This window comes from Schistocerca cancellata, chromosome 3 (genome assembly GCF_023864275.1).
Source record: "Schistocerca cancellata isolate TAMUIC-IGC-003103 chromosome 3, iqSchCanc2.1, whole genome shotgun sequence".
Taxonomy (NCBI): domain Eukaryota; kingdom Metazoa; phylum Arthropoda; class Insecta; order Orthoptera; family Acrididae; genus Schistocerca; species Schistocerca cancellata.
The window spans coordinates 444,179,048-444,323,226 of NC_064628.1; the positions used below are offsets into that span (position 1 = coordinate 444,179,048).

The following is a 144,179-nucleotide window of genomic DNA, read 5'->3' on the forward strand; positions in this document are numbered from 1 at the left end:
GTACACGTTCATCCACTCGATAAAACTGAAACGAGACTCGTCCGACCAGGCTACATGTTTCCAGTCAACAGACGAATGTCGCGGGCCCAAGCGAGGTGTAAAGCTTTGTGTCATGCAGTCGTAAAGGGTACATGAGTGGGTCTTCAGCTCCGAAAACCCATATCGATGATGTTTCGTTGAATGGTTTGCACGCTGACTCTTGTTGATGACCCAGTATTGAAATCTGCACTTCTGCTTCGTTGAACGATTCTCTTCAGTAGTCGTTGGTCTCGTTCTTGTAGGATCTTTTTCCGATGTCGGGGATCTGATGTTTTGCCGGATTCCTGATATTCACGGCACACTCGTGAAATGGTCGCACGGGGAAATCCATATTTCATCGCCACCTCGGAGATGTTGAGTCCCATCGCTCGTGTGCCGATTATAACACCTCGTTCAAACTCACTGCCGTTGTGGCAGTAGTAACCGGTCTAACAACTGCGCCGCACGCATTTGTCTTGCATAGGCGTTGCCGACCGCAGCGCCTTATTTTGCCTTTATACATACCTCTGTATTTAAATACGTATGCCTATATCAGTTTGTTTGGCACTTCAGTGTATACTGACGCACCAATCCTATCCTGCAACCTAGTTAAAAATTTTGGTGGGGTTATCTTGATGTTAATAATTTACGTGCATAACAACTTTCTATGAGGCAAGCGACCTCACCCAGTCCGATTCATCAACAGAGGCCTGGACTGCATAGTCAGATGTCAATAAGCGCAGAAGAATCGCATTGGAGGAATTATAATATAATACCGAGTTCAGTAAATAGTTAATTTCCTTATCGCCTCAAGATAGCAAAGGAGAACTCGGAGGTCGCTTTCCAGTTTGCACATGTAATTCGTTACCTCATTGTGAATGTGTTTGCATTGCAAAACGTGTGTGTAGACTTTATAACATTCAGACTTATTGGCAGACATTGAAATTAGTTAGTTCAATTGATGTGTAACGAGCGTTGAACTGGCTCGTAAAGCATCTCAGTTTTGAGTTTGTAAATTTGTAGTTATATAGCTCACACCATTGCCGAACTCCAGCACAACACGAGGCACAAACATTTTAAGGAGAACTCCACATGAACTTGTTGCTGACATCTGAAAAGCTGATTTTATGAAGTGATGCTGTACCAATGAAATTGTACTTTAGATATACATTTACAGCGTTTGAAATTTTAGGCATTATCTGTCATTACATACGCATGAACTTAAAAGTCAACTTATCCCCTACTAGAACCACATCTCAACCAGCACTTCTATGTAAAATTTTGGGCTGAGATGCTAGTGGCCACCGCACTTAGACATAAGTATTATTGAACCTGACAATGAATGTTGGTTCAGAAGTTTTAACTTTTGATAAGTGAATTTTAAAAATAATTAATCATTTGGTTTTTATCTTATGTAGACTCATAATGTGTAAGTAAATGCCCTCATTCTTATGAAAAATATTCATAATTGTAGCTCTGAAGGTGGCCATAGCGAAAGCTTTATAGATGAAGAGACAGGCACATATTAAGAGCTCTAAATGGCTTTATTCCTAAAGAAATTTACAATTTCTCAAGAATGTTCATAAATATTTTAAAATTACTATCGAATTTCCTTCTGATGGTAGAATCGAAACTTTGCCAGTGCCTAGCTCTCGCACAGTAGAGAGATAATAGCTTAAAAGAACAATGTTTTATTATATTATTGATTATACATATGATATTGAATGTTTATATATTATATGCGTTGTCACTTTCGTTCGAGACAACCACATCCTAGACAATGATATTAGTCAATGCATACTAGCTTTGCAGATTAGTGAATGGAATGATGTGTGGGACTTCAATAAATTATACAGTCAGTGCGAGTAAATAAGAGTATTAGTCATATTGTAGATGGCTGTATGATTGTAAACATAGAAACCAATGAGAAAACAATAAATATAACGAAATCTTTATCACCATTTTCTGTTTTCAGGAATATTGAAGTACAATGGTTGGTAAAGAACTTAGGAGGACAGTGAATCGCAGTAACTGTGCTTCTCTTTTGCGGTTTCTTCTACTTTCACTCTATTAAGTACAATCCACTGTGACAGGAGCTGTCCGTGGGACGCATCTGATATTGATGCCGTGGACGGGTTTGCCAGTGACGAAGACTGCGATCTCCTCCAGCTCCTCCCTGGTGCTGCCGGGGATGATGCGAAACTGCCGCATGACAGTGGCGAGCACAGTCTTCATTACCAGCATGGCGAAGCGCGCTCCCACACAGAGGCGCGAACCGGCCCCGAATGGCAGGTAGCTGTACGGGGGCAGAGCACTGCTCCCGCCACCCTCCAGGAAGCGGCCAGGGTCGAACTTGTCGGGGTCGGGGTAGATCGCCGGCTGGCGGTGCAGCAGGTTCAGGAAGACGAAGACGACGCTGCCGCGAGGCGCCACGTACCGCCCGCCGCTCAGTGGGATGTCTTCCGACGCGAACACCGGTGCGACTGGTACAGCGGGAAACAACCGCAGTGACTCCTGTGGCAGAAACCAGGGAATCACAGCATTTGAATGTGAATAATGTGGGGATGTTTCGTGGTGGTAGAGGGATTACCCGTTAACATTAGTTTAACGTTTCTAGGATATTCCCCAGTGGTTTCCCTCTACAGCAATAATTCGAGGAGGCTCCTTCCATGTAAATACACTCCTGGAAATGGAAAAAAGAACACATTGACACCGGTGTGTCAGACCCACCATACTTGCTCCGGACACTGCGAGAGGGCTGTACAAGCAATGATCACACGCACGGCACAGCGGACACACCAGGAACCGCGGTGTTGGTCGTCGAATGGCGCTAGCTGCGCAGCAATTGTGCACCGCCGCCGTCAGTGTCAGCCAGTTTGCCGTGGCATACGGAGCTCCATCGCAGTCTTTAACACTGGTAGCATGCCGCGACAGCGTGGACGTGAATCGTATGTGCAGTTGACGGACTTTGAGCGAGGGCGTATAGTGGGCATGCGGGAGGCCGGGTGGACGTACCGCCGAATTGCTCAACACGTGGGGCGTGAGGTCTCCACAGTATATCGATGTTGTCGCCAGTGGTCGGCGGAAGGTGCACGTGCCCGTCGACCTGGGACCGGACCGCAGCGACGCACGGATGCACGCCAAGACCGTAGGATCCTACGCAGTGCCGTAGGGGACCGCACCGCCACTTCCCAGCAAATTAGGGACACTGTTGCTCCTGGGGTATCGGCGAGGACCATTCGCAACCGTCTCCATGAAGCTGGGCTACGGTCCCGCACACCGTTAGGCCGTCTTCCGCTCACGCCCCACCATCGTGCAGCCCGCCTCCAGTGGTGTCGCGACAGGCGTGAATGGAGGGACGAATGGAGACGTGTCGTCTTCAGCGATGAGAGTCGTTTCTGCCTTGGTGCCAATGATGGTCGTATGCGTGTTTGGCGCCGTGCAGGTGAGCGCCACAATCAGGACTGCATACGACCGAGGCACACAGGGCCAACACCCGGCATCATGGTGTGGGGAGCGATCTCCTACACTGGCCGTACACCACTGGTGATCGTCGAGGGGACATCCAAACCGTCATCGAACCCATCGTTCTACCATTCCTAGACCGGCAAGGGAACTTGCTGTTCCAACAGGACAATGCACGTCCGCATGTATCCCGTGCCACCCAACGTGCTCTAGAAGGTGTAAGTCAACTACCCTGGCCAGCAAGATCTCCGGATCTGTCCCCCAATGAGCATGTTTGGGACTGGATGAAGCGTCGTCTCACGCGGTCTGCACGTCCAGCACGAACGCTGGTCCAACTGAGGCGCCAGGTGGAAATGGCATGGCAAGCCGTTCCACAAGACTACATCCAGCATCTCTACGATCGTCTCCATGGGAGAATAGCAGCCTGCATTGCTGCGAAAGGTGGATATACACTGTACTAGTGCCGACATTGTGCATGCTCTGTTGCCTGTGTCTATGTTCCTGTGGTTCTGTCAGTGTGATCATGTGATGTATCTGACCCCAGGAATGTGTCAATAAAGTTTCCCCTTCCTGGGACAATGAATTCACGGTGTTCTTATTTCAATTTCCAGGAGTGTATATGCTGAGGAAACAATATTATATGTACACTGATTGGTTCGACGTGGGGATCTGTAATTCCTTTGTATGGATATTACGGTTGTCACCATAATCCCCTCTAAATACGTAGATTCCGAATTGAAAGACATGAGAACCCCCCTCCCTTGATATCACCTGCAGGTAGAATGTCAACAACGATCGAAAACACAGTATGAAATGAAATGAAATGAGCGTTTGGCGTCATTGGCCGGGAGGCCCCTCGCGGGGCAGGTCCGGCCGCCTTGGCGCAGGTCTTATTACATTCGGCGCCACAGTGGGCGACCTGCACGCCGGATGGGGATGAAATGATGATGAACACAACACAACACCCAGTCCCTGAGCGGAGAAAATCTCCGACCCAGCCGGGAATCTAACCCGGGCCCGGAGGACGGCAATCCGTCACGCTGACCACTCAGCTACTGGGGCGGACGAAAACACAGTAAACTTTATGCACTTGACGGGAAAGAACACTCTTCTACGAGCTCAAGATCTGACCATCCTCTTCCGTAAGAGAAGGGACTGAAAAACGAGATTAAATGTCAATAAGTTTCTTCAATATAGGGTGCCGTAGCCACAAATTTATTAAAAGACTACCATTATTTGATTATCTTCTTAATTGTAGACATCCAGTCCGCGCTCGCGTGCTCGCGATCGCATCTCTCTCGCTGTCTCTGTCTCTCTCTCTCTCTCTCTCTCTCTCTGTGTGTGTGCGTGTGTGTTTGTGTATGTCCAGTTCTGCACGGCAGCAGCCGCCTGTCTCTCATGTGGCTTGACAACTTGTGAACTTTTGGGTGACAACTGCCCGCAGCCGGAGAGAAACAGTACAATAGGTACTAAAATGATTTGAAGCAATGTAAATACGACAAAGCGATCCTAATCTTTATTCAGCAGAACTCTTCTCCTTCTCGTTCAACGACAGGAGACGAAATTGCAGTTCAGATTATCTGTTTGTTAGTTGGTTTTCATCCACTTGTGATTGTAATTTGGCGATTGTAGAGCACCAGACCACAAACGTCTCTGGGAAAGGGGGAGTTCGGGAGGGGGGGGGGTAAAGAAACACCAATCTCCATTGGAGGGAGGAGGACGTATGGAAGGGGATAACACAGGGCATCACTCAATAACATCTTGAGCAATTTCTACCAAATTTTGTTGATACATGTCTCATTTATCGTATGAATATTTGCATAAAAATACTCGGGGTAGAATACCACTACCACCAGCAGGGTTGGTGTGCTGGTGAGAAGCAGTGATTTGTAAATATTTCTATGAACCTTGATATTAGTAACGAATCCTTGGTTTTCGGGGACGCTAGCCAGTTTCGATAAATTTGCACTTCTACAAGTGGCGATGTGGGTCGAGTTGGTATGTACAAGAGAGTGACATGCACTGAACACCTAGAACATAATAACATCACCTAATAGTCGGTATGTCAACCTTTGGCATGGGTAACAGCAGCGGAGCGTCGTGTCATGGAAGCAATGAAGCCTTGGTAAGTCGCTGGAGGGAGTTGGGACTACATCTGCACACACAAGTCGCTGAACTCTCATATTCCGGGGAGGGAGGCGATGAGCTTTGACCCCAAGTTCAATCACATCCCAGATGTGTTCGATGGGGTTCAGATCTGGTGATTTGGGGGATCACCACGTCAATTGGAACTCGCCACTGTGTTCCTCGAACCAGTCTGTAACTCTCTTGGGCTTGTGACATGGCGCATTATCTTGCTGAAAAATGCAACTGCAGTCAGAAAACATGATCGTTATGAACGGATGTACAGTCGTGCTCAAAAGTATCGGAACGACCTGAATTGCATTTCACCTGATTCGCATGCAACCCGGATAACGCAGCTGTCTAGCAGGTCCTCTAATCGCTCCTTGATATAGTCAGTTGACTATTGAAAATGGTTCGAAAAAGTCACCAGTAGAAAACACTGCTCAGTATCGCTATAACTCAAGATGTAAAGTAATTCCACCATACTACAAATATCAGGGAACACCTTATCACAGAAATGACTGTCCTTAAGGCTTGAAAGCTCACGTTTATTACAATAAATGACATACCTGAAATGTTACCACTCTCATTATTAAGTCAGATAGGTAATGCTCTTTGTAAGAACTATTTAACACAAAATGACATTAAAATTTTAAGTTATTCACGAGCAGCTAGATGAGAATTTGTATGAAATTCAAATGACACGACGAACCGTCTCGTTCTGCATACGGATTCAAATCGAGGTCATGTAGACTAAGCAAAGATTTCGTAACTGACGGAAACTAACAGTCATTCTTGACTAGGCATGAAGAAGTGATATTCTTCAATTTTAGACATTATCAGTTAGCAAATATCAGCTTTAAATTACATAACGTAAACAATTTTTAATGGACGCAAATTCCTACGCAACATCTATTGTCCCTGTTAACGAACTACGAGAGATGTTAAATATTGCTTCTTCACAAGTGACTTACTTGAAATGCCGTGAGATAAAGCTTTGTGTTGGACAGGAATTCGAACCTAGAACCTAATCGGATTGTTATCGAAGCACAATCAACTGTGACATATCCGATTTTCTCGGCAGTAGCTAGATGTTTTAACTGAAATGACGAGACGAAATATTAATTTTTTCCTTTCCAGGACTCCAACCCGGCACCTATCGCTGTTATCTTCTAGAGAAAACGAACGTTAAATATGGGTTTGTTACACCAACAGCGACATGTGAACGTGTTTGAACTAGAAATAATATGACGAAGAGTTCAGTGCTGACTGGAAATCGAACCCCACACATATCGTTGTTGACTACACACAAAGAGACGTCAGCTACCGAATTTTTCTCCACCAGAAGCTTGGAATAACATCGTTGAGCTTACAGTGATCTCGCAAATAGTTTTATCACTGGGAGTCAAAAACGTCAGATATCGTTAGTGTTGACAACGAATGAAAATACATTAAAAATGGTTCAAATGGCTCTGAGCACTATGGGATTTAACTTCAGAGGTCATCAGTGCCCTAGAACTTAGATCTACTTAAACCTAACTAACCTAAGGACATCACACACATCCATGCCCGAGGCAGAAAAATACATTAAAAATCAAAATTATTATCCACCAGCAGATAGGTGTTCTCATGCTAGAGCTTGATAATACAGAATGAAAACTTTAGTGCCGGGCCAGGATTCGAACCCCATTCACGCACAATATGTGGAGATGTTGAGGAATCTGCAGTTTTGAACAAACAACAAATTATAGTCGAGCTGTATTGTCACGAAGGGATCAAATTCCGCTTTAAGGGCGGTCTGAGTTGCATTCACAGTTCAGAACAAATTTTATCGACATACAGAAGCTCAAATAAAAGATGGAATAAGTGTCCTGTGATCCTACATAGCGTTTGTTTCTTCTCTAGAAATAAATAACTAGTATAAGAAAGGTTACTGGTGATAGGGTTTCTACATCTTGCCACTCCTGACTTTATTGTGGTTCAACCTAACATCTACTTGGTAGAGGAGGAACATCATGTTTACTGTGAATTTCAGACCACAATGCCATTATATCTTCTTCACTTGGCGTAGCCAGAAGAGAATAGAATCTGTCTCTCCCTATCAAAAATCAGCAGCGTAAGTTGGAATCGAACTCAGACCATAAGTATATGCACCTGACATCCATCCAATAGACCACCAAATCCTCTGCTCTGTGACTCATTTTTCTATCATAACTCCGTTGCTCCACACTGAATGAGAATTCTGACACACAGGTACCCTGTAGTGGTTTGCAGGATGTTCAATAAAATTATTTACTTTGTTCACCGAATCGCCATGAACTAGCTGCCTCGGCTACCCAGTGCATACATTCGACTCTATTCTGTAATCACCGAAATAAAATCACGTAACTGCCACCTACACAGAACCACCAACAGTGTGGGATGCAGAAATTTAAATAGGAAGTGTTCCTTTCCACTTGAGCTGCTCTTTTGCGCTATCTGTTTGTTGAAAACGTCGTGCATTGCAAAAGAAAAGCTGTAACTGTCTGTCTCTCATAAGTCTAGATCCAGCCATATGCATTATCTCACAGCCCTGTGGAATGCGGAAGTTCTGGAGAAATTGTTGTCGACTTGTATAGCTGCTGTAGCTATGTGTCCTTCAGACCAATCGCGAACAATTGTGACCTGGTGTCATGGCACATTATCGTCCATAAAAGTGCCATCGTTGTTTGTGAACAAGAAATCCATGGATGGCAGCAAACGGTCTCATTTTATTCAGCTGCCTTAGGCCTTCAACGCCAAATTTCGGCGCTCTGTCCTAACGGATACGATCGTCGTACGTCCCATAACGATTTCTACGTTGATGTCATGCAGCGTTGCTTGTCTGTTGGAACGACAACTCGAGAGAGAAGACTGCTCTCGGTCGTTAAGTGAAGGTCGTCAGCCGCTGTGTTGTCCATGGGTAGAGGCAATGCCGAGAATTTGGTATTCTCGTCGCACTCTTGACGCTATGGATCTGGAATATGTAATTCCCTAACGATTTCCGAAATAGAATGTTCCATGTGTGTAGCTCACAGTCTAATTCTCGTCGCGTGACCATAATCACACAGGCAGCCTATTCACTTGAGTCACCAGAGTAAAAATGACAGCGCCGCCAATGCACAGCCGCCATCTGTGTACGTGTGTATCGATATTCCATGACTTTTTTGTCGCCTCAGCGTATTGTTGCTTTAGGAGATAGTTATATCATTAACGATCTTTTATTATTAGCCGGCCGCGGTGGTCTAGCGGTTCTAGGCGCGCAGTCCGGAACCGCGCCACTACTACGGTCGCAGGTTCGAATCCTGCCTCGGGCATGGATGTGTGTGATGTCCTTAGGTTAGTTAGGTTTAAGTAGTTCTAAGTTCTAGGGGGCTGATGACCACAGATGTTAAGTCCCATAGTGCTCAGAGCCATTTGAACCATTTTTTTATTATTAAGCTGTTATTCAGTTATCTGTTTAATAAGAGACGTCATTCCTGATACGGGTTCCTGCTATTGAGAAAGAGAAAGCGGATGAGTGATGGTGGAGTGACAGAAATGAGTTTCTTTCTTTTGGGCATAAGTGTTTCTGCTTTGTTGTTCAGACAAAACCGTTGAGGTAGAAAAGAGATGTGAGGGACTAAATATGCTGATAATTCCTTAGAGCCGACGAAGTATATCGAAATCTCTCCGGTTGTCCTCATGTAACTAAGATAACTGTACCAAAGATGGTGAAACATGATCAGAAAACCGAACGTCACAGATTCATCATACGGATTCGATCATCACCAGTTTCAAACTCCGTGAGCCTTACTGAGAAAGACATTGCAGGACAACATTGCTGTTATCAAAAAGTGGAAGTACAACTTCCTTTTTTCATGTCAAAATGGAATACCTTGTATGATGTGGAGATCTGATGTCTTGTTCCACACTGTAACTGTGTGTTCAGCCCAGTATGGTTTTTCATGTATTACACTATGCAACGTGATTTTTGATGTCTGCGTAATTTTTGACTGTGCCAGATGTACTTTTTTTTTGTTGGTGTTCGATCTGCCGTAATTTTTTTGTATCAGGTACTGTTTTTCCATAAATTAAGTGAACAAATTTTTCATTTAAACCTAAGTTCCAGAGAGAGAAATTTTATTGCAAGTAAGGGAAATTTTATATTAGTAAGATTAAGTAGTAGGCCGCACTTGTCATACTCATCAGACTCCTAGGCTGAAACATTAGGTCATTCTAGACGTGCTATAGTGTTGTGTGGTGGTGAAATTTGTGGTGTTAAATGTAGTTTTTCAGTTTCTTAGAAATGAGTTCTCACAAGGTATTCTCTTACTTTTTGGTACCTCCTTAACTGAAAAGCAAAAACAGAAAATTAATAGTTTGGTGAAAAATTTCTACTACTCATACTTTGGTGATCAAGACAAAAGCTGAGCATCGCACAAGATATGCCGTACATGTGTTGAGAGTCTGAGACCATAGAATAATAGGAAGAGAAAAATCAATGCCTGTTGCACTTCCAGTGCTTTTGAGGTATCCAGAAGATCATATATATGATTGTTATATTTACGTAGTTAACGTTGAAGACCGTAATGCAAAAAGTAAGAAGGATATAAAATATTCTAACATTTTACGGCCTTACTACCAGTTACGCATAGGGAACCTCTCCCTAATTTAGTTTCATCTATCATACTCGAAGATTTGCAACAGGAGAGTAGCTCAGAAAATGAATGCGGTGATGCAGACGACTGCAATCCGGAAGAATATTCTACATCAGAATTACTTAGTCAAGACGAACTAAACGAATTAACTCTTGACTTCAGCTTGGCAAAGATGCCACGGAATTTCTTGGGTCTCGGCTGAGGGTAAAATCATTTTCTACTGCTTGGAGTATCATCCTCTTGGTACAGGAACAGAGAAAGCGAATAAATTATTTAAAGGAGAAGGTTATGCGTTTTTTTGTGTCATTGAGGGTTTTGCTGAATTTCTCCAAAATCACTTTGATCCAATTCAGCGGAGATAGTTTATAGACACGGCAAAACATATCCTACAATTGTACTTTTGCATAATGGAAATTCGTTTGGCTCATTCCTTATTGTCCCTTGAATACACCTCGAGGAGATGTATGGAAATCTCAAAGCTGTGTTGAAATAGGTGAACTATGAAAAACGTGGTGATTTGAAACAAGTTATTACGCTGACTGGTCAACAGTCCAGCTATACGGATATCCCGTGTTTCATTTGTGAGTGAAACAGCCGAGCTAAATACAAGCCGAAAGACAATTAACTAGTCCTAAACATAAAGCCCCCAACCTGATTCACAGAATATTATAAAAGAACCATCTGTTCAGCCAAGCAAGACGTTATGATTTGCTCTTCACATGGATTGATGAAACAGTCCACTTCTTAAGGATGGTGACTGTTTCTTGTAGTTGGTAACAAGATTTCCAGAAGTACATTGTGAGAAACTTAAAGACACGATCATTGTCGACCACGGATCAGAAATTTAAAGAAAGGTACTTTGTTTGAAAGTACGATAAATCCAGTGGAGAAAAGAGCTTGAGTTTCATTTAAAGAAACAGTGGCCAACTTTTTGGGCAGCAACAAATATCCAGATTATGAAATCATGGTTAGCACGGCGTTGCAGAGTTTCATGAAATCATGTCTGAACAGACACTCTTTGACATAAAACTCGACCGGCGGTTGACGTTGATCGGAGGTGACAGAAACCAGAAAAAGTTATCGTTTTTGAGGTTTCAGAGAATAGAAAGGAATTGCTAACGCCGGTGTCAGAAAACCTCTACAGCTAAATGCTATTGCAAAAATTTAGAGTAAAGGAAGTATATTAATCGACATGTTACTTCATAAACAACCTGGTTTAAGTCTGATAACCTTAACTATCACCTCCGATCAACGTTAAATATTTCATGAATCCATACATGGAACTCCAAATTTGCAGTATTCCTGCACTGCTACAGAGCATGCATTGCACGGTATTCACACAGTCTATCGCATAGACTTACCATAAAAATGAAACAAAAACTGTAATATACTTTCCACCACAGACGCTCACTCTGCCTTGACGAAAACATCCGAGTATTGGCCAAAAGTTGCACAACTAAATGACTTTAAAAGAAAAAGAAACGAGGTATGAAACATTTATTAATTCATCGAAAGTAGTGAGGTGGTTTAATTTCGTCCCAGTCTATAAAATTAATTTCGGGCCATACTCAGCTCTTGCGGATTAATGTAATACAGTAATCTTCGTTGCTTTCGAGCGCGAATGGAAATCGTAGAAATTTTCTGTGGGGCAATATTTAATAATAATAAAGCGTTTTAAATTATGGAAAGCGATGAGCGGTAGCAGGCGCTTTCGATAAAGAAGGGGGGAGTCAAGTGCCGCCTCTGTCGCTACGGCTGCTGCCGGTAGCCAGCAAATGGATCCAGGAGCTTTGCCGCATACGGAGTCCCGAGGACGACAGTCTGCGAGAAATCTGCCGCAAAATGGTTACTGGATAAAATTTAGTTATCGGTGTGTCAGAAAGTGAAATAGATTGAATCTTCGCTACCACTAATTTCACGTCTTCACCATTCCGACAGAAGAGGCTATAAAAATCTTTTGCGCCATCTGGTCTCGACCCACAAACACTGTAGATTGGAACAAAGCGTGCTACCCCTAGACCACGGCATAAACAGTATACGGTTCCTCTATCATGGGACAAGCCTTCCTCCATTAAGTGCCGCAGTCTACAGTGTTGCCAGATCGTGCAGATAGCCGGACTTAGAGAATTAGCGAGCTGGTCAGTTTATTTGTCCCATGTCGCGATCGGCGCGGACTTAGCCTCTGCAGCGGCCGGCCGCCGGTCGAGTTTTATGTCAAATAGTGTACGTGTGGAGCTTCATTTTCTATATTCAAATGTCGATTTGTTCCCTGCATACCTTGGCTGTGTCAGTGACGAACGAGGAGAACGGTTCAACCAGGACATCAAGGAGATGTGAAATAATGACCAAGGAAGATGCAATGGAAACATGATAGCTGACTGCCGTTTTATACCAAATAGAAATGGGTCTGGTGAAGGGGAGGCAATCAAGGAAGAGAGGTTTCGTCCCATGTGAGAAAGGATTTGATGCAGTTAAAACAGCGAATCGAAATTACTTCGTCAGACATGTGCTGCGTTTTTGTAATAATTATTAATATTTGAAGTGAAAATTTACCATTATCTACTATAATGCAGTGTGTAGTGATTCTCTACAAGATTACAAAACAAGTAATCTATTTTTAATGCAATTAAAAAATCCGCAGTTGCAAAATAAAGTGATTTCAGCTAAAACATTGTATAACAATTTCAGCTAAAACTTTGTACAAGTTGACGCGATATAGTAAAACCAAAATCGGATTACAAATGTTCATGAAACATTATCCCAGTGTCACTTAACAGCCATAAAAATATCTTTCAGAACATTTCACATTGCAGTGTAGTGTTGTTTTACTCCAGTGTCACTTAACAACCATAAAAAAGTCGTTCAGAACGTTTCAAATTGCAGTATAGTGTTGTTTTACTCCTAGACTTCTTGCTGAGAGTGAGAAGTTGATATTTGTCCCATTTCAGATTCAACGTGATAGGTATTCTAGATATTTCGGGTTAATGAACCTTGAATGATTATCCAAAACGCTATATTCTGTATTCATTTTAATAGTGCACTCAGATCAGCTTTGAAATTTCCGATTTTTGTCTTTAACTTTATTGTTATTGTTCTTAGAAGTAACTGGAGCCTAAATACTCACCATACTGACAAACAAATCTCGTATTCGAATCTGTAAGCTGATTTGCTTCCACGTATTTCGATAAGAGCTGTCAACATTACCTACGAAACATGTAGCTAACTAACTGTCAACGCGAGTTCTTCTTTATTCCCTTACATCGGCGACAAACAATACATCCTTGTACCATGTGTTGTTTCAGACCATGGAGCAGTCTGTTTCTTATTTCGTTAAAGTAGTTAATAAAGTGAAATAACTGACTTTTTTTGAGTACGTATAAATGCCTGTAGTTCTCTCTCTTTATTTCTACGGGTGCGTGAGCGCAGGTGCCCGCGCGCTCACACACGCAGGTGTGGGCGTGAATAATGCTTATTTTCGTGTACATGTGTGTATGTGTGCATGCGTGTGGGAATTCGCTCGTGCGCGCGCCTGTGTGTGTGGTTCAATGATTCAAATGGCTCTAAGCACTATGGTACTGAGAGCATCAGTCCACTAGACTTAGAACTACTTAAACCTAACTAACCTAAGGACATCACACACATCCATGCCCGAGGCAGGATTCGATCCTGAGACCGTAGCAGCCGTGTGGTTCCGGACTGAAGCGCCTAGAACCGCTCGGCCACAGTGGATGGCCTACATGTGAGTGTGTCTTAGAGATTACAGTAACTGATTTTGTTTCGATGGTTTTCTTTCATTTATCTCCACCGTACTAACTCTGTAGTGCAGAGTAGGAAACACTCTCATCAGCGGTATAACTTTCCGCATTTTTCTGACTTTGCTGAAGCCTAATACACATTATCTAAATGTAATACTACTGATGTGTAGCATATTCTCTCAGACACATATGCCGAAAGCTTCGAAAATAAATGTCTCGCAATTGAAAAGATACAATACAACAAGTGGTGGGGCGTAAAGTGGAACAATTTATAAGCAGTTGTACGACTGGAGTTCTGAACTGTAGCAGTAACGTTTTCTCAACTGTAGTAATTAATACAGAAATTTGGTAGATATGACCAAAATAATTTTAATTTTTAAGACGTTGCAAACAAATATGAAATCCTAATACATATTCATTATCTAAAATACTATCTGTGTTTTACGGGAGTTGGAGGACCCAGGAACGCAAAATTACCATTAATCGGATTTGCTTTTCCTGATTGTTCCTGTCTTTTCACTCATTTTTTTTTCTAATTTCTAGCTTCTGTTTATGGACAGTATTTAGTCCCCATGGATCCCTAAACCCGAAAAATGTGTGGACCCAGCGGCCAGATTCCAGTTTTGGAGGAACCATTGATAGCATTTTGTAAGATCATAGTTCAGACACGTGACTCTCCTAACAGCTGAGCAGTTTTTATTTAGTATTGCTCTGAGGGTTTGTTCGAAGCCATTTGTCAGTTGTTTGGTTGTAACAAGCTTCAAGCTGCTTAAAAATGCAACATCTAGTGGCCATAGCTTATGAGTTGTGTATGAGTTCAGGCAGTAGATTATTAGATCAATATCTCTAGCTAAGGTAATAGCAGGCAACGCATCTAACAGTATTGATGTATTATTAGATCAAATCAATTGTTAAAACAAGCATGTCGACTGTTATCTGTAAGGGTACCTGTACAATATATAAGAAAAGCGGTGGTACACTTTATAAGACGATGCAATAAATTTTAAACTCACTACTTTTTTTGCAGAGAGCCTAGTGTCATTTTAAAGGTCACTACGCTGCGTTGTCAGTGAGGAAGAATGCCTGTTTGCTATATAAATTATAAGCAGGCTTAAAATATCTGTAAGAGTTCACATGATAAGCTTCACAAATAAATTTTTAGTTCCTCAGAGCACAAAATAATTTTGAACCATTTTACTGCAAAATTATCAATGACCTGCCGAACTAGTCTTCAACAACTACTGTAGTTACTGCCTAACGCACGTTCTGTCCAACACGAGGTACCACCATGCAGATGGCTTTCTACATATGGTACAATTTAATAGGCGATACAGTTTATAAGACTTCATCGTAGATGATTCACAACGTGACTTCCTACACTTTCCCCATCTTAAACATCACTATTCATTTAAAACTATGCAATAGTCCAACGGCTGACAATTTTTTAGTTGTAATTCTGGACACCGCAAGCGCTGCTTACCTTTATAACAGCCTCAGTGACCTTTAGCTGAGTGAGATCACTTTCGGTAACCGGTCTCAGGTAGTCTTCCCCAGTACCGAAGATTTCGTCTACTTCCTTTTGAAGTGCGTCTTGCCACTCTGGGTACAGACCCAGCAGTGCAAATATACAGCTCATTGCTGTTGCAGTGGTGTCAGTACCCGCCAATCCGAATGTTCGTACCTGTTGAAACGGGAAGATGACATACGAAGAAATGTTCCTTACTGATAAAGGGCGTTAGTACCCGGTGGCTATAATTAATGTACAACTACTCATGGAGATCCAGTCTAGAATTTAATTATCGTATGTCAGCGAAATTTGGTAGATTTGCTAAGGCGTTAATGAAGAACTGATTTCACTCAGGAAAAAATTAGTTGCAATTGTGGCCACTAGGTGCAAATCTGGCGCTATACACGGTATGATATCCACGCTGTCATTTGACAAGCCACAACACGAGTGAACTGTATGGCTATCGAGAAGACAGACTGTACGCTATTAATGAAACTGCTTTTTGTGAATGGCATCAATTACAGTGCCGCATTGAGGGAGTATAGTTGACTGAAAGTTCTGGAGAGAGGCCTGATGTCAATAAATGGTTTAACTACGTGTAAAACGAAGGTGGAGGTGGAGAAAGGAAAGGCAAGGAAAGGGACTACTGATGTCAGCTACATCGAGTCATTAGGCGGAATCAACAACGACGAGTGACGAAGCTGGATTCGAAATGGTGCATTAACCTTTGCTTAACAAAACTGTGCTGACTATCTCGGCACGCCTCTCAGCTGCCCCACATTCACACCAAGCGCCACCTATCTGCAGTCCCTGTCCATTTCCTCCATGCTCGCTACTCTGAGACTCCTGCAGGAGGTCGGACGTACTTGTGCATCTGCAATGAAGAAGGTTGATCCATTGCCCATCTAGGGGACACAGTTGTATGAATGCATGGCATCTGTTCTTTCACAAAGAATATACATGATAGGAAGAGGAATTCTGCCTTATGCAAGACACCTTTTCAGTTTCATTTTACCCAGACATGTTTCAGCACTTTTTGTGCTATCTTTTGTGGGTTATTTTATTTTCTTACTGTAAATGTTTTGTTACATATTGTAGCGGCGCCACCGCTTAGGATAGGGAAAGTTAGTTTTGTGCAATATTCGGAACAGGATTTACAGCCAGGTGCAGTCTGGATTGCAGTAAGTTACGCATACCAGCAGTTGCGAAGGCAAATAGAGGCCACAGAACTGTCCGTAGAACTGTTGGAGAGAGCCAACACAGCAGTTTCCATGGCACAAGTCACAGGCGGACGGGGACCACTGGCTAACCTGTTTTATGCGTACGTGACACAAAGCGGCACGCTTGGCAAAAGAGAGGCGCACAGCCAAGTATAAATAGGTGCTGTTTTCTAACGAGATTCATTCAAGTGTAGAAGCTCTCCTGGACGGCGGGGCGTATCACACCACAGGACTACATGCAGCAACAGATGGGGCACTACATCTCAGTCCATGGCAGATCGTTGGTTCGGACCTCTGAGGTCGACATGGGGTCTGCAGCCAGCCAGCGGCGGGCCACTATTCGGCTCACTTCCGTGGGCAGTCGTCTCAGCTCCAACATACGCCGGAGAATTCCTGAGGCGAGGGCCGCAGATTTAGGCGCCAGATAGCGGGCGCTTGTTCATCGTTATGATCTCAGCCATGCCGGCGAAGAGAATGGCGCAGCTGGCCGCCCACGGCTCACACTGAGCAACGCTGACGCGGCTGCTGGCGCAGACATCCTGACATCATCTGAACTCAGCAGGCCGGCCAAGGCCGACACAACACAGCGTTGCATTGCACAGGCCACTAGAGTGCTTCCTCAGCATTGTGGGCCCTGTGACACAGACCGAGGTGAACAGAGCACTGTAATGGAAGCCAATAAATCATTTGGAAAGTTCTCGCCGAGTTTTAATACAGCACCTCCTGGTACCCACCCACTACAATATTAAGATTTGGACAGAATTTTGGTACAACATATTTACAATTGTGAATGAATGATTGTTGTGAAATATTATACATCATTTGTTTAGAGTTCACAGTTGAGATATGTATTAACGACTTGGTGCAATGTATTTTGTTTTTTACACTGTATCTAGTGCTCTAGTTATAGCTTAATTGGCAAAAGAGTGAGTGCATGCATTAGTTTACATACCCTACATGACGCTACTGGGCATTTATGTATATAGCTAGCCTGCTACAAATCTACAACTTGTCATCTGCAAACAGCAAAACGTAATTACATAATAAACAGAAAAATAAAGATTACGTTTTGCTGTTTGCAGATGACAGTTGCAAATTATGTAGCAGCCTAGTTACCAACATTAATGCCCAATAACTTCATGTAAGGTATGTAAACTAATGCATACACCCACTCTTTTGCTAATTAAGCTATAACTAGAACAATAGACATAATATGATAAACAACATACAGTGCATCATGTCGTTAATACATATCTCAACTGTGAACTGTACACAAATGATATGTAATATTTCACAATTTTTCATTCACAATTGTAAATAATTGGACCAAAAGTTTATCTAAATATTAATATGAACAACAGTTTTATAGTAAGAAAATAAAATAACCCACTCAAGATAGCACAAAAAGTGCTGAAGCATGTGTGGGTAAAACGAAACTGAAAAGCTGTCTTTCATAAGGTGCAGTTCCTCGTCCTATTTTCATAGGCAAGCATGGACATAAGAAGAACTTCACCACCTCAAGATGGTTGGAGTAGACATCTTTGCGGTGAGGCGAACGTCTGTGTGTCAAAGTAACCCAAAGACAATAGATGAACTGAAGACAGCGATAACTGAGTATCTACATTTGGTTACATGTGAAACATTGGTAAAGCTGTTCCCAAATAAATGTAAACATGTTGAACTATGCCTTCAAGAAACAGGAAAACAATTCCACCACCAACTGTGAGACCAGTGGGCACAGTGTATTTGTCATTAATATAAATAATTAATTTAACTGTTTTAATTGTAATAACGTCGAATCCCATCTCCCATCATAACTGTAGCAACTATCAGTGAATCCCGGCTCCTAGCTGATACAGCATCATGAATGTTCTGCAAGCCTTACGTCCCTTGCAAGGCGAGGCACTTGGAGCTCTTTGGTGCGTATAGACTTTGTGGAGGCATTGTATTTCAACAAGTGATCTTGTTTACATAAATTATTTTTTATCACCAAATATCAGTTCACACCAGCAATATGTGGATCTTTCTCTTCGTATTCTTGTGCCAAGACTCCAGAACACTTTCGAAGTTCCGCTGTGGCCGCTACATGAGTGATTTGCATCTAACCCTCAGCAGGCCATGCTATAGTGGATTTGTCCGTTGCAGGCACCATAATGTTCACACTAAATTTAAGTTTAATTATTGTGAAGTTTTTTTCTAGTAGTATTGTTCGCATTGTAGCCTTATCCTGAAGTCAAATGAGGACAATAAACAAGTCAGGTGAAATGAGAGTGGCACTTCTGACTTGTGGTACTACAGGAGAATGCTGAAAATTAAATCAGTATATCGAATAACTAACGAGGTACTGAATTGAATTTGGGAATGAAGATATTAATAGTACAAACTAATTAAATAAAATGTCAGTTGATAGAACATATCCTGAGGCATTGATGAATCATGAATTTTGTACTGAAGAGAATGGCGATGGGGGGTTGGGGGGGGGGGGGAGAATGAAAATAGTAGAATGAGACCAACGTTTGTTTACAGGTGGTAATTCAAATGGATGTAGGTAGCAGTAGAAATGAAGGAATGAGAAGCCTTGTTCAAAATAAATGAACCTGGATAGCTGTAACAAACCAGTCCTTGGACATGAAGGCGACAGCTGTAACAATGAGGGAGCTGTCCGTGTTAAGTTACCAGGAGCGTGTGAGGTCCTTCGCATAAAAAAATTCGTTGTTTTTGAAAACTGGTTTTTACCGCAGGCGAATAACAGCAGTCCATGTAAAAATCGATGTCACTATAGCAAACCTTGCAAGAGACAGTGGAGGTTTCAATTTTGAAAGACCCACCTAGCACTGGAAACCTCACGACTACTGCCAGAGCTACGACTTGCATTGGTGTTACCTTTTACATTAAGTCAGGACCACAAGACCAGGATCTTCAGATCTCAGGCCGTGGCAATATTCATTCAACAAACAACCCGCCAGAACAGGCACATATATCAACAGATATATTTTCACAAGTTCTTGTGTCAAGGCAGAGATCATCGCAACTATTAGGCCCAGTGCAAGTGCAACATACATATCAGTCTTTGTCCTCATCACAAGCATTTCCACTGCAGTAGCATACCTCCAACTATTTTAGAAATTTTTTAAATTTATGTTCATAGACGTATTAGAACAATAATGTCGCCTAAGTTTCCAATGAAAATTAACAACTGGGAGCAGAAATTACCTACATGAAATTACCTATCAAAGGCCTGTGGCCTGAACGCATCTGAGGTGTAACATTCTTTGTAGAAATACTTCTCTATTCACTCACTTTAAGAATCCTTTGTTAACTAAACATAATTACTTGTTTATAGTACAAATAACATAGCACGTCGGTGCAAAAGCATGAAAGTTGTTTGTTAATCAAGTTTAATTTGTTGCATGACCTAGTTCACAAATGCATTTCAAAAAGAGAAAATAGGTAACTTCTGATGTATCGATTCGTGCATAATCACTGTATATCATATATGTCACAGAAGCTTTGTCAGAAAATGCTGTCAGTAATGTTTAACCCTTGTATGTTGTGGCATCATTTTATGCCTTCGATAGAATGACTACTGTAGTTATTTTCAAAGGGAGTAAATGGATTAAAGTGCTTACCTCATCATACACTTCATTTTCAGGGAGAAGCAAATTTCCATGATCATCCATCATTACATCCATAAAAGTTTTTCTCTTCTTTGGTAACGCTTTGGATCGTCTCTCCCTCATAATTGCAAGTCCTTGCTTCGCCATGCCGTTATACAAGTTCAGCTGTCGTTTTAATGCTTCACCATCAGGCGTTAGTGAGATTATCCAATCAATTTGCAACCATGGCTGGTAAAATCTCTTCTGTTACAGTAAACACAATAAATTTGGATACAGAACAATTAAATTAGGAAAACTGTTTATTTAATTTCCCTACAAAGGAACTGTTTCATGGAGACTGTGATGAAAACTCTGTACAGTAAAGAAACAAAAATAAAAAACATATCAAAAAACATATCAATAGTAATTAATACAAATGTGGCAAAAAATTGGAGAGATGAAAATATTCATCCACTTAACAAAATAAAGTAGCACAATGTAGTAAAGCGTGAGGAATATGAGATACATATTGCCAAAGGTGAAGAAAACCCTTTCGAAGGGAATTCAAGGAAATACATTTACTTGAATCATACATATGATGGATAATGTTACACTGTTCTTCTTCTGAAAGCATGTTGCTTTTATTCAGGATTGCAATAAACCACATTATATATTAAATAGAAGTCGAACTGTTATTGATGCAATTGGAAAAGTTAAAGAAGGAATCAAAGTTTTAGATGATAATGTGCAAGATTCCATCAGTATATTAAAGCCCATTGAAGAAAATATAGAAGCTGGAAAACAAATTGTTCCCTACTATAGTAAAACTTATGTTCATCAACACTTAGAAAAATTCCTAGTCATAACACCAATTAATGAATTTATTTATACTTTCTGTTACTCCAATGACTTAGAAATATAAGATGTATTAAATAAATAAGAAGAAAATGGTAAAAATCTAAAAGATGAAAGAACCAAAAAAATCGATATAAGTGAAAGAATGTTGAAATAAATTGATCATAGCGAAGGTAATGTTTTTGCATCAAGACTTTTTGGTATGTTTAAATATATTAGTTACTTACCAGTAAAATATTATGGAGATAAATTTCTTATTGATGTAAGAGAAACTGAAGATAGGAGTATATTAATAAAACTTTTAAGTAAAAAACATCTTATTATAGATAACATAAACCAAAACTTGATTCTATTGATTTATCAAACCAGATAAATATATTATTTGAGGAGATCTATATTCTGATAAAAATCCCAATAAAGCAATGTCAAGTAGAGTATCAAATACAAAAATTTGATAAAGGAAATTGTTAAAGTTGATATACCAAAATCAAGATAATCAAGTACTGACTATTCAGAAAGTGGGAAAACAGGCGAAGAATTAATTAACAAATAAAAGAAAACCTTTTGGTTATGTTTGGATGTATGATGTTAGAGAGATTAATTAACAAATAAAAGAAAATCTTTTGGATATGTTTGAATGTATGGTGTTACAGACTTAATAAACAGATTAGGTGAAAAGATGTTGGTATAGCAAAATTTTAATTAGTAAATTCTAAGATTTTATAGTAAATAATCCAAAAGGAATGCCTTACTTAATTAAACTTTTGAACAGTTTATTGCATACATCTTGAAAAACTGACAAATATGGAAAACGATTAAGTAAGAGATTTATTAAGGAATTACCATCCTAAATGCATCTTTCAAGCTCTAATTCTAAGAACAAAATTAGAAAATGGATAAGTGAGAGGATGTCAAGGTATAATTCAGACAAAGCAAGTAGGAAACAAGATATTTCGAGATTATACAGATTTATAATCTAGACATGAAGAAGATAAATAACTTCAGCAAATAGCAAAAGAAAAAAATGGAGGCTTAAGATGTATCATTTAGAGAAAAATTAGCTGCAATAGCAGTTAAATGAATAACACATGGAAAACAAAATAAGGACTTGGATTAACAATTGGTGATAATGACTAAAGATTATAAGATTTTTTGATATTTTTTATATATGTAAATGAATAATTTCAGCATCGATTACTTTGTGCTACCAAGGGGCAAAACTTCAAGTAAATCCATGAAAATGAAACACAATAATAACCAGTTACTTAGTACTGATAAGTGTTAAGTGATGCTCAGAAAAGAAAAATATATATGCAGAAAACTGGAAGCAATTTCCTCATAACATTAGATATGAAAAAATATTGACTATTTAACAAAAAAGAAAGAAAGAACAGGTTTAACAAAACATGAGAGAGGTATTTTTACTGATTCTATTAGCAGCATAAGGAGAGATTGGTTAATGAGCCTGGAGATCCTCAGCTGTCAGTAAATCATTTCCCAATAAACAAGAAACAGATGCTGAATTGGAAGAACAAGAAAGACATAATTTGGCAATAGAAAAGTCAAGTATATCAATAAAAAATCGATGATGGGATTAATAAATATTATAGAGCAACAAGAAATTTTGATGTAGAAAATTTAATTAGTATTATTTTATTCATTTGGTGGCAATACATCAGAATAAGTAATTAAATATTTAGGTCAAAGGGAATTATATTACAGTCTTGAAAGAACATAAGATTATGATAAGGCTGTATGTGGTCAATCTATTGTCCAATAATTCTAAGCTTAGTGATATTTTGGATCCAATAATTGTACACATTTGGAAATAAATTAAACATAGATGGTGCTGTAAAAATTAATTAAGAGAATTAGAAAAAATTAAAAATCAGAATAAAAAAGCTTTCAATCCTAAAGTAAAGGAAATTCGTTGAACAATTTCATAGTGAACTGTGCAACTTTTTCAGATAAAGGCTATATTGATTTTCATGACAGAAGATTAATAGATGTAAATGATGAAGGTGACAGAAAAGAAGTACTTTATTTTAGAAAATGAATTAAGTAATATAATTATAAAATGCGAATTTGCATTGTTTTACCACAATTTAATTACTGTATCACGATGTACATCTTAATGAAAAAATTAATCTACTTCATAATCCCAATTACATTACTATAACACATATTAATGAATAGAACAATTTGTCATAGAAGAAGCTGAGTAGCACTGTGGTTTAATTGTAATGATACTGAACTCTTACATGGAGAGATCATGACTTCAAAACTCACCTGGACTGGATACTTATAGAATGCACTCGAACTGAATATAGAAATTAAAGTTGTACAGTCCATGTGAGTTTTGAACTCATGACCCTCCCTGCAACAGTTTAGTATCATCACCACTACCCCACAGTGCTACTCACCTTGCTCTGCGACATTGCTCTCTCCTCAAGAGAAAAGCGTCACAATGTTACGTTGTCCTAGTCCGGGAACGAGTCATCGGTCGTGCATACTCCGATTCCCAATGACTGATTCTCGCCCTGGCGGTTTTCTCCTTAGAACTTCGTTTGCCGCTACTCTCTTCGTCACCTTTCCTATTGTTGCCTGTCGCTGGAGCTTGGAATTTACCCTGGGTTGTAAGATCCTTATACGGCTTCAATCGAAAGACGTGGACGGTATCTCTGATCTTTCGTCACCTTATGTCGGGGTCGAAATCTTCAACTTCATAAGTAACCTCAGACAACTGTCTTACAACCTTATAAGGTCAAAAGTAACGCCTGAGCAGCTTCTAGATAGACCAACCTTCCGAACAAGAGTGAAGATCCAGCAGACGAGGTCACTAGGCTGGTAGACAACAGGGCGGTGGTTTGCGTCATACCTTCGACGGTGGTTTTGTTGAGCCTGCAGCGTGCAGAGTCGAGCTAACTGTCGCGCTTCCTCAGCTATGGTTAACACCTAGCTCATATAGTAGTCGTCCGAGTCATCTTAATATAACGGAAACGCAATGTCCATCGTCGTAGTCGCCTCACGCCCATGCTCCAGCAAATATGGCGTAAATCCGGTGGTGTCTTGTTTGGCGGTGTTGTAGGCAAACGTCACGAAAGGTAGCACCTCATCCCAGTTGCTCCGCTCAACACTGACGAACATTGATAGCATGTCGGCCATGGCGTTCAGTAGGCCCGTTAAGTTGCGGATGGTAGGCAGTTGTCATGTGATGAGTAATGTTGCACCGACGGTTAGTCTTAGTCACAAGATTTGATTGAAAAACTTTCCCTCGATCCGTAATTAACGACCTCGGGGCAACGTGTTTAATACAATGTCTTCCACGATGAATTTGACTACCTGGGTTGCTTCGGCTGTTTTCACGGCTTTTGTAATGGCATAACGTGTAAGATAATCAGCGCAAAGAATAATCCATCTATTGCTAGTAGCAGATGTTGGAAATCGTCCGTGTAGGTAAATCCCAACACGCTGGAATGGCGTTTCGGCTGGTGGAATTGGTATGAGTTGGCCAGGTGGTTTCTGAGGAACTGCCTTCCTCCTCTGGCACTCTCGACAGAATGACACATAGTAACGGACACTCCTAAACAAACCTGGCCCGAAAAATCTCTTGCAGATCCTATCGTATGTCTTAATAAATCCTACATGTCCGGCCTCAGGTGTGTCATGAAATTTCTGTAGAATATCTAAGCGCATGTGTTTAGGAATCACTGGTAGCCACCTCTTTCCAAACGGATCATAGTTTTTATTGCAAAGTAATCCATTAACTTCATTAAATTGTCCTTTCACGTTTTCTGACCGATTTAAGGCGAGCATAATTTGAGATATCTTGGCGTCCTTCTTCTCCTCAGCAGAGAGATCCTGGAGTGCAGTGAGACAGTCACTATCTTCATTAAGGTCTTGATGGTCTTGCACAGGGTTTCTTGAGAGACAATCATCGTCTTGGAGTTTTCTTCCACTTTTGTACACTATGGTAATGTCATACTCTTGAAGACATAGTGCCCACCTGGCGAGTCGTCCTGTTGGATCCTTAAGACAGTCAACCAACAAAGTGAATGATGGTCTGTAACAAATGTGAATGGCCTTCCATAGACATACTGGCGAAATTTGCACATGACACAGATCACAGCAAGACATTCTCTTTCTGAAGTTTAGTAGTTTCTCTCGGCTTTTGTAAGTTTCCTAGGAACATAGGCTATAACCTTCTCTTTTCCATCCGAAATTTACACCAGAACAGTACCGATCCCGTACCCACTGACGTCTATGTGTAGTTCTGTAGGTGCTCTCTCATCATACAGACCAAGTACAGGGTCAGTCTTCAGAGCTTCACGCAGCACATCGAAAGAATCTTGTTGAGAACCACCCCCGATAAATTTAGCATCAGCTTTTAACAACTCTTGGAGTGGCCTAGCTTTGATACAAAACTCTTTGATAAAACGACGGTAATAAGAGCATAATAGCAGGATGCTTCTCACATCTGTAACACTTTTAGGAATAGGGAATTCCGTTATAGATCTCACCTATTCTGGGGCTGGCCGCACACCTTCGTTTGACACAAGGTGTCTAAGTATTTCGATTTCTTTTGCTCGAAAGAGACACTTCCTTGGATCAAGTTTCAGTTTTCTCTACTGGAGACACTTAAGAACAGTCCTCAGTCTTTTTATATGCTCATCAAATGGCTCTGAGAACACTATAATGTCATTTAAATAACAAAGACACATCTTCCACTTCAGGTGCCTTAGAAGTTTATCCATCATCTGTTCAAAAGTTGCTGGTGCATTACACAAAGTAAACGGCATTACCTTAAACTCATACAGGCCCTCAGGAATGATGAATGCAGTTTTCTCACGATCAGCCTCATCTACTTCAATTTTCCGGTATCCCAAGTACATGTCCATGGTTGAGAAAAACTTATCCCCTTCAGACAATCTAGTGTATTGTCAATTCGGAACAGAGAGTAAGGGTCATTTATAGTAATCTTTTAATCTTCCTGTAATCAACACAGCCGACCGTGGTGGCCGAGTGGTTCTAGGCGCTTCGGTCCGGAACCGCCCGACTGCTACGGCCGCAGGGCATGGATGTGTGTGATGTCCTTAGGTTAGTTAGGTTTAAGTAGTTCTAAGTTCTAGGGGACTGATGACCTCAGATCATAAGTCCCATAGTGCTCAGGGCCAACTGCCATCCTTCTTCCTGAAGAGAACCACTGGTGCCTACCATTGGCTTTGCGAAGGCTGAATGATGTCATTCTCTATCATTTTCTCTACTTCGTCGCGTATTATTCGACGTTCCGTTGCTGACACTGGTATGCTCTCTGGCTTATTGGTTGATGGTCTCCAGTGCTAATGCGGTGCTTCACTGTCGATTTGTCTAATTTGATCTTCATCTGTGAATTGAATCATTCAGAAAACTGTTGAATAATCACGAGTAGCTTCTCCTCTTCTTCCTTAGTGAGATCTGTTGATAGTCGAGCTAGAAGATATTGTCTCGTAGTGGTAGCGCCAATTTCGCCCACAGACTCGTCATCGGCGGTTTCTATGACGCTCAGCTGTTCTGCAATTAGCGGCTCAGCGTTTGCTAAGCAAGCGCGTCTTGGAATGATCTGCGGTTCTCGGAGACGGTTAACTATCCGCAATTCACCGAATCCGTTCTTAAGCGAGACGACAGATGCAGGTATGCCCATGTTATTCTTCAGTGGTATGCTTCTCTTACATTCCACTACAAGGTCCATGGTTTGATGGATGGTATGACACGTGACAGTTACCTTTCTAGCGCTGACTGCAGGAATGATCACTTCATCCAGCACACATTGCCTCCACACTATCGGATTTGCATCTTCCTGTCCACAGTATCTCATCTCGTCTAGCATAATCTTCGAGCAACCGCAATCTATAACTGCCTGAGAAGCTTTCAGAAAGTTCCATCCGAGAATGACGTCATGACTACACTGTTGTAAGAAGATGAATTCTAAGAGCTGTGTTTGGCCACTTATAAACACATGAATGGTACTTCTTCCTGTAGGTGCCAGCCGGGGTGGCCGAGCGGTTCTAGGCGCTAGAGTCTGGAACCGCTTGACCGCTACGGTCGCAGGTTCGAATCCTGCCTCGGGCATGGATGTGTGTGGTGTCCTTAGGTTAGTTATGTTTACGTAGTTCTAAGTTCTAGAGGACTGATGACCTCAGAAGTTAAGTCCCATAGTGCTCAGAGCCATTTCAAACATTTTTCCTGTAGATTTTACGTATTTCCCATTAGCCACCTTCAGCAGAGATGTTTTGCTGTCGGCGAATACGGTTTTCTGCTACTGGCGACGGCGTTTATCCGAAATGACTGAATATGATGCCCCAGAGTCCACAAGAGCTTGGGCTGGTCTGCCATCCACGAGCATATCGTCGTAGTTTCCTATTATTTTTGTAGTGATCGACGGCAGAAAATTTTTTCTTCGGCGTCTTCACCCCTTCTAGTTTCCCAGACTGCGGTGGCTAGGTCATCGGCTGGAGCTTCTAAACGGCGACGGAGACCTTGATCAGCGTGTTGGAGAGAGTCCTCTCCAGCGGATAGCTTGCGGCGATGGTGATCTACGTCGTCCTGCACTTATATTTTCTTGTTCATCTTCATTGTCCCGGAGTTAGCGTTGGCTAAGGTTGGTCTGCTGTCTTCTGGCGCGGGTGGCATCAAATATCCACCGCCTTCCTCGACAATTGTGCACCACATGTCCCGCTCGTCGACAGTGGAAACATACTGGTTGGTTACCCGGGTCCTCCAGACGTCAGTCTTCCTTGGTACCCAAACAGGTTCCTCATGCGGCATTGTAGAAACGTAACTCCGTTTGGATCTCGACTTTTTCACCGTTTTAAAGGGAAATGAAGGACGAGAGATTCGGTTCAATGTCTGTACCACTTCCTCCCTTACGACCTCTTGAAGCATGTCGGTTATTTGCTCGCCGTGCAATCCTAGTGCCTTCTGAACTTCCTCCCCCACTATCTGACGAAGAACACTTGTAAATCAGTTGCTTACTCCATCACAGACATCGATACGACGTTTGGAAGCCGTTCAAACTTCTTGCGTGTAATTCTTTTTTGATGCATTGTCTCGATGTACTGGCATCATTTTATGAAGTCATCTGCTGTCGAAATCTCCTTCAGGAGTAGGGCTTGGTACATGTCTTCAGCAATACCCTTCATGAGATGTGCAACCTTATCTTCCTCCTTTATTCTAGGGTCCACTATTTTACACAGCTCCAAGACGTCTTGAATGTAGGATGCTATAGTTCGTCCTGGACGCTGTGCCCTGCACTTTAATTTATCTTCAGCCTTGCACTTCTGCCGTTGTGTGTCGCCGTAATACTTGCTCAGTTCCGCCGGGAATACTTCCCAGCTTGTGGACTTCTCCTCGTTGTTCTCATACCATTGCTTGGCACTACATCACGGTGCTACTCAGCTTCTTCTACGACATTGCTCCTTCCTTAAGAGAAAAGCGTCTCGATGTTACATCCTCCTAGCGGGAAGGAGTCGTCGGTCCTGCATACTCCGACTCCCGATGACTGATTCTTGTCCTGGCGGAGATCTTCTTAGAACTTCGTATGCCGCTACGCTCTTCGTCACCTTTCCGCATGTTGTCTGTCACTGAAGCTTCGAATTTACCCTGGGTTGCAGGATCCGTATAGGGCTTCATTCGAAGGACGTGGACCGTATCTCTGATCTTTCGTCGTCTTGTGACGGGGTCAAAATCTCGAACTTCATAAGTAACATCAGGCAACTGCCTTCCAACCTTATAAGATCAAAAATAGTGCCTAATTAGCTTCTCAGAGAGACCAACCTTCCGAACAGGTGTGAAGATCCACACGAGGTCACCAGGCTGGCAGACAACAGGGCGGTGGCTCGCGTCATAACATCGCCGTTTAGAAGCTCCAGTCGATCACTTAGGCGCCGCAGTCTGGAAAAGTAAAGGGTGCGACCTTCCTTGGAGGTGAGGCCGCCGAAGACAAACATCTTCCGCCGTCGATCACTACAAAAACGATAAGAATCTATAACGATATCCTCATGGAATGGGCGACCAGCCCAAGCTCGTGTGAACTCTGGAGCATCATATTCAGTCTTTAAGGCCTATCATCCAACAAAGTGAATGATAGTCTGTAACAACTCTGAATGGCCTTCCATAGAAATACTGGCGAAATATGCACATGGCCCAGATCACAGCAAGACATTCTCTTCCTATAGTTGAGTAGTTTCTCTCGGCTTGTGTAAGTGTCCTTGAAGCATAGGCTATAACCTTCGTTTTCCATCCAAAATTTGCACCAGAACAGCATCAATCTCATACCCGCCGGAATCTGTGTGTAGTTCTGTAGGTGCTCTCTTATCATACATACCAAGTACAAGGTCACTCGTCAGAGCTTTCCGCAGCACATCGAAAAAATTTTGTTGAGCACTACCCCAGATAAATTTTGCATCAGCTTTTAACAACTCTTGGAAGGACCTGGTTTTCATACAAAAGTCTTTGATAAAACGATCGTAATAAGAAAAGAATCCGAGGAAGCTTCTCACCTCTTTAATACTTTTCGGAATAGGAAATTCCGTTATAGATCTCATCTTTTCTGGGTCTGGCCGCACACCTTCGTTTGACACAAGGTGTCCAAGTATTTTGATTTCTTTTGCTCCAAAGAGACCCCTTGATGGATTAAGTTTCAGTCCGCCTTGTTGGAGACACTTAAGAACGGCCCTCAGTCTTTTTATATGTCCATCAAATGGCTCCGAGAACGCTATAATGTCATCTAAATAACAAACACACATCTTCCACTTCAGGTGTCTTAGAAGAGAATCCATCATCTGTTGAAAAGTTGTTCAAATGAAGCCCTATAAGGATCCTGCAAACCAGGGTAAATTCGAAGCTCAAGTGGCAGGCAACAAGCGGAAAGGTGACGAAGTGTGTAGTGGCAAAAGACGTTCCTAGAAGATCACCGCCAGGGTGAGTTTCAGTCATCAGGAGTAAGAGTATGCAGGATCGATGACTCGTTCCTGGACTAGGAGGACGTAACACCGAGACGCTATTCTCTTGAGGAGGGAGCAATGTCACAGAATAAACTGAGTAGCACTGTGGTTTAGTCATTATGATACTAATCTGGCACTATAAATAGAATAAATTGATTTGGTGAAATTTAACCTACATAAACGACTGCCTGAACCTCATTGTCAGTCATTGATGACGATCATAATTGGTGTCTTAAGCACATAAAAATTACTGAAACTCATCATCCTCACAGAACAATAATCTTAAATGCACAACAAAGGAATCTACATAATATGTAGAATGAGCAAAGTAATTTTGTTAAAAAAATTTATAAATGACTGTGAAGAAATTATGAATTAATTACATAAGACAGGGAGACAAATTTTTAAGAGATGAAATTTTGTTTTACTTCATTTGGATAATTTGTAGCAAGCAGACTCAGTAGCAATAGGTACAGCAAAATTAAAAGGGATTTCAATAACGAATGAAAGATGTCAAGAAATATAAACTGTAATTGATGTTCTTTAAAAATTTACTTACGCTATTCCAGTTAAAGGGAAAATGGTGTCAGAACTAAGAAAGTGTATGATCACTGATCATTATGATTATTACAAGAGACAAAAGTTTACTGGATATAATAATCTAAGAAAACATTTTTAATTGATTTTGTAACTGATGATAATGACAAGGAAATGAATATTTCGAAATGGATAACTTGTGTTGACATTGAATATGTTGACAAAATTTTTGAAAATAATGATGCTAAACAGGTGAAAAACTATTATCATTTTCCACTAATATATTTGTTAAATAAAAAAATAGGAAAGGAGTTTGTTAATGTCATGTTAAAAAGGCATTGGAAAACAGATTATGATCTATAAATTTTGAGAAGAATCAAAACTAGATTGATCTACATTTGATTTTCAATGTGTGGTAATAAATAATTATGGATAGTACAAGAAATTTTAATTACATATTCGATTTAAATTTTATTTTATACTTTTATTAGATTATAATATGAAATCCTTGGATTCTGAATGGCAATGGTATTTGAATTTCAAATACAAAATTATATGATCATGAATGAACGAGATTTGATTAAATGTTATAAAAATGGGAAAAAAGAAATATTATCATGAATGTGTGGAATTAAAGCTTGAGGATGTGGTCAGAGTCTAAATCGAGTTCCTGGATTACATTTAGCAATTAGAAAATATATTCCATTAAAAGAATCATCTTATTTCTAATGATAAAAAATTAAAGAGCTTATGTTAATGTTAAAAATAATGATAAAAATATGTTTTGTGCTCTATAAAATCAGTATTACATCCTGTGAATTAAGTTCCACAAACGATTAGTAAATATTACAAAGGTACTGATCAAAAATTTGAAACTTCTGAATTTAGAATTTTGACTCATAAGAATCAAACATTGAGATTTAAATTGATGCATCTGTTAGTCTTTATTCATTTCATGAAAAATATCAAGTATATCAATTGAAGACAATGAAATGGAAACAAGACAAGCATATCAATCACCTTTATTCCAAGATCGAAAAAAACTAATATTACTGCTAAAGAAAAACTTTGTCATGAGTTCTTTCAGCTCAATTAACATGTCATACAGAATTGTAATTTATTTGTGATATAAGTTTAACCCACTGGTTTTTGTTACATCATTAAATATATGACTGGATATAACCTAAATCCAGGTGCATATAGAGGATCAAATTGACACAAAAATTTATCAAATGAATTAAAAAAGAAGTTGAAGATATTCATAGTCTACACTCTGAAATTGAAGAAACTAACCCACTGACATCTGAAGAACAACCAAGACATAATAAATCTGATACATGTTCATTACTTACGAGTCAATACTCCAAAAAAAGACGAGAAATCTGGTCATCATACTCATTTACCTGGGAAATATATAGGACCATTATACAGTATTTGCTTTTCAGAACGAAAACATCCTGATTTACACAAACTTATGTACATAAACTCTGTGAGTATGACACTGATTCGTTCATAACAGACTTCAATTATAACGAAAAGTGTATAGATTTAATATAAGATAAGCTTAGATTTGGGAAGAAAACAGAAAACTTGTAAAATACATTTATTGATACATTTAAATTTGTAGGTTCTTCACTTGTTAAGTTTTCATCAAATTTAAGAAAGGCTCAAATCATAATTTTTTCCTGAAAATTCTATAATTGAAATGTTGATTATCCTAATAATTTATAGATAGTTGGAAAAAGTTGAAAGAAAAAGATCTCTCATCAAAACAAAAATTATGTTATATATTTAATGAATGTGATATTTGTGAAAGTTGTAAACTTAGAAAATTGGTCTTTGGAAAAATTTACTAAAAATAATCCTAGTCAATATCCTGATTTACAGCTCAGATCTAATGTTTTGTTCTCATATGATGTTTTTTAAAATTTAAAAGACTGCTATAAAAGCTCATGACCAATAATTGTTATTTTGTGTGCATAAGCTGGGATTCGAATTAATAAAATGTTTAAAGCTTAACTATAATTATTATTGTTTAAGATATGATATTAAAGATGGAAAAGCTATTTAAGGTTTACATCTTAATGTTGCAAAATTTATGTCACAGCAAGTAAAAAACATTAGAAGCATTGTGACTAAAATAAGATATCATATTATTTAACATAATACACATAACATAATAAAATAATATATATTATTTAACATAATACAAATAATTTATAAGTCTGAACTATGAGTCAATATTTAGCTTATAACAGATTTGAAAGAAACAATTCAAATAATTTTGATTGTACTTCATTTATTGTGGATATATATTTGAAATAGATGTAGAGTATCAAAAAATCTACTGGTTGAACATACTATTTATCACTAGCTACTGAAAATGAAATTGTGCCAGGGACTAAAGAAGAAGGTTATTAGCAACATTGAATGACAAACATAATTATGTAATTCAGCACAGTATTTAAAGACCATGATTAGCTGAAAGAGTATGTCAGTTTACTTATGGAAATGAGGACTAAAGTAAAAAAAAAATTATTTGGAAAAGATGTTTAGATCTAATGAGTAATTCAGTATGAGGAAAGAGGGCTGGAAAATATTAGAAACCTAGTGGTTATAAAGTTAGTTCCAGATGCAAAAAGGTGTGAAAGCTTAGAGCAACAGCAAATTTCAAACGAAGGACAATGTTTAAAGAAATTCTTGCTGCAATTCATAAGGAGGAAACTAATCAGATATTTAACAAACCAATTTAAATTGGAATGATCATACTTAATTTGTCAAAAGGTTTATTTTATAATTTTCATGTATACATAGAACTATGAAACAATAAAAAATATGGAAAAAGTGAGTGTCATTTTCAAGATACTAATAGTTATATTTATAATATAAAAATGAAAATTTTTCTGAAATGTGAAGAAAGTGTTTGTTATATTTGTTAAAACTCATTGCATGAAAGATATTATTTTAATGATTTCCAAAGTAAATACAAAACTATTAGTTAAATGAAAGATGAATGTAAATGAAAAATAATGTAAATGTGTTGTGGTTTGAGATCTAAAGTACATATGGATATAATTGGTGATATTGTGGAGAAAAAATTCTAAAGGAGTTAAGAAATACATTGCAAAAAAACAACCTTATTACAAAGATCGATTGTTTAGTAATATTAAACGACACAGAACTATGAACTTGTTTCAAATTAATGAGTATATAGTTTATTCTGTAGCAGTTAGGAAAAACATCACTAAGTCGTTATGGTGAAACAAGTCACGAAATTTGAAGTAAATTTCATGGAAATTGATTGAAAAGGTGTCATAATGACAGGAAAATGATTCGTAATTAAAAAACAATTGGGAGTAAAATGGTGAAACAACTTAAAATAGTGAAGGTATTCGAAAGAAATGATGGAAAGTTTAGTATAAATGGGAGAAAAATGGCTAATTTAATTTGATGATATCCATTGACAACTTTATAGTGTGATTTTCTGATAGTTGGGAAAAACGTTTTCCATAATAGTTTCAACCAAGTTCCACGTTATTTAGTTGCAATTTAGTGGTTGTCCCATTATCTTTGAAACTGCACCAGAACATGGAAACTCTACTTGCTCAGTGCCACATCAAAGTCAGATATGTACATCTTTACCACAGACATTAGTGACATCTCACTGCAATCCACAATGTTGACTGGGACAGGGTGAAGAAGACATGCCCTCTCTCTTAGCTAGGCAGAGCCCTTGCACTGACGTCAGTATTAGAGTCAAGCAAGGAAGTACTCTGCCACTGTTCATGGCCTCAGCTGAAGAAGTCATCATCATTGAGTTGGACTAACATGTTAATCAGGTCTCAAATGGAAATGTTCTTCAGGAAATTTTAAAAACTGTACTTCAAGAGTTTATTAATTAGTGCATCAAGTAATGCTTTAGTAGTAAATGACAGCTGTAATTTTTCAGTCACTCCTGGGCAAAGGACTCATTCAAGTTAATTGAATCATTTTAAAATTTCTTCGAGTCCATTGCTGGCACTGATACAGCAAGCAGAGTGAGATGTAAGATAATGATATAGTCTTGATTGCAGAGGTTTAATTTTCAAATTTGAGTCATGGATTTCGCCTGTGACATGCATCTCCCATGACCAGTTTCTGTAATCTGAAGGTGCATAAACAGGCAAAATACATTACTGAAGTTGAAAAATAAAAACCTCTGGAACCAAGAGTGTATTTTTATCTCATTCGTGTAAGAAAGCGATCTAATATCTCATATGTTATAGTTCCAGTAAGAAATCTCCCAGTCGAAAAACCTACAGTTATGACCAGACGACTAAAGTTTCATCTGGTCATGACAAGAACCCAGTGCTGAAGTAGAGTACAATTATATAATTCATTTGCAGCATGTGAAGGGAAATAACAATATAACAGTCCATGCTTATTTGAGGGATGTATAGGACTAATAATGTACCATTTTGTGAGACTGTAGTCGAATGATGAAGATGCACCCACTACGTTAATCAAACAGGTATCCATGGTGAAGATCAAAGTCATGGGTAGTGTCTCTGTGAAGAACTGGAAATCACATGACAAATCAAGCCCTTTTGTTCAAAGACATGCTTATCAGAATCACGGCAATTAAGTGAAAAACAGTCATGGATTACTTTCCAATATCTTGCATGACATTTTAAAAATGACGAAGCTGGTTGCTTGTTTGAATTTTGTGACTACTCACACCCATTCAAAAACCCTGACAAACTGGGCAGCAGCAGTAATGTAGGAGCTGTGTCAGACTAGTCCAGATCACTTCTTGAGTGTATGACCCTGCGATAAAGCAGCAGGCTGTGAAAACATGGGGACCTATCACCACCAAAAACGGAGAAGACCCAACTGAGCCATGTCGGCTTGTATAGCATTCTCTTTCAAGTAACTTCCTCTGTCGTCTGGGCAACTTCCTCTGCTTGGTTTCCCAGGCTAGTGAAGTGGCGCTACCGCCACTCCACAGCTGGTGGACAAAATTTTCGCATGGTTCAAGTCTCGTTTAGACGATGCTGGGAGGAAGCTGACGCCCTGAGCTGAAGCAGTTGGGAAGGTGGTTGGCTTTGGTAAGTGACCAAAGACTCCATCTGTTTACAGCTGATGGTTATTGGTTTTCCATCGAAAGTGTGTTGCCACCACCGCCCATTGTACTGCCATTCTCTTAGTAACAAGCTTTTGGTTGGCAATTCACTTGCAACATTTTCTCTTGCCCCTGATTTAATCGGAAACAACCATTGGTTGATCAGTTGGTTGTCTCAGCAGACGACGTGTATAGGGTCCTTTGGCCGTTTCTGGATTCTGTGTGTCCCTGATTACCTGCAGTTCGTCCCTATTGCTGCACAGTGATTAGTTTTAGCATTGTTTGAGTTGCTTTTGGTATTGTTTTTTGGTGAATCTGTGAAAGGGTCCAACTAATAAGAGTCGTGCTGGGATAGTAAGGGTAATTATTGTGCCGAGTTGTGAAACTTGTTTTTAAATAGTGTCTTAGAATTATATTGGTCATCTAATGGGGTGTCCATTAACGCGAGCTGCATAAGCAGATGGCTGTCATGTAGCAAACACAATGGACTGTTGATGAATGCTCTATGTTAGAAAGGTGCAGTATTTTTATCAAGTGAAAGTTTTGAATGAGTAGTCAGTCTTAACTGTACTGCTCTGTACTGTATTGTGGAGGCAACTTATTTTAATTACCTTGGATTAAGGTTGCGTTTAAATATTAACCTCTTCTTGAAATGTTTGTCCATATATGTATGCTCAGAGTTCTGGGAACAGATAGCATTTTGATTGCAGTTAACTTTGATTATTTCTTTGTCTTAAGTGTTCTAACATTATTTAATTGTTTGTCATTTTTTTCTTTAAAGAAATGGAACAAATTTGCAGAAGGTCGAAGTGGTGGATTTTTATTGTGTTTTACACGGTTGATGTTCATATAACACCAATATCAGACTCTCAGGTAGCTAACCATTGTGCACGCTCACACGGCTCCTGGTTGTCCAATTGGCCAATAGATTGATCCTGTGTGCCTCACCAGCGAACCGACTTGATGATGGGAGAGGAAGTGGGTGCAGTCCTGGGTGGAGACTATTAGTGGCACCACATTGTGGTTGCCATTCCATGCCGGTTGCAGGTAGCCGGCCACCTTATGTTAAGTTCTTATGCTTATTGAGATGCTATATCCTGGGGATCTACTTAATTTTCCTTGTTAAATTTGGCCTGGCCTGCCTTCCCTCACGGAATCAAGCCTCAAAATTGCGCAAATCGGAATGTTTGAAGCCATCAGGCAGTCACTAAATTTCGCAAAGTTAAAATCTATTGGAAGTTTAGTTCACCACAGAGAAAGATGTATGTGCACACACACACACACACACACACAGATATATATATATATATATATATATATATATATATATATATATATATATATATATAGGGTGAGTCACCTAACATTACCGCTGGATATATTTCGTAAACCACATCAAATACTGATGAATCGATTCCACAGACCGAACGTGAGGAGAGGGGCTAGTGTAATTGGTTAATATAAACCATAAAAAATGCACGGAAGACTGTTTTTTTAACACAAACCTACGTTTTTTTAAATAGAACCACGTTAGTTTTGTTAGCACATCTGAACATATAAACAAATACGTAATCACTGCCGTTTGTTGCATTGTAAAATGTTAATTAAATCCGGATATATATTAACCTAAAGTTGACGCTTGAGTACCACTCCTCCGCTGTTCGATCGTGTGTATCGGAGAACACCGAATTACGTAGGGATCCAAAGAGAACGGTGATGGAACTTAGGTACAGAAGAGACTGGAACAGTACATTACGTCCACATGCTAACACCTATTTATTGGTCTTTTTCACTGACGCACATGTGCATTACCATGAGGGGTGAGGTACACGTACACACGTGGTTTACGTTTTCAATTACGGAGTGGAATAGAGTGTGTCCCGACATGACAGGCCAATAGATGTTCAATGTGGTGGCCATCATTTGCTGCACACAATTGCAATCTCTGGCGTAATGAATGTCGTACACGCCGCAGTACATCTGGTGTAAGGTCGCCGCAGGCTGCCACAATACGTTGTTTCATATCCTCTGGAGTTGCAGTCACATCACGGTACACATTCTCCTTTAACGTACCCCACAGAAAGAAGTCCAGAGGTGTACGATCAGGAGAACGGGCTGGCCAATTTATGCGTCCTCCACGTACTATGGACGCCCGTCGAACATCCTGTCAAGGGTCAGCCTAGTGTTAATTGCGGAATGTGCAGGTGCACCACCATGCTGGTATCACATACGTCGACGCGTTTCCAGTGGGACATTTTCGAGCAACGTTGGCAGATCATTCTGTAGAAACGCGATGTATGTTGCAGCTTTTTGGGCCCCTGCAATGAAGTGAGGACCAATGAGGTTGTCACCAATGATTCCGCACCATACATTTACAGTCCACGGTCGCTGTCGCTGTACCTGTCTGAGCCAGCGAGGATTGTCCACGGACCAGTAATGGATGTTCCGTAGATTCACTGCCCCGTGGTTTGTGAAACCCGCTTCATCGGTAAACAGGTAGAACTGCAACGCATTCTCTGTTAATGCCCATTGATAGAATTGCACTCGATGATTAAAGTCATCACCATGTAATTGTTGATGTAGCGACACATGAAACGGGTGAAAGCGGTGACGATGCAGTATGCGCATGACACTACTTTGACTCAGCCCATCGGCTCTCGCAATGTCCCGTGTACTCATGTGTGGGTTCATGGCAACAGCAGCTAACACATCAACTGCACCCGCTTCTCCTGTGACGGGCCTGTTACGGACCCGTTTACGTGCTACGACCATACCTGTTGCTTACAGTTGGCGGTAGATGTTCTGCAATGTGCGGCACGTTGGATGCTCTCTGTCCGGGTACCGTTCTGCATACACCCTCCAGGCTTCAGTTGCATTTCGTCGACACTCGCCATAGATGAGTATCATCTCCGCCTTTTCAGAGTTAGAATAGGCCATGATCACTGTTCCTACAACACTACACTATCACAGACGTCTGGTAACACGGTGTACTACAGTTGGTCTGCGTGTGGAGACGAATGCAGAATAACAATAGCAGCAAGCGCTACATGCGGACACTGCGATAGCTAGACCAAACCACAACAGTGCACTACAGCCACACTCGTAAACACGGTCGTCATCGTAAACACGTCCCTGCAGATGCTGCTCGCCGACCGTGGCCCGTGTTTGTTACAACACGCAACTGAACGTCGGAGGTTTCAAGCGTCAATTTTAGGTTACAATATTTCCGGATGTAATTAACATTTTACAATGCAACAAACGGCACTGATTACGTATTTGTTTATATGTTCCGATGTGCTAACAAAACTAACGTGGTTCCATTTAAAAAAACGTAGGTTTGTGTTAAAAAACATACTTCCGTGCATTTTTGTATGGTTTGTATTAAACAATTACACTAGCCCCTCTCCTCACGTTCGGTCTGTGGAATCGGTTCGTCAGTATTTGATGTGGTTTACGAAATATATCCAGCGGTAACGTTAGAACGAAACTTGTCTAGCTTGAAGGGGGAAACAAGATGGCTCTATGGTTAGCCTGCTAGATGGCGCTGCCATCGGTTAAACGGATACCAACTGCGTTTTTTTTAAATAGGAACCCCCATTTCTTATTACATATTCGTGTAATACGTAAAGAAATATGAATGTTTTAGTTGGACCACTTTTTTCGCTTTGTGATAGATGGCGTCGTAATAGTCACAAACGTATAAGTACGTGGTATCACGTAACATTCCGCCAGTGTGGACGATATTTGCTTCGTTGATACATTACCCTGGTTAAAATGGACCGTTTACCAATTGCGGAAAAGGTCGATATCGTGTTGATGTATGGCTATAGTGATCAAAATGCCCAATGGGCGTGTGCTATGTGTGCTAATCGGTATCCTGGTCGACATCATCCAAGTGTCCGGACCGTTCGCCGGATAGTTACGTTATTTAAGGAAACAGGAAGTGTCCAGCCACATGTGAAACGTCAACCACGACCTTCAACAAATGATGATGCCCAGGTAGGTGTTTTAGTTGCTGTCGTGGCTAATCCGCACATCAGTAGCAGACAAATTGCACAAGAATCGGGAATCTCAAAAGCGGCGGTGTTGAGAAATCAACATCGATTGCACCCGTACCTTATTTCTCTGCACCAGGAATTGCATGTCGACGACTATGAACGTCATGTATAGTTCTGCCACTGGGCACAAGAGATATTACGGGACGATGACAGATTTTTTGCACGCGTTCTATTTAGCGACGAAGCGTCATTCACCAACAGCGGTAACGTAAACCGGCATAATATGCACTATTGGGCAACGGAAAATCCACGATGGCAGCGACAAGTGAAACATCAGCTACCTTGGCGGGTTAATGTATGGTGCGGCATTATGGGAGAAAAGATAATTGGCCCCCATTTTATCGATGGCAATCTAAATGGTGCAGTGTATGCTGATTTCCTACGTAACGTTCTACCGATGTTACTACAAGATGTTTCACTGTATGACAGAAAGGCGATGTACTTCCATCATGATGGATCTCGGGCATATAGCTCGCGTGCGGTTGAAGCGGTATTGAATAGCATATTTCATGACAGGTGGACTGGTCGTCGAAGCACCATACCATGGACCGCACGTTCACCGGATCTGACGTCCCCGGATTTCTTTTAGTGGGGAAAGTTGAAGGATATTTGCTAACGCGATCCACCGACAACGCCTGACAATATGGGTCAGCGCATTGCCAGTGCATGTGCGAACGTTACGGAAGGCGAACTACTCGCTGTTGAGAGAAATGTCGTTACACGTATTGCCAAATGCATTGAGGATGACGGACATCATTTTGAGCATTTATTGCATTGATGTGGTATTTACAGGTAATCACGTTGTAACAGCATGCGTTTTCAGAAATGATAAGTTCACAAAGGTGCATGTATCACATTGGAACAACAGAAATAAAATGTTCAAAGTTACATACGTTCTGCATTTTAATTTAAAAAACCTACCTGTTGCCAAATGTTCATCTAAAATTGTGAGCCATATCTTTGTGACTATTACAGCGCCATCTATCACAAAGCGAAAAAAATTGTCCAACTAAAACATTCATGTTTCTTTACGTACTACACGAATATGTAATGAAAGGGGGGTTTCTAATTTTTAAAAACGCAGTTGATATCCATTTGACCTATGGCAGCGCCATCTAGTTGGCCAACCATAACGCCATCTGGTTTCCCCCTTCAAGCTAGACAATTTTCGTTCTTTGCAGTTTTTCCGTTTGATGCTTATTTCGTGAGATATTTGGCCCAGTCACGATGAATGGACCACCCTATATATATATATATATATATATATATATATATATATATATATATATATATATAATTTGGAGTTGCCATTTTACCAAACGTTTAATCAGTTCCCACTTCCTGTCGCTGTGTTTACATTAGCTGTATAGATGTATTCGTGGTAACCACCATGATGGCATAATTGTTTTCAAGTGGGGCATTTACTCTGTTAACTGTTTTGGAAGAATTATAAAATATCCTAATCTATTTCTGTTAAAGTGTTTTCTTAATTTTTTTGAAAGTGAAGATCTCAAAGGCTTCCTGGGCTCTGTACTGATCTTGACCTTGTTGTAATAATTAAAAATTTCAAGGCCATTCCTAAGCCTTGTGGTGCTTGATGGTTCTTGATTTTGATACTGTTGTAATTTTTTTAAGAGCGAATTTTAAAGTAAATTCAAAGTCTTGTTGTGTTCTGTGATTATTGATGTTGATAAATTTCTAACGAAGTCTTTGAGCCCTGCTGCCGCACTGTAATTATTAGTTGTTGTTAACTTGTTTTTCAGTTCATTCCATTGTAAAGGAACATTTTAAATGTTAATACAAGATAAATGAAGATGTCATCATCCACAATTGATGCTGAACCTGGGATATGGTCCTTCCATGAAAAGCTGTTGCCACCAATGAAAGAGATCATTTCAATGGTATCACAGCGTGGTTTTTCCATTTGTGTGAAAGGGGGGGTGGGTGGAGTTTGTCTTTCTCTTGTTGACATCACTTGTGGTTTCATTACTGAATTGTATTACTGGTTAATATTGATGTCTAATATTTATCAAGGTTTTGTAGGGGCATATCATGGGAGATGGATCCTGGAAGCTGCCTTGCTCTGGCCTATTTAAAAAGGGACCAGGTTGAAAATGGCCTTAAGTTATGGCAGCAACCAGTAGGTGGTGCCGTTCTGAGTTAGGAGTGGAATTGCATGCGTCCTTGGACAGTCTGATTTATATTTCTTCCGACGTGATTGGCGAGTTAGGTGCAGTGCTTTCTATTTGATCTAGTGGTGTCAGTGAACTTAATCGCAATATTTAATTTCTTGAAGAGTATCAGCCGAGTTGCAACCATATAGCTAGAGTTCAGGCTCAACTTTTCATGTGGGGAAACCGTATCCCCGACTTGAGGCGCTTCCCTCTTACTAAGGAGTAAGATGACATGGTTAGTAAACTTAACTCGCATCAAGAATTTACAACTAACAACTAATATGATGAGTTTCACGGCTTTCCGCATTGGGAAGCAGCGCCTGGTCCCCAGCATGAATCTGTCCGGCCGACCTGTGCCTAGGTCCGGTGAGCAGGCCAGTCTGTGGATGGTTTTTAGGCGGTTTTCCATCTGCCTCTGCAAATGTGGGCTGGTTCCCCTTATTCCACCTCAGCTACACTATTTCGGCGATTGCTGCACAAACAAATTCTCCACATACGCGTACACCACCATTACTCTACAACGCTGACATAGGGGCTACACTCGTCTGGTTTGAGGCGTTCCCTATGGGTCCACTGGAGGCTGAACCGCACAATAACCCTGAAAGAGTGGTTCGGTGTAGGGCAGCAGAGGGATGAGGTGGACTGCGGTAGCCGTCATGGGTTTGTGGACCACTGTGGCTGCAGCGGGGTGGAGCCTCTCCGTCGTTCCTAGGCCCCATGTTAACATACAGTAGAATACCATGATGAGTTTAGACGGAAAGGAAGTGGTACAGGGCGGGATGGCGCCAATGAGGACTTGTCAGGTGTTGCAGGCTATGATACTGATGCTCACCTTCCTGACAGATCGCCTGTAGAATAATTTGCTAAGGTGCTTAACCCAGTTATGCACTTGTTGTGAGGCGTTTCCGATCTCGCCGTTGTCCAGCTGCCCCAGGCAGAGGAGCTGTTTTGGCTGGTCGTCCATTTAGAGATTAATTCTGATGCCTTGCAGGTTACCCACTCAGTTATATTGCATTTATTATATCCTTTGAACCACGGTTTGCTGAGTAGTGTACCTTCAGAAACAGACAATGAGGCACTCTAGGATATCTGAGAAATTACGTGATGCAGTTGAAGTTATCGCCCCGAGGCCCTGATGACTTAAAGTTCGACCATTATTGGCGGTTACAAGACCCTTCTGAGAATACCCAGGGAGGGCGCACATGGCAGTTGCCGCTTTGCACAGCTGACGGTCAAGGAAGAAGACAGTGTGCTCAGCATTCTCCAGGGCATGAGACCAGAAGAATGGTCATAGACAGCATTCACCCAGAAACCCCCTACAGTTTCTGAACCAAGCGAATTGTTGTTTTTGAGGTTCTCAGACGAGCAACGTAACCAGCAAATGTGGTCAGAGTCTGAATTCCAAGTGTGGGGCAGCAAATCCCATCAGTCACCATTTAAACCTTCTGGTAGGAAAGCATGTTTCCGGTGTGGAAAAAGGGATCGTCTGGTGCATTGTTGTCCAGTCGAGCGAGGCTCCAAACCCAACAGATGAAGCCATATGCGCCGAACTGAGACTGGTCGGTGCAAACCTCCTAGCTGATGCGCTCGTGTCCGCGGCATGAACTGTTGCTCCTTGCCAGATGTTTGTGCCCAATTAAACCAGGGGCTGGTCTACGGCTTATTAGACTCAGGAAGTTCAATTTCTGTGTTAGATTACCATTGGTATTTGGAATACGGTAGGTTATGTAGAATTATCCCTTTGTGTACCACTCTTCATAGATGGTGGGCAGTTAATGGCCAAATGTTGCCTCTGATAGGTGAGGTGTGGGTGAACTATCAATTTTTAATTTATAATCGCCAATTAAACTGACCCATTCCCTTACTCCTCGGTTGTAACTTTATTCAGCAGACTGGTTAGGTGCTTGATTTAGTCAGTAAGTAGTCAGTAAGATTCGTCTTTTAGAAAAAATAGCCCATTGTTCTTTCCATAGCAGTGGAAACGTCAAACTACTTAACTCATGCCAATATGAGTTCGTCATTAACCATCTTGATTAAGATCAGGGTAATCAGCTTTTAAGGATCTTGGAAGACTATCCCAAAGACGTCATTAACTGTTTAGGCATAACAGACAAAATGCACTGTAGAATTCATTTATCAGATAATGTCCTTGTGCAGCAAGCTCCATATCGTTTGTCACTCCCCATAATGAGGATACTGAGGCAGAAAATGAACCAAATTTTGAAGGATGAGATTATCAAGCCATCCACATCACCTTATGCATCGCCCATTTTTCACATTCCCAAGGGACTAGGAAAGGATTTTAACATGGTGGTAGATCATAAGGCCCTTAACCAAAAGGTTTTCCTTGAATCCATGCTGTTGCCCGATCTACACAATTGTTTCACTTGGTTCTCTGGGACCAGCTCTTTTACTGTGCTTGATCTTAACCAAGCCTATTATTAGATACCACTTACTCAGGATTCCAGCCAGGTGACCACATTTTCTAGTGATGGGAACCTGTATGCATTCAGTTGGAATCCTTTTGGCTTATCTACCAGGTCAGCTGTCTTGTCTCGTCTATTGGACCATGTGTAGGACAATCTCAAGTTTAGCTGTGTGTAACTACCTCGACGTAGTTCTCATTCATATAGCTCTTTTGACCAGCATGTGCGTTATATTCAAGGGATGTTATCGCGGTTTCAGGCAGCTGGGTTACTGGTGAAACCATCTACAGTCTGCCTAGCTAGAAATCTGATCGCCTCTCAGAGGATTGGATCAGGATTATCCAAGAGCACACCTCAGCCTTACGACGGCTGCTGCCCTCCAGGAATAAAAAGGGAATAGCTTGGTTTTTCAGCATGGCCAATTATTTCCGAAAATTTATTCCAAATTTTTCCCATCTTGCCACCCTCTTAATAGTTTACATAAAAAGGGGGAGGCCTCCCTTCGGGGAGAGAGTCAGGAGCCTGCCTTTGGGGCCATTAAAACTGTCATGAGTAACCCTCCAGTCTTGGCTGTCCCAGATTTTCAAAAGGCCTTTATCGTCCAGACCAGTGCCTCCGATGATGGTGTTGCCGCTGTTCTACTCCAGGAATATTCTGGGAAGAGGCGCCCTGTTGCCTATACTTCCAGCGGCTTGATACTGGCTGAATCTGAATACTCTGTTTGCGAGTGTGAGATTTCGGCGATACTCTTTGCACTCGAAATATTTAAATTCTGCCTGCAGCATAGCGGGCTTTATTTTGAAACTGACAATCAGGTGATAAGCTGGGTCCTGGCCCATCGCATGAAAACTGGCAGAATATCCACATTACCGGCATATTATAGAGGCTGACAATCAGGTGGCCAACTCAGCTGGATGTTTCAGGAGGATAGCGGGGAGATAACTAAGTGTGACAAAGTATCTGAGGAACTGACTGGTGCCATCTTAACTGAAGTGCCAGAGCTCTTTGGTTATCTTGACGTTAAGCTGGACCAGGACCCCGAGCTTGGCACTATTAGGAAGCGTTTGCTTGCTGGGGAGCAGGCACCAGGGTATCTGAAAATTAAGGGAATTTTGTGTCATGTGCTTGGAGATCACCTGAGCCAGGAGTTTATTTGCATTTGGAACCTGTCCCATCCGTTTTTCGCTATTTTCATGACTCCTTGCTCAGTGCCCATTTGGGGCTACACAAGACCATCGCTAAGGTGAAACAAGACATAACTTGGCCATTGTTGAGTAAGGATGTCTGACGATTAGTGCAGGAGTACGAGCATATAAAATGGATAAGCCTAATCACAATTCACCCATGGGCCTCCTCCAGTCGAAGAGAGAACAACATCCTGTGCACAAGTCATTTACTCAATACGTGGGCCCCTTCTCCATAATAAGACAGGGAATTGTTACATCTTGGTTGTCGTGGATGGCTTTTCCCTGTTCAGCTGGCTTATTCCTAGCAGCGGAGTTACAGCCACAATTACTGTGTATCGTCTTTCTATGGTGTTTTCTATATTTCGTCCGCACAGGGCCTTAGGGAGAATGCCCGAGCGCCACAGTGCTCCTACTACACCCAGGCCTAATTTGATGAGAGAGTAAATAGGAACCTTAAGGCCACTCTCAACATATACCTTACTAAGACCCATACTGAGTGGGATGCTTATCTCCTGTGGATCAACCTTGCTTTCATTGTGCCCAACATGAGGCTATGAAGGCCACTCCCCCTTCACTAATGTTTGCTTACTGGCTTAATTCTCCCATGACCAATTTGTGGAATATTAACGACCTCTTGCCACAAAAGATCACCCTGGGGGTTATTCAGCTGAATTGGGGCAGTGCTAGGCAAGTATCCAATTGGCTCACTGCCGACAAGCCAAGCTTTATAATCAGGGGAGGCAGCCAGATTGCGTGAAAGTTGGGGGTCAAATTTCTGTTCGTAATTTCAGCCATGGGGGCGGTAGCGATGCCGGTATTTCTATGAAGGTTCCGCCGCGTTTTATGGGACGTTATCAGGTTCTCCACATGCTGGGTCCTGTTAACCTTTTAGCCCCAAATGTAGCTAGCAGTATGACCTCCTGAGTACACATCAGTCAGATTAAAGAAGCTGGGTCGAACCCATCCATTCTCCCACTCGTCTACCAGCAATAACCTGGGGGCTGTTTATTGTCTCAGTTTGGGAGGTTGAGCCATGTCGGCTTTTACCGATTTCTCTTTCGGGTGACATCCTCTGCTTGGTTTCTTAGGGTTGTCCGGTGGCGCTACCATCGAGCCGGGCCGGTTGGCATAATTTTTGCGGCATGCGAGAATCGTTTGGACAGCACTTGGAGGAAGTTGGGGCTCCGAGCTGAAGCAAACGGAGTAACAGTTAGCCGATTGTGTGTGAATTGCTCAAAGGCTCCATCCCATGAGAGGTTGATGACTATATGTTTTCTGTCGATAGTGTGTTGCCATTGCAGTCCATTGTGCTGCCATTCTTGAAGTGACCTCTTGATAACAGGCTGTCAGCTGGCGATTCACTTGCAACTTTTTCCCTTGCCTGTGAATTCACTGGAAACGACCGCTAGTTGGTCAGTCAGTCGTCTCGGCGGAAGACATGTATAGGGTCTTTTGTTTTTTGGTGGATCAATGAACGGGTCCAACTAATGAGCGTCCTGCTGGGATAAACAGAGCAATTACTGCGTCGAGTTGTTAAACTCTTTTATTTAAATTGTGTTTTAGAATTACACTGGCCATCAAATGGGATGTCCATTAGCCCTAGCCACCCAGGGAGATGGCTGTCATGTAACGGACACTGTGGATTGTTGATGAAAGCTCCATCTTAGAAGGTGCTGCATTTGTATCTAATGAAATTTCTGAGCAAGTAGTCCGCCTGCTTAACTGGGTGGTAACGTGATCGCCTCCCAAGCAATCGGGCCCGCGTTCTATTCCCGGCCGGGTTGGAGATTTTCTCAGTACGAGGACTGGGTATTGTGCTGCCCTAATTATCATGTCATCCTAATCACGGCGCGCAGGTCGCCAAATGTGGCGTCGACTGAAATAAGACTTGCACATGGCGGCCAAACTCCCCCGAATGGGGCCTCCCAGCTGACGATGCCATATGCTCATTTCCATTTTTTTTTTTTTGAATGAGTAGTCAATCTTACTGCTGTCCAGTACTAGATTTTGGGGGTAACATGTTGTAATTACCTTGGGTTAATCTTGTGTTTATATAGTATACTTTTGGGGAAATGTAATAGTTGTATTGCAGTTATCTTTGATTGTTTCTTCGGCTTTAGTGCTATAATCTTATTTAGGTGTTTGTCAAGTGTTGTTCTTTAACCCTCGAGAGGGGGCGCTGTTGTGGAAAGTACAACAGCAGCGGCTTTTATGGCTAATCGATGCCCTAACCTCGAGCTATTGGGCCACAGCTTCCATTATTCCACTGCCGATGTTTTCTCGGTAGTGTTAGCGCGGCTTCAGTTCCTTTGATTAGCTTCTGCAGTTTGTTTTCTGAATTGTAAGCAGCCAGGTGTCGAATGTTGTAAAAAGTGTAATGCGCACCTGCTGGTGTGACAGTTGCAAGCTTAGTTCCAGCAGTCAATACGCTGTTGTAAGTGTAATAAAAAGTTATTTATACTTATTCGTTGTTTTTTTATTTTGTATCGATGCATATTAAACGTTAATTTCGTTTTACTGACATCCGAATTTATTTGTTTATTTAATTTAGTCTGATGTTTTATTTCAGTTCAAAGGGTGTATCAGACCATAAAATTCACAAACTACTCGAAGAAAGTGATGATGAAGTCTACCCAGACTTTTCACACATGGAGGATAGTGAAGTGAATTTGAATGATGAAAACATTAAATAAGAGGATTAAAGCTATAAATCTGAACTTGGAGATGAGGATGGTAATGATATCGAAGAAATAGCAGGTTTGGGTGTTCATTACTGGAAAAACAAAGATACGCTCTGGTGCAAAAGCGAGTGTGGTAAACGTCAAACACCGGGAGAAAAATATGGTAAAAATTCTACCAGGCCCAAAGCGAAGTGTGATGGATATAACTGATGAAGTTAGTGCTTTTCAGAAGATAACTGAACTTGACATTATCGATGAAGTAGTAAACTACAGAAACTCGTATATAAATAGACAGCGAGAAACACACCAATTCTCGTGCAAAAGAGACAATAAAACGACATCAAGACACGAACTACTGTCTCTATTTGGGATTATTTTTTTGACGAACAAAAAAAATAGCAATCATCCTAATGTAGTGGAACTCTGGGTGGACGATGAAACAGTAATGCAGCTTAGGGATGCAATGAGTTACAAAAGGTTGCTGCTTCATCTACGTTGTTAGCGGTTTGATGACATGGAAATTGACTGCAGGTCATACAGCATTGCTATATGTCGAAGTATTAACAGTCTGAATGAATTCAAGACAATAGATGGAATGCTTCATCCTCTCAGAGGCCGCTGTGGATGGATTCAGTACGTACCCTGCAATCCAGCTAAGTATGGGATAACAAGGTTTGCACTATGTGATGCTAAAACATTTTATTGCAGTAATCTGGAGTTCAGAGTGCAACCAGAAGGGCTATATTGGGTTTCTAATAACTCTGGGCATATAGTGAAGAGCCTTGTGGTGCTTATAATTAACTCTACCATGCACTTCATAACTGACAATTGTTACACAAGCTGCCTCCTTTTTCAATACTTGCTGTAGACTAAAATCATTTGCATCAGTACGATGAGGAAGAAAAGACATGAAACTCCTCCAGAAATTCTCCCAAATAAGACAGGAGAAACTGGATGTGCAGTGTTACGATTTCAGCATGATAAGTTCATATGTTTCTCGTAAAAACCGTGCTGTCGTACTTTGGTCTAGTATGCATAACACGGCGACACTTTATGAACAAACACACAAACCTGAAATCATAGCTGACTACCATGTGACAAAAGGTGGGGTTAACGTTGTAGATAAAATGTGTGCCTGTTTACCAGTTTCAAGAATTTCAAGGCGATGGCGATTGGCTACCTAGCTGCTGGTAGACCTTTCGGGATGCAAAGTCGTGGTCCTAGAAACACTTCTGTTCCTGACGTTTCGTCCAGGTCTGATTTAGACATCCTCAGAGGTGCTCCTCCACTGAGTCTTGCCGACTGGACTCAGCAGAAGAGCACCTCTGAGGATGTCCAGCGCTGACCTGGACGAAACGTCAGGAGCAGAAGAGTTTCTAGGACCACGACATCACATCCCAAAAGGTCTACCAGCAGCTATGTCATCCAGTCCTGAAAGCCTTCATTCTATGATTGTCTATATTTTTTCTTTTTTTCAACATTGCTGGAATTAATTCACATTGAAACACATGCTGCCTTTTTAGGCTACCAAAATTTGCCTCAAACTATTATTCTACTGACATGAGCGATTTTACCTCCGTGTGGATGTAGCTAGGTAACTGGGCTCTGCACGGTTCTGTTTAGTAAGGATGGCGCGATAGAGTCATATGGTTGAGCCGTATACGTCTGCTTTCGTACCCTGCTGCTAAACTGGGTGCAAATAATATCACATACCTGTAATCCTGCAGTGAAATAGTCTAAGCATTGCCTGGAATTGCGAATTAATAAAATAGCTAAATGTATTAAATAAAAGGTAAATAAATAAATAATTAATAAACGTGTATTAATCCAATGTCGGAAATTGGTGTCGAGGACACCAGAGAATTATTCTGAATAATGTTTATTCAAGTAATTAATCTTAAACAAATGGAAAATGGTCCTACAACTACCAATTACAAAACAGTTAGAAATATATTCCTATTAAAGTGCAATAAATTGCGTTAGGTGCATTATAAGAACGGTAGCTGAATCATTGTGATTAACAGTCATCCAAGACACATGAAAAACTAAGTTCATATCATGATGACAATGAACGAAATATTGGCCAGCTCGATTAATTCAGAGTGGAGCATGACAATTTATATAACACAACACTTGAGATACAACGAGTAGCAAGTCATACTATATCTACTTATAATTCTGTAATGCAGGTGTAAATAGTGTAAGTTCTGAACTTGAGCAGATTCAAATTTTGCAGAACTTAAAGTCCCTTAGAAAGTTAAAATACTATTGCAATGGATCACTAGTGTGCAACACTCAAAAAGTGGCTATCTTAATTGACTTGAGTAGTGTTCCACCAAATGTCTAACTTTCAGTGGTTGAAAGCCATCCCTACCAGAAATATAGAGTTCTCGTGTTCTGCAGACATGAGTTGACTCAACTCGACCACTTTATCCTGCTAAAATAATAACTTATAACAACATTTTTAAAAAAGGAAATGTTATAAACATTCTGTCACACTCAGATCACTTACAGTAAGTGATGACAATAGTATGTTCATCGATAAATAATTCGAAATTCTTGCACAAGTTCAATGACATTAAAATGTTGTTAGATATTGGTTAAACAATTACTTGGGCCTGCTTGGCGGAAGGATCTTCTGGCACTCTTGTCAGTGTTCAATAAAAACAATACCAATCGCCGCTGTATAGGTTTATTTCTAGAAGTAAGCCTATAGAACGGCGATTGGCATTGTTTTTATTGAACATTGAACAACTGTAATCCCATACTCAACCAAAAATGGAGTTACATTCACTTTTGTCAGTGGTGGTGTCAGTTAATACATGCCACTGGCCACTTTTACAGTGGTTTTTGATATCCACTGTGATCAACATTTAAATACAGTAAATGGCAAAAATAGTAAAATATTCATTAAATAACTACACAACTACAACAAGATGTGGCAAAATCATGCTGCATTCAGTTTCTGTGCTATTGGAGAATATGATGTTCTAACAGATATTTTCATAGTCAAAACGATATAAAAACATAATAAATCAATAAAGAAAATAGATACAGGAGTTTAACTCTCAGGGATGATAGCTACAGGGCTATGCTACCTTCCAAGATGTATGTTGACATCGCATGAAATTTTTAACAGTTGTTAATTTCAAGGTTGTTTGTGAAGATATTCTGTCAGTGTAAATTATTAATTTTTACAGCTTCTGAGATTCTGCAAATATTGTGGTTTGATTGGATGTGCCTCAGTTTTATGAGATCCGAAATGTGTTCACATTTGCCTTACTCTGGAACTGTGATTTATTGTTGAAATTCTAGGAATTGTCTTCTCCACTCCATCCTTGCAAGCAACGAACGTCTACGTTCTCTCTACTCTGGGAATATCCATGTCCAGTCATGTGCTGACGGTCTTCGTACCTGATTCCCCAAGGAGCACCCGAGTGGCCTCCTAGCCCTGCTGACGTGTAACCAGCCAAGCAATAAAATTCACCTCTCCTCAGTACCATTTCTAGACGACCGAATAGTTCGCCTAAATAAGTTTAGTGCTACACATGGCACTCAGTGACTTATTCCTCCATCGCCGGATGAAAAAACCATTGCATTGCAGGCCTTTCCAGAATGATGATGATGTGATAATAGAGGTGGAATGTTTCATGGACAGCAAAACGCAACCTTCCACAATCAACATATCTGCCAAAGCACCAATCACTGCAAAACGCGTTGCACTGAGGGATGGTTATGCAGAGAAGAATTAATACCACATTTTATGATTGAAATTTGAATTTTTCGATATTATTATTATTATTATTATTATGGTTATTGCTCGCAGTTTCTTTCCAATAATAAATTATATGTAATACAATTTTCAATTAAAAAAACGCTCCAGGCGTTTCAAAATTATTCTGTAACATGCACAAACAGACAAATATATACAGGGTGAGCCATGTAAGACATAACACACACCTTCTATTTCGTGAACTGGTGCACGTATCGAAACGCGGCTTTCAGCAAATGTTAGAGGGGTACGTATTTTTTGTTTGATTAATGTATTTTAGCGCTGTTATCAACGGAGATATTGAAGCAAGTAGGATTTCTTCAATGGAACCATATACATTTTATAACTGCATTAGATAGCCATTGAGAAGACAATTACAGTGGTACAACGTTTTTAATGTTGGCGTAAAAAAATTCAATGTATGCCCTAGAATTTGAGAGCGCGGAATCGGCATTAGCTGGTAAACACCGACAGGCAGAGCGCTCATGCTACGCTGCGTCAGATTGTCAACACATTTGCCTGTTGACTTGTCTGCACTGCAGACCGCTCATTTCTGCTTTAACGTTCGTTGCATGCAGACGTGTACACGAATGAGGAGAACTTGGATATACTACTTGTAAACTCCTGGAGATGGAAAAAAGAACACATTGACACCGGTGTGTCAGACCCACCATACTTGCTCCGGACACTGCGAGAGGGCTGTACAAGCAATGATCACACGCACGGCACAGCGGACACACCAGGAACCGCGGTGTTGGCCGTCGAATGGCGCTAGCTGCGCAGCATTTGTGCACCGCCGCCGTCAGTGTCAGCCAGTTTGCCGTGGCATACGGAGCTCCATCGCAGTCTTTAACACTGGTAGCATGCCGCGACAGCGTGGACGTGAACCGTATGTGCAGTTGACGGACTTTGAGCGAGGGCGTATAGTGGGCATGCGGGAGGCCGGGTGGACGTACCGCCGAATTGCTCAACACGTGGGGCGTGAGGTCTCCACAGTACATCGATGTTGTCGCCAGTGGTCGGCGGAAGGTGCACGTGCCCGTCGACCTGGGACCGGACCGCAGCGACGCACGGATGCACGCCAAGACCGTAGGATCCTACGCAGTGCCGTAGGGGACCGCACCGCCACTTCCCAGCAAATTAGGGACACTGTTGCTCCTGGGGTATCGGCGAGGACCATTCGCAACCGTCTCCATGAAGCTGGGCTACGATCCCGCACACCGTTATGCCGCCTTCCGCTCACGCCCCAACATCGTGCAGCCCGCCTCCAGTGGTGTCGCGACAGGCGTGAATGGAGGGACGAATGGAGACGTGTCGTCTTCAGCGATGAGAGTCGCTTCTGCCTTGGTGCCAATGATGGTCATATGCGTGTTTGGCGCCATGCAGGTGAGCGCCACAATCAGGACTGCATACGACCGAGGCACACAGGGCCAACACCCGGCATCATGGTGTGGGGAGCGATCTCCTACACTGGCCGTACACCACTGGTGATCGTCGAGGGCACACTGAATAGTGCACGGTACATCCAAACCGTCATCCAACCCATCGTTCTACCATTCCTAGACCGGCAAGGGAACTTGCTGTTCGAACAGGACAATGCACGTCCGCATGTATCCCGTGCCACCCAACGTGCTCTAGAAGGTGTAAGTCAACTACCCTGGCCAGCAAGATCTCTGGATCTGTCCCTCATTGAGCATGTGTGGGACTGGATGAAGCGTCGTCTCACGCGGTCTGCACCTCCAGCACGAACGCTGGTCCAACTGAGGCGCCAGGTGGAAATGGCATGGCAAGCCGTTCCACAGGACTACATCCAGCATCTCTACGATCGTCTCCATGGGAGAATAGCAGCCTGCATTGCTGCGAAAGGTGGATATACACTGTACTAGTGCCGACATTGTGCATGCTCTGTTGCCTGTGTCTATGTGCCTGTGGTTCTGTCAGTGTGATCATGTGATGTATCTGACCCCAGGAATGTGTCAATAAAGTGTCCCCTTCCTGGGACAATGAATTCACGGTGTTCTTATTTCAATTTCCAGGAGTGTTCATGGTGAACGTAAAAGAAACTCCGTAGAAATAGTACGGCGGAATAGGGCTATCTATCTCGATCGCCAATGTCCCACGCACCAGGCAACGAGTTATTAAGACGCTGGTGCCGACAGGCAGCTTGAACGTCAAAAAGAGGACAAGAAAGAAACTGCAACTGACAGAGAACACGAAGAAGCGGTTGTGGCTACGACGCTATTGAATCTGCACAGAGGTACGAGACATATTGCCAAGGAATGTGGAATCAGCCAGACGAGTGTCATTCGCACCCGCATCGAGAGAACTTCCGACCCTATCATCTGTCATTACATCAGGCACCCGACGGCCGTAAATCCAAACGCTGTACAAAATTTTGTCGGTTTGCCGTTCAGCAAGAGAGACGACCCTATGTTTTTCCAACGTGAGCTCTTTACCAATGGAGCAATGTTTACAAGCAAGCTAATGTAATTCTGCATAATATACAGTAACGGGCAGCCGATAATCGACACTGGCTTCATTTAGAGCAACATCAACGGCCCTGGAACGTAAACGTATGGTGGGGCATCATAGGAAATTACGTTGTGGGACCTTACTTCACCTAAGACGTTCAAAATGGATATTCATACGCACCCTTTCTGAGGAACATTCTGCCGGTTCTTCTAGAGGAGGCACCACTTGATATTCGACAGTGTACGTGGCTGCAACACGATGGCTATCCAACTCACTCTCCTCTAACGCAAGTACTAATCCTGGACGTCGGGTTGGACGAAATTCTGTTGTCACATGACCTGAGAGATCCCCCAATCTGAATCCTCTTGATTTCTTTCTTTGAGCAGCACCCAGTCGTGCACCCTGTGACGAAACCTCAACTTCGCCAGCCGATATGTATCGTCGAGTCGCCAGACCATATCTACCATATCATCTACCGTAATTACATCCGTTCACCGTTCTTTCGAACAGCGATTGCAAAAGTGGTTTCCAGTCCGTGTTCAACAGTTAGAACACATGCTTAAATAAAGGACAAAGTTTTGGAAGACAAAATTTGTGTTATATGATATGGGTGGTTAACAAATCATTGTTAATAAACTGTTTAGTTCATTTACGTGTGTACGAAATTGCATGCAGGGTAACAGTTATTGAACTACATGAAAAAAACTTTAATTATTTAGAGACTATTTCATGTACATGTAAACGTCACTGCAGATATTCGGCTTTAGGTTTTGACATGTTCGATATGCCTTCCATCATTGGCGCTGATGTGGTGCAGGCGAATAGCGAAATCCTGTATGACCCACTAAAATGTCGGAACATTGATGCTGTCGATGACCCCCTGAATGGCTGTTTTCAGATCAGCAATAGTGTGCGAGTTAATGCTGCACACCTTGTTTTTAACATAGCCCCACAAAAAGGAGTCGCTTGTGTTCAGATTCTGAGAATATGGCAGCCAATTGAGGCCCATGCCAGTGGTCTCTGGGCACCCCAGAGCCATAATGCGGTCCCTGAAGTGCTCGTCCAGAACATCAAACACTCTCCTGCTTCGATGGGGTCAAGCTCTGTCTTGCATGAACAACATATTGTCGAAATCAGGATCACTTTGAATAATGGGGATGAAATCATCTTCCAAAACCTTCAAGTACCTCTCGGTAGTCACCGCGCTATCAAGGAATATCGCACCGTTTATTCCGTGACTGGACATTGCACATTACACTGTCAGCCGTTGCGAGTGAAGAGACGTCTCCATCGTGAAATGCGGATTCTCAGTACCCAATTTTGGTTATTCACGAACCCACCCAAATGAAAGTGGGCTTAGTCGCTAAACCAATACATAATGCTCATACTAATTCCCATCACGCTCCGGGGTCAATGGAGCAGTTTGAACATCCTAACGCAAACTGCTCAGAAGTTATGACGATTTTATTCCATATAGTTCAATAATTGTCACCCCTTAAGTCGAAAGCGTTATTGCACGCAGCTGGTAACATTGTCGTTACGCGTTTACGTTCAACAAGAAACGACGTTTCGTTAAAAGGAATATTCATTTTGCGGTGTACAGGAGGTCACCAAAGTATTTTTAACAAAATGTTTAGTTCAACGAATGTATCCCACATGATATAGCCGGCCGAAGTGGCCGAGCGGTTCTAGGCGCTACAGTCTGGAACCGCGCGACCGCTACGGTCGCAGGTTCGAATCCTGCCTCGGCCATGGATGTGTGTGATGTCCTTAGGTTAGTTAGGTTTAAGGAGTTCTAAGTTCTAGGGGACTGATGACCACAGCAGTTAAGTTCCATAGTGCTCAGAGCCATTTGAACCAACCATATGATATAAATAAGAGAAGAGTAGGTAGAGGCAGGTGTCCGACAGCATGTATTTTGCTTCTAAGGAGCACACAGATACGTACAGGAAAAAATAGGTGAAATCACCTTTCTAACATTTAGATATTTAATACAGTTGTTGCTTTTTGTAGGATATAAGACCTCTTTTTTTAAGAATGAACAATTGTTTTCTCCGTCTCAGATCAAATAAATGTGGGAAGATGCACAAATGTGAAAGAATTTTCCTAAGCTGTTTGTGATGCGCTAGAGACTAGTCTATGTCAAATTTCCAAATACAGCAGTCGTAGGTGAACCTGCATCTAGGTCGTAAGTTGGTGCAAGGGGAAATATAGCTTCAGTCTCGCAGCGCAGGCCTCCCTTACGGTGTACAACTTCGCAGCTGATCCGAGATAATTGCTCGGCAGTGTTTGCGCCGCTAATGCCGTTTCTGGCCGCTGTACTATCACATTCTAGGACAGTCCTCGAATTTTTTAACGACAGGTTTCAACATCAGCATTAACAAACGTTGTATTACTGTAATAGTCTTCTCAAGAGCTATCGAATGCAGTTATAAAAAGTATATGGTTGCATTTAGAAAAACCTTCCTGCTTTTATGACTCCGTTGATGTTCAAATGTTCAAATGTGTGTCAAATCTTATTGGACTTAACTGCAAAGGTCATCAGTCCCTAAACTTACACACTACTTAACCTAAATTATCCTAAGGACAAACACACACACTTATGTCCGAGGGAGGACTCGAACCTCCGCCGGGACCAGCCGCACAGTGCATGACTGCAGCGCCTGAGACCGCTCGGCTAATCCCGCGCGGCACTCCGTTGATAACAGCGCTAAAAACATCAATCACACCCAGCCACCCACCCAGCCACCCACCCACACACACACACACACACACACACACACACACACACAGACAGACACACAAGCAAAAGTGACCCTCGACGCTCTAACATTTACTGAAAAACCACGTTTCGATATGTGTCACCGGTCACGAAATGAAAGGTGTGTTACGTCTTGCGTGACTCACCCTGTGTATACACACACACGCTTATTTATTTACCTGAATTAACTCCAGCCCGCTGATGAAAACATCAACGGCAACAGCTTGTTTTTTTCTATCAGGTTCCAGTTCATCAAAACTGACGCCATACATAGAAAGTGTAAGAAAGTGAAAAGACGTGTGCAGAAGCATCTTGCTTATATCTACTTCATTACCATTTGCCTCTGCTAGTTGTGAACACAGGAACTGTGCACCTTTGTTGAATGCCTCTGTGTAACCATGCAAAACCTGCAAAATAATTGTTTTAGCTTTATTAAATAGTAAATGTGTTATTTATCTTATTATTCTATTTTAATGATTTTATTTTTTAACGAAGTGATGTAAACATCTGATAGCTGACATGCTCATTAAATCTTAATGTCTATGGTAACCTTAAGATTTCATCTTCACTATCGCATTCCAGAAATGTGTGGCTTAGATACATAATCTTATAGTTCCTACAGATAGTTACCAATATCAGTTTTTTCATTAGTACATTTCTCATTATAAGCTACTACTTAACACCTACAAATATAATTAATGTGGACTGTGATTCCGTTGGTCATCTAAAAAGGTCATTTGTCTGTTCAGAGAATACATTTTACTTCTTCCACCTATAGCCCGATTGATCTTCATTTCTACGCTACTCCAGTACTTATTTTCATAAAGTAGAAACGCGACAAGCTATTTTCCGAACCTTTTTCATTCTATATGAAGCTAATTAAGGAATCAGAGAAAGATAATGGTGAATATTACGAGGCATGTTCAGACAGTAAGTGTACTGTATTTTTATATTTCTTTAGAAAAAGTGTATTTGAAAAAGTACAGGGTACCGTTAATGCAACTGTCAACAATTTTTCGTATAACTGTCATCCCATTCAATGCATGTGATGAGTCGTGGCACAATCTTCTTCATGCCCTCATCGAAGAACTCTCACACCAGCTCCTTCTCCCTCTTCAGAACCTCTCTCTGCACCTGTTCGTCCGTTGAAAATGTAACTGCATTTATGTGTGCCTTCAGGGAAGGGAAAAGATGAGAATCTACAGGCGCGAAGTCAGGTGAACCAATTGAGTCCAAGAATACATCGGTGTCTCACTGTGTTTGAGGACAGATATTGTCATGCAACAAGCACACTCCTCTCATCAGTGTTTCCTATTTTGATTTCGAATTCCCTTTGAGCTTTCTAAGGGTCTCACAATATCTTTGTGCATGGATTGTCAGACCCTGAGGCAGAAAACTGACCAAAATTTAGACTTTTTGCCCGCATCTCGTGGTCGTGCGGTAGCGTTCTCGCTCCCCACGCCCGGGTTCCCGGGTTCGATTCCCGGCGGGGTCGGGGATTTTCTCTGCCTCGTGATGGCTGGGTGTTGTGTGCTGTCCTTAGGTTAGTTAGGTTTAAGTAGTTCTAAGTTCTAGGGGACTGATGACCATAGATGTTAAGTCCCATAGTGCTCAGAGCCATTTGAACCATTTAGACTTTTCGGTCACAAACAACTGAGGTCATGACTTTTTTTTATCCGAAATTGTGGAGTTGAATTTTTTAGCACATGGGGAATTGGTGTGACGCCATTGTGACGACAGTCTTTTTGTCACAGATATGTAATGAGCTACCCTCACTTCATCTCAGTGACAATAGAGCTCATTCCAATTCAAGTCACTGAACAAACTAGCAGCCGCTAATGACCTGATTTTCCTTGTTCTGCTCTGTCACCTGTTCAGGCACCCGTTATCCTGGCGTTTCTGTGCCTCGTATCAGAGCATTCTGAAGAATTGTGAAAACATCGCAGAAATTTCATCTACTGTCAGTCGGCGGTTTTGACGAACAGTTCCTTGGTTGTTTTCCACTAACTCGCTATTTAAAATGCAAGGTCTTTCTCGCCTCTGTTCGTCAAGAACATTTGTTGTCTCTCCACTAAACTTCCCACACCAATTAAACACACTAGTTCTGTTCACAATGCCTTTGCTATAAACTGTTTTGATTCGTGAAAAAAATTCGGTAGGTGTTATTTCTTAGACGAGCAGGAAGCGGATCACAGCATGTGCTCACATCTGGCGGGATTTCTTACTGACATCTTTCACGCAAATGGACAATAGAACGTGAGTTTACGTACCACCTCTGAGATGTCCACTCTGGGCAGGGGATTCCCCTCTATTATTAATTGTGGCCAACCATCGGGAAACAAGAAAACCTCAGTCCGTTATCGTCACCGTACTCCTAATTTCTGAACAAGCCTCGTTCACCAGGCAATGTTTATTAATGAACATCGAATCCCAGGGACTGAACATACTACGCTCTTTCCATTCTCATTTATTTTCGTCGTAACTTGGTGATGGAACAGCCTGTGTTCTGGATGACTTTTGTGAGCGTAGGCAGGCACAGTGCCTTGGATTTGGGACAGGATGGACAGATCACGACGAAGAAAGAGCGGCTCTGCCTAGAAGTAGAACTGTTGCTTTGTCACTACAAAAACAGCCTGAGAGCGTAGCTTTCCTGCTTCGAAAGAAAGCTTTTGTAGATAATCATCGTTCAATTTCCCACAGAAACACAGAGTGCTGAAATAATGGGTCTGGTCTTGAGTACGGCTTCCTAATTTCATAGGGGCTTTAATGTGAGTGTAGTGTTGGGCGTGAAACCATGCCATTGGTAAATTGGTCAGTGGTGTCACAGAGACAGAGCTGAAGCAACAGTTTTTAGAAGCGGGAAAGCGATTTGTGGTATAGTTGGATTGGTGTCATTATACATTTTCTTGTGAGATTCTGGAGGAATCCATGCCATTGGGCCGTTAAGTATGAACTTTTCACTATTGGCGGACAGGTAAGGCTAGGCGGAAAAACGTTAGGAAATAGGGAGACGTTGGTGAGAGTTCGCAGCGGATGGTGTGAGGGTTCTGAGGGTGCGGTCAGAATGTTCAAGTCCCAATCTGGAGAGGTGTCTTAGCGGACGACTGGGCTTCGGAGTTGCAGCTGCAGCACTGTGCCCATGTAGCGTTTCTCAGCAGTGGGTTTCACAAAGTAGTAAAAAAATTCTCATTCGTTTCTAGTAATTAACTTTTGCTACAAAACTGCAAATTAAAAACCATGCGTATTTTGTGTATTGGTTCAGTTCGTCCAAACCTTCCATCTTTGACATTTCACTTTACTGATAGTCGAATAAAAATTAATCAGTTCTAATTAGACACAAGAATCATAAAAGAAGGTTGTATACCTGGAAGAATCCTGGAGATACTAGTAGGTATCAGATAGATTATATAATGGTAAGACAGAGATTTAGGAACCAGGTTTTAAATTGTAAGACATTTCCTGGGGCAGATGTGGATTCTGACCACAATCTATTGGTTATGAACTGCAGATTGAAACTGAAGAAACTGCAAAAAGGTGGGAATTTAAGGAGATGGGACCTGGATAAACTGAAAGAACCAGAGGTTGTACAGAGTTTCAGGGAGAGCATAAGGGAACAATTGACAGGAATGGGGGAAAGAAATACAGTAGAAGAAGAATGGGTAGCTCTGAGGGATGAAGTAGTGAAGGCAGCAGAGGATCAAGTAGGTATAAAGACGAGGGCTAATAGAAATCCTTGGGTAACAGAAGAAATATTGAATTTAATTGATGAAAGGAGAAAATACAAAAATGCAGTAAATGAAGCAGGCAAAAAGGAATACAGACGTCTCAAAAATGATATCGACAGGAAGTGCAAAATGGCTAAGCAGGGATGGCTAGAGGACAAATGTAAGGATGTAGAGGCTCGTCTCACTAGGGGTAAGATAGATACTGCCTACAGGAAAATTAAAGAGACCTTTGGAGAGAAGAGAACCCCTTGTATGAATATCAAGAGCTCAGATGGCAACCCAGTTCTAAGCAAAGAAGGGAAGGCAGAAAGGTGGAAGGAGTATATAGAGGGTTTATACAAGGGCGATGTACTTGAGGACAATATTATGGAAATGGAAGAGGATGTAGATGAAGACGAAATGGGAGATAAGATACTGCGTGAAGAGTTTGACAGAGCACTGAAAGACCTGAGTCGAAACAAGGCCCCGGGAGTAGACAACATTCCATTTGAACTACTGATGGCCTCGGGAGAGCCAGTCATGACAAAACTCTACCATCTGGTGAGCACGATGTATGAGACAGGCGAAATACCCTCAGACTTCAGGAAGAATATAATAATTCCAATCCCAAAGAAAGCAGGTGTTGACAGATGTGAAAATTACCGAACTATCAGTTTAATAAGTCACAGCTGCAAAATACTAACGCGAATTCTTTACAGACGAATGGAAAAACTGGTAGAAGCCGACCTCGGGGAAGATCAGTTTGGATTCCGTAGAAATGTTGGTACACGTGAGGCAATACTGACCTTACGACTTATCTTAGAAGAAAGATTAAGGAAAGGCAAACCTACGTTTCTAGCATTTGTAGACTTAGAGAAAGCTTTTGACAATGTTAACTGGAATACTCTCTTTCAAATTCTGAAGGTGGCAGGGGTAAAATACAGGGAGCGAAAGGCTATTTACAGTTTGTACAGAAACCAGATGGCAGTTATAAGAGTCGAGGGACATGAAAGGGAAGCAGTGGTTGGGAAAGGAGTAAGACAGGGTTGTAGCCTCTCCCCGATGTTATTCAATCTGTATATTGAGCAAGCAGTAAAGGAAACAAAAGAAAAATTCGGAGTAGGTATTAAAATTCATGGAGAAGAAGTAAAAACTTTGAGGTTCGCCGATGACATTGTAATTCTGTCAGAGACAGCAAAGGACTTGGAACAGCAGTTGAACGGAATGGACAGTGTCTTGAAACGAGGATATAAGATGAACATCAACAAAAGCAAAACGAGGATAATGGAATGTAGTCAAATTAAGTCGGGTGATGCTGAGGGAATTAGATTAGGAAATGAGACACTTAAAGTAGTAAAGGAGTTTTGCTATTTAGGGAGTAAAATAACCGATGATGGTCGAAGTAGAGAGGATATAAAATGTAGACTGGCAATGGCAAGGAAAGCGTTTCTCAAGAAGAGGAATTTGTTAACATCGAGTATAGATTTAAGTGTCAGGAAGTCGTTTCTGAAAGTATTTGTATGGAGTGTAGCCATGTATGGAAGTGAAACATGGACGATAACTAGTTTGGACAAGAAGAGAATAGAAGCTTTCGAAATGTGGTGCTACAGAAGAATGCTGAAGATAAGGTGGGTAGATCACGTAACTAATGAGGATGTATTGAATAGGATTGGGGAGAAGAGAAGTTTGTGGCACAACTTGACTAGAAGAAGGGATCGGTTGGTAGGACATGTTTTGAGGCATCAAGGGATCACAAATTTAGCATTGGAGGGCAGTGTGGAGGGTAAAAATCGTAGAGGGAGACCAAGAGATGAATACACTAAGCAGATTCAGAAGGATGTAGGTTGCAGTAGATACTGGGAGATGAAGAAGCTTGCACAGGATAGAGTAGCATGGAGAGCTGCATCAAACCAGTCTCAGGACTGAAGACCACAACAAACAACAATTAGACACTGGTAAATCAAATGGTTCAAATGGCTCTAAGCACTCTGGGACTTAACATCTGAGGTTATCAGTCCCCTACACTTAGGACTACGTAAAGATAACTAACCTAAGGACATCACACACATCCGTGCCCGAGGCAGGATTCCAACCTGCAACTGTAGCAGCCGCGTGGTTCCGGACTGATGCGCCTAGAACCGCTCGGCCACAACGGCCGGCACACTGGTACATGCTGGGCTATATCATATACATTTGATCTTCCAGCGAAACTGACATCACGCAACAATTCGGCTGAATTTTTCTGATGGAATGTTCGGTACTACAGTGCACACACTTAAACCTAGATAGTACATCAGCCCAGAATGATTTTAAATTGTTCGTAATGCTGTTGCCATAAGTATTTCTAATGCTCTCTTCGAGAATCATTTTTCTGTCCATAACAGCATTTGGGTAATAGTGATCACTGTGTATAAATAGAAAACTGTCCACCAATGATCGGAAATCTTTTGCAGGTAGTTTTTATCAGTTCACATACGATACATCTGTTATCAGAAGTAGCACTCGCCTGATGGCAGTCATTTGGTATTCAACACAATGCTCGTGATGCAGGTGGTACTTGACTCTCTTAACAGTGCCTGAAACTAGGGGGCTGTTATGCAAACCCTAGTCGATGATACCCTCACTGCAATCAATCACTCTAAAATTGTTTGCACAGTTGTTCAGGTTAAAATTTGTTTTGTGTCTGCGCCGGTTAATTGGTATGTTCTCGTCAATAATACATTGATATAGTGCAAATGATTACAGCGAGAGTAATCGAGGATGCACGTCGACATGGACTGAGAACTAAACTCACAAAGAGGAAAAATATCGGCAAAGTGCTTGTTTACTGTAAGTGACAGTTCTCTGTGGCTGAATGGGAAAGTCTTTATGCTGGAGCACCATAGTAGTAACAAAATGGAAGATTACCTACATTCCACTATGGATGCTGTTGATAAATTTAATACACCACTAGACTGTGAGACTGATCTACATCGGCGTTCGGAGACACCTATTTGGTACGAGTACAGCACAGCATTAAGGGTGCTTACCAATTGGTTAGCATAAAGAATCAATGTAGAGATGTCTAAACAATTTACACATCATTGCATCAGTGGCCAACAGGTAGAGAAAAAAGGGCACCCTAACACAGTACGCAGCCGCACAGCATCGAGAGAAGGGATTCGGTGCAGCACGGCTTGCCTAGTGTGGACGTCAAATTGCACTGCTCGGTACGGCTCTGTGCAACAACGAACAATGAGCAAGTTCTGCGGAACGTCGGAAATAGTTCATATGTGTGGAGCTCTGTGTGGACAGTGTTTCTTTTTTTCCCACTTTTACTGACGTGCTCAAGCGCACACACTGAAATATTGCTGCGCACCTACGAACACTCTGATCCAATTAAAACGTCCCTTAAAAAAATTTATGCATGACTGTGCTTAAACTGACACACAAGATTTTTAGCGCAACGCAATCTGACTTTCAAAAATCCCTACAAAAGAATGGCCCTGACTAACATTAACCTATACCTTTCACAAATCACTTACCTCACAAAAATCTTCGTTACTCAAGCTACAGCAATACAGCGAGCGCCACTACTGCCAGCTAAATAAAAGACTACGGAAGGCACTAACTACTGATGGGCATAGTTAGCAAATGAAAGATTTTAATAGAGAACAAACAATGTATTTACCTTAATAGTCATAATGTATATAGCAGTTCATGATATCCAGTATTACAAATTTCAAAACTCCGCCATCTCTCTCTCCTCATATCCACCACTGCTGGCGGCTCACCTCCAACTGCGCAACGCTACGCGCTGTTCACATCCAGCTGCCGCTGCCCAACACTACAATGGCAGACAACAATGCAAACTAGCACACAGAGCGCTACGTAACGTTGCCAATAAGAAAACATAAACAGCCTACTTACACAATCTGCGCCATTCTGCGTGCTCTACGCCGATGTGTGCTGCTCTGCGCTGTGCACTAGTGTGCAGCGCGGTGCTGCACAGGGCAGCGCTATGCAGCATGGCTGTTCCACTGTCGATGGGGCTTTAGAATATAATGCCACCTCTTTCCCCGAGCATTGCTGTTACACCTACATAAGGGATATGTTATCCACCTTGGTTTCTCGCAACGCACTCCTGAGTTAAATCATTGTCTACTATCTCACACACGGGAAGAATTCTCTGCATTTGGTTGCAGCAAACAGGTTCTATGCGACTGCCATTCCTAGAACTCCTTGACAAATCTGTCTTCCTTTCAACTTGATCACAAAGGATTTACGTCCTTTTTTTGCTTCTTATTTTTGCACATAATGTTTTGAAGGTGTGCAATTGCACCATCAGTCTTGTAACCGTATATTGGAGGGTACTGGTGTTGCACTACCTCCATCCATATTTAATACAGCTGTTTTTCATTAAATAAAATGTAAATTTTGTCCAATGCTTTCTGAGTTTTCTAATGAGTGTCGAATAATTATAATTTACTGTTGACAGTAACGGCATTTCTGAACACTCTGACAGTGTCGCTGACCTAATAAGTTTATTGAAAACATAAGTGAATCTTTAACGCTTCCTTGGATCATCTGATGGTGCTTTCGTTTCTAATGAAATTATCAGTTGTGAAGACGAAAATATAAGTAGTTCTTTAACGCCTCCTTGGATCTTATGATGGTGCTTTCGATTCTAATGGACGTTATCCGTTGTAAAGACCTTGCTCATTATGAGTGAAATTTTTTTCGGTCTTTTGCACTCCATACATAATCTTTGATGCTTCAGACTAATTTTTGTTATATCCTGTAGTGTAATATGTGAACTATGTTTGATCTTATGTTATGATATGAGTCTCTTGTCAATAAGTTTATTTTTACGAATGAGTACTAAAAAGTAATGCCCCAGAATGTGAAACCACTTAAAGCTTTTCAAGTAATACAGAAATTATTATCATTCTACATCTTTATTCTTCATGTCTACGTATTTACAGCCCTCTGTCGCTAGAGCGCTCCGAATTCTTGCGTGTAATATAGCCTTGTGTAACCTAACTAGGTAAGTGTGTGAGAAACAGTGTGCTGTAATCGAATTTCGAATTCGATATCTTCCCCCACACATGGAGCACCATGTCCTTCAGCATAAAAGTGCCAAATCTCACAAGAGCACTGCGACATCTGGAGTAATCCGACGCCCTGTCTAACGTAGCAAGTTATTACAGAGATAATATTCGATGCAGTAAGGCACGCAGCCGCATGGTGGCTTCAGGATGGCTACGTTTTTTCTTCGCTCTGACTCACAGCGCAGGTGACGCTACTAGCCGTGAGAATGGTGTCAAGTAACATTTAGTCAATACGCAAATTCATACTCCCTACGATTCTAAATGAATCATACTAATCATCATCCGATTTTGTTCAAACTTGGTACAAAATCTTTTGTTAATAAGGAAGGGATCCTGTCAAAATTTCGTATTTTTATCTATAATAGTTACGTAGATTGAGAAAATTACTTAAATATCCTACAACTGACACTTATGTTTGAAAACACAGTTAGGAACAGTAACCAAAAGTCTTTTATTATAATTTGAAGTCATAACAAAGCTCACAGTATATACACTCACTTAACTGGAATTTTCTTTTCAAAACTTTAATTACTCTAAGTTATGCAGTATAAATTTATTATTTGCTTATTATTATTATTTTTTTTTTGTGGTGTGAATACATGGGAATGAATGAGGGAGTGTATGTGCAAGATACGTTAAAACTTGTCATTTTATGTAAAAACTTATAAAATTGAACCGTGGGAAAATTGTGTTGCAACAACAATGCTGATGACGTATGTCGATGTGTACTTGCTTTTGTAAGAGAGCAGCCAGAGTAAAAGTCAGTAGCGGAATAAGTTTATATATTAATTTAAAGAATATTTTGCATTTCGTTCTATTTTATTAAACAATATATTAGAAACTGAAATTGTAATGACGTAAATGACTGTCTGATTAGTGGTTGGCTAAGGCAAGTTTTGCCGCGATAATGATCTGGAAGGACCATTCTGATTGGTCATTCAGATCAACAACCAATCAGAACTAAGCGGTTCCAGCGCAAGAATAGTTAGATAGGCAGAGAGGAGAGGAGCATCGAGAGAGTCGCTCGCTAGCCTGCTTCCGAGTAACACCATGTTAGATGTCTCCATGAAAATAATATGTAAAATGAAAAACTAGTGAGTTCATTGCGTTTAAAACGTGTCGTGACTAGGGCGGCTTAAGTTACGAACATTTTGAGGAAAGTGTGATGTTTCGGAACTAATTAGTTGAAGTTTCATAAGCGCGTGATCTTTTGCTAGCAGAGACACTTTCGCGTGGCATATTCCGTGTTCTTGATGGAGTACTTTGGCGAGCACTTCTAACATAGAAGACCACTGAAACGACCGAATGTTCAACTAGCTAATAGTGGTGGGTCAGTGACTGTTAGAGCGCAGGATTAATCGGGTCGGACTTACAGAAATTCTAGCTGCTTTTTCGTGTGAAAATATGTTGTATAAACTGTGAACTTGGAATGACAGAGAATTTGCCTTGTTAAATACGGACTTGATAGCTATTTCATGTGCTTCCTTATGAATAAAAAGACGTTAATAGAATTTTCAAATGCTTACTGCAATAAACTGCATTCTTCTACCGCCCGAAATTTGTGAAAATGAACATACCGTAACTGATTTGTAACTTGAATTACGCGGCCTCTGTGTGGTAGGTATTAGGTAATGGTTTCATCAACGCTACTTTACTCTGCCTAGTGTGCAACTACTACTGCAGAGTGAAGGAACGTCGGAAGGAAGAAATATAGAGATAGGTGAACTGTTCGATGAAAGTGACTGTGAGCGAAGAAGGAGACGAAAGAACGACAGACTGACCCCGCCACGCCTCACCTTGGTTCAATCATTGATTACCTCCATCCAAATGCACGGATATATTGAATGTATTAAGCAATCTTTAACATTCCTTCGTAAAGGAGAGAGTCATCTTTTTTAAGCATGATCTTAAAATTGCTTCTATACTGCGATGTACTTACTTAGATTTATGTTATCCTTTATTAATTCTAAGTACATGTCAACATCCTTTTATTTCCCGATTTTTCTGAGTTACATCATGATGATTGATGTGTAACTACCTCTGCATCAAGTAACCTAGACATCGAGTGACGTGTTCGATATAGACGAACAACGTATTACTGTGGTTAAAACTGTGCAATATAAGATTTGTTATTGCTCCTTTTTATAATACTGTGTGTGCGTAGCACTGTTTTTTCTAAAATAAAAAAAATATATATTTTGCCCAGCCTTTATGACAAAAAAATCGAAATTAATTACTGGCATTCAAAAATAAATTACAAACATGACACAGGTTACACCATAATATTGACATCCTTCGTTGAATATTTCCTTTTAATTTCTTTCCTACATTTAAGATACTGTGAGCTTAATAATTTGTTCATAAGTATTTTTATCCTACAAAATTTATCTCTATTATTCACATCGATTATACATAAAACTTCCACGTTTCTGTGATTCAGATTGTTTTTTAATGTAAATAAAAATGGTCCTTAATAAACATGTTATCAGTTACATGGATTTATTTATCATGTTTTATGCTGTATACAAGATGATAATGCAGTCAACACCCACAGTAGTAGATAGTGTCGTATTTTCACCACTTCTCTATCAGCCGCCAGCTGTTGGTGAACATGAACACTTGTAATCGGCGCAATACAGTTACGTTTATGCTTGCAAATAGTAGTTTTACATTTGACATACCGGCTTGTAGTGATCTTCATAATAGTGGGACGTGTATATTCAATATGAAACGAACTGCTAAACTGTTGGACGATATGCTATAATATTTTAAAGCATAAGGTATGTTATAACTACAAAGGTGGTCTTAAAAGACAATCCATCGAATTATGATATCATGATCGCAAAATATTTTTTTCTGTCAATTTGTGTTCATTCTCTTGCAGATCCGATGATGACACCATGGCTCTGTCGAGACTGGTCATCGAGTGAAATTCCGTTTGGCAATCTTGGCTTGTCAAGTTTTCCTCAATTATAAAGTGTTTGCGGCATAGCGAGTCGCAGAAACCAATGTAGTTGGACATTATTATTCTATTGGCAAGTTAATGAACTCCCACACGATTTAAATAGTTAAGCGTTGCTACAGAAACAGTTAAAAGGTTTGGGGGGGGGGGGGGGGGTGCGCGAACTCTTCATCAGTTGGCAGCTGGGTGTTTGCGGCGTGGTAAAATGTTGTTCTCTGCTATCGGAGCCACAAGATCGCCGCGGTACTGAAGGACTTGCTGATCCTCTGTTTGAAATTTCCAGCTGGCTGCGCGGTGTATGGAAGGCTATGTGGGGACCAAAACCAAGGAATTCCTATATAAATGGATTTTAGTTCTTTTAACATCTCGGGAAGGAAAGGGTGATCCCTGTTTACTAGCAAGTTGCATTTCTTGAGGAGGCGTTGTCTGTGTTATTGGAAATTGCCATAAAGCAAAAGCCCTTTAAGGCTCAGCTATGAAATTTGAGATCTCTTATTCGATATTTGAAGTTTTAAGAGAAATTTTAGTGTGTGTACATCTTAACTAGTGCAGTTTATCTTTTGGAATTTATTTTAGTTAAGTACTTTTAATACTTTAATAAACACTGAACAAGGTAGTTTCCTCTTTTTTTCAATTTTTGTGTTAGTTGACAGAATAAAATAAAAGTTATAATGGTCACTAGGTCGTTAGTCTTATTTAAGCAACAGATTTTCTGTACAATTTTTGTAAATCGTGTCTTATATCTATTTTAGGCCACTTGCTCTTTTTAGGTTCTCCAATGTTAGCTTCCTGAGAGGCGGTCGTTACTATTGGAACAACCTTCGTACCTTTCCGAAGTAATATTATCCAACAAGGCGGCGACGACGTCATCCAAAATGGCGGCCGTGATATTAATAAGAGGGCAGATTTTGGCGGGAAGTTTGAATTTTGGGGGAAAAGTGCCACGCCTCCCTCCCCCAGAAAAACGACGGGAAGTTCAAATTCCAACATGATAATGCGTCACACCACACTTATCTCTACTAAGAAAAGAAAATGATGGCAAAAAAACTTATTTTTATTATTTAACCAATTTCAAGGTGGTGTGTTCTCCAATGGGTCTGGACCCCAAACTGGCTTACTTCATATCGATGCCAAAAGAGGACGCCACCGTGACGTCGGGTGATGACGCAAGTAGCGCTATTCTAGATGGCCGTACCCAGTGTCTTCATCACAAGCTCCAGAGCCCAACTGACATAGTTAATATCGAGTTAATATCGTGGCCACCAGAGGGCGCTACCATCACGTTGGTTGATGTCACAAGATTGTCCGCTGTGTCTCGCGCCGCGCCACCGGCCCGTGGGCATCCGACCGCTTACATCGCACTCTCGGCCGCCACCTCCATACACGCGCCAGACATAGTTTTTATAAATACGCTAACGAATTTATCTGAACAAAATTGACACCAACATCGCTCATGTAACTTATCAATTACCGAAGTACTTAATTCCATTTCAATTTTAATCATATTCAGTAAGTCAATTTACAAGCTCAATATTCATGACCTAGCAGCCCTCCCCCCCCAGAATGCTGTACTCGTATTGGCTACTGCATTAGTCATGTGATTCGACTTCATGGAACCTAGGACTTGGAATCAATTTTTACCAATGCCACACCCACCTGGACTTGGAATCAAACAGTTAAAGTCTTCACCACGATCCTCAACCCAGCATCACGTCCCCTTACCGACCCATGTTGGTGGGCTATCGTGTACTAACGTGGCTTAGTTTCGAAGACAGTGAACAGTAGAGATGTGATAATACTTGATATTTTGCATCTGAAATTTTAACGTAGCGAACATTATGTTAACATGTAGCCAATGTTTTGAGTGATTTTCGAAGGGAGTAACAGACAGAATCTCTGGCTTTTCCACCAATCAAACTAACTGGAAAAACATTATTACGTTTCATACGATCATTAACTTGCCTATTGCTGGGTATACGAGGGAGAACCTTATTAATTCAACTGGAAGTAAATATAGTGCTCTATTTTAGGGTAGAATTGGACAGTAATCCAGGCAGATTGTTATTTAGTGCCATACATCGAGACATTTTGTACGATGTCACGCATTTTTGCACATTTGTTTACTCTACACCCACAGTGAAATGTGACGATAAAGAAGACTGTGCGTACTTACGTCGCAGCTCTCCACTCACTACACGGAGACCAGAGCTCCCACAAATACGACAGCTAACTCGTCATCTTTAGCAAAACTTCAAACGTAAATTTTACCACCATACTACTACTACTGCAGGCAAAAGGAGGATGAGCAGAACGTCCTTGATATATCAACCACCCATTTGTTGGGCCACAAGTTGCACTTGCTCCCACCCACTTTCATTACAGTAACAATAATTTTCCGTTAGTGTCTGATTCTAAAATCTGGTTATTTATCTCTGCACCTCTGCTAATAGTTTCCATAAAGCGCCTCACCATTGTTCATTTAGTAACTCTCAGTATTTAAATGTCTACGTTTCTCTGTAGCCAGGCAAAAATGGTAACACACCATGAATTTGAACTTAGATACAAGGGACAGGCACCGTTTTTTGAAATTGCTATTAATGTACCGAACGTCTCTCCGGACCATTTTACTTATTCGTTTATTTCATATGATATCTAACAAAGTGTCATCTTGAACTGCAGTGCGGCCCCTCCCGCCGGAGTCTCGAGTCCTCCCTCGGGCATGTGTGTGTGTGTGTGTGTGTGTGTGTGTGTGTGTGTGTTGTCCTTAGCGTTAAGTTAGTTTAAGTTAGTTTCAGCAGTGTATAAGTCTAGGGACCGATGACCTTTGTAGTTTGGTCCCTTAGGAATTCACACACACACACTTCAACTGCAGTAAGCACAAAAACTCATCATTTGGTTATTCAACTTCATTGTTACATTACAAAATACTTTATTCGTTGTACTACATGTACATGATTAAAGTCTAACGAATTTCACGCCTACTAGCGAAGATTTTATTATGTTCTGCGATTAGTTCTTGACGTTCATCAGCGCTGGATGCAAACAATAGAAAGACAACAGCAAACCAAACATAATTCACTTATTCTCCTTTAACGCACTTTCCTCCTCACAATGTTTGCAAATATTTTCTACTGCTGCTGAATAAGGTTTGCGTATATGAAATATTTTTGTGTGCCTCCTTTTTCAGTTATTAATTTCGAACTATTCTTATGAAAACGAGTGTATGATGCGACATTGTGATAATATTCTAGACCGCCGCTGTGGCCGAGCGATTCTAGGCGCTGTGTGTGATGTCCTTAGGTTAGTTAGGTTTAAGCGGTTGTAAGTCTAGGAGACTGATGACCTCAGATATTAAGTCTCATAGTGCTTAGAGCCATTTGAACCATTCTTAATATTCTGACGTACGTTGAATCAGTGTCTAAGTCCTCCGGGGGTTAGTGAAAATTTGTTAAAATCGTTATCCAGGTCTGTGGATTCCAAACAGACTACTTCGCTCAATAATTTCATTGAAAACTACCGGTACTTTGATGTATCCACTTCCGAAGTCAGTTTATTTTCTTGCTGATCAAAATGTTCAGTTTTTATTTGGCTGGAGAAAATTTTAGTGAATATCTGGTAAATTATCGAGACTAGGCTGACAGCAATTTTTTCAAAGAAAATTCCACATTGGCTGCATGAATGATTTTTATTAGTCTGCGACCAGTTTCGCACAACTTATCGGTGCATCCTCAGGCAATATACGCTATTTATAACATATGTAAGTAGGCTTTTTATGTTTTCTTATTGGCAACGTTACGTAGCGCTCTCTGTATGAAAATCACTGGCTGTGCTGTGTGCAGTCTGTGGCTAGTTTGCATTGTTGTCTGCCATTGTAGAGGGGCAGCTGGATGTTAACAGCGCGTAGCTTTGCGCAGTTGGAGGTGAGCCGCCAACAGTGGTGGATGTGGGGAGAGAGATGGCGGAGTTTTGAAGTTTGTAATACTGGATATCATATATTATGACTATTAAAGTAAATACATTGTTTGTTCTCTATTAAAATCTTTCATTTGCTAACTATCCCTATCAGTAGTTAGTGCCTTCCGTAGTTTGAATCTTTTATTTAGCTGGCAGTAGTGGTGCTCGCTGTATTGCAGTAGTTCCAGTAACGAAGATTTTTGTGAGGTAAGTGATTTGTGAAAGGTATAGGTTAATGTTAGTCAGGGCCATTCTTTTGTAGGGATTATTGGAAGTCAGATTGCGTTGCGCTAAAAATATTGTGTGTCAGTTTAAGCACAGTCGTGTATAATTTTTCAAAGGGGTCGTTTTACATAGTAACGTTGAACATTGCCCTCTAGCCAGTCCCCACTATTCACGTCGAATATACCGTCATCTGGTGAAAGCGGTAGTCGAAATTTAAAAATCTTTCTTAATTTTTTTTAATGATGGGAGCGGTAATGACCGTGCAAGTTGAGAGGAGCCACGCGGCAGCGGACACGGCCTCAGCGTTATTATGTTATAAATAGGGTATATTGCCTGAGGATGCACCGATAAGTGGTGGGAAACCGGTCGCAGATTCAATAAGAATCATTCATACAGCCAGTGCGGTACTTTCTTTGAAAAATGCCGAAGTTTGCTGTGATTGCCCGCTCTACAAAACAAAATGTGACAGCAATTTACTTTAAAGCGCCTTCTCTGTCCTCTCTTCTTGTAAAGTAGGATTATTAGCTTTCACTACTGTTGAAAATGAGGTGAAATGAATATCTCCCAAATATCTGCTGCAAATAATTTTGCAAATTTATTTTGTGTTACGTTGCCTTTATATTTAAATACATCTATTGAAACGTCGTCATTTCGAGCGACATTTGGTTTCTTTAGACACTTTATACACTCCATTTGTCATTTCATCTCGAATATCAGTATTTTCTCTATTCACACTGTATCTTTTGTACCAAGAAATTTACGAATATTTGTACAATTTTCTCTTTGCTGTTAATTACAGAACCGTCTACCTTCTTAACTTATGAAATGTGATGTTGTTAGTCGTTTCTTTATAATCTTGCTTTTTCAGTTATTTCACTTTCCAAACATTATTCGTATTTTGCCACTACTCTGTCTATATAGACTAATATACGGTGTTCACATACGTACGTCATGTAGGTATCTTTTCAAGAAGATAGGCATTTTAACTGTACCGTCGGAAAACACATTTTCGGTAATGTGCTTCGTCACAATTTGAGAAGAACATACATACAACACTGGGAAACATGACCTTTTATTACCCACCGTTAAGACCCTCAGTGGCTCAGAGAGGAGTTCAATATGCAACAGTAAACATTTTTTATCATTTTCCCAATAACGTAAAATGTCTGACAGGTAGCCAAGCAAGTTTTAAATCTAATTCAAAGTCATTTTTCCTGGACAACTTCTGTCACTCCATTCAAGAATTTCTGCTTGTAAATTGGTGGCCAGAAAAAAAATTTGTCTTTAAGTGTATCTACATGAGCAGGAATAAAATAATAACGTGTTCATTAGTGTTGCCACTAATCATGTATACATTATCTGTAAAATCACTCGTTCCACATCATATCATCAAAAGAATCATTCAAATGGTCTATTGAACATGTAATGAACTTATTAAATAACTAAAAGCTAGAATATTTCCTATATGGTTTTGAAATGTAGCATACTGTACCAAATTCCTATTATCTTTTGCTTCGCCTGCACTTTAATGACTGCACCATCCGAGATTTACGTTGATGTGACAATGTACTCAGGTGATTCACATGAAAAAGTTTCCGACGTGGTTATCGTAGCGCAACTGGATTTACCAGACTTTGAACGCGGATCGGTAGTTGGAGCTACACGTATGGCACATTCTATTTAAGCAATCGTTAGGGCATTCAATATTTCGAGACTCACAGTGTCAAGACAGTGCCGAGAATACCAAATTTCAGCCGTTATCTCTCACCACGTACAACACAGTGGCCGACGGCCTTCGGCTAACGATCTAGAAGCAGCGGCGTTTGTGTAGAAATGTCAGTGCTAACAGACAAGTAACACCGTGTGAAAAAGCGACAGAAATGAACCTGGGACGTACGACGAATGTGTCCGTTAGGACAATGAGACGAAGTGTGGCGTTAAAGGGCTACAGCAACAGACGATCGACGCTAGTGCCACTGCTAGCAGCACGATATCGCCTGTAGCGCCTCTCCTGGGCTAGTGAGTATACTGGTTGGACCCTAGGAGCTGAAAAACCGTAGCCTGGTCATATAGGTCCAGATGTAAGTTTCTAAGAGCTGACTGTAGGGTTGGATTGTGGTGCAGACCCCATGATGCCGCGGACCCACGTTATCACATGGCACTGTGCGTCTGGCGGTGGCTCCGCAATGGCGTGGGCGGCGTTTATACCAAATGGACAGGGCCCTCCGGTCCAGCTTAACCGGTCATTGACTGTAAACTTATATTCGGCTACTTGTAGACAATTTACAGCCATTCCAAGACGCCATGTTCCTAAAAAAAAACGATGTCGTGTCATCAGACAAAAATTGTTCGCAATAATAAACAAAAATATTCTTGACGATTCGAGCGAATGCTTTGGCCACGCAGATCGCTCGACATGAATCCCATCGAATATATATGGGACATAATGGAGTGGTTAGTTCGTCCACAAAATCGTACATCGGCAGCACTTTCGCAATTATGGATGCGTTCATTATTTCTGCAGAGGACTTCCAACGACTTGTTGAGTTCATGCCACGTTGCACTACTGCACTACACAGGGCAAAAGGAGGCCCCACACGTTAAGAGGTATCCGGCAAGTTTTGACGCCTCGTTGTATATTGTTCCTCTTTCTACGTATTTGCACCATATTTTGCTGCTCGTGTAAGTAAAATTGTGAAATAATTGTCCCTGTAGTATATCTCTGCATAATATTCTTTTCCTAAATTGCTGGACATGTAACTCTATTTTATTCGCTGTATTTCCACATTCTTAAATAAATCCTGACTATAATTCTGCTTACATAATAAGTTTCCTTTTGTCTAGTTTTCTAATCCTTATTATTCTGAGATTTAGATATGTTCTCGACAAAATACACTACTGGCCATTAAAATTGATACACCACGAAAATGACGTGCTACAGACGCGAAATTTAACCGACAGGAAGAAGATGCTATCATATGCAAATGATTAGCTTTTCAGAGCATTCACACAAGGTTGGCGCCGGTGGCGACACCTACAACGTGATGACACGAGGAAAGTTTCCAACCGATTTCTCATACACAAGCAGCAGTTGACCGGCGGTGCTGTCTGCTGAAACGTTGTTGTGATGCCTCGTGTAAGGAGGAGAATGCGTACCATCACGTTTTCGACTTTCATAAAGGTCGGATTGTAGCCTATCGCGATTGCGTTTATCGTATCGCACCACTGCTGCTCGCGTTGGTCGAGATCCAATGACTGTTAGCAGAATATGGAATCGGTGGGTTCAGGAGGGTAATACGGAACGCCGTGCTGGGTCCCAACGGCCTCGTATCACTAGCAGTCTTGATGACAGGCATCTTATCCGCATGGCTGTAACGGATCGAGCAGCCACGTCAACAGATGGGGACGTTTGCAAAACAACAACCATCTGCACGAACAGTACGACGACGTTTGCAGCAGCATGGACTATCAGCTAGGAGACCGTGTCTGCGGTTACCCTTGACGCTGCATCACAGACAGGAGCGCCTGCCATGGTGTACTCAACGACGAACCTGGGTGCACGAATGGCAAAAGTAATTTTTTTCGGATGAAGCCAGCTTCTGTTTACAGCATCATGATGGTCGCATCCGTGTTTGGCGACATCGCGGTGAACGCACATTGGAAGCTTGTATTCGTCATCGTCATACTGGCGTATCACCCGGCGTGATGGTATGGGGTGCCATTGGTTACACGTCTCTGTCACCTCTTGTGCGCATTGACGGCACTTTGAACAGTGAACGTTACATTTCATGTATGTTACGACCCGTGGTTCTACCCTTCATTCGATCGCCGCGAAACCCTACATTTCAGCAGGATAATGCACGACCGCATGTTGCAGGTTCCGTACGGGCCTTTCTGGATACAGAAAATGTTCGACTGCTGCCCTGGCCAGCACATTATCCAGATCTCTCACCAACCGAAAACGTCTGGTCAATGATGACAAAAAGCAACTGGCTCGTCACAATACGCCAGTCACTACTCTTGATGAGCTGTGGTATCGTGTTGAAGCTGCATGGGCACCCCAGCTGTACCTGTACACACCATCCAAATTCTGTTTGACCCAATGCCCAGGCGTATAAAGGCCGTTGTTACGGCCAGAGGTGGTTGTTCTGGGTACTGATTTCTCAGAATCTATGCACCCAAATTGCGTGTAAATGTAATCACATGTCAGTTCTAGTATAGTATATTTGTCCAATGAATACCCATTTATCATCTGCATTTCTTCTTGGTGTAGCAAATTTAATGGCCAGTAGTGTAATTACCGTTTTCGAGAATCCATTCACAGTACAAACACTGTTTGAAACCAGCGCTTTCCGACTGAGTGTAGTGAGATATTGAAACAATACGCAGAACATGTAACGGAACTGAAATGATGGTGGGCTGACAGTAATTTGGAGCCCGCGCGTCGGAAATGGGCGCGCTTGTGTGAGACTGCCAGGGAGTGCACCCTGATGCCATCTATTGGCGAAACTGGGAATTAGCGCTGCCTGTCAGGCAATGCACTAAGCTCTCGGAGTCAAATGTATTCTTTTTCTTGGTAATTATAAGTTATTACTGTCTAATTTAATGTTGTAAAGCGCTAGTAGTAAATTATTATAACTGGTATGGACTCCAGGGTAGTAAATATAAATATTCTTAAATACTAAATGATTTCGGTAAAAAGGTGGTAGGGGAACGCCCCCACTCTTGGTGATACGAGCGTAGCTAGGGGTAGCTGGAGACACAGGGACTGAACAATGGAATGGCCTGGGGAGTGTTGACGTGATCGGACGTGCGTAACTGTGCTCACGCAAAAGTGATTGTGCAACAGCGAAGAGGCGAATATCGTCGCTGTTTTTGGAGTAAAACGCGACGAATGGTTGTTCAAGCCGCCTTTATGCCACTGGGGCTGATTGTAAGAGTTCCTGTGCCCAGATTTTATGGTGGACGTGCAGTAGCTTATACGAGTGTACAGCTCATAGTTCCAGCCGCCATTAAGGGCATGAGGCGTGAAGAGCTGCGTTAGCCACATGCATCTCACCACCAGCACCGACATGTCTACCCAAGGCAAGACTGCTTGCAATTGTTAAGTCGAACTTTGTATACATGTAAAAGGAGAATACCAGTTTTATGCAAGTGCAGAGGACAGAATATAGTAATGAGTAAAATTACGACACATGTTGTTCATTGTAAAGTGTAGTAACCTCAAACATAGTATAGTGAAATCAGACTGAGGCCACCATCGCCTCTTTCATTTACAGTTCTTTTGGTTGTAGAATACTTTAGCGTATAAGAATGTTGAAAAGAGCAATGGTCACACCAGAATGAGTCGCCTATTTACAGTTACTTAAATTTTTCTGAGCAACCTTTCAAGTAAAGTCACTTAACTAATTCTGTATCAATGGTCCAAAGAGTAATATCCAAAATCATTAAATAAGTTGAAGGATAGAATTTTGTTAACTGAAGTTGCATAACCTGTCTTGGTAGTAATTACCAAGCCACCTCACAGAAATTGAGAGAGTATTTGCTTTGTAGAATCATCTAGAATGATCAGAAATAGTAGTATTCAGAATTAAGTTTAAATTCAACTCAAGCCATTTCACTTTGAAACGAGCCCAAAAATTGAGTTATTCTTTTGCTCCTTCAGAGCTGGCGACCGTAGTTATAAGTATTTTCAGGAGGATTCGACGGTAAGTCTGCTGCTCTCGTCGTGCTGATAGGATTATCCACTGCTGCTAGCAGTGGTGATTGGATACATAAGCTCACTACCAAGTTAAGTGGGTCAGGTAGGCAGTGTTACCGTGTGAACTGTAGGGCACTGTAGGCCGTGGATCGAACCCGTTCAATAATCACAGCTCTTAGGGAAATAGTCCGGTTAGGAGTGTACTAATCATTAGGTAAATACTGGCGAGTAACGGTCAAAAATGTATACGCAAGTGAATTTAGCAAGGTCCACGTAGCACCTAGTTAATGTGGTGCAATGGCGAGGGTAGGAGTGGAGTAAAAGTGAGCTGAGCTTGTGGCAGCTGTGCTGGGTTCAAATATTAACTACGTGAATTCACTACTGCCTCTTACCATTGGGACTGAGCTATTTACAGTTAAAATACGTAGCAGTAAGCGCAAAGGCGTGACAGCTACAAGTCCGTATTGGTTTTATACATACGGAATTGGGAAGTGGGTCATTCCGTCAGTGGAGGGGGTTAAAACAACCGAGTCAGTGGAGAACATACCCCATTTACTGATGGAAAGATTCAGCGGTTCGGTCGCAAACACTTCGTTGTCTACTTCGCTTTCTCTCACAGCAACACTAACAAGACCTGCTTGACCCATTGTTACGGCTGTAGCAATTCTGCTACTCCCGGCAAACTTGTTGTTATGCTCCGTAATGGCGTAATGGCAATCTATCACTAATGTCTTCATTTGTAAATTTTTTGCATGTAAATGATGAGGTAAAGGGTAAGAAACAGCTAAGAAAAGACAAAGTAAATATGTTACGAAGCACATGCCTTAAAGATAGGTGAGTCATACTGTACAACAAACTAGTTCCCTGTAGGTTATCGTCTGACCGCTATTCGCTGAAATCCTTCGAATTGCAGCAGTAATTTTTTTCAGTGTATTCTAGTTAGGTGACTCATATTTTCGTTAACACTAATATAGATTTCAAGGACAAATTAATGTTCCCTTTTTTACTGCTAATGTTTGTCATAATGTTTGTAACTTCAACAATACAATTACGCTAAAGTTATTTGGTAACGTATGTTAATTTGAAATAAAAAAAGAATAACTTCAGTTACAGTAATAATGTAGAATGTCATATTCTCTTTCTTAGTTCAAATATGCATAGATTATTAATCGTACATTATCTGCTCCTTTCTATCCAGATATTTTTGTCTAGTGGAGTTTAACCAAAAGTAGCCGTGTTATTCAAGTAGCCTCTCTCAGGTTCTCCACTCTGCTTATACATCTACAATACAACGGAGCTTTCCACTGGAGACGAAAGTGTTATGGATGATGTACGTACCTCTGCATGGAATGTAGGTTCTATTAGCTTTCTGTGTGTTTTCCAGAGTTCACCCTTATTAACGATGAGCCCATATCCTGAGAAGGGAATGAGAGCACGTGTGGTGTAGTCGTCACGTTCCCGCATCTTGCAGCCCACCAGCAGTCTCTTTGCATCGTCGGGTTGCGTTGCTATCAAGATCAGTTTAGGCCCTATGTAGAACCTGCACAGTAGTTGCCATAGGAGCTGTACACATTAATGAGGAAACAAAGAATCGACTATGCTTGAGTTATCCAAAATTTTTGAGGAAATAATGTATTCAAGAGTAGCTTCACATATCTGTAAAAATGTAGTACTAACAAAATGTCAGTTTGGTTTCCAGAAAGGTTTTTCAACAGAAAATGCCATATATGCTTTCACCAATCAAGTTTTGAATGATCTGAATAACCAAAAACCACCCATTGGGATTTTTTGTGATCTCTCAAAGGCTTTTTATTGTGTAAATCATGAAATTCTGCTAGACAAGCTCAAGTATTGTGGCATGAGTGGGACAGTGCACAAATGGTTTAATTCGTACCTAACTGGAAGAGTGCAGAAAGCTGAAATAAGCAGTTCTCATAATATGCAAAGATCAGCACATTCCTCAAACTGGGGAATTATCAAGAATGGGGTTCCACAAGCGTCGGTCTTGGGTCCTTTGTTGTTCTTAATATATATTAATGACTTGCCATTCTATATTCATGAAGAGGCAAAGTTAGTTCTCTTTGCTGGTGATACAAGTATAGTAATCACACATGACAAACAAGAATTAACTGATGAAATTGTCAATAATGTTTTTGAAAAAATTACAAAGTGGTTCCTTGTAAACGGACTCTCACTGAATTTTGACAAGACACAGTACATACAGTTCCATACAGTAAATGATATGACGCCATTAATAAATATAGACCAAGCATGTAGCTAAGTTAGAATATTCAAAAATTTTAGGTGTATCCACTGATGAGAGATTAAATTGGAAGAAACACATTGATGATCTGCTGAAACGTTTGAGTTCAGCTACTTATGCAATAAGGGTCATTGCAAATTTTGGTGATAAACATTTTAGTAAATTAGCTTAGTACGCCTATTTTCACTCATTGCTTGCATGTGGCATCATATTTTGGGGTAATTCATCACTGAGGAATAAAGTATTTATTGCACAAAAGCGTGTAATCAGAATAATAGCAGGAGTCCACCCAAGATCATCCTGCAGACATTTATTTAAGGATCTAGGGATACTCACAGTAGCTTCTCAGTATATATATTCTCTTATGAAATTTGTTATTAACAACCAAACCCAATACAAAAGTAATAGCAGTATGCATAACTACAATACTAGGAGAAAGGATGATCTTCACTATTCAAGATTAAATCTAACTTTGGCACAGAACGGGGTGAATTATACTGCCACTAAAGTCTTTGGTCACTTACCAAATAGTGTCAAAATTTTGACAGATAACCAACAAGTATTTAAGAAGAAATTAAAAGAATTTTTGAATGACAGCTCCTTCTACTCCATAGAGGAATTTTTAGATATAAATTAATAAAAAAAATAAAAATTAAAAGTTGTTATATTAACTTAATTATGTTGTTAAATTAATTATGTCATGTATTGGAAAATTTGACTCGTTCCACATCATTACGAAATATTGTATTCATGATCGATGGAACTAGTATTAATCTAATCTAAAGACGAAAGTAACTTTCGTATTGTGTGTCACTGCCAGGTACCTGGACCATACATAGAAAGGACTGTTACAGCATAGTACACAAAGCAGCTGAAAGAAGCAGTGAAGTCACCGCGATAGATGCTGATGTGCTGGACATTATATGAAGCGGGACAGGGTTCTTAAAACGGCGTGTGGTCAAGGCGAACCACAGTGCGCACCCATGATCGCCAGAAGGTTGATAAGGAATTCTTGTGATAGGGCATTCCGTTCGTCCGTCAGTCTGGTTGATAACTGCTGGACTGTCATTTTTGCATATGGACGTTCTGTAATACGTCTCTCCAACTCATCCGGCACGTGTTCGATGGGATTTAAGTCTGAGTAACAAGCAGTTCAGTACATTCGTCGAACATCCTCTTCATCCGAGAGTTTCTCCACTGGCGCTGCTAGATGCGGTCGTGCATTGGCATCCGGAACAACTAAGAACAGCTTAGCAGTCAAACTCTATATCAGTCATGGGACCGACTTCGGAGCAAGTTGCAGGGAATGTGTTGCCACCCGTGGTGATCATGCACCCTGTTAACCATGTGCAGCCTTTTGTAATATCCAGGCGACCGTAATGAGTCGCTGTGCCTTCAGTGGGATTATTGTCTTTGAATATAAGAGTCATTTCTGTTCGTCTCATGGCGTGATCCTTCCAGATACTTTCTGCGTTGTACAGTACACTCACATTAATGTAGCCACGTGTCCGAAGCCGGAATAACCACCTTCTGCAGTGCAGACGCGTAAAATGAGACTGAGGTCGACACAGACATGAATTCATGCCGTTTCTAGTGACGTGGCATGCGGTAGGAGGTTTCTCAGTTAAGGAACTGTGATTTGAACAGTCCGGTCAAGGTAGTCCGACAGATTCTCGACTGGCTTTAAATCCGAGGAGTTTGATGGTCAGGGAGTAGGATAATCTCAGCCAGGTGCTCTCTGAACCACGCATACACACAGCGAGCTGTATGACACTTTGCATTGTTCTGTTGGTAAATGCCATCGTGTCGAGGAAAAAACGAACTTCCCGTAGGGGTGGACACGGTTCCCAAGAATAGATGCATACTTGTTTTGATCCAATGCGCCTTACAGAATGACGAGATCACCCAGGGAACTCTACGAAAACATGACGCAGACTAGAACACCGCCTACATCTACATCTACATTTACACTCCGCAAGCCACCCAACGGTGTGTGGCGGAGGGCACTTTACGTGCCACTGTCATTACCTCCCTTTCCTGTTCCAGTCGCGTATGGTTCGCGGGAAGAACGACTGTCTGAAAGCTTCCGTGCGCGCTCTAATCTCTCTAATTTTACATTCGTGATCTCCTCGGGAGGTGTAAGTAGGGGGAAGCAATATATTCGATACCTCATCCAGAAACGCACCCTCTCGAAACCTGGCGAGCAAGCTACACCGCGATGCAGAGCGCCTCTCTTGCAGAGTCTGCCACTTGAGTTTGTTAAACATCTCCGTAACGCTATCACGGTTACCAAATAACCCTGTGACGAAACGCGCGCTCTTCTTTGGATCTTCTCTATCTCCTCCGTCAACCCGATCTGGTACGGATCCCACACTGATGAGCAATACTCAAGTATAGGTCGAACGAGTGTTTTGTAAGCCACCTCCTTTGTTGATGGACTACATTTTCTAAGGACTCTCCCAATGAATCTCAACCTGGTACCCGCCTTACCAACAATTAATTTTATATGATCATTCCACTTCAAATCGTTCCGCACGCATACTCCCAGATATTTTACAGAAGTAACTGCTACCAGTGTTTGTTCCGCTATCATATAATCATACAATAAAGGATCCTTCTTTCTATGTATTCGCAATACATTACATTTGTCTATGTTAAGGGTCAGTTGCCACCCCCTGTACCAAGTGCCTATCCGCTGCATATCTTCCTGCATTTCGCTACAATTTTCTAATGCTGCAACTTCTCTGTATACTACAGCATCATCCGCGAAAAGCCGCATGGAACTTCCAACACTATCTACTAGGTCATTTATATATATTGTGAAAAGCAATGGTCCCATAACACTCCTCTGTGGCACGCCAGAGGTTACTTTAACGTCTGTAGACGTCTCTCCGTTGATAACAACATGCTATGTTCTGTTTGCTAAAAACTCTTCAATCCAGCCACACAGCTGGTCTGATATTCCGTAGGCTCTTACTTTGTTTATCAGGCGACAGTGCGGAACTGTATCGAACGCCTTCCGGAAGTCAAGAAAAATACCATCTACCTGGGAGCCTGTATCTAATATTTTCTGGGTCTAATGAACAAATAAAGCGAGTTGGGTCTCACACGATCGCTGTTTACGGAATCCATGTTGATTCCTACATAGTAGATTCTGAGTTTCCAAAAACGACATGATACTCGAGCAAAATACATGTTCTAAAATTCTACAACAGATCGACTTCAGAGATATAGGTCTATAGTTTTGCGCATCTGCTCGACGACCCTTCTTGAAGACTGGGACTACCTGTGCTCTTTTCCAATCATTTGGAACCTTCCGTTCCTCTAGAGACTTGCGGTACACGGCTGTTAGAAGGGGGGCAAGTTCTTTCGCGTACTCTGTGTAGAATCGAATTGGTATCCCGTCAGATCCAGTGGACTTTCCTCTGTTGAGTGATTCCAGTTGCTTTTCTATTCCTTGGACACTTATTTCGATGTCAGCCATTTTTTCGTTTGTGCGAGGATTTAGAGAAGGGACTGCAGTGCGGTCTTCCTCTGTGAAACAGCTTTGGAAAAAGGTGTTTAGTATTTCAGCTTTACGCTTGTCATCCTCTGTTTCAATACCATCATCATCCCGAAGTGTCTGGACATGCTGTTTCGAGCCACTTACTGATTTAACATAAGACCAGAACTTCCTAGGATTTTCTGACAAGTCGGTATTTTACTTTCGAATTCACTGAACGCTTCACGCATAGCCCTCCTTGCGCTAACTTTGACATCGTTTAGCTTCTGTTTGTCTGAGAGGTTTTGGCTGCGTTTAAACTTGGAGTGAAGCTCTCTTTGTTTCGCAGCAGTTTCCTAACTTTGTTGTTATACCACGGTGGGTTTTTCCCATCCCTCACGGTTTTACTCGGCACGTACCTGTCTAAAACGCATTTTACGATTGCCTTGAACTTTTTCCATAAACACTCAACATTGTCAGTGTCGGAACAGAAATTTTCGTTTTGATCTTTTAGGTAGTCTGAAATCTACCTTCTATTACTCTTGCTAAACAGATAAACCTTCCTCCCTTTTTTTATATTCCTATTAACTTCCATATTCACGGATGCTGCAACGGCCTTATGATCACTGATTCCCTGTTCTGCACTTACAGAGTCGAAAAGTTCGGGTCTGTTTGTTATCAGTAGGTCCAAGATGTTATCTCCACGAGTCGGCTCTCTGTTTAATTGCTCAAGGTAATTTTCGGATAGTGCACTCAGTATAATGTCACTCGATGCTCTGTCCCTACCACCCATCCTAAACATCTGAGTATCCCAGTCTATATCTGGTAAATTGAAATCTCCACCTAAGACTATAACATGCTGAGAAAATTTATGTGAAATGTATTCCAAATTTTCTCTCAGTTGTTCTGCCACTAGTGCTGCTGAGTCGGGGGGTCGGTAAAAGGAGCCAATTATTAACCTAGCTCGGTTGTTGAGCGTAACCTCCACCCATAATAATTCACAGGAACTATCCACTTCTACTTCACTACAGGATAAACAACTACTAACAGCGACGAACACTCCACCACCGGTTGCATGCAATCTATCCTTTCTAAACACCGTCTGTACCTTTGAAAAATTTCGGCAGAATTTATCTCTGGCTTCAGCCAGCTTTCTGTACCTATAACTATTTCAGCTTCGGTGCTTTCTATCAGCGCTTGAAATTCCGGTACTTTATCAACGCAGCTTCGACAGTTTACAATTACAATACCGATTGCTGCTTGGTCCCCGCATGTCCTGACTTTGCCCCGCATCCGTTGAGGCTGTTGCTCTTTCTGTACTTGCCCGAGGCCATCTAACCTAAAAAACCGCCCAGCCCACGCCACACAACCCCTGCTACCCGTGTAGCCGCTTGTTGCGTGTAGTGGACTCCTGACCTATCCAGCGGAACCCGAAACCCCACCACCCTATGGCGCAAGTCGAGGAATCTGCAGCCCACACGGCCGCAGAACCGTCTCAGCCTCTGATTCAGACCCTCCAGTCGGCTCTGTACCAAAGATCCGCAGTCAGTCCTGTCGACGATGCTGCAGATGGTGAGCTCTGCTTTCATCGCACTAGCGAGACTGGCAGTCTTCACCAAATCAGATAGCCGCCGGAAGCCAGAGAGGATTTCCTCCGATCCATAGCGACACACATCATTGGTGCCGACATGAGCGACCACCTGCAGATGGGTGCACCCTGTACCCTTCATGGCATCCGGAAGGACCCTTTCCACATCTGGAATGACTCCCCCCGTTATGCACACGGAGTGCACTTTGGTTTTCTTCCCCTCCCTTGCTGCCATATCCCTAAGGGGCCCCATTACGCGCCTGACGTTGGAGCTCCCAACTACCAATAAGTCCACCCTCTGCGACCGCCCGGATCTTGCAGACTGAGGGGCAACCTCTGGAACAGGACAAGCAGCCATGTCAGGCCGAAGATCAGTATCAGCCTGAGACAGAGCCTGAAACCGGTTCGTCAGACAAACTGGAGAGGCCTTCCGTTCAGCCCTCCGGAATGTCTTTCGCCCCCTGCCACACCTCGAGACGACCTCCCACTCTACCACAGGTGAGGGATCAACCTCAATGCGGGCAGTATCCCGGGAAACCACAGTCGTAGTCCGATCGGGGGATGCGTGGGACGAGCTGGCCGTCCCCGACAAACCCCCATCCGGACCCCCACAGTGATGCCCATTGGCAACAGCCTCAAGCTGTGTGACCGAAGCCAGCACTGCCTGAAGGTGGGAGCGAAGGGATGCCAACTCAGCCTGCATCCGAACACAGCAGTTGCAGTCCCTATCCATGCTAAAAATGGTTGTGCAAAGAACGTCTGAACTGATCTACAGAGAGCGCAAACAAATCGACACAAAATTTAAACGGTTATTAAAATACAAGATTGCCTAGTAAATGCAGTAATGCTGCCACACTGCTCGGCGGCGGAAGGAGACTACGCGATTTTACACTATTCAGGTACTAAAACGCGATGCTACAACTCTCAAATACTATAATACGCCCGATATTTATGAATTAAACAATGCAAGTACCAAAAACACGCAAAGAAATTAAGAATTAAACTATGTAACAATGAGTGAGCTAGGAGTATACGACTTGCTGCTGCAGCTGCTTATCCAACGGCGGCAGGGAGCACACTGACTGTGACCAACCGACACTGGCCGTTCAAGACAAAAACAGAAGTCAGACGACTACGCGAATTTACACTATTCAGGTACTGAAACGCGATGCTACAACTCTCAAATACTATAATACGCCCGAAATTTATGAATTAAACAATGCAAGTACCAAAAACACGAAAAGAAATTAAGAATTAAACTATATAACAAATGAGTGAGCTAGGAGTATACGACTTGCTGCTGCAGCTGCTTATCCAACGGCGGCAGGAAGCACACTGACTGTGACCAACCGACACTGGCCATTCAAAACAAAAACAGAAGACAGACGACTATGCGAATTTACACTATTCAGGTACTAAAACGCGATGCTACAACTCTCAAATACTATAATACGCCCGAAATTTATGAATTAAACAATGCAAGTACCAAAAACACGCAAAGAAATTAAGAATTAAACTATGTAACAAATGAGTGAGCTAGGAGTATACGACTTGCTGCTGCAGCTGCTTATCCAACGGTGGCAGGGAGCACACTCCTCCGCCCTGGACGCTTTAGACGATTGTTGCACGGCCGTGCACGCCAACGACTGTCTGCTCAATGGAGCGTAAAACCTGAATCATCTGAAGAGGCCACCTGTCGCCCGTCGGACGTCCAGTGAAGTGCTGAAGTGAGATTTCACCCACCGTTGCCGATGAACAGCGTTCAGCGTGGGTGCGTGAACCAGGTGTGTGCTGCAGGAGCCCATATACACCAACGTTCGTTGAACAGTCGTTGAAGAGACTCTTTTGGTAGCAGTTTGGTTGATTTGTGCGGTCGGCTGCTTGACTGTTGAACGTCTACTCGCCAGCACACATCTTCGTAGCCGCCGATCAACCCTGTCCTCCATGGCCCATGGTGCACCACAGTTGCCTCGGCGTCGGTTTAGGGTGGCGCCATTTTGCCATATACGGTATTGTTCTGCTGGTAAATGCCATCGTGTCGAGGAAAATACGAACTTCCCGTAGGGGTAGACATGATCCCCAAGAATAGATGCATACTTGTTTTGATCCACTGCGCCTTACAGAATGACGAGATCACCCAGGAAACGCTACGAAAACATCACGCAGACTATAACACTGCCTCCTCCGCCCTGGAGTTTACAAACTTATTCTTTTCGGAAATGCTTCTATCCTTGCTACTAAAGCCAATGATCATGTCTTTTTAGACATCAGGTAAATAGCGCTGTTTCCACATTACGACAACTACTGCAGTGTTTTTCGCGACCCTCCGACATGCTTTATGTACCCTCCACTGTTAATGCTGACACCTACAGTATGCGAGTGGTCATTGCACGCTGACGTTGAACACAGGCGGTGACCATGTTTATGTAGCTGGACTATGTAATTTGCAATTTCTTTCTATGTATGGGCCAAGTTTCATCAAGCTGTTTTATTTGGCAGTGACGTAATGCAAAAGGTACTTTGGCTCTTACTTTTAGACACCAGTGCAGATTCTGAGTGTCTTAGCACCAGTTGCTCCAGTTTCCTTACCATATCCTGTGCCCGCAACGCCAATGCCCTCTATGAGATTAAATGTTGCGTGGTGGCGTTGCGGGCACAGATCATGGTAAGAAAACTGGAGAAACTGGTTCTCCAGCACCCAAAATCTGTGCTTAAAAATTCAAGAAAAACGAAGTATAGCTGTACACTTTATTACTACAATCACAGTACTAATTAATTACACAGCCCAGTATTACAAGATCACGTCCACCGGAAGTCTTTCCGACGCGACGTTGTTTCCTTTTTCTGAACGTGAGATGACACCGTGTCATCGGGAAAGTTTTCCTGGTATCACATCGGTGGCTCTACACGCTCAATGTGCCACCATCCAACACAGCATCCCATTGGAATCATCAATAGCCACATCTCTTGCAGTGTCCCAGGAGAACAAGTCACTGGGCGTCCGCCCCCCCCCCCCCCCCACCCCTCGCCATTGGATATACACTTAAAAACAATTTTCTGGTAATAGTTCTTTGGTCATTGATCTTCCGTAGGTTAGTGAACACTAACTTAATAGGAAAAGGACAAGTTTTGATCTCGTCATAGCTCAGAGTAATGTGGTCCTTAGAATTTGTTGGTCTGTAATTCCTTAAGAGCCGCTTTGTCTGCTACTGACTTCTCTTTCTTACTCGAGTCTCTTCGTATCTTTAAATTCTTCTAGTTTTGCTTTACATATTTTATTCTCTAGAGCGACAAACAGCTGTCACTCTTCTTCATTACGGACTATGCCATACACACGATCAGGTTTTTTGTCCATTCCCTTTCTCAGTTTCATATATTCATTACATTATTCAAGCATTTATTTTCAGGTACAAGTACCAGGCCACAGCGGTACTTCTGTTCCTTTATCTTGTTAATTCTGTGTGAATACACAGTACATGAGCCATGTCTTGTCAAAAAGTATAATCCTTTGGAGGAAATTACATAATTTCAAGGAAGCTTGGGAAAAAGCCACGCTGCAGTCATAGACTGTGCGGCTGGTCCCGGCGGATGTTCGAGTCCTCCCTCGGGCGTGGGTGTGTGTGTTTGTCCTTAGGATAATTTAGGTTAAGCAGTGTGTAAGCTTAGGGACTGATGACCTTAGCAGTTGAGTCCCATAAGATTTCACACACATTTGGACATTTTGGAAAAAGCCATACAGATGTCCTGCTGTACTACTCCCGTACCACTCATGTTTCCATTCGTTTAACTGTTTCCTATCAGTGCTGTTCCGGCCAGTACAGTCTTGTACTTTTGCTAGATTACCTCCGCGCAATCATTGACAAGTTCCTAGATATTGCACTTCTACTCCTACCGGGCAAAGTCCAAACAAGATGTTAAGTGCTTCGACAGGCGTTGTACTAAAAGCGATCGTCAGCCTGAGCAAATATTCTTCTCTGGATGAGATGCAGTTTGGCTGCGACATGTTCACTTCAAATTTTGAGAGCCATACAGTTGTGGCCATTGCTGTCAAAATGGCATCGTGATAAGCTTTAAATGCAGAGACTGGTAGCCAGTATCCGTTTGTAAGTAGTGGCACATTCTTCTGCACTATCTTAGTTCGCTGACTAATATCCGTAATATTAGCTAAGAAATTAAGTATTTTGTCAAGAATGACATCCCAATATTTGCACGTTTCACTTTTTCGGATGGAAACATCGTCCATCTTTAAAGTGAGATTTCTCATAGGCTGGCCTAAGTAGAATATTTGTGATATTCTTTCTACATCTACATCTACATGGATACTCTGCAAATCACATTTAAGTCCCTGGCAGAGGAATCATCGAACCATCTTCACACTAATTCTTCATTATTCCAGTCTCTTACAGCGCGCGGTAAAAACGAACACCTATATCTTTCGGTGCGAGCTCTAATTTCCCTTATTTTATTGTGGTGATCGTTTCTCCCTATGTAGGTCGGCGTCGACTAAATATTTTCGAATTCGGAGGAGATAGTTGGAGATTGAAATTACGTAAGAAGATTCCGCCGCAACGAAAAAGTCTTTGTTTTAATGATGTCCACCCCAAATTCTGTTTCATTTTTATGGCACTCTCTATTTCACGATAATACAAAACGTACTCCCTTCTTTGAACTTTCTCGATGTACTCCGTCAATACTATCTAATAGAGATCCCACACCGTGCAACAGTATTCTAAAACAGGACGGACAAGCGTAGTGTTGGCAGTCTCCTTAGTAGATCTGTTACATTTTCTAAGTGTCCTGCCAATCAAACGCAGTCTTTGTTTAGCCTTAGCCTTCCGCACATCATTTTCTGTGTGTTTCTTCCAATTTAATTCCTAGGTGTTTAGTTGAATTTACAGCCTTTAGATTTCACTCATTCATCGTGTAAGCGAAGTTTAACGGATTACTTTTAGCACTCATGTGGATGACCACACACTTTTCGTTATTTAGGGTAATTTGCCAATTTTCACACCATACAGATATCTTTTCTAAATCGTTTTACAATTTGTTTTGATCTTGTGATGACTTTACTAGTCGGTAAGCCACAGCTTCATCTGCAAACAGCCTAAGACGGTTGCTCAGATTGTCTCCCGTATCGTTTATATAGATGAGGAAGAGCGAAGGGTCTGTAACACTACCTTGGGGAACACCAGAAATCACTTCTGTTTTACTCGATGACTTTCCGTCCGTTTCTACGAACTGCGACCTCTCTGACAGGAAATCACGAATCCAGTCACACAACTGAGACTATGTTCCACAAGCTTTGCACCTACTGTAAATTTTTCTGTGAACGGTTGAAGGAGTGGGTCAGCGGCTCGACTCTGGAGTTTTAGGACACAATCGCCGTCATGTCATCATCATTTCCTATGACAACTTGAGTGAATGAAGTCTTTGATGTAACGTTAACAGCCTTTCGATTGTCGTATTCCGAAAAATGGAGCCACACACTGTTCCCTGTGACCATCCTTTCGTAATTCACCTAGTAGTTTTGGTCGTGTTTGTTTGCCACTGCACTATTCTACCTGAACGGTGCTCAGTGAAACTACACTCTACAGCTATAGTAGAGAAATCTAGGAATATTTCTAGGAATATTCATTCCCCTAAGTTGCCCAAACAGAGCAGGCCAACATAAATTACTGAATACTCTGATTATGTCTACAGAGGGTGGACGACAATATGGATACGCCAAACACACAACACATTACCAAACCTAATATAGTGTAGGAAAACCAATGGCATTCAAAACAGCTTCCAGTGGCCTCAGAATGAATAAATATATGTTTTGTGCGATTTTCAGTCGAATCTTATCGTATTTTTTATCCAAATCTGTGACAAGTTCAGGTAACGACGATGCTTCTCCCCAAAGCAGATCAAAAAGGCTCAATAATACTGAGATCTGGTCGTAGTAGTTAGGGAAAACTCAATAATTCATCATCGTGATCAGAAAATCGGTACTGCACCATGCGAGCTTTGTGAACAGGTGCCTTGTCTCCTTGCAACACATCCCCGTTGCAGAACAGAGGTTGAAACATGGGTTGGACTTGATCAGCCAAAATAGTCATATAGTCATGGTCATTGATGCGACTCTACAGTGTAACCACGACATGGCTACCCAAATCATCACCGAACCCCTGCCATGTTTTACTCTTCGGAGGCCAACTCCGCCAGAAGTTGCAAACAGAGTGCAACAAGACTCATGCGACCAAATGACATTCTTCAATTGCTCCATTGTCCAGGTTTTATGGTTTCGGCACCACGTCCTACTGTTACGGGCATTTGCATTACTGCTGCGTGGATTTTGAATTTCAGCTCGCCTTGCAGTTCCCTGCTTATGGAGCTCCCTTCATATTGTTTTTATGCTGAGAGGGTTTGTGGGTGCGACATTCTGTTCTGCAGTGACTTTCGCAGCTGCTGTCCTCTCATTTCTCGTCACAATCCTCTTCATTGATCGTCCGTCACGATCACTCAACACACACTTTCGTATGCGTTTTGAAATCTTCGATACGATATTTTTGACGCACGCACTGCAAAACTGTTTGGCTACGCTGGTCACGAAAGCACCCACCGTCTAAACACCAGTAACTTGCCCACGCTCAGCTTCACTTAACTCCGGCGTGATGCATTCACGAGTACACAGAACACTGCTCTGACGACAACTGGCACTTTCAAGGTAATGAGGACATTACACACGTCACGTTCGTTGTTAAATACAACAGTAAAACTTGCGTGCTTCTGTAGCACCTGGATTTAGTACATGAATGGGAGGTGTCTGTTCCTTCAGAGGAGGGGCAGGAGATTAATGTTTCACGTCACGTCGACAACGAGGTCATTATAGACGGAGTACAGGTGCGGGTTATGGAAGAATGGGAAGGAAACAGGCCATGTCCTTTCAAAGGAACCACGCAGACATTTACCTGAAGAGATTAGGGAAATCACAGCAAACGTAAACCGGGATAGCCGGACCCGAGTTTGAACCATCGACCTACGAATGCGAGTCCAGAGTGCTAACCACAGCGCCGTATTGCTATATGTCTGCACGGATGTGTTCGAAAAGACACCACGTGGAATCCACTGCTGTGATATACATTATGCAGGCTGAATGGGGAGAAAAGGAAGGAATTGAGGATATGCAGTTGGCGGCGACGAGAGAAGATGTGTATCGAACTGGGGCTAGAATCTCGGATCACCTGCTTACTTGGTGTTTGCACTAACCATTGCGCCATTCGAACACAGTGTTTATCGCAGAGTGGACCATCTCGGCTCGCTCCCCGTCTAACTTACATTCCCACCTAGCGCCACCTACCCGCAGTGCGCATCTGATGTTACACTATTGACCATTAAAATTGCTACATTAAGAAGATGACGTGCTGCAGACACGAAATTTAACCGACAGGAATAAGATGCTGTGATACGCAAATGATTAGCTTTTCAGAGCATTCACACATTGTTGGCGCCGGTGGCGACACCTACAACGTGCTGACATGAGGAAAGTTTCCAACCGATTTCTCATACACAAACCGGCGTTGCCTGGTGAAATGACTGTTAGCAGAATATGGAATCGGTGGGTTCAGGAGGGTAATACGGAACGCCGTGCTGGATCCCAACGGCTTCGCATCACTAGCAGTCGAGGTGACAGGCATTTTATCCGCATGGCTGTAACGGATCGTGCAGGCACGTCTCGATCCCTGAGTCAGCAGATGGGGACGTTTGCAAGACAACAACCATCTCCACGAACAGTTCGACAACGTTTGCAGCAACATGCGCTATCAGCTCGGAGACCATGGCTGCGGTTACCCCTGACGCTGCTTCACAGACAGGAGCGCCTGCGATAGTGTACTCGGCGACGAACCTGGGTGCACGAATGACAAAACGTGATGTTTTCGGATGAATCCAGGTTCTGTTTACAGCATCGTGATGGTCGCATCCGCTGAACGCACATTGGAAGCGTGTATTCGTCATCGCCATACTGGCGTATCACCCGGCGTGGTGGTATGGGGTGCCATTGGTTACACGTCTCGGTCACGTCTTGTTCGCATTGACGGCACTTTGAACTGTGGAAGTTACGTTTCAGATGTGTTACGACCCATGTTTCTACCCTTCATTCGATTCCTGCAAAACCCTACATTTCAGCCTGATAATGCACGACCGCATGTTGCAGGTTCCGTACGGGCCTTTCTGGATACAGAAAATGTTCGACTGCTGCCCTGGCAAGCACATTCTCCAGATCTCTCACCAATTGAAAACGTCTGGTCAATGGTGGCCGAGCAACTGGCTCGTCACAATATGCCAGTCACTACTCTTGATGAACTGTGGTATTGTGCTGAAGCTGCATGGGCAGCTGTACCTGTACGCGCCATCCAAGCTCTGTTTGACTCAATGCCCAGGTGTATCAAGGCCGTTATCACGGCCAGAGGTGGTTATTCTGGGTACTGATTTCTCATGATCTATGCACCCAAATTGCGTGAAAATGTAATCACATGTTAGTTGTAGTATAATATATTTGTCCAATGAATACCCGTTTATCATCTGCATTTCTTCTTGGTGTAGCAATTTTAAAGTGCAGTAGTGTAGATTCCCGCAGGAGGTCGAGCGATATTGTTCATCAACATTAAAGTTTGTGGATTCATTGTCCATCGAGATGAATCAATTATATTAATGGCCGGTGTCCTCTCATTTGGACATGGTGCAAAGCATAACATCGTTCGTCGTCCTGAGGGAACCTAAAATTAGAGAACATGGAAGGGAACTGCGAATAGGTGGCGCTATGTGAGAATCTGAGTTTGTGATAAACACCATGTGTGGATGGCAGAGTGGTTAACTCAGCTGTGTGGTAATCAAGAGATGCCGAGTTCGAGTTCCGCTCCGTCACACATTTTCACTCGCCGCGCCGATTCTGCATAAATTCCCGATGCGGCTGATATCACAAATTCCTTTCCTTCCCTTTTCTTTCTTGTAGTCTTCCAATTGACACAAACTGGATTTATGTTGAAGCAGGTATTTTTCGCGGTATTTCCATATGTTTGGTCAACTCCTATACAGGGTGAGTCACCTAACGTTACCGCTGGATATATTTCGTAAACCACATCAAATACTGACGAATCGATTCCACAGACCGAACGTGAGGAGAGGGGCTATTGTAATTGGTTAATACAAACCATAAAAAAATGCTTGGAAGTATGTTTTTTAACACAAACCTACATTTTTTATATGGAACCCCGTTAGTTTTGTCAGCACATCTGAACATATAAACAAATACGTAATCAGTGCCGTTTGTTCCATTGTAAAATGTTAATTACATCCGGAGATATTGTAACCTAAAGTTGACGCTTGAGTACCACTCCTCCGCTGTTCGATCGTGTGTATCGGAGAGCACCGAATTACGTAGGGATCCAAAGGGAACGGTGACGGACCTTAGGTGCAGAAGAGACTGGAACAGTACATTACGTCCACATGCTAATACCTTTTTATTGGTCTTTTTCACTGACGCACATGTACATTACCATGAGGGGTGAGGTACACGTACACACGTGGTTTACGTTTTCAGTTACGGAGTGGAAAAGAGTGTGTCCCGATATGTCAGGTTAATAGATGTTCAATGTGGTGGCCATCATTTGCTGCACACAATTGCAATCTCTGGCGTAATGAATGTCGTATATGCCGCAGTACATCTGGTGTAATGTCGCCGCAGGCTGCCACAATACGTTGTTTCATATCCTCTGGGGTTGTAGGTACATCATGGTACACATTCTCCTTTAACGTACCCCACAGAAAGAAGTCCAGAGGGGTAAGATGAGGAGAACGGGCTGGCCAATTTATGCGTCCTTCACGTCCTATGAAACGCCCGTCGAACGTGTACCTCACCCCTCATGGTAGTGTACATGTGCGTCAGTGAAAAAGACAAATAAAAAGGTGTTAGCATGTGGACGTAATGTGCTGTTCCAGTCTCTTCTGTACCTAAGGTCCATCACCGTTCCCTATGGATACCTACGTAATTCGGTGCTCTCCGATACACACGATCGAACAGCGGAGGAGTGGTACTCAAGCGTCAGCTTTAGGTTACAATATCTCCGGATGTAATTAACATTTTACAATGCAACAAACGGCACTGATTACGTATTTGTTTATATGTTCAGATGTGCTAACAAAACTAACGGGGTTCCATTTAAAAAAACACAGGTTTGAGTTAAAAAACATAGTTGCGTGCATTTTTTATGGTTTGTATTAACCAATTACACTAGCCCCTTTCCTCACGTTCGGTCTGTGGAATCGATTCGTCAGTATTTGATGTGGTTTACGAAATATATCCAGCGGTAATGGTAGGTGACTCACCCTGTATACTGAAAATGTTAGTACCCTATTGCTCTTCCTCAGGGGCACATCCGATATTACTTTCGTTTCTGTAGTACATTCGGAGTTAAGTTAGTCAGATGGTTCTATAGCATCGGGAAGGTATTATACGGTAGCAGTCTGACTTTTAAGAGTTTAAATACCTGAAGACGTCACCATATTGACGTTGCAGCTTCCTAAAGTCGTTCACGACGACGGGCAGATTTCGCCAGAAATGTGGGAGGTTTCCCAACAGCGGCAGCGGAGTGGGCCCGGGCGCGTTGGTGCGAGGCCGAGTGATCCAGAGCCAGCTGAAGACGGCCAGCAGAGCTCCCACCACGAGGCCGAGGCCCTGCCAGCAGGCGGTCCACACGCTCATCTCTTCTGACGCTCCGTACAGAAATGCAGAGCGTCCTGGTACCTCTCCTTCAACCACAGCAGTTCTCCACTGTGTTCGTTATATGCAAGGCTGGTCTCTCGAATTGCTTCTGGAACATAAAACGAGTGGAAGATTTCACTCATCGAGAAAGCTGACTTTATATCAGTTGCCAACCAGATAATTTGAGAATTTATTTTAGTATTCCTCATCTACATGAGCTATGCGTCAGCAGCTCGGTAGCGTAACTTTGCTCTTTCGATCCGAAAGGGGACGTAGAAATCTGGTTTGCGTATACATTTTGTTGACTGTTGATTAATTCATGTTTCTATCACACTGTTCGTTCCGCTTCAGAAGCATTATTATTATAAGGGTTTTATGAAGTAAATTTGCAAAGAAAGAAGGCATCTTGCGAGACTGTTAGCCCGGGAGGGCGGGGGGGGGGGGGGGGGGGGCACAAGTGCACCAGTAGCTAGGTTCAGCAGCCCGCGCGCGTCCCTTTCCTCCCGATGTGTGAGTATTGGGTCTTCATTGTATCGGAATCTACAGGGTGGTCCATTGATCGTGACCGCGCCAAATATCTCACGAAATAAGCGTCAAACGGAAAAACTACAAAGAACGATACTTGTCTAGCTTGAAGGGGGAAACCAGATGGCGCTATGGTTGGCCCGCTAGATGGCGCTGCCATAGGCAAAAAGGATATCAACTGCGTTTTTAAAAATAATAACCCCCATTTTTTATAACATATTCGTGTAGTACGTAAGGAAATAAGAATGTTTCAGTTGGATCACTTTTTTCGCTTTGTTATAGATGGCCCTGTAATAGTCACAAACATATGGCTCAGAATTGTTAACCGGTAGGTTTTTTCAATTAATTAAATCAATGCAATAAATACTCAAAATGACGTCCGTCAACCTCAATGCATTTGGCAATACGTGTAACGACATTCCTCTCAACAGCCAGTAGTTCGCCTTCCGTAGTGTTCGCACGTGCATTGGCAATGCGCTGACGCATGGTGTCAGGCGTTGTCGGTGGATAACGATAGCAAATATCGTTCAACTTTCTACACAGAAAGAAATCCGGGGACGTCAGATCCGCTGAACGTGTGGGCCATGGTGAGGTGCTTCGACGACCAGTCCACCTGTCATGAAATATGCTATTCAATACCGCTTCAACCGCACGCAAGCTATGTGCCGGACATCCATCATGTTGGAAGTACATCGACATTCTGTCATGCAGTGAAACACCTTGCAGTAACATCGGTAGAACATTACGTAGGAAATCACCATACATTGCACCATTCAGATTGTCATCGATAAAGTGGGGCCAATTATCCTTCCACGTATAACGTTCCGGACACTTGGATGATGTCGTCCAGGATACCAAGTAGCATACATAGCACACGAACGTTGGGCATTTTGATCACAATAGCTATACATCAACACGATATCGGCCTTTTCCGCAATTGGTCAGCGGTCCATTTTAACACGGGTAATGTATCACGAAGCAAATATCGTCCGCACTGGCGGAATGTTACGTGATACCACGTACGTATGCGTTTGTGACTATTACAGCGCCATCTATCACAAAGCGAAAAAAGTGGTCCAACTAAAACATTCATATTTCTTTACGTACTACACGAACATGTAATAAAAAATGGAGGTTCCAATTGTAAAATACGCAGTCGATATCCGTTTGATCTATGGCAGCGCCATCTAGCGGGCCAACCATAGCGCCATCTGGTTTCCCCCTTCAAGCTAGACGAGTTCCGTTCTTTGTAGTTTTTTCGTTTCATGCTTATTTTGGGAGATATTTAGTCCGGTCACTATCAATGGACCACCCTATATATCTGTACTGTGCATACCACAATGAAATGTTTGGTAGGAATTACTTTCAATTCTTACGGTAAATGATAATAGCCAAACAGTTGCAAGATAAAGATTTATTCAAATCCTTGACCACGGTTTCGGTGTAACTAAATATACCTTCATCAGAAGCAAAAATACACTAAAATCACATCCTGCAGTGGAGATACATAAAACAATCGTGGCAATTGCGTCGTCAGTGGAATGCCAGTTTTATGTATCTCCACTGCAGGATGTGAGTTTAGTGTATTTTTGTTTCTGATGAATGTATATTTAGAGTCTAACATTCTAGGTGGTGTCTGTATGTTCTCAGTCGTTTCTCCCTACCACTTCTGCGCAACGACGCTCTGAGAGTACTTTTAAGGGAATTATCTAGTTTGAACCTGGGACCTGTTGCTGGTAACGAGACGCCAGACTACACATGACATGTAGAGTTCAGAAGAGTTCAGTGAGACTAGCGATGATATAACCAAATACTTAATGATTTCAGCGTCAGCTCCACTGCACTCCCTGTAAGAGAATCTTAATACTTACTAAATTTAGTGGAAGGAGTCCAAGGCTTTAATATTTTTAGTTGTTGTTGTTGTTGTGGTCTTCAGCCCTGAGACTGGTTTGATGCAGCTCTCCATGCTACTCTATCCTGTGCAAGCTTCTTCATCTCCCAGTACCTACTGCAGCCTACATCCTTCTGAATCTGTTTAGTGTATTCATCTCTTGGTCTCCCTCTACGATTTTTATCCTCCACGCTGTCCTCCAACGCTAAATTGGTGATCCCTCGATGTCTCAGAACATGTCCTACCAATCGATCCCTCCTTCTAGTCAAGTTGTGCCACAAGCTCCTCTTCTCCCCAATTCCATTCAATACCTCCTCATTAGATATGTGATCAACCCATCTAATCTTCAACATTCTTCTGTAGCACCACATTTCGAAAGCTTCTATTCTCTTCTTGTCCAAACTATTTATTGTCCATGCTTCAGTTCCATACATGGCTACACTCCATACAAATACTTTCAGAAACGACTTCCTGACACTTAAATCTATACTCGATGTTAACAAATTTCTCTTCATCAGAAACGCTTTCCTTGTCATTTCCAGACTATATTTTATATCCTCTCTACTTCGACCATCATCAGTTATTTTGCTCCACAAATAGCAAAACTCCTTTACTACTTTAAGTGTCTCATTTCCTAATCTGATTCCCTCAGCATCACCCGACTTAATTAGACTACGTTCCATTATCCTAGTTTTGGTTTTGCTGATGTTCATCTTATAGAATCCTTTCAAGACACTGTCCATTCCGTTCAACTAATCTTCCAAGTCCTTTGCTGTCTCTGACAGAATTACAGTGTCATCGACGAACCTCACAGTTTTTATTTCTTCTCCATGGATTTTAATTCCTACTCCGAACTTTTCTTTTGTTTCCTTTACTGCTTGCTCAATATAGAGGTTGAATAACATCGGGGATAGCCTACAACCCTGTCTCACTCCCTCCCCAACCACTGCTTCCCTTTCATACCCCTCGATTCTTATAACTGCCATCTGCTTTCTGTACAAATTTTAAATAGCCTTTCGCTCCCTGTATTTTACCCCTGCCACTTTCAGAACTTGAGAGAGAGTATTCCAATCAACATTGTCAAAACCTTTCTCTAAGTCTACAAATGATAGAAACGTAGGTTTGCCTTTCCTTAATCTTTCTTCTAAGATAAGTCGTAGAGTCAGTATTGCCTCACTGGTTCCAACATTTCTACGGAATCCAAACTGACCTTCCCCGAGGTCGGCTTCTATCAGTTTTTCCATTCGTCTGTAAAGAATTCGCGTTAGTATTTTGCATCTGTGACTTATTAAACTGATAGTTGGGTAATTTTCACATCTGTCAACACCTGCTTTCTTTGGGATTGGAATTATTATATTCTTCTTGAAGTTTGAGGATATTTCGCCTGTCTCATACATCTTGCTCACCAGATGGTAGAGTTTTGTCAGAACTGGCTCTCCCAAGGCCGTCAGTAGTTCCAATGGAATGTTGTCTTGTTTCGACTCAGGTCATGCAGTGCTCTGTCAAACTCTTCACACAGTATCGTATCTCCCAATTCATCTTCATCTACATCCTCTTCCATTTCCATAATATTGCCCTCAAGTACATCGCCCTTGTATAGACCCTCTATATACTCCTTCCACCTTTGTGCTTTCCCTTCTTTGCTTACACCTGGGTTTCCATCTGAGCTCTTGATATTCATACAAGTCGTTCTCTTTTCTCCAAAGTTCTCTTTAATTTTCCTATACGCAGTATCTATCTTACCCCTAGTGAGATAAGCCTCTACATCCTTACATTTGTCCTCTAGCCATCCCTGCTTAGCCATTTTGCACTTCCTGTCGATCTCATTTTTGAGACGTTTGCATTCCTTTTTGCCTGCTTCATTTACTGCATTTTTATATTTTCTCCTTTCATCAATTAAATTCAATATCTCTTCTGTTACCCAAGGATTTCTATTAGCCCTCGTCTTTTTACCTACTTGATCCTCTGCTGCCTTCAACACTTCATCTCTCAAAGCTGCCCATTCTTCTTCTACTGTATTTCTTTCCCCCACTCCTGTCAATTGTTCCCTTATGCTCTCCCTGAAACTCTGTACAACCTCTGGTTTAGTCAGTTTATCCAGGTCCCATCTCCTTAAATTCCCACCTTTTTGCAGTTTCTTCAGTTTTAATCTACAGTTCATTACCAATAGATTGTGGTCAGAGTCCACATCTGCCCCTGAAAATGTCTTACAATTTAAAACCCGGTTCCTAAATCTCTGTCTAACCATTATATAATCTATCTGATACCTTTTAGTATCTTCAGGGTTCTTCCATGTATACAACCTTCTTTCATGATTCTTAAACCAAGTGTTAGCTATTATTAAGTCAAGCTCTGCACAAAATTCTACCAGACGGCTTCCTCTTTCATTTCTTAGCCCCAATCCATATTCACCTACTATGTTGCCTTCTCTCCCTTCTCCTACGCTTGAATTCCGGTCACTCATGACTATTAAATTTTCGTCTCCCTTCACTATTTGAATAATTTCTTTTATCTCCTCATACATTTCATAAATTTCTTCATCATCTGCAGAGGTAGTTGGCATATAAACTTGTACTATTGTAGTAGGCGTGAGCTTCGTGTCTATCTTGGCCACAATAATGCGTTCATTATGCTGTTTGTAGTAGCTTAACCATACTCCTATTTTTTATTCATTATTAAACATACTTCTGCATTACCCCTATTTGATTTTGTATTTATAACCCTGTATTCACCTGACCAAAAGTCTTGTTCCTCCTGCCACCGAACTTCAGTAATTCCCACTATATCTAACTTTAACCTATCCATTTCCCTTTTCAAATTTTCTAACCTACCTGCCCGATTAAGGGATCTGACATTCCACGCTTCGATCCATAGAACGCCAGTTTTCTTTCTCCTGATAACGACGTCCTCTTGAGTAGTCACCGCCCAGAGATCCGAATGGGGGACTATTTTACCTCTGGAATATTTTACCCATACAGTAAAGCTGCATGCCCTCGGGAAGAATTACGGCTGTAGTTTCCCCTTGCTTTCAGGCGTTTGCAGTGCTAGAACAGCAAGGCTATTTTGGTTAGTGTTACAAGGCCATATCAGTCAATCATCCAGACTGTTGCCCCTGCAACTACTGAAAAGGCTGCTGCCCCTCTTCAGGAACCACACATTTGTCTGGCCTCTCAACAGATACCCGTCCATTGTGATTGCACCTACAGTACGGCTATCTGTATCGATGAGGCACGCAAGCCTCCCCACCAACGCAAAGGTCCGTGGTTCATGGGGGGGGGGATGTATTTTTAGTTAGCTGGTATTTTTAATTAGCTGGTAAAATAACGTCGAAATAGCAGTTAAGTTTACCATTGGAAATTTCATTCTACTCACAAAACATTGGTTATAAATTGCACTATTGATAAAAGGAAATATTTTAATACAGGATGATGGAAACCAACTGCGTTCAACAAAAATGTGAACGAATATTCCCTGAGTGGGTTTCCAAGTTCTACAATGAATCGAAGGATGACCTGTGCCATATCACATCTATAACCTAGATTTAAGTTAAGTTTCACAAAAGAGAAAACTATCAAAATGGTCTACAGGGACCCTCAATTATCTATAATTACTTATCTATCTTGTCGTAAATTACAGTGGCTGCTTCTTAATAATTATATAACAGAAAAATCATTGCGTTTCAGATTTTAACTTACGTAGCAAATGTGAATACCATGAGCTTCAATTGATGATCGAAACTAGTATTACGTAAAAAGGTGATATAACAGATGAGACTTCTGCAGTTCTGAGTGAAGCCTTATGCACTCAAAAATGCGGCATCGCAGGCGTTCATTACCTTGTCGGTGTTCGTCAGGGGGCGGAGGCCAACGCAGCTCCATCCAGCTCGCCGTCTCCGAAGCAACTCTCTCCTAACTTCTCCTTACTACAATTTACCGAAGTTGGTTTAAAAAAAGAAAAAAAAACAGTCTGGCTGTTTTTTCATCTGACCAATCAGGGTCTCAATTTTAACCTTAAGCTCCGCCTACAAAAATTCTGTATATCCTATGAGAAACGTTATACTTTTCGTGGTGGGGCAATGTTTTTAAAGTTTGCAACGTAACAGAGACGCGAAAAAGTCTCACGCTAAAACTTACGACTGGTGTGGCCCTTTTAGTGTTATCGTAAGATCTATACTGTTCTTCTGGAGGGCTCTAGCTTTTAACATGGGCTGGGGGGTGGTCCTGGTGGTTAGCTGGCGACGTGGGTTCCCGTCCCTTATCGTAGGGCCTTCTATCTTAACACGGATCAGCTCTCGGCTTCTGTTCTCGTTTCTCCCCTGGGAACTGCGTCTGTCTCATGGTGGGAAGGTATGACATGCATTTAGGCATTCTTGTGTTAGTCTGTGGTATTCCATTTGCTCACTCGTTACCTGTATTACTTTGGTTAATTTAATGTCACGATTTATTTGGAGCTATGTGACATACTACTGGATTTGCTTATGATGTCAGGGTTTTCATGGAAGGTGTTGGATTTGCCAGACACCTTACATATCACCACCCTTCGAACTTAATTTTTGCACTGAAGGTAGGCAATGATTGAATCGTTGTCTAAGTCAGTCAAAAATTATTACTGTATCTAAATTTTGTTGCCTACCGTTCAGCCACATTATCGTGGTTCTATGCTAGTTTGTATTACGAATTTGTATTTTTATATTCTTCCACATTATTCTCAAAAATATGTTTGCACTGACAGGAGAAGAATATTTTTATTCTATTATAATTATAATTTTTTAATTATTTTCTTTCTTTATTTAAGTGTGAAGTTTGTTTTTTAAGATGTTTGTTATCGAAAGTGAGGAGTCTTTCACATCGATTTTCTTACAAATATTTTTTTTATAAATGTAGTAATTAAGTAAAAACTATTCCTAACACATTTCCTAAATATCATGTACAAGTAAAATGTTTTTGTTTCTAGACATGTAACGTCCCCTTAGAACAATTTATACAAGACTCTGCTTAAACTGACACAATATTTTTAGCGCAACGCAATCTGACTTTCAAAAATCCCTACTAAAGAATGGCCCTGACTAACTTTAAACTATACCTTTCAGAAATCACTTACCTCACAAAAATCTTGGTTACTCGAACTACTGCAATACAGCGAGCGCCACTACTGCCAGCTAAATAAAAGATTCAAACTACTGAAGGCACTAACTACTGATACGGATAGTTAGCAAATGAAAGATATTAATAGAGAACAAACAATGTATTTACCTTAATAGTCATAATATATATAGCAGTTCATGACAAATTACAAAACTCCGCCATCTCTCTCCCCACATCCACCACTGCTGGCGGCTCACCTCCAACTGCGCAACGCTACGCGCTGTTCACATCCAGCTGCCGCTGCCCAACATTACAATGGCAGACAACATTGCAAACTAGCCACAGACTGCACACAGCACAGCCAGTGATTTTCATATAGAGCGCTACATAACGTTGCCAATAAGAAAACATAAACAGCCTACTTACATATATGAAACGTCCCCTTTGAAAAATTTATACAAGACTGTGCTTAACCTGACAGACTGTGCTTAACCTGACACACAATATTTTTAGCGCAACGCAATCTGACTTCCAATAATCCCTACAAAAGAATGGCCCTGACTAACATTAACCTATGGGAAATGAGATGGCGGATTTTTGAGTACAGAATGTATATTATGAACTGCTATGTATATTATGCTTTTTCAACACTATTAAGATAAATACATTGTTTGTTCTCTACAAAAATCTTTCATTTGCTAACTATGTCTATCAGTAGCTAGTGCCTTCAGTAGTTTGAATCTTTTATTTAGCTGGCAGTAGTGGCGCTCGCTGTATTGCAGTAGTTCGAGTAATGAAGATTTTTGTGAGGTAAGTTATTTGTGAAAGGTATAGTTTAATGTTAGTCAGGGCCATTCTTTTGTAGGGATTTTTGAAAGTCAGATTGCGTTGCGCTAAATAATATTGTGTGTCAGGTTAAGCACAGTCGTGTATAAATTGTTCTAAGGGGCCATTTCAGAGACTCATTTCAACATTGTTACACTAACAAATAAGAATTATTTCCAAGAATTGCTTTGACAAAGAAATATACATTCACAAGTATTGAGATATTATCCTAACAAATGGTACAAATGTTAAAAAAAGAGGGAAAATATCCAACAAGATAATTTTTTATTCTTTGCTTTTATAAGGAGAAAATAAGTAATATATAGTTATTCTTTTATTTTTATGAGAATAAAATAAGTGGCATATAGTTTTAGTGTTTATTATGCCTTACTTTTATTCTTTATATACTGTCAATTTCAGAACTAATGACTTATTTTTATCGTTAATCTATTTTTTTACTTAAGTCCATAGTCAGTGACTGTTATTTTGTAGTTTATTAGCTGTCTGGTGTGCTTAACTTATTTAGTTTTTCACTCGTTTCTCTTGCACAATTCCTACATCACATAATTTGGTTTCACACATTCACACTATCCTATGAATGTTTAAGTATGAGGTTGGCGAATGTTTTTGCACGAAGGTGGTGGACTTGAGCGAGATGTATGTGGGCAAGTATTTGATGTACAGCTTCGTTCGTTGTTCCTTGTTGGCTTTGCAAGTGTGTTGCTGTTGTGGAGGTCCCATAATGGAATGGAGCTGTGAGTGTAGAATCTGGTGGTTTACTGGCTTTGTATGCATGAAAGTCATCGTTATGTGCCGCTAAAAGCGGTCGTTTTTCGTTGTAATACTTCGCAGGCGATTAATTTACAATAGGATAGGGATTTGGGAAGATATGTCGTCTATTCTTCACCCATCTTCTTTCTTGGTCTCAATCTTGCGAATCTTCAACTTCTGTTCTTCCTGCTTTTTCTCTGCTTCTTACTTGCTTCTTGGTTCTTCCCTGGGCAGGGTACAGAAATTTTTATTGCTAACTAGTCGCTTTGAAGTTCTCCTCTGAGTAACAGTTTGATAAATTGTTTGGGTGTGTCATTTTTACTTTGTGGAAGTTTTCTTCAGTTTCGTGCATCAGTGTACTGTTTAATAGCAGTATTGTGACTTTTACACATATTTTATTTTTGCCAGTAGTGGCTTGCCCAAGTGGTCTTCTCGTCGGGCAGTTTTTTGCTCACTCCTCTGAGTCGGGGAATTCCAAGACCCTCTTGTCCTTCCGTGTTCCGCCACTCTGTGGTTCCGTGTTCTGTCCCACCAGGCTTCCGCCACCCTGTGGTTCAGCAGATTTACTGCCCACTTCAGCTACCCTCTGTTGGTCCTGCTGTCCTTTCCCTTCTCTCGACTCTTCTGCCTTGTAGGAATCGTGTCTTGCTATTACGTCCTTTTCTTTCTTGATGCTTCTCGCATTGCAACTTGTGGGTCGTTGCATCTGCTCTTGCTGGAGTTTTTACAATGGTTCTTACAAAAAGTTTTACTTATAATCATCTAACACATGTCTAGTACCTACATTGCTTTACACCTTCTTAAACAGCTTTACAAATTTCGGCGCCGTTTCCAAGTTACAATTCTAAGATATTTTGAGTCTTAACTTCTACAAGAATCCTCAAATTCGTTTTTTATTTTTGTGTAGTGTCGTGGTGTATAGCATTTTAGTATTTCATGCTGTTAGACTATCTACGTTTTATCCCTTCACCTTAATCTATGGTACTATGGGTGTTATTTTTGTTTTTGTTTTTATTGAAGCTACTTTCTTTTTCCCACCTTCCCCTCTCTTCATTCTTCTTTCTCCTGACGATCTTATCTGCAACATAAACTTGAAATATTGTGCTGCTTATTTACCAGCAATAAAATTAATCTTCAAACTTTTTGATATGGCTCACTTGGTGAAGTCCTAAGGTTTTGCCTGGTTTTGGGTTCATTAGACCCTCATCATTATCATGAGCAATTCGGCTAATTATGACAGGTCCTTTGTATGCAGTGTAAAACTTATGTATTTTGTGTTTCTGTTTGCTGGAGGGATGATGTGTTAATACAAATACTTTCTGGCCTACTGAGAATGTTCTTTTAATTGCTGTTCTATCTCCTCTTTCTTTTCTTTTAATGGCTGCCTTTCTGATGTTGGAGAGTGCTGTTGCTATGACTTGTTTGTGCTGTCTTTGTGGTACAATAGGAAATCTAACATTTTCTCTGGTTATGCTTGGGGGTTCAATATTTTTAAGTACAGTAACTGGAGGTAGTAGTGTAGTGATATGTGGCATTTCATTTATTACTTCTTGAAAATCTTTAAAGTATATATCCCAAGTATTGTGTGTTTTGCCTGCATATAATCAGCATAAAGTGCCTATGTCCTTCATAGATTATTCTGCTGGATTTACACTAGGTTTGTACTTAGATATGTAGATGGGTTTCATTTTGTGTTGTTTTAACGTGTTCTGCCATTGCATTGATTTGTATTGTGGCCCATTATCCGAAATTATTCGTTCCACTCGATCTACTTGTCTGAGAAAATCTTGTCTAAATGCTTTACTTATAGTAAGACCTGTTGCCCATTTTAATGGTATCAAGGTAACAGATTTAGAAGTAAGTTCCAAAACGACAAATATGAAAATATATAAATTTTTTGTGCGTGGGAGGGGCCCTATCAAATCGGTTGCAGCTATTTGTTTTAATTTTTTAGGGATTATTGGAAACATAGGTGGTTTGGTTTGGAAAGTGACATGTTTAGCCCTCATAAATTTTTTGCATTTGCCTAATATTGTTCTAATTTGTCTTTCCATATTAGGAAAATGGCTTGTTTGTTTTATTTTTAAAAAGCATTTCTTTGGTCGAAAGTGGCCATTACTTAAATGTGTATACCACATGTACTTATTAATTAGTTCATCAGGGATATAAATTAACCATTCATTCATTGGAACATTTCGTCTAAAAAATAAAACATTGTTTTTTACGAGATAGTGCTGTCGAATGTCTGGAAAATCCTTACTTCTCCACTTGTGTTTGATTCCTGATTTCGGGATCCTTGTCCTGTTCTTTGCCTATTTTTTTTCAATGCTGTCGTAATGTAGTTTTCTGTTGCTTCCAAACGTATGTTATTGGATGCACCCTGTGGACATTGTTATAAAGCATCTGCTAATACATTCGCTGGTCCTGGTATGCGTGTAATAGTGAAGTCAAATTCTTGTAGTATTAATATCCATCTGGCCAACCTCCCATGAGTTAGTTAGGCGGATAACAGAAATTATAATGCTTTGTGGTCAGTGTATACTTTTGTTTTTCTTCCGAATAGAAGTATCGAAAACGTTGGAAGCCCCATACAATGGCCAATGCTTCCAGCTGCGTGACTGAATAGTTTGTTTCGCTTTTTGTGAGTACACGACTGGCAAATGCAATTCTTCTATGTGATCTTAGCCCTGCCTGTTCGTATTCTTGGAATAAAACAACTCCTAAACCTGTTTTCGCGCTATCAGTGGCCATACAAAAATTTTGTGTTAGATCAGGATGTGCTAAAATCGGTGCTGTTGTTAGCGCGTTTTTCACTTTTAAAAATTCTTCACTGGCTTGTTGATCCCATACCCATGGCGTGTTTTTTCCAGTCAATGCACATAGGCGTGGTGTTGCGAGAGAGTCGATCCAAATAAATTTTTTATAGAATCCGGTGAGACCTAGAAATCCTCTGAGAGTTTTCTTATTATATGGAGTACAGAATTCTTTGATTGCTGTTAGTGTTTCTGGGTTGGGCATTACCCCTTTCTCTGAAATTATGTGTCCTAGAAATTTGACCTCTCGCCTTCCAAATTTGGATTTTGTTGTATTTACTGTGACCCCATGCTCTTTCATGATCTGTAAAAACTGATTTAATGTGTCGTTGTGATGTTCCCAAGAGGGTTCTGCTATAATCACATCATCAACATAACAAGTGATTTTTTGTAAAATTTCAGGACTGAGTATAGTATTAAATCCCATAGTAAACGCTGCTGATGTTATGTTTAAACCAAATGGCAATCATTTAAACTGGTAACATCTACCGAATACGATAAATGCTGTAAATTTTCTACATTCTGGGGCCAATTCTACTTGCCAGAAACTACTCCATAAATCCATTGATGAAAATATCTTAGCACCGTGGAAGTTTTGTATAAATTCCTCTAATTTTTCTGGGCAATCTGTCTCAGTGATTATGACTGTGTTGATCTGTCTGGAATCAAGCACTAACCTGATGCTCCCATCTCATTTTTGTACAATATGGAGCGGGCTGTTATATGTGGAGGTAGCTGGTTCAATAAATCATCATCTAACATTTTAGATATCTCCTGGAATACTTTATTCCTGTAGCTTAATGGGATTGTATAGGGTGGCACTCTAAATGGTTTGTGCTGTTTTACTTCAAACTTGTACTGAGAGTGTTTAATACTGCCAGTCTTAGGTAAAAACACCACTGCTTTAACTCGTAAAATACCCTCTAATTCTCTTTTACTGTGTTTCGAAATACCTTGAACTTCTTGCAATTTTTCGTCGATTTCTTTATGGATTTCTAACATGAGTTGAGGCGATTCCCCCTTTTGCGCATACAATTCTAATTCTTCATACTCTTTATTTCCCGTCATTCTTTATTGTTTGTTTATAACTGGTATTTCTTCTAATTTTAGCTTTTGCTCAAAGAGAAGTGTGACATTCCCGAATGTTACGCTACCTTTCCCCTTATCTATTATTCAAGAATCATGAAAGAAGGTTGTATACATGGAAGAATCCTGGAGATATTGTAAGGTATCAGATAGATTATATAATGGTAAGACAGAGATTTAGGAACCAGGTTTTAAATTGTAAGACATTTCCAGGGGCAGATGTGGACTCTGACCACAATCTATTGGTTATGAACTGTAGATTAAAACTGAAGAAACTGCAAAAAGGTGGGAATTTAAGGAGATGGGACCTGGATAAACTGAAAGAACCAGAGGTTGTACAGGGTTTCAGGGAGAGCATAAGGGAACAATTGACAGGAATGGGGGAAAGAAGTACAGTAGAAGAAAAATGGGCAGCTCTGAGGGATGAAGTAGTGAAGGCAGCAGAGGATCAAGTAGGTAAAAGGACGAGGGCCAGTAGAACTCCTTGGGTAACAGAAGAAATATTGAACGTAATTGACGAAAGGAGAAAATATAAAAATGCAGTAAATGAATCAGGCAATATGGAATACAAAATGGTTCAAATGGCTCTGAGCACTATGGGACTCAACATCTTAGGTCATAAGTCCCCTAGAACTTAGAACTACATAAACCTGACTAACCTAAGGACATCACACACACCCATGCCCGAGGCAGGATTCGAACCTGCGATCGTAGCAGTCCCGCGGTTCCGGACTGCAGCGAAAGAACCGCACGGCCACCGCGGCCGGCTATGGAATACAGACGTCTCAAAAATGAGATCGACAGGAAGTGCAAAATGGCTAAGCAGGGATGGCTAGAGGACAAATGTAAGGATGTAGAGGCTTATCTAACTAGGGTTAAGATAGATACTGCCTACAGGAAAATTAAAGAGACCTTTGGAGAAAAGAGAACAACTTGTATGAATATCAAGAGCTCAGATGGAAACCCAGTTGTAAGCGAAGAAGGGAAAGCAGAAAGGTGGAAGGAGTATACAGAGTGTTACAAAAAGGTACAGCCAAACTTTCAGGAAACATTGCTCACACACAAATAAAGAAAAGATGTTATGTGGGAATGTGTCCGGGAACGCTTAATTTCCATGTTAGAGCTCATTTTAGTTTCGTTCACCTACGTTCAATGAAGCACATTATCATGATTTCATACGGGATACTCTACCTGTGCTGCTAGAACATGTGCCTTTACAAATACGACACAGCATGTGGATCATGCACGATGGAGCTCCTGCACATTTCAGTCGAAGTGTTCGCACGCTTCTCAACAACACATTCGATGACCGATGGATTGGTAGAGGCGGACCAATTCCATGGCCTCCACGCTCTCCTGACCTCAACCCTCTTGACTCTCATTTATATGGGCATTTGAAAGCTCTTGTCTACGCAACACCGGTACCAAATGTAGATACTCTTCGTGCTCGTATTGTGGACGGCTGTGATACAATACGCCGTTCTCCAAGGCTGCAACAGCGCATCAGGGATTCCATACGATGGAGGGTGGATGCATGTATCCTCGCTAGTGGAGGACATTTTGAACACTTCCTGTAAAAAAGTGTTTGAAGTCACGCTGGTACGTTCTGTTGCTGTGTGTTTCCATTCCATGATTAATGTGATTCGAAGAGAAGTAATAAAATGAGCTCTAACATGGAAAGTAAGCGTTTCCAGACATATGTCCACATGACATATTTTCTTTCTTTGTGTGTGAGGAATGTTTCCTGAAAGTTTGGCCGTACCTTTTGTAACACCCTGTATAGAGGGTCTATACACGGGCGATGTACTTGAGGACAATATTATGGAAATGGAAGAGGATGTAGATGAAGATGAAATGGGAGATACGGTACTGCGTGAAGAGTTTGACAGAGCACTGAAAGACCTGAGTCGAAACAAGGCCCCGGGAGTAGACAACATTCCTTTAGAACTACTGACAGCCTTGGGAGAGCCAGTCCTGACAAAACTCTACCATCTGGTGAGCAAGATGTATGAGACAGGCGAAATACCCTCAAACTTCAAGAAGAATATAATAATTCCAATCCCAAAGAAAGCAGGTGTTGACAGTAATTTTCAAATTACCGAACTATCAGTTTAGTAAGTCACAGCTGCTAAATACTAACGCGAATTCTTTACAGACGAATGGAAAAACTAGTAGAAGCCGACCTCGGTGAAGATCAGTTTGGAATCCGTAGAAATACTGGATCACGTGAGGCAATACTGACCTTATGACTTATCTTAGAAGAAAGAATAAGGAAAGGCAAACCTACATTTCTAGCATTTGTAGACTTAGGGAAAGCTTTTGACAATGTTGACTGGAATACTCTTTCAAATTCTAAAGGTGGCAGGGGTAAAATACAGGGAGCGAAAGGCTATTTACAATTCGTACAGACACCAGATGGCAGTAATAAGAGTCGAGGGGCATGAAAAGGAAGCAGTGGTTGAGAAGGGAGTGAGACAGGGTTGTAGCCTATCCCCGATGTTATTCAATCTGTATATTGAGCAAGCGGTAAAGGAAACAAAAGAAAAATTTGGTGTAGGTATTAAAATCCTTGGAGAAGAAATAAAAACTTTGAGGTTCGCCGATGACATTGTAATTGTATCAGAGACAGCAAAGGACTTGGAAGAGCAGTTGAACGGAATGGAAAGTGTCTTGAAAGGAGGATATAAGATGAACATCAACAAAATCAAAACGAGGATAATGGACTGTAGTCGTATTAAGTCGGGTGATGCTGAGGGAATTAGATTAGGAAATGAGACACTTAAAGTAGTAAAGGAGTTTTGCTATTTGGGGAGCAAAATAACTGATGGTGGTCGAAGTAGAGAAGATATAAAATGTAGACTGGCAATGACAAGGAAAGCGTTTCTGAAGAAGAGAAATTTGTTAACAACGAGTATAGATTTAAGTGTCAGGAAGTAGTTTCTGAAAGTAATTGTATGGAGTGTAGCCATGTATGAGAGGGAAACATGGACGATAAATAGTTTGGGCAAGAAGAGAATAGAAGCTTTCGAAATGTGGTGCTACAGAAGAATGCTGGAGATTAGATGGGTAGATCACATAACTAATGATGAAGTATTGAATAGAATTGGGGAGAAGAGGAGTATGTGGCATAACTTGACAAAAAGAAGGGACCGGTTAGTAGGACATGTTCTGAGGTATCAAGGGATCACAAATGTAGCATTGGAGGGCAGCGTGGAGGGTAAAAATCATAGAGGGAGACCAAGATATGAATACACTAAGCAGATTCAGAAGGATGTGGGTTGCAGTAAGTACTGTGAGATGAAGAAGCTTGCACAGGCTAGGGTAGCATGGGGAGCTGCATCAAACCAGTCTCAGGACTGAAGACCACAACAACAACATTATCGCTCGCCTCTCATTTAAAAAGTCTGCACCTATAATCAAATCTACAGTTAGTTTAGGTATAATCACGAAGTTGGCTGCGATCTTTTGACCTTGACACGAAAGAGTTAACCTTGTTTGTCTCGTAACTTCCACAGCATTGTTTCTAATAGGACCTCTTACGTGTTTTCAGAACTGGCAATTCCTCATTGGCATTACACTGCATGAATAAATTTTCTGATATCGCAGTCAGTTCACTTCCGCTATCAATTGCAATATTTACTGGGATATGCTTTACCATGGCCTTCACAATTGGTTGAATTTGAAAGGGTTGGTTCCGTTCTTCTTCCTCTTGTATCAACGAATCCTCCACTGAATCATACATGAGTCTTTTCAGGAATTTCCCTTGTGAATTCGAACTTTCTGTAGGATAAGCTTCGATTGCTACTTCTCTCTCTTTTATTTCCTCTTCTCTATTTCTTCCTTCATTTACGCTTTCTTCAACATCTTCTACTTTTTCCTCATCCTCGTCTATCTTCTCCTTCTTCGTCGCTACTTCCACATAATCGCATCTAAATGCTCTAATTATCGCTTCATAACTTCCTTCATTATATACGTTGGGTTGTGTGCCCACTAGTAACTTATTTTCAACTTCTGTCGACTGCGCATTATCCTCATTGAATTCGCTTTCCCTGGTTTCCATCTCAAATAGCTCTGCAATACTCATTACTTCGTCCTTTCCTCCTACATTCGTTGTGCATGCCTCTGGTAATTCATCTTCCTCGTCAGTATTCCCCCAATTAATTTCGTCCCAACACGATATTGTTATTTTCCTGTCTTCGTTTTCATCTGGTCTCTGCGGTTTTGTTACTTCCTTCTTCTCTTCTCGTGATAAGGTATTTACTTCTCTGTTCAAGGTGCTGCAATTGTCCTGAGTCGGTGCGTCATTCTCTTTGGCATGGGCGCTTAGCTGTCAATTCGAACGTTTTTCGGGGTTCGGTGGTCTTACCTCCACCTCTTCTATCTGTATTCTATTTTCTTGCTCCGCTTGGTGATATTGGTTTCAGTGTTGATAATTTGTCGGTCTATTGGCGCTCCAATACCCGTTCCGGTTGTCGTTATTCCCTCTGTAATAGTTGTTGCCGTTCCTGGGTGAATTATAGTTATTGCCATATTCTCTTCTAAATCCATAACCGGTTCTATGTTGAAATCTATTGTCGTTTCTTGGTGCGAAGTTATCACGTGGTTCGTAATTATTGTTTCTTCGTACTCTGTCTTGTGGATTACACTGCTTTTTGCTTTCGTTTTCACGTGCGCTTCGTCTTTTTCTTGCGTCATCTTCCGAAAATATGAACTCTAGTTCCCTTAAACTACCTTTAAATGCTTCGACGTCATTGCCTCCATGACCTACTAATGATTGCTGGTATTTCAATGGTAACTTCATCGCGCATAATTTAATCAGCTCTCCGTCACTGTGTGGTACATCTAAGCATTGATTTTTCTTTGCCATTAATTCGAAAAATGTCACGGGACTCTTCTCTCCTGAATCTTCAAAATATGGGTTCTGTAATAATTTGTATTTCACTCTGTTCTGTGCTTCGCTGGACCAATATCGTGAGAGAAACTTCTCTCTGAAATCTTCGTACGATCGGCATGTCGCTGCAACATTTTGCATGGTTTCTGCGACTGTTCCTGACATGTGTGCACATATAAATTCTAATTTGTGTGCTAGCGTCCAGTGTTCTGGTAATCCTACTCGGAATTGATCAATAAAAGTTCGTGGATGTAATGAGTTTCCTTCTCGAAAGTGTTGAAATTTTCTGACTGTGAGGAAATGATCGTTGTCGTACTTCGTCATAGTTCCATATGAAATTCGCGATTCTTCGCCACTTTTGTTTCTGATGATTTCTCCCGTCGTTCTTTCCGGTTGTGGTAGATCAATTGGATATTGTCCACTGTAACTTTCGCCTGCCCTTGCGTAGTATCGTTGGAGTGGTACGCAATAATTTTCTTCCATCGGTTGTGAACGTGTAGCTGAATGCATTGCACTGTACTCTTCGCGACCTGGCTTTCCATTGTCAGGTATTGGTTCGGTATCGTGCCTGGCTAACCTTGCCGCTTCATTGTACGATCCAAACTGTCTTGAAACATACATTTGTGGTTCCGCATGTGTTTGTGGTGCCGTTTGTTCATCAAGAATTTCGAAACGTGTTTGTTGTCTGATTTCACGTATGTTATTTTCCGCCTGTGATTGAAATCGCTAATGCGTAATATCTTCGTTAATTGCCCTTTTTTCCGGTGCTGTTACAAATACGGATGTGGTTGCAGACTCAGTGCTTGTTCGATCCTGTTCACTACGCTCTTCAATAATTTGCAACAACTCTGTTCGCAATTTCTGAAATTGTCGCTCCTCCGTTTGCGCTTCTATTTTGACTATGCGGTTATCATATCTTTTCAGTGCTGCTTTTGTGTAGCACACTGTTCTCAACAATTTCACGCGCTGTACCTGCTGCTTGTCTAGTAATTACGTTTACCTGTTTCTCTAGTTTCTTGACTTCTCCCTGGGTGTTGTTACATAATGTTTTGATCTCGTCCTGAGTGTCATTATGCAACGTTTGTATGTCCGCTTGTACCTTGTCAATGTCTGTTCTCAGTTGATTGTGACCTGTTACTAAGTTTCCTATCACTTCTCGAGATTCTTTTGCCTCGTATTCAATATGACTTAGGTGTAACTGAATTTTTTTGTTTTGTTCTTTAATCTCACGCATTTGTCTCGTGGTTTCTGCAATTTGTTTCGTCGTTTCTGCATTTTGAATTTTAATTTGGTTCGCAATTTCTTTATTTTGTCTTGTCATGGTTTCCGTCATTAATTGTAATAATTCTGCCCGATTGGTGGGTCCTATTGCGTTTTCTTCCGACGTCCTACGCTCTGTGTTTTCGCCCAAGTGTTGGTTTTCAACCGATTGCATTGAACTGTGCGGTGACACGTTTCTGCTCGAATTCCTTTTACTCTGTGGTGAGGGAGCTCTGATTACTTGCGCTATGGGTTCTACGTATTCAAGACGCAAGTTAGAATCCTCATCGGCTGTCTCTCTACTTTCTTGCTCCTCTGTCGTATGTTGACCTAGGTTTTCTGTGCCTTGGGGTACATTATCCTCGTCATGGTGCGTTATCTGTCCTATTTCTCGCGATACTGCATCGTCTGTTGTACTGTCCTCTATTCTCAGTCCATCTTCATGTTGGGTCTCTACCTCAATTCGGTCAAGGTCTCGATCTGCCATTGCTAATCTTTCCGAATCTCTTATTTCCTGTTTTAAAAGCAATTCACGCGCTCTACTTCGCGTCAACATGCGCTCATACGATCTCACGCGCTTCAAAAACTTTTTGCACACACGACCTGACAATCAATTCACTTACTTGTTGGGTCAGAACCAACTTGTCAACGATGTATCCGCCACCTGTGCGCTTGCATTGGAGAGAAAACTTAATTCTAACAATATTAAAATTCATAACTTAATTATGCTGTTGTCTCTGCCAGAATGTCTCACTTTCAATTGAATACTTTTACTATCTATCGCTGCACCTACTGTTTTCGACTATGTATAACTTTAAAAAAATTTTGTTACAAAAATTTTTCAACAAGATATTTTTATGACCTAGTTAGGCATGTGGTCGACCTTCACTCATGGTATTTTACCATCCTGGCAGGGTCGCCATTCTCTAACACTCTGCATGGTGTCTTGTTTGTTCTAAGTCGTGTCTCCCTACCACTTTCGCGCAACGACGCTCTAAACGTGTTTTTAAGGGAATTGACTAGTTTGAACCTGGGACCTGTTGCTGGTAAGGAGACACCAGACCACACATGACATGTAGAGTTCAGAAGAGTTCAGTGAGACTAGCTATGGTATAACCAAATACTTAATAATTTCAGTGTCAGCTCCACTTCACTCCCTGTAAGAGAATCTTAATACTAACTAAATTTAGTGGAAGGGGTTCAAGGCTTTCGTATTTTTAGGTAGCTGGTAAAATAACGTCGAAAAAGCAGTTAAGTTTACCATTGGAAATTTTATTTTACTCACAAAACATTGTTTATAAATTGCACTATTGATAAAAGGAAATATTTTAATTGTTGTTGTTGTTGTGGTCTTCAGTCCTGAGACTGGTTTGATGCAGCTCTCCATGCTACTCTATCCTGTGCAAGATTCTTCATCTCCCAGTACCTACTGCTACCTACATCCTTCTGAATCTGCTTAGTGTATTCATCTCTTGCTCTCCCTCTATGATTTTTACCCTCCACGCTGCTCTCCAAAACTAAATTGGTGATCCCTTTGTGGGGCGGCTGGTTGGATTAGTTATTTGTTATTTAAATGTTCCTATTATTTATGCTGTCTTTTGCCGTTCTCAACACTGGCTCTCTAACTACAATATTGGCAACCAGAAAGTGATTAGCAAAATGTGAAGCCTGTAATTAGAATTCCTAGTGCCCACTTCATCTGAGAAATACACTTATAGCTACAGCCTATAGCACTGAGGAATTCGGAGATTGTCTGGGATTCATAATCAAAAAACGATCCTGTAAAAACGTTCGATATATTCTGAACGTCACAGATGAAAAAAAAAAAAAGAATCCACACAATCTAACTACCAGAGCAGTTCAGAGTCTAGTGCGCTGATACAACTATAACTGTTCAAATTAAATGTTTAAATGAATGCTCGCCATAATTTGATGATAATGTTCATCAAACGCCACGCTAAATAATGGTAGAATGTTCGTCCCGCGGCGGCACGTGAAAATACGACAAAAAATAGCTCTGAGCACTATGGGACTCAACATCTTAGGTCATAAGTCCCCTAGAACTTAGAACTACTTAAACTTAACTAACCTAAGGACATCACACACACCGATGCCCGAGGCAGGATTCGAACCTGCGACCGTAGCAGTCCCGCGGTTCCGGACTGCAGCGCCAGAACGGCACGGCCACTGCGGCCGGCAAAATACGACATACGCAAACTGAAGATAGATCATTAAAGTCATCCCAGAATTAACACTTCACTCGAAAATGATTTCATGGTTACGCATATCCCGAGTAACTTAATACGGCATCAGAGGCTGTTTATAGCAATGATACCGACGCGACGCGACGCGACTCCCGACACAGATGGCGTGCTATTCAGCGTCTGGAGAGAACTGGGGTCTTTTTTCCTCGCGCAGCGTTCTTATATGTAAAGCCGCGGTGCGGACGGGTAAGGGAACGCCTGATCAAATCGGTTCTCCCGACTAGCCACTGGGCTAGTAATGCATCACATTAAGTTATTGAATAAATCATCGCTTCCTTTGCTGATGGCCGATGAAGCTCTCAATTTAAATGTGCATTCAGCACACTGGTAAGTAATCATAATAAAAGTCTGACGTGGCTAAGTCAAATATTTTGGGCGAGAGAATTAATTTAATTACACTACACGCAGTAGACGAGCTCTGAACTTGCCCTTTGGAGATACGCTATCGCTATAGTTATATAGTTATTCAGTTGAAACTTCTCACATCTTTATGATTATAGCGGATCTCCATTCTACTTAAATTTAAACATCCTAGCCTTATTTATTAGCCTACTTAATCTATCTTGCTTCCTTAATTTTTAAGACAAAAACCAGAAAATCATGAATTTCAACTAAAACCTTAATTTGGGAGATCCAGAAGACTGTTTCTACTAAATTATTATGAAAAAGGAATCTAAATATAAAATTCTAAGTCTCTAGCTCCTTTCTGTTGCGTCAATGATTTTTACAGAAAACGTCCAAATTTCAAAAATGGTTAAAGTTTTCGAACTGACATTCAACACTTATTGATGTATTATTACTCCTGACATGCTAGAAACGTTTCAGATTATTGACTTCATTTTTAAAGTATTGCGCAACATTTATGACGTCAGAGCTAGTTACAGCGGACTAGGCTGGCACACAATGGAAAGACTGATGAGAATTTTATAAGGCGTGAGTAGGCTGCTTCCCTACAACTTGATGCCTCAGAACAAGTAACTAACTACTAACCGGTCCCTTCTTTTTGTCAAGTTGTGCCACATACTCCTCTTCTCCCCAATCCTATTCAATACTTCCTCGTTAATTATGTGATCTACCCATCTAATCTTCAGCATTCTTCTGTAGCACCACATTTCGAAAGCTTCTATTCTCTTCTTGGCCAAACTATTTATCGTCCATATTTCACTTCCATACATGGCTACACTCCACACAAATACTTTCAGAAATGACTTCCTGACACTTAAATCTATACTCGATGTTAACAAATTTCTCTTCTTCAGAAACGCTTTCCTTGCCATTGCCAGTCTACATTTTATATCCTCTCTACTTCGACCATCATCAGTTATTTTGCTCCCCAAATAGCAAAACTCCTTTACTACTTTAAGTGTCTCATTGCCTAATGTAATTCCGTCAGCATCACCCGACTTAATTCGACTACATTTCATTATCCTCGTTTTGCTTTTGTTGATGTTCATCTTATATTCTCCTTTCAAGTCACTATCCATTCCATTCAACTGCTCTTCCAAGTCCTTTGCTGTCTCTGATACAATTACAATGTCATCGGCGAACCTCAAAGTTTTTATTTCTTCTCCATGGATTTTAATACCTACTCCGAATTTTTCTTTTGTTTCCTTTACTGCTTGCTCAATATACAGATTGAATAACATCGGGGAGAGGCTACAACACTGTCTTACTCCCTTCCCAACCACTGCTTCCCTTTCATGCCCCTCGACTCTTATAACTGCCATCTGGTGTCTGTACGAATTGTATATAGCCTTTCGCTCCCTGTATTTTACCCCTGCCACCTTTAGAATTTGAAAGAGAGTATTCCAGTCAACATTGTGAAAAGCTTTCTCTCAGTCTACAAATGCCAGAATCGTAGGTTTGCCTTTCCTTAATCTTTCTTCTAAGAGAAGTCGTAAGGTCAGTATTGCCTTACGTGTTCCAGTGTTTCTACGGAATCCAAACTGATCTTCTCCAAGGCCGGCTTCTAGTAGATTTTCCAATCGTCTGTAAAGAATTCGCGTTAGTATTTTGCAACTGTGGCTTATTAAACTGATTGTTCGGTAATTTTCCCATCTGTCAACCCCTGCTTTGTTTGGGATTGGAATTATTATATTCTTCTTGAAGTCTGAGGGTATTTTGCCTGTTTCATACATACAGGATGATAAAAATCAACTGCATTCAACAAAAAAGTGAACGAATATTCCCTGAGTGGGTTTCCAAGTTCTACAATGGATCGAAGGATGACCTATGCCATATCACATCTATAACCTAGATTTAAGTTTCACAAAGGAGAAAACCATCAAAATTGTCTACAGTCACCCTCAATTATCTATAATTACTTATCTATCTTGTTGTAAATTACAGTGGCTGCTTCTTAATAATTATATAACAGAAAAATCATAGCGTTTCAGATTTTAACTTACATAGCAAATGTGAATACCATAAGCATCAATTCACGATCGACACTAGTATTACGTAAAAAGGGGATGTAACAGATGAGACTTCTGCAGTTCTGAGTGAAGCCTTATGCGCTCAAAAATGCGGCATCGCGTGTGTTCATTACCTTGTCGGTGTTCGTCAGGGGGCGGCGGCCGGCGCAGCTCCATCCAGCTCGCCGTCACCGAAGCAACTCTCTCCTAACTTCTCCTTACTACAATTTACTGAAGTTGATTTTAAAAAAAACTGTCTGGCTGTGTTCATCTGACCAATCAGGGTCTCAATGTTAACCTTAAGCTCCGCCTACAAAAATTCTGTCTATCCAATGAGAAACGTTATACATTTCGTGTTGGGGCAATGTTTTTAAAGTTTGCAACGTAACAGAGACCCGAAAAAGTTTCTCGCTAAAACTTGCAGCTGGTGTGGCCTTTTTAGTGTTATTGTAAGATCTATACAGTTCTTCTGGAGGGCTCAATCTTCTAACATGGGCTGGAAGGTAGTCCTGGCGGTAACTTTTCGTGGTGGGGCAATGTTTTTAACGTTTGCAACGTAACAGAGACGCGAAAAAGTCTCACGCTAAAACTTACGGTTGGTGTGGCTCTTTTAGTGTTATCGTAAGATCTATACTGTTCTTCTGGAGGACTCTAACTTTTAACATGGATCGGGGGGTGGTCCTGGCGGTTACTTTTCGTGGTGGGGCAATGTTTTTTAGGTTTGAAACGTAACAGAGACGCGAAAAAGTCTCACGCTAAAACATGCGGCTGGAGTGGCCCTTTTAGTGTTATCGTAAGATCTATACTGTTCTTCTGGAGGGCTCTAGCTTTTAACATGGGCTGGGGGTAGTCCTGGCTGTTACTTTTCGTGGTGGGGCTATGTTTTTAACGTTTGCAACGTAACAGAGACGCGAAAAAGTCTCACGCTAAAACTTGCGACTGGTGTGGCCCTTTTCATGTTATCGTAAGATCTATACTGTTCTTCTGGAGGGCTCTATCTTTTAACATGGGCTGGGGGGGGGGTGGTCCTGGTGGTTAGCTGGAGACGTGGGTGTACGTCCCTTATCGTAGGGCCTTCTAGTTTAACACGGTTCTGCTCTCGTCTTCTGTTCTCGTTTCTCCCCTCAGAACTGCATCTGTCTCAAGATGGGGAGGTATGACATGAATTTAGGCATTCTTGTGTTAGTCTATGGTATTCCATTTGCTCACTCGTTACTCGAATTAATTTGGTTAATTTAATGTCACGATTTATTTGGAGCTATGTGACATACTACTGGATTTGCTTATCATGTCAGGGTTTTCATGAAAGGCGTTGGATTTACCTGACAATTTACAAGATATACCGAAACCGTGGTCAAGGATTCCAATAAATCTTTATTCTGCCAATGTTTGGTTGTTATCATTTACCGAGAAGATTTTCAACAGTTGCTGATTCAGCCATGTTTAAAATTTTGAATCTTTCAATTGTACTACAGTTTAGGTACCTGTCCGGGTAGCCGAGGGCGCTACAGCGTACGCTTCCGGGAAGCAGGGAGTCGAGCCAGCTCCTGACAGAATCCGTCTTGCGGCTTAACGACGAAGACGAGGTAGCCTACGAGCCTGGATATTGTTTTCAGGTGGTTTCCCACATCCGGTAAGGTAAATACCGGTCTGTTACCGGTGCACTGCTCTAGGTAAATACTACGCAACTTAGGAAACGTTATCACACTTATACATGAGATCTGTACTAGACGCTCATATTCCAGTTACACCCTTTTCGGACCTGAATAGAGGAGTGAGTACGTAATATCTTCAGTAGCAACCCATGTCTGGAAACGAACGGTTTCAATTCACAATTGACGTGTTTAACGTGTCCACATCTGCTTGAGGAATTGAATTAGGCGTGAAGCAGTACAATTATTAGGTAACAGCTGTAAAGGGAACATAACGAAACATTCTTTTATCACTCAAGCATATTTATTTATATTAGCTCAAAAAAATGACATATTTACATTATTTAAAAATATAAAAAGAAACAACATACTGTACGTACTGGACAGTACTGACGTAAGACAGAGGTTAAGTGAGATCGGGTGACCGTCCGACGTAGAACGCGACATCCTGTCTATCCTGTTTCATACCAGGACGAGCAATTCTGAGATTTTTCCCTTTCCCTAACAGACGTGGACGCGTTAGACATCTGAACTGAAACCGTCGTAGAACGGAAACGATACATTTTCGGACATCGGTTCCTATTCTAAGTACTATGTGCTCGGTCCTCTCTGCAAGTTCTAGACGTTTTTAACTGGAATTTCCGGGCCGGCCGGTGTGGCCGTGCGGTTCTAAGCGCGTCAGTTTGGAACCGCGTGACCGCTACGGTCGCAGGTTCGAATCCTGCCTCGGGCATGGATGTGTGTGATGTCCTTAGGTTAGTTAGGTTTAAGTAGTTCTAAGTTCTAGGGGACTGATGACCATAGATGTTAAGTCCCATAGTGCTCAGAGCCATTTTTTGTTATGGCAAAACATATGCCGAGTCTCCTTTGACCGATGGTGAAGGGACATTATATTTAATGTGAAACTGGAGCCACGGTGCAACCATACGTTCTCCGCTCGGCGTCACCATACAACGTACTTTCTCCTCTCCACTGATCTATTAAATATTATTCGTGTATAAAATAAGCGCTGCACTTCCAGAAACCTCTGACTATTCAGCAGTGAAGAACTCACACATCACCTTAAATGGGCAGGAGAAGATACACAGAATCGCACCTGCATTGTATGCTAAACCAAACTGCCTGTTGCAGAAAGCGAAGGAATCGCAGAGGTGAGTGATCGAGTTTTGACAGAGTCTTATCTTTTTGTACTCGGAGTCGAGCCGCATGTCTTTGACCTGTTAACCTGATCTGTTACGAAGTTCTTACGCTGCACTCCAACTGGCATGGCCTAATTAACCTATGGAATGGCAGGAAAAAAATGCGGGAGAGGCTGGCACACTATTAAATAAAAAACATACTACATTTGCAGAGTCACTTTATCACTCTCACCATACGATCTTGGATTTGTTTGGTGCACATGAGTCATAACAAAAACTCAAAGCTACAGTGGTCACAGACCAAAATTGATGGGACCTAACCCTCATTGGCAAGTAGCACTTTTGACTTTAACTTCATAGTGACTCCCTTATAAATTCACCATGACACTGCTGCTGCCAAGTGGGACTTGGAAATGCCTTGATAGTTCTGATCCTGGTTGGTGACAAGTCGAACGCTTTTCTCCATGATGTTAAAAGAAATCAAACCCCACAGTCACAATCAGAATGTCATTCAATATGACACTGAGAAACTTCACAACCACATGATACATATCTGGTTGTGAACATACTTACCGACAACAACGTGAGAGACGACTCTGACGTAACGTAAGCTTTCTTCGAATTCACTACCAACGTCTAAGTCTGCTGGTGTTGTAACACTCAAAAATTACTTTCAAAGTATCAGATAAAGCCACTGTCTCAGTGACTGATGCCGGCTGCGGTGGTCTCGCGGTTGAGGCGCTCAGTCCGGAACCGCGCGACTGCTACGGTCGCAGGTTCAAATCCTGCCTCGGGCATGGATGTGTGTGATGTCCTTAGGTTAGTTAGGTTTAAGTAGTTCTAAGTTCTAGGGGACTGATGACCACAGATGTTAAGTCCCATAGTGCTCAGAGCCATTTGAACCATTTTTTTCAGTGACTGATCATCATCAGACTTTATCAACTTAAAAGGGGTTGTGATCAAGAGAAATTACAATCGTCTGGCCATAGCTGTGGTTGATGTGGGAGATGGCTCATCTGAACTACAACATAGCAAATATTAGTTCACTTTGCTACACGAATGATAAAAAGATTTGCTTAATTTGATACAGTCCTTTACTAAATGAGTGTTTGATAATTTACAACTGTCATTGGCTGTTAAAGCATCACTTCATGCAATAATTAACAAACTGTTTTCTTGAAGTACAATGGTCAACATTTAGAAAAAATTATTTTCTACTGTGACTTGAATAAGTATTTAGTTATACTGCTTCAGCTGATGTCACGAACTGGGGCAGAGCGCTTCCATGTTCGACTCTATATTGACGTCCATGCAAAGGTGCTGTCGTGCTGAGAGAGAGGGCGTGTCTTCTTCAGCTTCTCCCACTTGTCGTCGGGGTTCGCAGCAAAACATCGCTAATGTCTGTGGTATCAATGTGTATTGCCGACTTTGCTGTGGCGCCACAACCTTTGAACGATATCACAACAAGAATAATTACAAAGCTTACTGGGCCTCTGCTGTGGAACTGTCATCAGACACAGGTCCCATTCAGCATAGGCTCAATGCAATCTGCCTGCACAGTTTTCTGCGAACTGTATTTATATCTTTTCTGTCGACTGTTACGTCGGACAGGTCATCTTCCTAATACTTACATCTTGTCCTACATGGGTTCTTCCTGCGTGATCTGCATCGTACAGCCGCTTAAAACAATTTTACCATCACTGTAACTACTTAAAGGCGTATTTTTCTGGATTCAATATTTTGTCTCTCCATGACTTCATGATATGAGACGAGACCAACTGACTATTGCGAAGGGGTGTCTGCTGCATGCACCTCTAGTCATTTGCTTTTCCGTTCAGCCCGCATGTAGAGGGAGGGGGGACAAATACTATCTATACTGTATAACCGTCCTCAGTCCAGGGTTCGAACAACACACTCACTTAAATTTTGAGAAGAAGTTATCAGCAGTCGCTGCCAGAAGTCAAACTCATTCTGCCAACAGCCTTGCAAAGAGGGAGAAGCAGCGTACATAGGTTCAGGACACTCTCTCTGGTACTTGGAACGGAAAACTGCCTCTAAAGTAGGAAGAACCAGAAATGATCAACGGTATGAAGATTCGGAAGGCAATAGAACTACTGCATTAAGGACAGGTATGTGACTGTAAGCCGACCACTGTGGCCGAGGGGTTCTAGGAGCTTCAGTCTGGAACTGCCCGACCGCTACGGTCACAGGTTCGAATCCTGCCTCGGGCGTGGATATGTGTGATGTCCTTAGGTTAGTTACGTTTAAGTAGTTCTAAGTTCTAGTGGACTGATGACCTCAGATGTTTAGTCCCGTTGTGCTCAGAGCCATTTGAACCATTTGTAGCTGTAATTGAAAAAGTATCATGATGATCTCTCCATCGGCAAAAGAGTCTGGAATAATCCCATTCGGAGCTCCAGGAGGAGAATGCCAACATAGCACATGAGAAAAAGCTTGAATAACCAAAGAGAGGGTAACGTTCTACGAGGCGGGCCGTGGAATATCAGAAGTTTGAACGTGGTAGGGATGCCAGAATATCGGAAAAGAAAATGGTAAGGCTAAATCTAAATATGGTGGTGATCAGTGAAATCAAATGGAAAGAAGTCAGATGAATATAGGGTAACATCAACAGCAGCAGAAAGTTGTATGACAGAAGTAAGATTCTTTATGAATAGTAAGATAAGACAGACAGTGAACCACTGTGTGCAGTTCCGCGATAGGGCTCTCATCATCAAAATGAACAGCAAGCGAACACTAACAGCGGTGGTGCAGGTGTATACGCCGGTATCGCAAGCTGAAGAGGAAGAGATAGATAAAGCATATGAGAATACCGAACGGGTAATTCAGTACGTAATGAGAGATGAAAATCTAATAGTCATGGGGATTGGAATGAGATCATAGGGGATGCAGTAGAAGAAAGGGTTACAGCAGAATATGGGCTTATGGGCTTGGTACTACCAATGGGAGGAGAAGACTAACTGAGTTCTACAATAAATTTCAGCCAGTAATAACCAATACTCTGTTCAAGAATTACAAAGAGAGCAGGCCTACTCGAAAAAGCCATAGGGATACGGGAAGCTTTCAGTTAGATTACATCATGCTCAGTAAGAGATTCCGAAATCAGATATTGAATTGAAAGGCGTATCCAGAGCAGATATAGATTCAGATTACAATTTAGTAATGATATAGAGTAGGCTGAAATTTAAAAGACTAGTCAGTAAGAATCAGCGCGCCAAAAATGGGATACGGCAGTACTAAGGAATGAGGAGATACGCTTGTAGTTCTCTGAGGCTATAGATACTGCGATAAGAAATAGCACAGGAGGCAGTCAGTTTCAGAGGAATAGACATCTCTAAAAAGGGCAGTCTCAGAAGTTGGAAAGATAAATATAGGTACAAAGAAGTTGACTTCGAAAAAAACATGGGTAACAGAAGGAATATTTCCGTTGATCGACGAAAGAAGAAAGTTAGAAGATGTTGCAGGAAACTCAGGCATATAGGAAAACAAGTCCCTTGGAAATGAAATAAATAGAACGTGCAGGGAAGCTAAGGCGAAATGGCTCCTTGAAAAATGTAGAGAAATCGAGAAAGAAATTATTGTCGGAAGGACTGACTCAGCATGTAAAAAAGTCAAAACAATCTTTGATGAAATTAGAAGCAAGCGTGGTAACATTAAGAATGCAGTGGCAATTCTACTGTTAAATGCAGAGGAAAGAGCGGATAGGTGGAAAGAGTACACTGAAGACATCTGTGACGATGAAGACTTGTCTGACGTGATAGAAGAAGACACAGGAGTCGATATAGTAGTACTAGTATCAGAATTTAAGAGAGTTTAGGAAGATTTAAAGTCGAATAAGGCAGAAGGAATTGATAACTTTTCATCACAATTTCTAAAATAATTGGATCAAGTGGCAACAAATTTATGCGTAGACTGTATTAGTCTGGCGATATACAATCTGACCTTCGGGAAAACGTCATCCACACAATTCCGAAGACAGCAAGAGACTAGAATTATCGGACAATCAACTTAACAGCTCATGCATCCAAATTGCTCATAAGAATAGTATACAGAAGAGTGAAAAAGAAAATTTAGGATTTGTTAGATGACGATCAGTTTGGCTTTATGGAAGGTAAAGGGACCAGAGAGGCAATTCTGACGTTGCTGTAATAATGGAAGCAGCACTAAAAAAATTAAGACGCATTCATAGAATACGTTGAATTGGAAAAGGCTTTCGACAGTGTAAAATGGCTCAATATGTCAAAAGTCTAAGTAAAATATGTGTAAGCCGTACTGAGAGATGGGTAATATACAATACCTACAAAAGCCAAGAGGGAAATTTAAGAGTGCAAGACCAAGAACGAAATGCTCGGATTAAAAAGGATGTAAGACAGGATGTACACTTTCGCTCCTACTGTCCAGTTTATTATCAAAGAAGCAATGACAAAAATAAAATAAAGGTCCAAGAGTAGAATTAAAATTCAAGTTGAAAGGATTTCGACGATAACATTTACTGTTGACACTGTGTTCCTCAGAGAAAGTGAAGAAGTATTACAGGATTTTCTGAATGGAATGAACAGCCTAATGAGTGCAGAATATGGACTAAGACTAAACCGAAAAAGACGGAAGTAATAAGTAGCAGAAATGAGAACGTTGAGAAAGGATTGGTGATCACGTAGCAGATGAAATTAGGGAGTTATGCTTCCTAGGCAGCATAATAACCCATGACGAATGTAGCAAGTAGGTAATAAAAAGCAGACGAACACTGGCAAGAAGGGCATTCCCGGCTCAGAGAAGTCTTCTAGTATCAAACATAGACCTTAGTTTGAGGAAGAAATTTCTGAGAGTGTACGTTCGGAGCACTGCATTGTGTGGTAGCGATACATTGGAGTGTAGGGGAACCGGGAAAAGAAGAGAATCTAAGCATCTGAGACCTAACGCTACAGAAGAACATTGAAAATCAGGTGGACTGGTCAAGTAAGGAGAGAGGTTCTCCAGAGAATTGGCGAAGAAAAGAATATGTGGAATACGCTAACAAGAAGAAGGGATAGGACAGTAGAACATCTGTAAGACATCACGGAATATCTTCCACGGTAATAGAAGGAACTGTACAGGGTAAAAACTGTAGAGGAACACAGAGATTGGAACACATCCAGCAAATAAATGAGGATGTAGGTTGCAAATGCTACTTACTCTGAGATGAAGAAATTGGCATATGAGAGGAATTCGTGGCGGGTCAAATCAAACCAGTCAAAAGACGGATGACTCAAAAAAGAAAAAAGCCTCCAGTGATTCCCATTTGAGTTTCCGAAGCGTCTCCGTAATGACCCAATGTAAAAGAAAAAAAAATCAGCAGCCCGCCCATGAACTGCTTCGATGTCTTCCTTTAATCCGAGCTGGTGCGGATCCCAAACACTCGAGGAGTACTCAAGAATGGGTCGCGCTAGAGACCCACTTGCGATCGCATTTACAGATGAACCACAGTTTTCTAAAAGTCTCCCAATAAACCGAAGTCGATCATTAGGCTTTCCGTACTACAATCCTTACTTGTCTGTTCTATTTCACTGAGCTTTGCAACGTTACGCTTAGATATTTGTTGACGGGACTCTGTGAAGCAGCACACTACTAGTGCTCATTTCAAACAAATTCGGGTTTATTTTACCCATTCATCTGCATTAACCTGAATTTTACTGCATTTAGAGCTAGCTGCCTTTCGTCACACCAAGCTGAAATTTTGTTTATGTAATCCCGTAGCCTCCTACTGTCACTCCGTAACGACGCCGACCCGTACATCACGGCATCCTCGGCGAACAGCCGCCGATTGCAGCCCACCCCTTCCGCCAGGTTATATATGTATACAGAAAATAACAGCAGACCTATCACCCTTACCCGAGGTACACCTGAAGATTCTTTTGATGATCATTCGCTGTCGAGGATAACGCACTGGAGTTTGTAGCTTAAGAAGACTTGGAGCTACTCACTTATCAAGAAACCTATATCGTACCCTCATATCTTCGTTAACATTCTAGTGTGGGGCACGGTGTCAAATGTTTCTCAGAAATTTAGGAAAGCGGTATCCGCCTTTTGCCTTCCTCCACGGTTTGCAGGAACTTATGTAAGAAAAGTGCAATCTGAATTTCACACGAGCGATGCTTTCTAAAACGTGATGATTTGTGGACGGAAGCTTTTCCGACTTAATGAAATTTATTGTGTTCGAACTGAGAATGTGTTCGAGAACACTGCAGCAAACCGAAGTTAGGGATATTGGGCTGTAATATTGGGGGTCCGCGTTTTACCCTTCATATACACAAGAGTCAGCTACCATTTTATCCAGTCACTTGGAACTTTGTGCTGGGCTAGTGATTCGCAATAAATGGGAGCTAAGCATGGGGCAAATTTCGATTTCATCCAGACCTTGTGACTTACTTGCTTTCAACTCTTTAAGATGCTTCTGTACGTCAGGTATCTATTACTACGCACTACATACGGGAGACTGTTCTATAGCCAAAAGACGGGACGTTAGTACAATCCTCCTACGTGAAAGATTTTTTGAACGCAAAATTTAAAAATTCAACTTTCCTTTTGCTGTCTCCTACAGGTTCAACAGACTGGTCAATGAGTGACTGAATAGAAACCTCAGAACCGCCTAACGATTTTATGGAGGACCAGAATTTTCTCTTGTTCTCGGCAAGATTTTTTGCTTAGGTGTGGCGGTGCTAGTTCTGGTATGCTTCGCACATCAATCATTCTTCAGATGCACGATTGGCTAGTAACTTTAGCTGTCGTATTTTCTAAGTTTTCTTTTGAATCGAGACTGCAACAGCTTTTGGTTCCTCACCATTCTCCGCGTTTCGTTGTTAAACCGTGATTGGTCTTTTATCTCGTTAATCCATTTACACGGAACATATTTTTCCAGCGTACGATTTACAATCCATTTAAACTTTGTCCATAACCCCTCTACGTACGTCATACGCGATCTAGGTAATGTCAGTCCATTGTCTAATGAGATGCTAACAACCGTTTATTTTCTCTTTCTAGCAGAATTTTTCTCCTAGACTTCTTGATGGATTTACTAAACTTCAGTAACCATGGTCGCTATGACGACCACTTGGTGACTAATCCCTGTCTCTATGCTGTCCCCATTGATAAAGTTGGGCATGTTTATAACTACAAGGTCTAAACTACGTATTTCCACTGTGTGCGGGGTGTCGAACTAGCTGCTCAAGACAGTTTCCGCAAAAAATTTTCAAAAGTACTTCACAAGACTGTCTGTCCATACCACCGACAATGAATCCATAGACATCCCAGTCCATAATCGATAGATTTAAGTCGCCACCAACTAATAATGCTTGATCTGACTTTCCGGACTGGTGACCATAGGCTATCTTCGATTTAATATAAAACTGTCATAGCGGAATCGGGTGGCTTGTTCGCCCGATTCTTCAGTGTTGTTCATCTATCTGGGATACCTAGCAGGTGTACTGATAGAAGATATAGAGAAGATCCAACGAAGAGCGGAACGTTTCGTCACGGGATCCTTAAGCTGGCGAGAGAGTGTTACGGACATGCTAAACAAACGCCATTGGTAGACGTTACAAGAGTGTGTTGTGCATCACGGAGAGATTTACTATTGAAGTTTCGGGAGAGTACTTTTCATTCCCCCCACATACATCTTGCGTATTGACCACGAGGTGAAATATCGATAAATTAGAGCCAATACAGCAGCTTACCGACAATCATGCTTCCCACGAACTATTCCCGAGTGGAACAGTGATGGAGGGATCAGATACTGGTACCGAAAGTACCTTCCGCGACACACATTAAGTGGCTTGCGGAGTATGATGTAGGTTTAGATGCAGAAGAAAAAAAAACATCCTACGATGAATTTAGTTTCACTTAGACCTGTTCTAGGCCTACGCGACCAGATAACTTCACTGTCTCACTGAACTTCGACCTCCATGGAGACGGTATTTTTGACAACTGCAGTGAACGCTCTCCCTCGTGTGGCGTCTAATCTGTCTTTTCGATATATTTTCATGAACTGCTAAATATGTCAAAGATTTCTTCTTCGGGCTTCTGTCAGCTCTCGGTTCCGAGAACAATTTGAGCGCTAGAAATTTCCTGGAGAGCGGTAGATTTCTGAACCTCGTCACGATCACTTGGACGATTTTATGGCCAAATTTTGACAGCTGAAGTGTCTTTACTATGAACACAATCTGATTTAGCCCTCTGCGTGTCGTCTGGCAGAACCTCAAATTACCACCTAGCTTAAAAAACCACTGAGTGCCCTCCACAAGCACCTGCTACCGAAGTAGCTGCTTCCCCTCTGTACTGCAACACTGACCCATCAAGGTGCGTCCTACAACTCCAAAATCGATAACGCAGGTCGAGAAATCTGCAGCCAAGAATGTCACGGAGTCGACGAACCTTTTGTTGTGGCCCTTCACTCGGCACCAAACGAAAGGACCCCAGTCAACCCTGGGAACGATGCTGCAAATAGCGAGCCCTGTACACACTCGAAGCCCGACGTTAGCAGTCTTGATGCCGAGCTTCAGCTTGATGACGACTGCACACTGCACTCTTGATAGACGCAGGCAAGGCCTCCGCTACGTTTCGGATGAGGCCCCCGGCAGACGTACCGAGTACACATCGGCTTATTTTCCAGTCCTGAATGCTGTTGCCTGAAGGAGCTCCATAAGGCGCCTAACGCTGTGGCTCCGGATAACTAGAAAATCCTTCCCCCATTTGCCTGCTCAGACCCTGCTGAAGGACCAGCCGCCTGCTTGCTCATAGGGAAAATAGGCGAAGCCAGATGGCCAGCCTCCATACTGGACCTCCGCCTCGAGCGAAGCAAACGTGTCACTAATCGACAGTCACCCTGCGGTGACGGTGGATCCACCGCACCGGTGTACTCGAAGGTGTCTCGGCAGCAAAAGATACCCGATGGGTCACATGTGACGCGCCACATTATCTTGCCCCCGTACTCCAACGCAGCAACCAGAAGACGGCTGACCCCAGCCAGCAACGCATTCAGCTGTCCGCGAACTGTGACAGTTCCTCCTGTGTCCGCACACGACATGCATGAATCCAGCCCATCTTACCAGGGCTAACTGGAGAATTAAACTCTAAAATCACAGTCATAAACATAGATAAGCAACTTGATACTCTCCTGAGGTGTCACCAACGGAGGCTGACGCATTAATGGCCTTTGTAACTAGTTGTTCAGAATAAATGAAAACTGTGATGTAGACTGCCTAACAATACACTTTACAGTTACAAAAACACCATGAAAAGGGACTGTCTTATTTGCATGACGATTTTCAGGTAGTATTGGCCATAAATTTGAATGAAGTTGTGAATTTGATACATGTGCTTGACCTCTGTGGTAACGATATAATCATACTCTTTGCAAGTCTTTGTTTTGACACTAAAGATGTTGGCGTAAGTCAGAGAGGCCAATTTTAAGGTAATTCAGTCTTTTTGTCTTTGTAATTGTGTAGTTTCTTGTTGTTAGGTTCAAATGGTTGAAATGGCTCTGAGCACTATGGGACTTAACTTCTGAGGTCATCAGTCCCCTAGAACTTTGAACTACTTAAACCTAACTAACCTAAGGACATCACACACACCCAAGCCCGAGGTAGGATTCGAACCTGTGACCGGACCGTAGCGGTCGCGCTGTCTCAGACTGTAGCGCGTAGAACCGCTCGGCCACTCCGGCCGGCTAGTTGTCAGGACATCGCGTATTGTTAAAGATTGCTATAGAAATTTTATAGTGAAACACATCAACTTGTCTGATAGCTGAAACAAGAGTCAAGGAAAGCAACTGTACCCAAAAGATTTATTAAGAAATATTTTTACTAACTTTATGAAAAGATGTATTGTTGTTATGGCTTAGTGAAGCAGAGTTATACTTCAAGTCCTTGTTCTCATTTATTATTCGTTAATTTTAGTTCTTCATTTTTTTCATGACTGTGTTTGCTTACTGACATCGCACATCGCAAGTTGTTTAATGAGACGCATTTTTGCGGAAATTGGTAAGTTAGCGTCTTTCATTGAATATCGAAAGTACAACAAATGAAATTTGGTTTTGGACAGTCTCAACAGTATTCGTAATAGCAACAGCCTGTAGAGCAGACGAGCGGTCCGTGCGCACAAGAATGCCGATAAATTCGATCATCATTAAAGTTCGTGTCCATTCTAAGGCAGAGTGATTGTCAGAGAGTATTTGTGACGATAATATCGCATCAGTTCAGAGGCTTAACCTCGGTAGACGATTTCTGTAAAGTACTATCTTGTGAATAGTCAAGCAGCTTTAACACTAAGTCGGATGCGTTAAGTTTTATATTCATTTGCTGTGGAGTTAGAATAACGGTTCTGATGCTGTGCTTGTTTGCAAGACTAAAGGTAAAGATTAGCTATATTCAGGGCCAACATTTTAATCTGAGTCATTTTGTTTTGCAGTCAGATTCCATACTTAAATCTCATAGTTAAAAGGCTAGGTTTATCGCAAGCAAATTGTTTGATGTACCAGCTAGTCTGGAATTCACATCATGTAGCATAAGATTCACATATTTCCATTTAATATTAAATGTTACCACAGTTCTGTTGCCTTGCACTGAGGTTTACATTTTTCAACATCGAAATAAGCTTTACACATTTGTCAGATACCGAAATGACACTTACGAAAACGATTTTAGAAATACAACACTAAAGTTTCAACCACAGACCTTATACAGAAAAACAAGCAAGACATTTAAGGAAAATACTACTAACAAAACGTAGGAAAAGCTAAATACGTATCTTGGTGCTCTTTAGGTGTGTACCAAGTAGCAGTTGAAGTTTGACTGAGGCTGAAATGAACGGTCTCCGGCTTTTCAAAACAAACAAATGAAGAACTAATGCGCTAAACATTACCCAATCTAAAGGTCAGATTACGAACTGGTTTGCATCAGTTACTCTTAAATAAAATGTAGCATACATGCATGTTATGTCTCACCACTCTTCTTTACCTTAATCGACTGTTTTGATAACGTAGCTTAAGCAAGGAAATGGATCACAGCCCATTCAGTGTTCAAAAATTGTTTGTTAGACCGCTTCATTTCTTTACTCTCCATGCAGCATATGACTTGAGGATCACTGAAGTACGCAGTCTACCATAATTTTTTATCTGAGGTTGTAGTATTGTTCTTGCTGTGACTTACTGAATTGTATCATTCATGTATTAAGATTATGAGTAACGTTGTTCTAGCGTTAAAAAATGGAGCGTAAAACGGGAAAGTTTTAAATAATTGTGACCTTTCATAGGTGGGTTAAGAGAGCGGAAACAGCTCGGAACGTTTGTACCACGTACGAGATGAGTCTTGTCGAGAAAGTCAGATGAAAAATCTGTTTTCTCTTTTCAGATAGGATCGTTTTGACGTGAATTGTTCTCCACATTCAAGGAGGCCAACGGGCCTGATGAAGGACATTTTTTACGGTTCACTATCGTCAACGTCATGTTACCCGATAACTGACAGTGTGATAAACTGCGAGAATTTAAGATTCTGTGACAGTTGCATTCGGTGGGCAACGTTGAGGGAGAAAGAAAGGAAGGAAAATTGGAATTAAGCATCTTGGGGACGATGAGCTCATTAGATAAGAAGCGTTAGGTCGGATTGAGAAGGGTGAGGAAGGATATCGTCTGTGAGCTTCCAAGGGAAAGATCCAAGCATTTTCCTTAAGGAAATCGCAGATAACCTAAATCTGGAGGGCCAGACAGGGATCTGATCCACCACGCGTTAACTTCATAACGAGAAAATATTGGTTGAGAAGCAACAAAAGCAATCAAACTGACACAATGAACTATAACTGGTCACGATAACCTTCTCCTGAAAGTCTATCTTAATGAAACAGGAACAGGTTCAAATTATGACGAAGTAGTGAGACATTTCAGTTTTAAACGGTGTATTTAACCTTGTGCCATAATCAAGTTGTGTCACACGACTGCCACATTTGTACTGAAATGTGGCCGTGGTAGCAGACGCTTAAAGAAACGAGTCATTGACTGCTACAATTTCATTAATAAACGTTTGTATTCATGAAAAGAAACTAAAAATGATGTCGACTTACTAGAAACCTGGAAGCTTTACCAAAGGAGCAATTTTGCAGTAACACGAGATTCTTATCATTAAATCTCATGATTGCCGAAAATGTTTTCTCAAGATTTTCTTACTGGTTTTCAGTCTGGATGTGTCTCTTACACATAAGAGGTAAAGAAACTCGTCTCACATGAGGTTGGAACTGACTGCTAAAGGAGAATTCGATTTAGAGCTCTATCATGTCACTACATAGTTAGTACACAACTAAGGCATTCATGTAATACACTACGTAAAAGCCTATATTAATTTTTGGTCCTCGTGGAATCACCTTCTTGGACTCAGACACAGAAATTCGTTAACTTGATGACACGCCATATTTGAAGATTCAGAATATTTAACGGAAACGCCAAAAACGTATCAAGTGATTTTAGATACATCAATCTGCGGCACTCGAGGAATCAAGATGACTATCGCAGAGTTACTGTACGTATTCTGCAATGTTTGTAATTATCAACCATGCTAGCTGCAGGAAGAATATGTTTCTAAAGCCAGTATGTTTCTTGAGCGACCGTAAAATTTAGCAGCAAAGTTTGCCCTTCAAAGACGTTGGTCTCTGGTGGTAACTATTTCGTATAGTCAAGCACGTGCACCACAAGGGACAGGTGGAACACAATTGAGGTCATTCGGATACTTGTGAGCATGATGGTAGAGGTAACTTAAAAAAGGAAACCTCCAATCGGCCCACCAAGGTGAACATCCGATGAAGCTCTGTATAGATACGTTGCGCACTGTGTCTAGTAAGCCCGTCGATCATGTGACGTGGCACTTTTCTCTTCTGAGCACTCATTGATCATGTAAAGATGCTGAGACCAATAGAGTCTGCTGCTAACCATGAAGCGCCTTCTGAGCGGGTCCACCTGGCCCCATGCAGCCCTCATAACGTACCTCAAGCGTTTTCTCCTCCATGACAATGCTCGCCGCACACTGCAGGCGCCACAACGACGCTCCTGCAACGTTTACGATAGGAAGTGTCTGATCACCCACCGTGCAGCCCAGACTTGGCTCCCTCTTATTTCCTCGCTTTACCCACATGAACTTCTCGTTATGAGAACAGCATTTTGGCACAGACAATGAGCTTTTTTCAGACCAGCGTCGGGAATTGGCGTAAAAGGACAACTGGCTGCCTTCTATTACGAGGGTATTGGAAAGTTGGTACCACTCTACGAAAAATATCTAAGTTTAAGCTGCGACTATATAAAGAAGTAGCTAAATGTTTCTCAAATAAAACAGTTTTGATTAACACAGCGGTTTCCATTTCACGACCGATCGTGACTTGCAAAAACAATAGCCCTGGTACATGTCATAAATAGTGAGTCCACAAAGCTAGATACACTCCTGGAAATAGAAAAAAGAACACATTGATTCCGGTGTGTCAGACTCACCATACTTGCTCCGGACACTGCGAGAGGGCTGTACAAGCAATGATCACACGCACGGCACAGCGGACACACCAGGAACCGCGGTGTTGGCCGTCGAATGGCGCTAGCTGCGCAGCATTTGTGCACCGCCGCCGTCAGTGTCAGCCAGTTTGCCGTGGCATACGGAGCTCCATCGCAGTCTTTAACACTGGTAGCATGCCGCGACAGCATGGACGTGAACCGTATGTGCAGTTGACGGACTTTGAGCGAGGGCGTATAGTGGGCATGCGGGAGGCCGGGTGGACGTACCGCCGAATTGCTCAACACGTGGGGCGTGAGGTCTCCACAGTACATCGATGTTGTCGCCAGTGGTCGGCGGAAGGTGCACGTGCCCGTCGACCTGGGACCGGACCGCAGCAACGCACGGATGCACGCCAAGACCGTAGGATCCTACGCAGTGCCGTAGGGGACCGCACCGCCACTTCCCAGCAGATTAGGGACACTGTTGCTCCTGGGGTATCGGCGAGGACCATTCGCAACCGTCTCCATGAAGCTGGGCTACGGTCCCGCACACCGTTAGGCCGTCTTCCGCTCACGCCCCAACATCGTGCAGCCCGCCTCCAGTGGTATCGCGACAGGCGTGAATGGAGGGACGAATGGAGACGTGTCGTCTTCTGCGATGAGAGTCGCTTCTGCCTTGGTGCCAATGATGGTCGTATGCGTGTTTGGCGCCGTGCAGGTGAGCGCCACAATCAGGACTGCATACGACCGAGGCACACAGGGCCAACACCCGGCATCATGGTGTGGGGAGCGATCTCCTACACTGGCCGTTCACCACTGGTGATCGTCGAGGGGACACTGAATAGTGCACGGTACATCCAAACCGTCATCGAACCCATCGTTCTACCATTCCTAGACCGGCAAGGGAACTTGCTGTTCCAACAGGACAATGCACGTCCGCATGTATCCCGTGCCACCCAACGTGCTCTAGAAGGTGTAAGTCAACTACCCTGGCCAGCAAGATCTCCGGATCTGTCCCCCATTGAGCATGTTTGGGACTGGATGAAGCGTCGTCTCACGCGGTCTGCACGTCCAGCACGAACACTGGTCCAACTGAGGCGCCAGGTGGAAATGGCATGGCAAGCCGTTCCACAGGACTACATCCAGCATCTCTACGATCGTATCCATGGGAGAATAGCAGCCTGCATTGCTGCGAAAGGTGGATATACACTGTACTAGTGCCGACATTGTGCATGCTCTGTTGCCTGTGTCTATGTGCCTGTGGTTCTGTCAATGTGATCATGTGATGTATCTGATCCCAGGAATGTGTCAATAAAGTTTCCCCTTCCTGGGACAATGAATTCACGGTGTTCTTATTTCTATTTCCAGGAGTGTATATTTCATATTGCGTGTATCTGGAAAGTGAGGATGGGCATAATAAATTGTAGGTTCTCTTGGAAGCCACTGGAGAAAAATATGTATTACCTTAGGACAGATGTGAACCCTTGGTGTAGGGTAGGGTATTTGGTTAGTAATCGAAACGTCATGGCTCCTGGGTTTGAACCAAGCCAATGCTTAAACTTTGAATATTAATCATTGGAAATGGAGTAAGAAGTCATTCTCGTTCAGCCAGGGCTTTGTCAAAGAGGGTAGAGGAAAGGACAGATGTTCAGGGTACTTACTTGCCCTTGGGGTGAGAAACCCCTCCAAACCGGCGAAAGGATCAGCAATGATCAACGTCGTTAGGAAGCAGAAGGCAATGAAACCACTGCGTTAAAGACGCGTAAGGTATAACCACTGGACATGTGGCCTATAGTTGGAAAAGTGTCACAATGATCTCTCCGTTAGCAAAATAATCCGGAGTGGTCGCCCAACGCATCTCATAGAGGGGACTGTCAAGCGGGATGTCAACATGGGAAAAAGGTGGAATAAGCATCAAAGTGATAACATTTTACGAGTCGACGAATGGAATGCCAGAAGTTTGAGCGTGGTAGGAACGCTAGAAAATCCGAAAAAGAAAATGAAAAGTTCAATCCTAGATGTAGTGGGGGCAGTGAACTGAAATCGAAAGGAGATAAAGTTATCTTTTTAAGAGGAATATGAGATAATACCAACTGTATTAGAAAACAGTATAACAGGAATATGATTCGTTACGTATTGGAAAGTAGGACAGATAGTGAAGCACTTGAACAGTTCCTGATAGGGCTGTTCTCATTAGATTCGACAACAAGCCAACGCCGATAACAACAGGTCAACTATAGATGCCGGAATCACAAGTAGAAGATTAAGAGACAGAAAAAGTATATGACGGTATTGTAGGGTTAATTCAGTAAGTAAAATGAGATGAAAATTTAATAATCATGGGGGACTGGAACGCGGTTGTAAGGGAAGGAACAGAAGAAAGAGGTACAGGAATGTAATGGCTACGCAGTAGGAGAGATGGAAGAGAAAGGCTGAGTTCTGCAATAAATTTCAGATGGCAGTTGTGAACACTATGTTCAAGAATCACAGGAGTAGGAGGTATTCTTGGAAAAGACCCACAGACACGGAAAGAATGCAGCTGAATTACGCCATTGACAGACAGAGAATCCGAAATCAGATATTCGCTTATATGGCATACAACAGGGGCCGATACAGACTCAGATTGCAATTTAGTGATGATGAAGAGTAGATTGAAGAGTAAGAGAATCGTTCTGAAGCATCGGTGTGGAAGGAAGTGAGATACTGTACTGAAGAGTGATGAGAAGTGTTTCAAGTTCGCTAACGATGTAAATATTGCGGCCAGGATTATCAAAATAGGCAGTTCAGATGAAGAAGAATAGACTTCTCTAAAAAGGGCGATCACGTATGTTTGACAGCCAGACATAGGTACAAGGAAGAAACCTAAGGTAACAAAAGAAATGCTTCAATTGATCTACGAAAGGTGGAAGTACAAAAATTCTGAGGAAAAGATAGAAATACAGAAATATGAATCACTTAGGAGTGAAATCGACTTGCAGCCAAGGGAAAATGGTTGGAGGAAAAATGTGAAGAAACTGAACAAAGAATGATCATCGGAAGGACAGATTCGGCATATAGTGAAGTCAAAATAGCCTTCGGTGAAATTAAAAGTAAGGATGGTAACATTAAGAGTGCAATAGGAGTTCCACTGTTAAACGAAGAGGAAAGAGCAGATATGAGGAAAGATTGCGTTGGAAGCTTCTGTGAAGAGGCTGCTGAGTTGACAGAAGAAGAAACTATGGTTCAAATGGGACTTAACATCTGAGGTCATCAGTCCCCTAAAACTTAGAACTACTTAAACCTAACTAACCTAAGGACATCACACACATCCACATCCGAGGCAGGATTCGAACCTGCGACCGTAGCGGTAGCGCGGTTCCAGACTGAAGCGACTAGAACCGTTCGGCCACACCGGCCGGCAGAATAAACTAGAGTTGATAAGGAAGACACAGGGAATAAATACTGTATTACAGTCAGAACTTAAAAGAGCACTAGAAGACTTGAGGCCAAATTAAGCCGAAGTGACAGATAACATTTCATCGGAATTTCTAAAATAATTGAGCAAATGGGCCACCAAATAATTGAGGGAATTAGCAACCAAACGATTGTTCAAATTGGTGAATATAATCTATGAGACTGATGACTAACGCACACAATTATGGAGGTAGCAAGGAAAAACAGAAAAGGAGCGAAAACTACCGCTCAATCAGTTTAACACTCATGCATCGAAACTGCTGATAAGAATAATATGCGGAAGTATGGGAAAGAAAACTGACGATCTGTTAGATGACGATCAGTTTGACTTCAGCAAAGGTAAAGGCATCAGAGAGGCAGTTCCGACATTTAGTTTGATAATGGAAGCAAGAATGAGGAATAATAAAGATACGCTCATGGGATTCGCCGATCTAGAAAAAGGGATCGACAATGTGAAATAGTGGCAAATATTAAAATTCTGAGTAAAATAGGAATAAGCTACAAGGAAACGCGGGTGATACACAATACTTACAAGAACCAAGAAGGAACAGTAAGATTTGAAGACCAAGAACTAATTCCTCGAATTAAAAATGATGTAAGTCAGGGGTTTAGTACTTGAGCCTGGTGTTCAACTTAAACAACAAGGAACAATGTCGGAAATAACACAAAGTTTCAAGAGTGGGATTAAAATTCAGGGCGAATGCATATCAACGATAAAATTCGCTAATGACATCGCCATCCTGAGTGAAAGTGAAGACGAATTACTGGATCTCTTGAATGGATCGAACTGTGTAATGAGTATAGAATATGATATGAGAGGAAGCATGAATAACAACAAAGAAATGAGAAGTGGCGGAAGTGGGAATAGCGGGAAAATTAACGTCGCTTATGATCACAATGTACACGAAGTTAAGGAATTCTGCTGCCTTTTAAGCAAAATAACCCATGACGGATGAATGACGGATGAAGGAAGGAGGGCGCAAAAGAGGGCTATCTCAAAGAAAGAGGGAAATCGTGGCAAAGAAAAGTCTACTGGTATCAAACATAGGCCTAAATTTGACGAATAAATTTCTGAGAATGTACGTTAGGAACACAGAATTGTATGGTGGTGAAGCTTGGACTATGGGAAAACAGACACGGAAGAGTGCCACTGAAGAATGTTGAGCAACAGGTGGACTGGTAAGATAAGGGATGAAGGAATCTCCGCAGAGTTGTTGAAGAGAGGGACATACGGAGAAAGACTGACAAGGAGAAGGAACGGGTTGATAGGACGTGTGTTAAAGGCATCAGGGAAAATCTCCATTGTACTACAGGGAACTGTAGAAGTTAAAAGTGTAGCGCTCGACAAAGATTGGAGTACATTTAGCATATAATTGAGGGCGTATGGTGCAAGACCTAATCTGAAATGAAAAGGTGCCGGAGAGGAACTCGTGGCGGGCGACATCACACACAAGACTGATTACTCAAAAGCAAAAGAAAGTAGGATAACCACCCCATACACCTCCATACCGCAGCCAAATGACGCCAGTGTAAGGGAAGAACACAGTGGACGGTCTCTAGTGAATGACCTGTCGAGGTGGTTAGTTCACTGCTTATTATTGATAAAACTTGCTAGTGACCCGCCTCATGAAACGCCTTCTATCCAAACGTCCCTGTTGTCAAACATGCCTACAATGTCGTGCTCGCTAAAGTGTGGTGACTCGAAGGTAGACAGTTCGAAGCCAAGTGGATAAATAGAAAGCCCAACATCCTAATTTTTGTCTGTAGCAGAAGAGTAGTTGATGGTGTAATAGTGTACAATTACCTACGAGATAACTATACATAAACAACATGGGATTACCGCCCAAACCTTTGACACCAAAAACCATAGAGTGTTACTGCACAAAATTTACAGCATGACTAACGACTACACGCTGACGAGTATAATTGCAACACTCCTACAGAATCGACGTTTTTTCGTAGACTTCTAAGGAAAACACAGCCAATGGAAAACTCAAAAGAACGGTCTCCTCAAGGAAGTGTACTGTCACCTATTTTATTTAATGTGTACATTAACGATCAACCACAGCCTCAAGGATGAAAAGGTTTCATATATGCTGATGACCTTGCTCCTGCTGCCCAGGGCTATCGGTTTGAAGATGTAGAGATAATGCATGCACACGGTCAGCAACAGCTTGGTACTTACTATGAAAAGAATCAACTCGCACCCAATTCTAAGAAAACGCAAGTGTGTTCATTCCATCTGAAACATAAACAAGCTGACAGGAAACTTGAGATATTCTGGAATGGAGTTGCACTAAAATATTGTTCCCACTCCAGATATTTGGGTGTCGCTCTCGACCGTACACTGACCTATAAGGAACATTGTCTGATGCTGAAGCAGAAAGTATCCTCCAGAAACTGCCTTCTCCGGAAACTGGCGGGATCGAACTGGGGTACACATCCACAAACATGAAGAACAACAGCTCTTGCCTTATGCTATTCTGCAGGAGAGTTTGCTAGCCCAGTGTGGTACAATTCAGTACATGCAAAGCAGGTTGATGTAGCCTTAAATGGCAGCTGTGGGATTGTTACAGGCTGCCTCAAGCCAACACCCATGGACAATGTTCAATGTCTCGCTGGGATTGCTCCATGTGACATCAGAAGAGAGGTCACCGCTAACATCGTGAGGCATAAATCAAATACAGTGACCTCACATCCACCCTTTGGACATTAGCCTGCCAAGCCAAATCTGAAGTCCAGGAAGTGTTTCCTAACAACTTCGCAGCCATTAGAAGGATGAGCTGCGGCTGCCCGAATCGCCAAGTGGAAAGAAAAATGCCAACACTGTGATGCTGGATGACACCACAAGAATCCTTGCCGCCTGGACACATTGAGAAGTGGGTCATCTGGAAGTCCTTGAACAGACTACGGACTGAAGTCGCAAGATCGAGGACAATCTTCTTAAATTGAACTTCCAAATGCGAAATGCCAACACAATACTGTGCGAATGCGGTGAATTGAGGACAACACGGCATCTCTTCAAATGTAATTCATGCTCAACCAGCTGTAGCATGAACGACTTAGCGTCTGCAACACCCAATGCAATCAAATTTGCCCAATTGTCGGTGAATACTGTATAATTTTCTTTGTATGTACTGTATATGTGTTCATTTTTGTGTACCTCTGACACGAATAAAGAGAGACGTCCAAACCATTGGGGAATGTTATGTGTCGAAAAGACATGACTTTAAAGAAGATACGTTCATTTTACAGAATCTCCAAATACTATAGCCTCCACCCAGTTATTAGGAGATGTCACTCAAGTCTATCGATGAAATGTTTATTTGAGGTGGATCAGTTGCTCAGTTGGAGAATAATTATGAAGGTATTTAGACGTAGCATCTTTCGAAGACTCGTCTCAGTATTCGCGTGGGCAATGGAACGGAAATCCTATGTGCTGCGAGACATAGTCGGATTTCACTTCCTCCTTTCATTTTCATCTGCAATACCAACGCATAGTGTAACTGCTTTTGTTATTCGTCGTTGTCATCGACTC

At 41.7% G+C, this 144,179-nt stretch overlaps 1 protein-coding gene across 2 annotated transcripts; it reads right to left on the reverse strand.

Annotated features, from left to right (window-relative positions):
• Positions 1-1,543: 1,543 nt before the first annotated feature.
• On the reverse strand, positions 1,544-97,202 carry LOC126175201 (cytochrome P450 4d2-like). Of its 2 annotated transcripts, XM_049921802.1 has the most exons (6): positions 96,846-97,202; positions 80,323-80,524; positions 57,528-57,755; positions 20,377-20,607; positions 15,501-15,701; positions 1,544-2,532 (listed from the first exon to the last, which is right to left on the reverse strand). In XM_049921802.1, exons 1-6 carry the CDS (start codon positions 97,058-97,060, stop codon positions 2,089-2,091), a joined length of 1,521 nt encoding a protein of 506 aa, XP_049777759.1. In that variant the 5' UTR covers positions 97,061-97,202; the 3' UTR covers positions 1,544-2,088. The 2 variants fall into 2 exon arrangements, with proteins under 2 accessions (XP_049777759.1, XP_049777760.1); XM_049921803.1 differs by lacking the exon at positions 15,501-15,701.
• Positions 97,203-144,179: the final 46,977 nt, after the last annotated feature.

Bases quoted from the DNA above. Each gene is read 5' to 3' on its own strand.
- LOC126175201 (XM_049921802.1), bottom strand. From the start codon at position 97,060: ATGAGCGTGTGGACCGCCTGCTGGCAGGGCCTCGGCCTCGTGGTGGGA. The intron at 80,525-96,845 runs GTATTTAAACTC...ACTACTGTGCAG, and splicing joins CAATATGGTGACGTCTTCAG to GTTCTACATAGGGCCTAAAC. The intron at 57,756-80,322 runs GTACGTACATCA...ATTATTTTGCAG, and splicing joins AACCTACATTCCATGCAGAG to GTTTTGCATGGTTACACAGA.